At 35.5% G+C, this 144,179-nt stretch overlaps 2 protein-coding genes across 2 annotated transcripts; one reads left to right on the top strand and one right to left on the bottom strand.

The window, feature by feature from the left end:
• The first annotated feature begins 37,269 nt into the window (after positions 1-37,269).
• On the top strand, positions 37,270-142,005 carry TACR3 (tachykinin receptor 3). The gene is given in 5 exon segments (NM_001037862.1): positions 37,270-37,972; positions 81,783-81,971; positions 83,820-83,970; positions 139,964-140,160; positions 141,657-142,005. Coding segments are annotated over 5 exon segments (1,392 nt in total). The 5' UTR covers positions 37,270-37,424; the 3' UTR covers positions 141,964-142,005.
• On the bottom strand, positions 85,358-87,503 carry LOC711432 (calponin-2). The gene has a single exon (XM_001110773.5). It carries the CDS (start codon positions 87,458-87,460, stop codon positions 86,567-86,569), a length of 894 nt encoding a protein of 297 aa, XP_001110773.4. The 5' UTR covers positions 87,461-87,503; the 3' UTR covers positions 85,358-86,566.
• Positions 142,006-144,179: the final 2,174 nt, after the last annotated feature.

Raw genomic sequence — 144,179 nt, 5'->3', positions numbered from 1 at the left:
CCCAGTCTCCAGCCACGTCCAGTCCTCTGCAGATGCTGAATATATGTGCCAAGGCAAGCCTTCTGCAGTTGGTACTGGAAAGGTAGGGCAGATCTAACAGATGGAAACATTGGTCACCTCAGCATAGTTGTGGGCCCAGTCCAAATGCAGTTGGAACATGTTAACTTACAGTCAAAATGACGGAGCAAGCACAGGTACTAACAGAGGTAAATCACATCCTTCAGGCAAAATAAAGGCTAACCTTTTGTATTAGTCCCTTTTCATGCTGCTGATAAAGACATACCTGAGACTGGAAAGAAAAAGAGGCTTAATTGGACTTACAGTTCCACATGGCTGGGGAGGTCTCAGAATCATGACTGGAGGTGAAAGGCACTTCTTACATGGCAGTGGCAAGAGAAAATGAGGAAGAAGCAAAAGTGGAAACCCGTGATAAACCCATCAGATCTCATGAGACTTATTCACTATCGTAAGGATAGCACAAGAAAGACTGGACCCCATGATTTAATTACCTCCCACTGTGTCCCTCTCACAACATGTGGGAATTCTGGGAGATACATTCCAAGTTGTGATTTGGGTGGGGACACAGCCAAACTATATCACCTCTCATTTCTGGATAACAATGCAGCCACCAACGGCTTTTGCCTTGGGCAATGGTATCATACCTTTTCAGCTCCCCATGGTTCCTTTGAGTCCTGTATCTGTGCCAAAGTCACAGGGGAGCTCATAATAGGCCACACAGACAGTACACTTGTTCCTCAGAGGAGGGTTTCTTCCCTGGCCCATTTCCCTATCAGCAGTCAACTGTGGGGGCCATGTATTGAACACCCAAAGAGTGACATGTGAATCATACTGTAGGCCCTCCCCACAGGGAGCTACAATAGCCAAACAAGAATAGTGGGGTGCCTGGAGGGTCCATGGCCACAGCCAGGTTTTCTGTTCCCATGCCTTCAGGGATGTTGCGGCAGGCAACAACAGGTTACCATTTGTCCCCATACCTGGTTGGAGGAGGTCATCCCTGGTATGTATCTGCAAATGAATGGGGGTGGTGGCCTAGTGTAACAAATCCTCCACTGGGGCTGGCCCATCTTTCTGTGGCTGTTCATTCAAGGTTTAGAGGAGCAGGTCCAGCCTGGGACTCCAGCCCCACCAAGATGGGGAGTGACATGCAAGTATAACCCATTCTTCAACAGCCTGTAATATCGCCCATTCATACCTGCAGCTTGTGGGTTGTATGGCATTTTATGTCCACTTGTTGTGCCCACTGTTGTACCAGTTGTTCAGTGAAATGTGTTCCACTATCGCTCTCAATGGACAGAGGGCAACCGTACAGGGCACATAAGTGTTGTAGGACCCGGATGGTATGATGTTGGTCAGCCGCCCTGCAGGCGTAGGTGAACAAGCCTGTGGCCATGTCTACAGCTGTTAACACACGTATATACCCTTGTGACTTCAGCAGTGGCCCGATGTAGTCTACTTGTCACCTGGTCAAGGGCACTCACCGTATTGTTACTTCTTGTGTAACACCGGGCCACTGCCTCCATTTAGGGTATGCCTGAGCATATGCTGGGCATTTCTGACAAGCCTCCTAAATGTCTTGCTTGGGCAGGGACAGATCCCAACACTTATTGACCTGTTGCATAAGTTGAATTTCCATATGTCCCAGTTTCTGGTGTAGCCACAAGGCCACATCTCGTGTTGGTGCTGACTCTAGCCATTGGACCTTGGCGAAGGCATTTGCCTTAACTTTGTTGGGATTGTAAAAAAGCATATGGCCTGACACACGATAAATAATTACCTCTTTCTGACGGCCCATTCTCCAGAGGTCTTGCCACATGGCTTGGCCACAAATGAGTCAGTGGCTAACTAGCCACTTCTGTATTTTCCAGGTAATTAACCACAAGGTTAAGCCTCAACAGACTGCCCAGCTATCAGTACAGATTACCAAAGGTGTCAGCTCCTTGGTGATCACCATCCATACTACTCTAAGTTCAGCCCATTGACTCCTTGTCCACACCCAGTTTCAAACCATATGGTGTCAATAGTAGGTTGGACTGCACCAGTGGTCCAGGCAGCAGTAGCACTGAGGTAGACTCATCTGTGTACCATGCTCCATTGGGAATGGGGAGATTCCCTTCCTTAAATGGTGAAGGCTCAGGGTCTAGGGGTGCTTCAGGCCCCATGGCCTTATCTTGCATTAGGAATACAGGTCTCAATTCATTGGTTATTTTTAATATTGTTTTAGATATTGTCTTATTGTCTCCTTTGCTCTTTCCCTGAAAAACTAGAAAAGATTAATTTACTGTCAAAAAAAAATTTATAATAAAGAAAATAGTTAAAACTCTTATCTGAACAAATATGAATATACTAAATCTAATTGCTAGAGGATATTAATTAGTAAATCAGTAGTAATATGTTTCACTTATAAAATACCTGATATTACATGAAATTTAAGACATAAAAATACCTTGCATCATAAATGGATAATTTTAGTATTGAACAGGTATGTCTGCTTGCTGCATACATCAAAGGATATGAAGCACACTGATCTACAGATAAAAGAGTTTAGACAATGGACCATTTTAGAAACATTGCCTCATCAATGGGCTGGGGTTCATCGATCACTACTTGATATTATTTTTCCTGACCCTTATAATCTTTGTTTATGTGGCCTTGCTTTGCTCTTAACCCTCTTTGTTCCTTTATGCAATTATGTCTTACACGCTTCCAAGCACAATCTTTTGTCAAAATGTCATCCAAATAATAGAATTCCATTTGCTTCCTCTGGAGTACCCTCATCTGCAAACTGTCCATGTATTTCTCACTTGGCAACACTGTCTTATTCCCTTCCTTGCCTGGAAGGTATAACAAAGTGTTTTAAACACACCATGGCTTTTCTATTTCCATTTCAAGCACACACAGTTAAATATAAACTTTCTTTAAAAAATTGTCTTGATTTTAATAATCTTACCTGAAATGTGTTAATATTTCACTTAATCATTTTAGCATATTACAATGTTTTGTTATTCAATATTAAGGCACATGTGTACATGTATATATGCATTCCTTAAAAATCAATACATAACAAGCAGCATTACTTTGACAGTACACAAAAACATGGCAGAAATACATGAAGCGTATTCTAAAAATTTATTTGAGCTGTTCTAGTTTCAGCTCCAACATGTAAAGATCTTAGAATTCTTCACTTCTATCCTTACAATAAAAAAGCTGATGACTTTGTGTAGGCCCATCAAAAAACTAATGTCATGGGCCAAATGCTGCTCCAAAATCTGGAGAGAGAGGGGCATCCAAAGAGACAAAGCCACTGAAAGTTGCTTACCTGGAGCAGAAACCCATGGAAACAAAAACTTGAAGAAACATAGTAATTTTGATAACTGATGGAGGCTGAGTATGGACTACAAAGGGAAAGAGGCTGTAGTCTTAGAAGAAACTATATTTTGATGGACTCTCCTTCCAAGAACCCTTCCAGGTTTTCATTATGAGGAGCCAAAAAGATCTCTTGGCATTTCTGGCAGAATGAGGGAAAAGAGTAACCTTCTCATGAAATACTTCCAAAGTCTTCTCTAGACAAAATCCTACTTTTTAAGAGAAAAAAATTATGCCAGATCACAATTCTGAAACCCTGTCTCAGCTGGAAGAAAGGGATTCCTATCTACTGCAATCTCCTCCTACCTTCTAGTCTCACCTGAGGGGAAAAATATTGTTAATAGAAGATAGAACTTTAATAAATTGGAAATGCTGCATCCAGGAAAAGGAGTAGGAAATAAGGTTAGAAAATTGCTAGAAGACTGGAAAAGGGTAAGAAATACTTGTAAAGGCTACAGCCTGAGTCATAGCCCTTCTAAAAAACTGAGATTCATCAAAAGATTGCAGAAGGTCTCTCTCCCCCATACCTTACCATCAGAGCAAAAGATCTTCAATGTAATAACAGTGATTACAGCTTACAGAGATGCAAAGCACAGAATATCTCTGAGGAGTAATACATAGAGAAGCCACTCAAACAAGAGAAAAGACAAAAATAAGGACACTGGTGGAATTTAAACTCTCTAGTACCTATGGCTACAACAAACATTAAATCCAGCCCAACTAAGACAGATTTACATAAATCTTCACACTAAAGTGTATTTACTTTATTTCCTATTACTCAATACAACATGTGTTGCTCTCAATAAAAAATTATGAGTTGTGCAAAAAGGCAAGAAAAAACTAAAAAGATAACACAATCATCTGAATTAGGCTCAGATATGACAAATATGTTGGAATTATCAGGACAAGAATATGAAATAATTATCATTAATATGTTAAGGACTTGTGATAGAGTTCCCAAAATTACCCTCAGGCTCAATGATTCCCTACAAGGACTCATGGGACACAGCTTGGTGTTGACTCTAGCCATCAGATCTTGGCGAAGGCATTTGCCTGATCTTTGATGGGATTGTAAAAAAGCATATGGCCTGCCACATGATAAATAATTACCTCTTTCTGATGGCCCATTCTCCAGAGGTCTTGCCACATGGCTTGGCCACAAATGAGTCGGTGGCCAACTAGCCACTTCTGTATTAATGCAGCAAAAGCTGTTAATACTCAACACTAAGGTTTATTACAGTGACTGAATACAGATTGAAATTAGCAAATAAAAAGGCACATGGGGTAAAGTCTAGAAGAAAACAGGCACAGGCTTCCAGGTGATCTTCCCCAGCAGAGTCACATAGGGATGCTTTTAATTATCTAGCAAAGATATATGAGAACACACACGTATGACCCATCAAAGAATCTCATCTGAGCCTTGTCGTCTTTTCAGGTTTTTACTGGAAGTCAATCAAGCAGGTATACAGTACCCAAGAGATTTATCCCAGCTACGCAGATTCCAGACCTCACTCTCTGAAATAAACAACCGCATACATATTAGAATACCAGTTGCTAGCAAGGATGCAGAACAGAAACCCATATTTATTAGCTCTATTAAATCAAGAATGGGTATGGGGTATGATATGTCTTCTTTAACACAACAATCCTAAAGTGCAAATAATAGTAATGTCTCCCTTATACAGATTAAGAAATTGAAGCAAAAGATTAAGTGATTTACCCACAAGTAAACAACTAGTAGTAAAGAAAATCAATATATAACTAAGGAATCTTATAGACTTTGCATTGAACCTCTAAACTATTGTGAAAAATTGCTTCATCTTGTTACACCCCTCCCCACTCACTGCAGGCCACTTAACATCGAATTTTAAAATGCAGTGAAAATACTTGTATTAACATTTTTTGAAAGAATCCTTCAAGATGCATCATAAACTGTTTGATTTCAGTGAATGCAAGAGTTTGAGAAACACCTTTGTGAGCAATATTGAGAATACATTAATATAATATGTTTCCTTCCCCATTGAATCATATTACATGGACTTACCTGTCTAGCTATAAAAGGCAAATATAAGTATGCTTTTTAAGATTATTTTTATAGATTTAGAGGTTGGCAGTGCAGTTCTGTTACATATATTGCATAGTGGTGAAGTCTGGGCTTTTAGTGCATCCATCTCCTGAACAGTGGACATTGTACCCAATAGGTAGTTTTTCAACCCTCACCTCCCATTACCCCTCATTTTTTGGAGTCTCCTTTGACTTATTTCCCTCTGTATGTCCAAGTGTTCCTATTGTTTAGCTCCCATTTATAAGCAAGAATGTGGTATCTGACTTTGAATTATTTCACTTATGATTATGGCCTCTAGTTTCATTCACGTTGCTACACAAGACGTGATTTCCTTTCTTATGGCTGCATAGTATTCCATGGATGTGTGAGCATACACATGTATATTATGTGTATACATGTATACATATACATTTTCTTTATCCAATCATTCATTGATGGATACTTAGATTGATTCCATGGCTTTGTTATTGTCAAACTGCTGTGTTTGGATACTTCTTTACCCACTGAAATAACAGTTATAACACTAAACCTCTTTTAGTCTGAATTTTTTTATCTTTAAAATGATGAAAGTAACTAACTCACAGTCTTGTTGTAATAAGTTAATAAATGTAAAGCCTTATAATAGTCCCTGACACAAGTTACTTAATGAATGTCACAAAGAGCATTGTAACCAACCAAAATGCATGTGATCTTCCCTTCCTGATTTCTATTGTGACCTTACTTGGCATATAATACATTTTCACCTTTAATATATTTTCTAAATCCTAATCTAGTGCCACCCACATATTTTGGAGCATCTACACTGTATTGTAAAGATGAATTCATTGTGCATTCATTGAGAGTGTTTAATTTCCCTTAAGGACAGATTCTGTGCAATATGCATAATTGTTTTTAATAAAAGTTGTTAAATGTAATTAACACCTGAGGGGCAAAAATGCCTACATATTGCCTTGGCTTTAGATATTAAAACTTTGACTACTTGCAAACAGAAAAGGGCCTCATTTGGGCCAAAAACTGGGAGTAAATTGTTCATGTTATTTAGTCTATTTTAGGCCTAAAAATGTTGACTCTAATACTCAAATAAGTTTCATTCAGTTCAATATCGGAAAGGCTTATTTTATGAAAGGGACTAAAAATTACCATAATATCTGAAAATGTCTGAACCAAATTCTAGTGTTTGAGTTAATACAGTTTATTTGAGAATATAAAATTATCAGTGGGGTCTTAATTTTCTAGTCTCACACACAAAGAATACCCTTTACCAAATGTCCAAAACTATCATTTCTACATGTAACCAATATAAAATTGAGATATTTTTCCATATTAAATGTTTAAAGTTGAATGTATATTTTAAATTTAATGCACATCTCAGTTTGAACTGACCATAGTAACTGGTGATACTGTGCTGGACAGTGCATACTAGTATCTTAATATTTCCTTATATTCTTGCTCAAAATAAAGCCTTTAAGTACTGTTTCCTGTATGTTCTGCCTATTAATATCTACTAAACTTTTATCTCTGATTAGAGACAGTCAGCTGTTTTGCAGTTAATGAAGTCAGTTTTATTTTGCTGAAGTTCTTTCTATAGCTGAAGGTTCCATCTTACCTCTGTGCTCTTCTTCAGTGGATGCTGGGGTCTCTAATTTAATTGTTATTTTATTTATGGGTTTTAGAAATAAATAATTTCAATATTTAGTGCAAAAAATACTGGCCCAATTTTGTAATAATCTTAGAAAGCATTTCTAAATAATATCATTAAGTATTCTCCTGGAAGAATTAGTTGACACTATCTTTCAATCAATTCCCAGGAATAATAAATTTTATCCAATTTGAGTTATTTCAACTCTCAAAAATGAAAATTAATAACTTGTTTTTCTAATATATTCAGAAAAAAATAATGTATACTTCTAATCAGTGGTTTCTGTTACTTATGTAGCCCAATTTAGTCTCCTTCTAGAAATGGTCATCAGGACAATTACTTTAGGCTACCAGGGCTTCAAGAACTTGTTTCTAAACTTTTGAATGATGTTTTCTTTTTTCTCCAAACACAGTTTTTAAAGATAAAATCTGATTTTATTTAAGGGGGGAAAACAGGGTTGCAATTTACTTTCTCATTCTTTTTTCCTCTGGGGCTTCAGAGATACTCTATATGGGATCTCAATGGTGGTGAGTACAGTGAGAAAACCAACAGCTTAGAGCAATTAAAAATATCACCATACTCAAATCCTGAATTAACCTTAGAAACTCACACACAAAGAGAATCTCCCTGTTACTCAAAATCCTCCAATAGCAGTTATAGGTACATGCGATTCAAAAATCATTTCCTGGTCAATTCAGTGTAATTTGATATAAGCATATAGTATATAACTAAATATAAGTAAAAGCATAAGAGTTATTTATGTTTCATGCTATATTTATTCAGAAATTCCTTCTATTTCTATAAATAGAAGGAATTAGAAATAGAAGGAGTTCACAAGGCATTGCTACACATTTTTCATACTCTATTTTTAACAAGCTATATTCAGGTTCTTTGCTAGGTGCTAACTACAATAAGAGCTATAACACAAAAATATCTTTTAAAATACCGTGCAAATTGGAGAGATAAGGTTGGCAATAACTAATGCTAAGGATAATGTGCATTCTGAGATCATAGACTCTAATTTCAAGAACACTTATTGTTATTTCTTTTCTTCACAATTTGACAGATGGGTCCCTCCAGTATAGTTATTCTAGCAAATTAGTATGTATATGATCTTGTTTAATATACTATTTAGTTCCAATTTTATGGATCAAAGAATATTTTAAAATTAGTGTCTAAAAATTATTCAAATGAATAAAATTTTTATATATTCAGTTCATTGAAGAGTATATTGAAAACTTTCTTTTTATTCACATTCAGATATCAATTTAAACACACAAAATATATTTAAATCACACTTTTTCCACATATTTTCTGTTGTGCTTTCAAGGAAAATATCAGAATATAAACTATGTATAAATGTATAAATAATTTATATGTATAGGTTTCTTTGAACTTGTTCAACCTCTCATAGAGAAGAAAGGCAACATTAAAAGGGATAAACATGATATAGGGAAGAAATTCAAGTTCTGATAGCAGAGGCTTAATAAGCAATTAAAAAAATAAAACAGAATAATGTTCAAGGATTTTGTTTTGAAGTGCTGGTTAATTTAGCTTTTGTACTGTATACGATTATCTCCTATATTCCTAATGCTGAAGAGATTAAGTTATAGAGCTCACTGTCTACCCTCAGAAAGATTATAAGCATATTCTTAAACTTATATTTTATGCTTCATTTATAAATGTACTATTGAGGTAGATGTTAAGGTATTCTGAGAGCAAAACTATCATAACAAGTAGGTCTCCCTTCTCTGTGCTCTCTCCATGTCGTCTTTCTTTCCTGAACCACACACTTTCTGAGGCCTTCAGAGTGCTTTGTTCAGGTAGGCTAGGGTCTCTCAGAGTTTCTACTGAAAATAAGTGCAATACTAATCCATGGGAAGGGGTGGTTGTATTTGGAGACCACTTTGGGAGAGAAATACATGGCAAAGCCATAGTTCGCTATCTGAACATGAATATGGTCTGAGATCTGCAGGTGTCCTTGGGAATAGAATCATATCAGGAAGCTCAACTATGCCTAGTCTAGCCCTAAGAAGCCAATTAGCAGTTGGAAGGAGTTATTGTGATGTTCCCGCTCCTCAGAATGGAAAAATAGGAAATAATCTTTTTCCTAGTGTCTCAGAGAAATCCAGTTGCCACAGGGAGAAAAAGGTAAGTAAAAACAAGAATATTCAGCAAAATAGATCTGATGTAGGAGGCAAATATGTGTACTTAAAAAGATTTAAGAAAAATGTATGGATTGAAAAAAGTCAGTCCATCCAAAATAAAAAACCCGAAAGACATAATTTAACTGTTAATTCAGTGTACAAGTTAATCTAGAAGATGGGAAAGTTAAAAGTTGAGTTAGCAGCTTGGGAAATCAAGATGAAGAAATATCAGTATCATAAAACAAAAGTATGAAGAAATAGACACAAAAAAATGAGAGTTTGGATAATACATTAATGACATCTAAAGTACAAATAGTAGATAAACATTAATAAAAATAAGAGGTACACATACAGAGAGGTGAAAATTAAATTAAGAATAACAAATTTCCTTGAGATAGAGAAAATAGACTTCCAGATTGAAAATACTTGGACTAAATTCATGAGAAAAGTCATATCCAATTATGTCATTTCTAGCTATAAAAATTATTTGACTGTAAAAAAAAAGTTAACAGAAATAGAAATCTTATCCACAAAAAAATTAACCAAAAGAAAAAAAAATCAAATTGACATTTGTATTCTTTACTTATCATAGTGGCAGCTAAAATAGATAACTGACTACCATCTACAGACTGTTATGAATGTAGAATGCAAACATGAGACAAGATGGAGGAGTTGGAGAGAAAATAAAATTGTAGTGAAAGAATTTTGCAATATTTGTAAAGCTAGATCAAAATATTCAAAGATAAATAGTGTGCACTAAAATTGCTAAATTATGTTTCTTAAAACAGAGCTATTGTAAACAGTGCTGCAATACACACAGGAATGCCTAAGTGTCCAGCAACAGATGATTGGGTAAAGAAAATGTGGTACATATATACAATGGAGTACTATTCAGCCATAAAAAGGAATGAGATCCAGTGATTTGCAACAACATGGATGGAACTAGAGACTATGTTAAGTGAAGTAAGTGAAATAAGAATGACAAATACCACACATTCTCACTTATTTGTGGGATGCAAAAATCAGAACTATTGAGCTCATGGACATAGAGAATAGAAGGATGGTTTCTAGCGGCTGGGAAGCATAGTGAGGAGCTGAGGCTGGGGGGAGGTGAAGATGGTTAATGGGTACAAAAAAGTTAGAATGAATAAGACATACTATTTTATAGCACAACAAGGTTACTAGAGTCAACAGTAACTTCAATGCACATTTTAAAGTAACCTTGAGTTTGTAACTTAAAGGATAAATGTTTGAGGAGATGGATACCCCAATTCTCCATGATATACTTATTATACATTGTATGCCTATATCAAAATATCTCATGTACCCCATATACACATACCTACCACATATCCACAAAAATTAAAAATAAAAGAATTTTTTAAAAAACAGCTATTCTTCAGGGATATTTAGATTAAATAAAAGATAAAAATTACTAAACTACCTCAAACAAGAATTTGGAGTGATGCCGAAGAGGGGAGAGTAAATTATAAAAGATCTAATACTGAGGGTGGAAAGGAGAGAATGAGGAGACAAAGACTGCATCACACCTATAGTCCAGTGACAGTGCCAGTCCCCACATAGCTTCCCAGATGACAGAAAGATGATCACATATATGTATCACCAAACACCAGGGGTTCAATGTAAGTCTCCTTGCTCACCACAGAGAAAGCCAATTACTGAGACGATGCGTATTGCTAAGAAATAAAGTTTTATTATATTTCCAGTGACATAAGCCAAAGAGACAGGAGTCAAACCTCAAATCCATCCCCACTCTTCAACCAAGTTAGGTGTTTTTATAGCAGGGAAGGAAAACAGGAGGAGCAGGGTGAAGAGTTGATCAACAGGCAGCAGATGGTCAATTGTAGGGTCAAGCACCTTATTGCAACTATTTGTGGTAAGACAGGAATTAGTAGGGTGAAAGGAAGAGAAATTGGTCAAACAGACTACAGGCACATCTCATTGAGTGTAGTGATCTAAAAGCCTCAGCTCCTTGATATCATACAGAAGGCCTGATGGTCAGTTTCCTGAAAAAAGATGTAAGGTTGAAATTGGGCTGTTTTCAGTCTCCTCTTTTATTTATCAATTTCTCTATCATGGCGAATAAGGTCATTAACTTTTTTGCCTGCTTCATGCTGAGGATGGGTGTCATGGGATAATGAGACTTACCTAGGGTCCTTGTCTGAGTTCTAAATATCAATTTAAGGCCATTCAAGGATTCACAAGACCATGGCTATCCCCTGGAGGAGTCCCAGAGGAGCAGGTTTTACCCAAGTGGTGAATCCATGGCTTAAAACTGCCTAACTTGACAGACGAGTTGGTGGTCAACAGCACCTAAAAGGCTGACCCTGTTATTGCAGATGACCTTCAGCCTGGTGCATTTCCAGGTCTTCAGCAGGACTTGGTCCCCAGGTTTCAGAGTGAAGAGGCACATCCATAGGGAACTGGAGTCTTTTGGAAGCAAACTCAGAGAGACTAATTAATGTGTTTCATAGTTGTTTTATATATAATCTAGCTTGTTTCAGAGGAAGAAAAATCCTTAAGTGACAGCTAGTCCAAGAGACAGAGAAATGATCTCTCATACAACATTTTAAAGGGGTTAAGAGCCAACCCACTTCCAGGTGCTACTCATTCTCAGCAGGGCAAGAGGCAAGACTTTTACATGTAAGATTTGTCTCTTGGTGTATTCTAGAAATATTTCTTTAATGTCTTATTCATTCTTTTAGTCTTTCCAGAAGATTGAAATCTCCAAGATGAATGTAGTTTTTAATTAATACTCAATAGCTATGATAATTCTGGAGTTACTTGAGTTATAAAAGTGTCTCCATTGTCACCTTGGAGACAGGAATTATCTCCTTCATTAAAGGCTTTACTTTGATGGCTTCGGTAGCTTTCTCAGTCCTGATAGGGTAAGCCTCAACCAGGCCTGTGGAGGTCCAGTCAGTTGTTGTATCTAATCCCAAAGAAAGGGGGTATAATGAGGCATGTTTGACCTCTTATCCCATCATGGCTGGGAACTCAGTTTTAAGGTTTTTCTGGGGTTCCCTTGGCCACAAATAGGTCCACTCAGTCAGTGGCAGGGGGTACTTAGGATTTTATTTTTACTTTGTATTTCCCTTTCTTGGCCAAGATTTGCCAGAGGCATCAATGACTAAGCATCATTTATTTTGTCCCATATCATTGCCAGGTGGTGTGGCTACCTCCCCCGGGTCCATCCTGTCTCTTAGTAGAACCACTGTGGCCAAAAGACTTATCCCAATTAAATGTCCTAGGTCAGACAAGAATAGAGATGGGCAGGTACTTATTAACCCTTAAAACCTTTTAAGCAACATAAAAGCCAAAACACATAATACAAAAAGTAAGTGTACAGAATTGAATTCTGGTCTTAGATACTGACTTGCAGCAATTATCTATAGAAAACATAAGCATTTTGTTAGACTCATTTGAGTTAAGGAACTTAGATAGGCAAACTTCCCTAATTTGTCAGCTGTTTAGGCATTTGTGTGCCCATCCTTGATTTGGAGGGTCTGAACTAATTTTATTCCTCAAAATCAGCACTTAAGATCTTCCATGGGCCGGGCGTGGTGGCTCACGCCTGTAATCCCAGCACTTTGGGAGGCCGAGGTGGGCGGATCACAAGGTCAGGAGATCGAGACCATGGTGAAACCCCGTCTCTACTAAAAATAGAAAAAATTAGCCGGGCGCAGGGGCTGGCGCCTGTAGTCCCAGCTACTCGGGAGGCTGAGGCAGGAGAATGGCGTGAACCCGGGAGGCGGAGCTTGCAGTGAGCCGAGATTGCGCCACTGCACTCCAGCCTGGGCGACAGAGCGAGACTCCGTCTCAAAAAAAAGAAAAAAAAAAAAAAAGATCTTCCATGATAACCTCTTCCGATGGGCCTAGAGGGATTGAAAAGTTTTAGTTTCTGGCCCTGTGTCTCATGAAAGTAGTTTGATTGTCATCTTCTCCTGGACTTGAAGAAGAGGCTTTGGCTGGTGTCAGTGTTCGAGATTTAACAGGAGTTAGTGCCATTTTTCAGACCCAGGAATTAAATCCTATAACAACACAAGAATTAGTTGATAAGATGTTTATCAAAGATGTTGAAAGCCTCAAAACATTTGCTCAAAACAGAATCACATGTCATTATAAAATAATATTCATTTAACCAAAGTAATAATCAAAAGACTTTAAGAGCAATACAGAAATAAAATTATAGTAAAAGAGCACTCTATTGATAATGTGTGAGTAGAAACTTATCTTACAGCAAAGTAGTCTATCTACAATATAAATGATCAAGTATAATATATGCACTTATGCTAAGAACCAAAGCCAATGTTCAATGAATGTTTGGACATAACATTTAGAAATTAGTGGTACAGTTTACTAATACTACAGCAAGTCCTGTTATTCTAATATGTCACAAATTGAACACTAGTTTCATATCTAGTAGTTATTGCCTGCAGCATATCAAACCACTGTATTAAAGTGGTTAGGTTACTCTTTGCTTATGTCCAATTGCTAGCATTCTAGTTACAGAACTGTGCTTTTATTTTTGGCCAGAAGCATTAAAGCTCTTATGGCTGTCTATATTACCAAAAGTAAACCAAACCAATCCATTTTTAAGTGGCTAGTACGCTCTATCATTTATTGACAAAAGTAGCTTATGTTTTAAATGAACAGAAAATAATGAATTGTTAGAAATTATTAGGAAACAAAATGACTATTCAGAGAACCAAATAAAAGCCTTCCACTGGAAACTAAACAGTTACTTTATGTATGTATATGCAAGTAAAACTGAAAGAAGAGCAAATGAATGTGAATTAAAAGCAAAAAACAAAGTCAACCTTAAATTTTCTTCTCCTTAATTTACCTTTGAAGCTAGTGTTACCCAGAACTTTACACACATACACACACATGCACACACACACACACACACACAAACACACTAAAGATTAAAGATTAGTATCTTTAAGTCTACCAACACCATCATACATTTTGTACAATTAAGATAATCACTTTAGGCACATAACCAGTAAGTACCTTAGTGTTAATACTATTTGTAGAATAGCGAATATCGTGAAACAAAGAAATGCAAGCATTTGTGAAATTTGGCTCCATGCTAAATCTGGGTTCAAGCTCAACTATTTTAAAGAATTACCAAACTGCCAATGTATTTCTTTACAATGTCTACATCACCTTCATTTTTAACTATGAAAAATAATATTAGCCAAATTTCTCCAGTTTTCTATCAATATTTTGTTAACTTTTTAAATGGTTTATTTTCCCTGTATGTGTATGAAGAAAAACATACAGAAAAACAAACAAAAAAAACTACTTATGACTTATACAGACCATCTATAACATGTTTGGGCCTTCAGTTCTGTCCTGAATTTTCTCTTCATTTTTCTTTAGGATAAGAATTTACCAAGATCCTTTCTCCTACAAAATTATTCTCCTTTCTTTATAACCTTCCTTACCAAAAATACATCTTCATATATCGATAACTTTCTTTATCTCTCTCCCCTACTTACTGGTTCCTTTCTAGCTTGTTTCACAAATAACCTTTCAAAGTCCACTGTTTAAATTAACCTTTAGTAAATTCTCAATGAGACAAAGTTATTCTTTCAATAAAAACACATTTTTTGGCACATTTTATTTACAGGATTATGTATAAACTATGATTCTTAGTCTCAGTGACCTTAAATTTCAGTGAAGACCTGGGAAGTGAGAAATCCTGAACGGTCAATCTCATATTAGCATTTTATAGATGAGAATATTGCACGATTTTTGAAAACATGTTTCCCCATGTCACGATCCTTTCTTAAATGGAAATGACCTAAACATTCACTAATCATCAAAAAATAACTACAAGTTTAAATTATGAAAGTTCACGTACAAACATTTCCCCTCTGCATGTACTCAATTTTTCACTTTTTAACAGTTTATCTAGATTACTTCTGAGAACAGATATTAGACAAAGCTAGTCATCATTTCAAGTTGTTTCCTTGTTAACCATTTTTATACCCTGTGAATATCAGGTGTTCACCCAAGTAACAACCTTAAAGTTAAAGGTATTTTCACCAATATCTCAGAAGATTCAGCTGTTTCTATGAAATCAACAACATTAGTCTTATTTGTCAAAAGATAGCACAAAGATCATTTTATTCCTGGCTGAGTTTACAGTCTTAGAACCTTTGGGGCCAAACCCTGACACCTTAAAATATCCAACAGAGAGAGATATAAAGTCCAGACAAAAAAATATTCAGATAATTCTGAAGACAATTCTATTTTTATTTTACCAATTATCTTAAAGCCAGCTTGTTTAAAGATATACTTAACTCATATGAACTTGAAAAATACTTGTGCATATTTAATCTATGTGCACTCTTTTATTTATAAGCCAATTTGGTACCTTGTGAAAACAACACATAACACCCAAACATATATGTACGTACGCACACAAAGCTCAAGTAGATTTTACCTTGAAACTCTAGCCGTGAGATACTAATACAAACTCACTGGTTTATGAAAGTGTTCACCTGGCTAAACTTTGTTTGCCTTGATAGATAATCTAATGAAGGCTGTGAACCAGAATTTTAGGTAAAGTTGTTTCCATGGAAGTTTGACTTTTTTCAAGGCGAAACCTCCCCAGACTCCAAAGAACACTGGAGCCAAACAGCACCACAGAAGAACATCACCTACTAATCAGGTCTGGCCCTGCTCAGAACAGCAGCATATAATCTGGACACATGGAACTCCAACTTGTTTTTCCATTCAACAGCAAAATGAAGACGGTATTACAATTCAAAGACCTTCCAAGATTAGATGACACCGGATTTGTTCGGGGTGGTATGGCCTAGCCATGGCAATAAGCTACGTTCAGATCAACCCTGAAGATAGGTTGGATTTCTAGCCCAGCCAGCACTGTCAGATAGAACTCCAACCCGCCACGACTATGCTGACACAAACACAAAAACAGTCAACAAAATGCAATCCAACTGCTGAAGCAACAAACAAGCCCCGAGAGTGTCCACACTGAAACGGTCGGGATGCTTCCTCTCTCTGTTCGTTAGGCTTGTTCAACTTGCAAACAGAAATTCCTTTAAAATTTCCCAAGTTTTTGGAAACAGCAGATCCTGTTGTCTGGGCTCATGAAAGACACTCACCTATCTAGATGTAGATGTTCTTCCAAGGCAATCAGGAATGTTGCTGGGGTCCTCAGCGGCAGGCACAAAAAGAGGCAGAAACACACCTCTGGCCAAAAATGATTGGGCCAGTTTCAGCTCAGTCAGCAATATTATTATACATAGAATGAAACATATAATAAATAATACATACACATTAAACACAATAATATGCATTCTATTATATATAATTTGTCATGCATCACATAACTATATAACATTTATATCTATTTAAAATATGCATACATATAGTTTTGTGTACACATGTATATGTGAGGAGTTACTTTATGGAAGAGAAAAACAATTTTATTCAATCACGCTTAAGTACACAAAATAATAATAGTAATGAATATGTGTGTCTGGATGGACATAGTGTTTATAAAAGCCTAGCATTTAAGCCATGTTATGTCTATTGCCATTCCAAAAATGCAGTCATTGAAAATTTCAAATAGATACAAATTTCTCATATGTAAGGAGATGTGGTCTGTTGAACTGTGAACTGTGAAATAACCTCTTACATTAAAAACAGCTTCCAAGTGGCTATTATAAACCAAACATTTTTAGTTATTATAATATTCAAGCTGCAATAGGAATCTCATTCTCTAAGTGTTTGCTAGCTTGGGTATCAAATTCAGAGTGATGGTCACTGCCCTTATCTATTACTTTTCTTCTACACAATTATACAAATTTTTTAAAAATCTTATTTTCCTACCTAATGCCCAGTGTTACAAAAGACTGAATGATGATGACAAAATTTTCCTTTGTGAGACCATGTTAATTTAATATTTAAGGTTTTTTTTTTAAATTATTTTAAGTTCTAGGATACATGTGCAGAACTTGCAGGTTTGTTACATAGGTATACGCATGCCATGGTGGTTTGCTGCACCAATCAATCCATCATCTACATTAGGTATTTCTCCTAATGCTATCCCTCCCCTAGCCACCCAGCCCCTGACAGGACCCAGTGTGTGATGTTCCCTTCCCTGTGTCCTTGTGTTCTCATTGTTCAAGTCCCACTTATGAGTGAGAATATACAGTGTTTGGTTTTCTGTTCCTGTGTTAGCTTGCTGAGAACAATGGTTTCCAGCTTCATCCATGTCCTGCAGAGGACATGAACTCACCCTTTTTTACAGCTACATAGTATTCCATGGTGTATATGTGCCACAGTTTCCTTATTCAGTTTATGAACAGACACTTCTCAAAAGAAGACATTTATGCGGCCAGCAAACATATGAAAAAATGCTCATCATCACTGGCCATTAGAGAAATGCAAATCAAAAACACAATGAGATACCATCTCATGCCAGTTAGAATGGCACTCATTAAAAAGTGAGGAAACAACAGATGCTGTAGAGGATGTGAAGAAATAGGAACACTTTTACACGTCGGTGGGAGTATAAATTAGTTCAACCATTATGGAAGACAGTGTGGCGATTCCTCAAGGATCTAGAACCAGAAATACCATTTGACTCAGCAATCCCATTACTGGGTATATACCCAAATGATTATATTTAAGGTTTTATAATCAAGGACGTACTCACTGTTTTTCCTTGTATAAGTATCTGCAAGCTAAACAGTGATGGCAAAGGAAGTATCTCTTAGAAAGAAGGTATTCATGTTGTTTCTCTCTATTGTTTCTGGCACAACATAAGCAAAGCAATATTTACAAATATTTACTCAACTTTTTGGGAAGAAGTAGAAAACTTCTTGGCAACTTACATTCATTTAAATAAGTGGATTTATTTTAGCTCAATTCTAAGAATCTTTTCCTGAAAGTTAAATTTTTTATTGAAAAATATATAAGTAGTAGAAATAGTATAAATTTGAGTAGATAATTATATCATCCACCAATGGGAGAATAAATACATATGATATAGCTCTAGCACTGTGGAAATTTCTACACACAATAAATAGAAGAATATTAAATTTTTGTGAGAAACTAAAAAATACTGGTTCTCTAATTGAAAAACAGCAAATCGCAGAGTGAAATATACAGCATAGATCCCATTTTTCAGGAAAATTAAAATGTATGGGGAAGACTATAGAAGTGAATATATATTTGTAATTCATTGCAAGAACATACAGAAAGATGTGAAATTATCTCACAGATGGTGAGATGGGCAAGATGGGGGGACAGGAATACTACGGACATGATTTCCTCTTACAAATTTAAAGGAACTATTAAACAATAGAGAAAAAAATAGAATACATAAAAGTGATAATATACTTGGCACTAAGTTTAATCAAATGTTTTATTTTTCCTATTATCCTTCTTCAGTAGGATACAGTTCACTGAAGTAGTTTTATGTATATTCCTAAATGCATGTCTCCTTAAGCCAACTGAACATTTGATATGATGATAAATTTTTAAAAAATTATTTGACAAATCAGAAAGTCAAAGAAATGTATTAATATAATCAATAATATAGAGGAGTAAAGAATTAGCTTCAGCAACAATATAGGCAATGTGAGATTATATATATATATATATAGCTTTAAAAAACTGTCATAACGTAAGAGGAAGTTCCTTTAAATGACTATTTTTTTTTTCTGTTAGCTACTGTTGATCTATTTTAGCCACATTTTAGTGAAGTGATGTGGAGAGACTAGTTTTATATTTAACAAGAACAGGTACAATAAAATCATAAATGTTATGCTCTACAATACAAACATTTATATTACTTTCACGAATGTAGCAGAAAACATTTGTTATTGCCTATTTGTGCTCAGTAATCTTCCAAAATATTTTTTCTGGAGAATATTTAAGCAGAAAGAAGCTATACATATGAAAACCAGGGGGAATCGTAACTCTTTTTTAAAAGAGAGCTGCTTCAGGGCATATTGGATCATACCTATAGTCCCAGCAACTAGGGAACCTGAGGGAGACGAATCATTTGAAGCCAGGAGTTCCGGACCAGCCTGGGCAACACGGTGAAACATTGTCTTAAAAAAAAAAAAAAAAAAAAAAAGGTTTGTATGTATTTATATATTTTAAAGGGGTTGTTTTGTTTTGTTTTAATTAGCCAGGTGTGATGGTGCCTGCCTGCAGTCCTAGCTACTTGAGAGGCTGAGGTGGGAAGATCACTTGAGGCCAGAGTTCAAGGCTACAGTGAGGTATGATCATGCCACTGCACTCCAGCCTGGGTCACAGAGTAAGACCCATCTCTAAAATCAAAAAGAGAGATAAAGAGAGATATAATTGTAGGATGTTTAAAGAAAAGCCCTGCCAAAACAAGTGTGTTAATTTTTCTAATATCATTCAATAACTTTCATAGACATTTAAATATTTATGTAATTGTTTTATGTAATCATTTAAAACAATTTATTGTTTATTTTCCTAAATGTAGATAGCATTTTCATTGTTAAGCATTATTGCTGCCAAAATTTGAAATTCTAATTAACTGGCTAAAATAAACATGTTAGGTTTTTAGATCTGGTTTATAAATACACACATGAGAATTATTCATTAACATTTTATTGTGGAAATGGTTTCATATATACAAAAATAGAGATAATTGTATCACAAATTCCCACGGACCAGTTTTAATATTTACCAACCTTCTAATTTCTCTGGAATATTCACAAAATCACAAACTATGTCATTTAACTAGTAGATTCTTCAGTGTATATTTCTGATATAAATCTTTTTTATATATCACAACCATGCCACTATCATACCTGGTAAAATGTACAACTCTTTAATATTACCCACTATAGAGCCCATATTCAAGTCAATTGTCTCAAATATAACTTAATTTATCTAAATATTTAGAAAAGCCCACACATTGCACACAGTTGTTATGATTCTAAAATTTTTATTATTCTCTATTAGTCTCCTCATCCCTCTCCCTCAATCATCTCTTTTTATTGCACTCCTTTGTTTGAGAACTCAAGTAATTTGGTATGTATTAAGTTCTGGAACGTTAGCATTAAAAACACATTTTTCTTTATCATATTCAGAGTTCTTTTGGATCATGTTTAACAATTGCTTCCTTTGGACCTCATACTTGCAATCCAGGTTCCACAATAATCATGAACAAACAATTTTCTCATTGTCATCTTAAACATTTAGCTTGTTTGCATAATTTAATATACTTTTTGCTTACAACCACACCTAATAACAGTTTTTTATAATTGCTTAAGTGTCCAAAGTAATTATTAAGAAGATTATGCATAAATAGATGACAGAAACAATATTATTTAATATCATTTATGTTCATAAATGTCTGTGGCCTTTATACTTTGGTGGGATATAAAATCTTTCTTTCCTTGAATATCTTAAATAAATTGCTCCACTGTATTCCATTACAAAATGTTATTTTCAAGAAACCTTGTATCTATTTGCTTTTCCCCTTTATAAGTAACTTAATTTTTTCCCTGGATGACTTTTTAAAAATCTTTGACTAGAGTAGTTTCAATGGTTTACACCTTAGCATTGCTCAATATTAGTCGAAATTCCCTTATAACGTTGTACTCTTTCAATACATAGGTTTAAGTAACATTTTGTTTCAGAAATATTTTCTTTAAATCGTAATTGTTAATCTTTGTTCTATTTCATCTAATTGTTTTTTACTTCAGGGAGGGCAATCATATTGTATTGGATCATCTTCGCCTGTCTCCTTTTTCTAATTTTCTCTTGAAGATTTCTTTCTTTTATCACTTTTAACTTCATTTTCATTCAGAGATATTGTCATGGGTAATATTTCACGATAACTCCTCCCTTTGAAACTCATAAATGTGATCCAGTTCCCATAATGAAGAATCAGGGACAAAAAGGAAAAAGAAATGTTAGAAATAGGGGAAAAAATCATGTATGTTTCTACACCATCCCTCACGCTCTGTTTTCTATTTTCCCCACTGTGTCTGAACAATCTGTCCAATTATGAACTCCCTTTATATTCACATATATTAAGGTTTAACACATTATTCAATTGCACAAGCCATTCCTTTAGTCCTTTATCACCTCTCAATATAGGAAGCAGCTGCTTCAATTGTCCATTTCAATTTTTTATTTTCCCTTTATTTTGTGGGTAATAAAGTGTGATGTTTCTCAGTCCATTCCCATTACATCTGCAATAAAATGTGTTCCTTGATCAAATGCTATGTAAGCTGAAGGTTCATTTTGAACTATTTTCTGCTCTAGGCATTTAACGGTTTTTTAGAGGCATTTCTTTTTCAGTTCATGGGTGCATAAATCCAAATCTAGATTGAGTGTTGAACCTGATCAAGGCCCTTTGGTGTCCACCTAGCATCATGGGTAATGGGTCAATGTAATCCCCCTACGAGCTATGAGTCAGCCTGGATCTGCTCCAGACTTCTCAATCTCTGATGGTGCTGTTGACAAACAAGGCAATTGTTAGTAATATCATGAGCTTCTGAGAGAGACAGTATGAAACAATTTTTTTTCTGTCAATAGTTTATTGCTTCATGCCTCCATGGCCATTCATCTCGTGTATCCAAAAGACCACTTTCAAAGAGCCAACATGAGCATTCACTTCTTGGTTTCAGTCCCTCTTTTGCATTTGGATGGGGTTGTCTTGATTCTCTTGATGGGCATCAATATGCCTCATATTGTTTTCTTAAATCCTTAAATTTGTCTGTAATCTAGCACCTGACACTGAGGTTCCTTTTATCTTCCAATTGTCTCCAGCTCATTTTCTAAATATATTACTAGTTTATTGGCTATTGCCTTTAAATAGTAAAAACTCATACCATATCATTATTTCTATAATTATGTTTTATCTGATGCCATAAGGAATGCCCCTTACTTTTGCCTATTGAGTTGATCATTTCCCTTTTTTTTTTTAACATATAATCATCAACTAGTCACAGTACTGATGTTTTTGAGATTGAGTAGCACCGCTACACTCTTGAGACAACATCTGTAAATGATGTTGTATTTTTAGTGTCCCCAAATAATTAATTATTGGAAGGATCCCGTTTAGCCAGATTGTTAGGTAAATCCTCAGGAAGACTCAAAGAAAGACCCAAAGACATAGCAACTACACGTTCACTTGTTATTGCTACCTTTATTAGTAGGAATTGTTGCACATTCTTGAATATACCATTTCCGTTTAATGAGGAAAGCCGGTGTATAGTACTTCTCTCCCAGTTGCAATGATAGTATAATATAACCCAAGCCATGATGAGCATTTCAGGCCTCAAAATAACTGTATGCCATTCAGCAACAGAAACACTTTAAATTAAAACCCAATAATCAGCTAACCTTTCAAATGATGTGTACCTTGAAGATATATCACATTATTTCCTAGTCCAAAATCCCAGTAGTTGCTGCTGGTTGTCAGTAACAGACTTTTTCCAGACTCCAGTCAATGTGGCTACACAATGCAGGCACTTCCAAAATTATTTAACTCTGCTGGTTGTGGGGCCATAACAAGCTTGATTGCATTCTGGCGTTTTGAAGCACAAAGGAAGCCTGTTCTGCTCAAAGCTCCGTTCAAAATTATTGCTTTTCCTGGTAACTTTATAAATACAGGGTAGTAACATTCCCAGATGTGATGTGTTTTCTCCAGAAACTAAAAAACAAAATCACTCTCTCTGCCTTTTGTTTTATTTTGGCATCTGTCAGAGACAATAACTTACTTTTTGTTGTCTGAAGAACATCTCCAGTTGTTCCTGTGCAAGTGGGGCCTAGGATATCTTCTATTTGCTATAAGCATTGTACTTTCAGTCAGGCTGATCATCCTCTGGTGGTCATATGATTATCAAACATTTGTAATTCCTTCCTAGCTTGGTCTCAAATTGAGATAGCAACATGGCATCAAGATAATGGATAACAGGGTTTTTTTTTTTTTTCAACTGAATCAAATCTAAGTCTCTTCTTTACAGATTTTGGTATAAGTAGAAGAATTTGTATATTCTTGTGGAGCATAATAAATGTGCACTAGAGGCCATTCCACATGAATAAAAATCGAATTTGCCTTCTTTTTAAAATGTAGATGGAAAGGAAAGCATTACCTAAAATCAATAATCAAATACCAATTTTCTGTACCTTGCTCCACAAACATGAATTGTTGGTATCCTATTGCGCACAGCTAATGCTATGTGAAACATCACTACAGTTTTCTATAAACTATAAACTCCAGAATCCATCAACTTTTCTTACCATTCATATTGAACAAGGAATTGGTGAGTACTGATAATCTGCATCAAATAGACAGACCTTCAATTAAAATGAAATTTCCGTATGCCCTCCATATATTCTATATTGTTTTAAATGAACCACTGAGTGGGCTTAGGTAATTGTAAAGATTTCAATCTAGCATGCCCAATTAAAACAGGATGAAAAAAAGATGTGCACATTCTTTTTCCAAAACTTTGGGCAAGTGAAGCTTTTTTCCATTTGGATATCACATTTATTTCAATAATATATTCTAGTAAGCATGAGGCAATGACTATAACTTTCATTCATAAATTTCTACCTTGAGCCATACATTTACCTGAAAGCCGTAATACAATCAAATTGCCACAGCCTGCTGATTCATTACATAACTTTTTAACTTTTTCTTAGCGATTTTAGGTAGGACAGTACATTGAGCACCTGTGTCCAGCAGTGCTATTTAAGTGTCTTCACTAATCCCAGGCCATTTTACCTATACAAATGCAAATCACTCCATGTCAGTTCTTAATGATTCTGTTGCTCTGTCTCTGAGAAATATGGATTAAGTGATCTTTACAGTTTCTCCAAAAAGGAGACTTCTGCATACTTTGAGCTAACTTTTTCTCTCCATTAATTTTATTTCTTCAGCCATCCAAAGAAATGATTTATGCAGATGAAGCAATTAGTTTCTTCTAAGCTCAGGGAGATCAATAGAGTTCTATAAACCATTGTCTGAAGCATTAGCTCTATAAATAAACTGCATCTTTTTATCAGTTTTTTCTCTAAGATTTCAGAAAGACGGTCTTGTTTACAGGACAGCAGATGATATTTTTTAATGGTCAGGTAACAAAATGTAGCAACCAAGAAAGGGCCAGTGGTAAACATTGCAAAGACTAGGATCAGAAATTTTTATTTTAATAATGATTTATTCAAGATTTTTTTTCTCCAAAATAGTTTTACTTGCCCTCCCCTAACATATCAATAAGTCTATTAGTCTAGTACTTCCAGCGGAATAATTTTAAACCTCTGAATAAAGGATTAATACCTGCTAGATGGAGTAAAAGACAATGAGCTTGGATGAAGAGTCTGCCATGTAAAGTGGAAATTGTAGGCATGATTGTCCAAGGTAATATATAGTTAGTATATATAAAATGAAACCCCACTTGTCTCACCACCACTGGAACTCAGAAAGATGGTACAAACAAGAGTAGATGCAGTTTTGTGTCACCCCAGCATCATTGTAGTCCTGGTAATTGATGCCAACAGGGGAAAATCTGCTAGGGACAGAAAGCAACATGCCCACCTTCTCTGTGGTTGGGGAATGGTGGTAGCAGTAGCAGAAAGGAAACAGGGCAGTGAAGCACAGCATAAAGATCTTTTATAACAGTTCACCAGTGCAAATATCAATGTATGTACACACATACATGCATATATGGTTATTATGGTATAAATTATACATTTGTTCTACTTTACTAATATATCATGTAAATTTTTAAGATATGCACCAGTAATATAGAACATGTAGAAGATAATAAAAATAATGAAAGAGTTCCAATATGTTCTTCCACATCCTAGTGACTCCTCTCCAGCACTACATGGAGTATCTGTACGTCACTGGAGACCAGTGTCATAAGGAGGAGAGGCTAAGGTCAGACTCACTTATATTCAATTAGATGAAATAATTCCCAGGTTTTAAAAGCTTTATAAATGTAACTATCCATGTAGACTTTTAACGTTTTATTTTTTCAGCATTTTCAAAGTTTCATATGGTTTTATTTTACATAAACCATTTTTGAAGGCCAAAATAATTTTAAATCTAGAGGTTCAACTAACCCGGGAATTTAGTTTTTCCACAGAAAACCTCAAAAATAATGAGGTCATGAGGGCTGTTTCAAAAGTAATACAATTCTCTCATACCTCATTACTAAACGAAAACCAATTTACTCTATAGATTGGAAAACAGATTTTTCTTAAAATAAACCTATTAAATGAAGACTGCAATTTCTGTTGAGAGGGAGATGGAGGACAAGGGAGAAAGAAGAGAAAGAGACTTCTTGCCCTTGATCACATAATTATGTCAACCCTAGACTATATTACCATTAGGTATTTGGCTATAGTTTACTAGAAATCTTTCATCTTTTTCCATTAAGCAATTTGATTCCTATTAGAAATCTGATTTTCGGGTTACTAAGGAAGCCATCGAAGGAAATACCCTCATAGGTGTTTTGTTTATAATATGGAACATAAGAACCCATTTCCTCACAATCAGTGATGATATTCAAAATACCTAATTAGTATGGAATGTAAATTAAATATACATTGAAATAGAAATAATTTTTAAAAGTATTATCTTTTATTTTCCATTTTGTTGATATTTTAGAAACTGTTGGTGGTTTTTTTGTTTGTTTCATCCTGTTTTACCCTGTGTGATGATTCAACATAGAAAAACCACATTGGCCTCTTCCAGTGAATTCTCAATTAAATTGACGCCAGTGAGCATGGTGTTTAAGACTATAGCCCCTGCTGTTGAAATACCTAAATTTTAATCCTGGCTCTGCCAATTAAGGTTCAAATTACTTCTGTGTTATTCAGTTTTCTCATTCACAAAAAAGAAATATTAGTAATAATTATGCACAGGCATTTCTAATATGTCATTTTTAAAAATGGGGCATATGGGGAAAATAGGATTAAGGACACCTCTCAAAATGTATGCAACTTAGTGATAAGAGCACTGACAATAATTATGATTAGTACTTGGGGAGATGTTTAGCATGATTGGAGACAGCCTCAGCAGATAATAAAAATGCACCAACTTCCCAGTAAAAAGGTCATCATTCCCTAATTTTCAATCACAGGTGCACTAGCACCTATAGGTGCTTCAGTATCAGATGTTATCTTTTTAGTTAAACTTGTGTGTGTGTATATATATATCTACACTTTTTTTTTTTTTTTTTTAAAGCAGAGACAGAGTTTCACCATGTTGGCCACGTTGGTCTTGAACTCACCCACCTCAACCTCCCAAAGTGTTGGGATTACAGGTGTGAGCCATCACGCCCAGCTTAAATTTTATCTATTTTCTATTTAACATAATGTTACTCTTCTAGAACTTATGCAATGATCATAATATTTAAATGAAAAAATATACCAACCACAAATGAGTCATATGTAAGTAAAGATATCAGCACCTTCAGTGCACACTAATTTCTAATTCTTCTTTCAAATGATAGCAAATTAATATGTAGCACCGAAAGTATACACCAATCATAGAATCCTACAATTTTAGGGATTAACTTGATTTAATTAGCATCTGAGGAGCTCTTATTTCAAGGAATGAAAACAAACTGAATAATTCCATTCCCCAACCTCCCCCTACATAAACCAGCAGTGATTACATTTGGTGTTATATACTTTAATGAGTTTTGAAAAATTAATTTTTCTCTCAATTATATCTCCTGTACCTATTGAATCAATATGGAAAATCCTATTGTTTGCATATAATCAACTACCACCCTATAGTTACTTGAACAGAATTGTGTCTTATGAAAAAAGCAAAAAAAATAAAATAAATAAATAAATAAATAAATAAAACCTAGTTACTGGAATTATCTTCTTTTTTGGCAAATTCATATAAATATGTTTTTATTTCTTTGCAAAATTATCTCCAAATTATTTTGAGGGTAAAAATGCAGATGGCAAAATAATCATCAACCTCACTCTACGATTCTACATCACACACATATTTAACTTTCTTAAATTTCAGTTAATATACTTGAGAAACAAGGAAAGAAAAGAGTTGAGAGATCAAAAGAAAAGGAAGACAGGAAAGAGAGAAATAATTTACATTGTACAGATAATACCCTTCTCATTTCCCTTCTCATTACCTTGATTTGTCCTAGAGAGGAGGAAATTGGAGACAAAACTCTCAATTGGTCATTCATAGTGTAAAGATCTTTACACTCTCATAGTGTAAAGATTTTTCATAAATAAGCATGATTCTAGTGTTTTAAATGTGCATTTTTATACAAGCTGAACTCAAAATACAATATAATCTTTATCTTAAGTTGAGCTGCAGAAGCAACAATACATTCCAAAGTTTTAAGACCAGCTATTTCATTCTTTAGGAAATATGCCATGTGCACAAACTATATTTTATGGTGGATATAAAGGACTTTCAAGGGAAACTTTTGTGATATGACGTGCTCTTGCACAGAGGCTATACAAAATGCTCCCCATGTAATTTGTGACTATGTTTTGTGTTGGTGTTTAGAACAATGTGGTCAGGATGTCAATCAATCATCTTGGAGTCAGCACAGTGGCTCATACCTAGCTCTTGCTCATGGGCTCCGTCTTTAAATTATAGCTTCTCCAGTTCTCCCTTTGTTGGCTGGGTTTTAATTCCAAAGAAATTATCTGACGTTTGTTTGTTTGTTTGCTTGTTGGAGTATTTTTTTATTATCTTCTAGGAAACATTCATCACTGCTATAAGACCTGATTCCTTGCATATTTGAAGATGTCTTTCTGTTATCTTTACATTGGAACACAAGTTAAATCAATGGATAAAAATTCCTTGCAACACATTATTTCCCTAAGAAGTTTGAAGACTTTCTCAACTGTCTTCCAATGGATATTGTTGTTTTAAAAAACCAAGGCCATATTGATTTATTAAACTTATGAGTAATTTGATATTTTTAACCTGTTACTTATAAAATTATTTCCTTATCCAAAGACCTACTAACCTTGTTTGAATATATATTGACTTTATTCTTTTGAGTAAATTTTGATTGTAACATTATTAATCTTTCTGAATCTAGATTTAGCTTTTCTTTCATAGGAACAGTTTCTTTTCATTCATATATCGCCATTGAGCTGGGGAGTAGGGGATAGGGCCACGGTATTTTAATATATTGAAAGTCAGCTGTTTTTTTTAATTAAGTATTGTTCTGGTTGCTGTAAGCTTTTTGTTAGTTTCCAGAATTCTAAAAGCTGATTCTGATAATTTTTGTCAGTTTATTGCTTTTGTGAAGGGATAGAATTTTGGAATTCCCTACTCCATTTTTGATGACATGACTCTCTTATATTGTATTTTTGTGTAATTTTTCTCATTCCATTTATTTGATTCTTTCTAGAAACTCTATGAATGTGTTGGATCACTTATTCTATGGCTATAATTTCCTTTATAATCTTGTTATTTCATTTTTTGTTTGATTCCTTTCAGACCTATCCTTCATGTTCTGTTTCACGTAATAGAAATTTTTTATTTCTGCATCTAATATGATTTTATTTTTATAATATTTTTTATTCTTTGGGTTTCATGTAATTGACTATTTCTTTAAATTTCTTTAGTTTTCATTCACTAATTTTATTGGCATTTTAAAGTACTTATTATTTTTCTGACATTTCTTTATCATGTCTCTTTTCTTTTTTCTTTTGTATAAAATCTTTACATAGGTTTTAGTGATTTTTTAAATTGATTTTTGTTTATCTTTGAAAGTGTGTGGATGCAAATTGTTCTTTCTGGCCAGCTATTTCCCAAAACAAAAGCCTAAGTTTTGGTCTTGGTGATAGGAGTCCGGGTATAGTTCTGTTGTTCTGTTACCACTGAACACTTTCTGATTAATGTCTCCTCTGGCGTGTGAACTTCTCATGCCTCATAATGAAGCTCCCACCTTTTAATTTTTATGTAATAAGTTGTCTCTCAAATTTCTTTGGCTCTCTAGATCAGCAACTGCAAAACTGACAACTAAATTTTACCTTTACTCTAAATCATCACAGAATCTATTCTGGTGAAATGGCTTCAATTCCAATGTCTTCATTTAATTTTACTTCTCTTGCCACCTTTTGTTGTTATGTAGGACTCACAAATGTTCACACAGTCCTTTGGAGCAATCATATAATTAGAGTCTAAGTGCTATGGTTTGAGTTCGTCTCTACCAAAACTCAGATTGAAATTTGATCCCAAATGCAGTGATATTGGGAGATGGGACCTAGTGGGAGGTGTCTGGGTGAAGGGCATGGGTATCTTATGAATGGTTTGGTAGTGAGTTGGTTCTTGCTGTCCAAAACTGGATTAGTTCTCATAGAAGTGATCCTGCAAAGAGTGGTTATTCTACAGCCAGGGCTTTAGCCCCTAGGATTTTCTTTCTCTGCATGTTTCCACTTCCCCTTTTACCTTCTCTGCCATGTTATGACACAGCACAAACTTGCCAGAAACCAGGGCTATGCCCTTGAAGTTTTAGCCTGGAGAATTGCGAGCTAAATAAATCTTTTTTCTTTATAAATTAGTCTAGGGCGTTCTGTTAGGGCAACATAAAACAGACTAAGACACTTAGCAGAAAATGATTGATTCAACTCCTTTGAGTATCCCATTTATTAGGAAAACTATGAACTCTACCAATTTATTCCCACTTGGCAGCTATCCCCCTTGGCATTAATTCAATTTGATTGGATGAGCCAGTGCTGCTCTGTTTATTGTAATCTGGAGTTGAAATTACCCACAGGTTCCACTAAAGTTTTCTTTTGTATTTGTACATATTTTTATTGTTTTGTGTTTGTTTATTTGTTTGTTTCAGACAGAAAAGCAGAATGATGACATCTTTGAACCATCAATTTTAACTAGAAAATGTTCATGCTTTACTATTTGACAGTTTTTTGTTTGCTCCATTTGTTTGGTTTTGTTTTGTTTTTCTCTTGAAGATGAGTTGATTGGGGTAGAGCTATTTGAGAAAAGAACAATGTATTAAATTGTATTTAGTTGTAGTTCTAACTTTTTATGTGATTTGTTTGCCAACCTTTACATGGTTTGCTTGCTTGTTTTCTTAGAAAGATTGTTTGATAGTGTGACTAAGATCCTAGACTCTGGTACCAGATTCTGGGTACAACTGTGCCTTCCACTATTTCCTAGATATTACGTGTGACTTCAGATAACTTCTTTAATCTCTTTTGCCTCATTTCCTAATCCAAAAATGAGAATAATAATAATATCATTTGTTTAGGACACTTAGGACATATAAATTGGTTAATTAATGTAAAGAACATGCTTGGAAGTCTAGAACATACAAGTTGCTTTATGAACATACAAGTTGCTATTATTTTTATAAAATCATTTTCTATACTTAGGGACTAAAACTAATATAGAAATTATAAATTCAGTTCCCATTTAGTAAACATTTTATACAAAAGATATATGGTTAAATATAAATATCACAATTTTACTGAGGATGAAATGGAGCCTAAGAGAAGATAGGGTCAGTAAATTTAAAAGAGTGAGAGTTTCCAGTAAACCTTAATCAATCAGTTTCCAAAGCTTGTGCTCCTCACAGTTTCCCAGGAGCAGTCAAAAATAAATAATAAAAGATGAGATGTTTATTGGTTGATTCACTTCCTCAAAGCCACAACTTACTAAACTGTAGAACACTAATTTGATAATTAGTATGTAATGTCTGATTTTGTTAAAATGTCTTTTGATATTTTTGGAGCTATTACAGTAATATCATTTATATGTCATCAGATTCAATTAGCTAGTCAGTTTACTAGCTGACTAATAATCAGTTAGTAAACAATACCAAAGCATTATAAATCTTCATGTGTGATTTTTGTTTAAGGACCACATCTTCTCAACCATAGTAAAAAGGATATTTCTTTCAACTAGCCGTTCAGATTCAAAAAACATTTTCCACTTGTCCCCTTCTTTCTCACCACCAAGGAGTTTCTAAGCCAGGCCATTTTTCTTTTTACAATTTATTTATTTATTTTTTTTTGTATTTCACTTTAAAAGATTTATAAACAATATAAATGTAGAAACACAGAAATGTGTACAGATAAAAAATCAAAGTCATGAACACAATGGTAACACTGATATATATCAATGGAGTTAAATATCTTTAAATTATGTTTTCTGTCTGTAAACATTAAAGTAATTTATTTGTTATGCAATTGAGGCCAGGGTGAAACCTCCACAGACCCAGAGGACAAAGCATCAAGCCACCAATGATAATTCTCAGGCCCTGATATTAATATTTTTTTCCTCATGGGTTGCAAACTTGCTTTAGACCAGTGATCCCTTAATTCCTTTCATTATCTCCCTTTTGGAATAGGAATGTCTATCTTGTGCCTGTTCCATCACTTATTTTGGCAAAAGATAACTTGTTTCCTAGTTTCAGAGGCCTGTGCATAAAGAGCAATTTTGCCCAAGGATGGACAATACCCAGAGTCTCATGCATATCTCATTTAGATGATGAGACTGGGGAATTTTTGAGTGGATATTTAAATAAAATTTTGGACCTAGAGTTTGTAGTGGAGAATGGGTTAAGATTTTGGGGGATATTGGATAGTGTGAATATACTTTGCACATGGGAAAGACATGAATTTTGAGGAGCCAGAGGGTGGACAGTTGTGGGAAGAATTGTGTTCCCCCTACCCCCAAAACTATGTTCTAATACTAGCGTCCAGTACCTGTGAATGTGACCATATTTGGAAATAGGATTTTGAATAAGAAATCAAGTTGAAATTCGATTTGGAGTTGTCCCTAATCACATGTCTGCTGTCCTTAAAAGAAGAAGAAATGTACAACAGAGAAATATACAGGAATGATAATGTGAAGGACACAGGGAAAACACCATGTAATAACAGAGGTAGAGGTTGGAGTGATACATCTATAAACTAAGGAACCCCAAAGATTGCCAGCAACCAACAGAAGCTAGGAGAAGGGAATAGAACATTTCCTCCCTCAGAGACTCCACAAGGACTAACCTTGCCCATGACTTGATTTCAGACTTCTAGCCTCACAAATGGTGAAAAATAAATTTCTCTTGTTTTAAAATACTTGGTTTGTAGTATTTTGTTATGATACATCTGGGAAAGTAATGCAAATGTCAAATTATACTGCTTACAGAAAGATCAAGAAAGTTAAGGAGGGGAAGTGACTATCTGGTTTAGCATGCAGGTAATTGATAGGAGAGTACATTAACTGAAGAGTATAACATTTAATACCTAAAAATTTCATTTTGAGTAAAGGAAAGAAAATATTTAATTTACATATGTCGTTAAAGTAGCTCATCTAGGAAAGTAATAGGAGGTAAAAGTGGTAATTATAAGGGAATGTGGTCAAGAAAGGCTCTTTCAATGTAGATTCTTAGATATGTTTCATTACTAAAGAAAAAGGGAAAAAAGAATGAGATGTTGAAGAGTGGGAAAAAGCGGAATGACTGAAAGAAAAAGTAGCACAGATCAAAGAACGGGTTTTAGGATGGGAAAACCCACTGTAATTGAGACAAAAACAATGAAAAGATGGCTAAAATGCACAGAAATGTCAAAATTCTTGGCTGATGATTTTTAATTTTGCAGATACATTGGAGACAACATCACTTGCTGAGTATGAGAAGGAAGGTGTAGAAGAAAGAGATTTGAAGACATGATGGGAATATTGGAAATAAGAAGTGATTTCAACTCCACATGGAAAGAGTGTCTGGTGAAGTATAAGAATTTTTAAGGAGGACCTGTCAGCATAATTAAGTGGAGATACATTGATTGATTGATTGCCAGCAATGCTCAGTAGCTTGATTGTAGGACCTCAAAACTCAAAGGGTGAATTGACTGAATAAAATTGCAAAACTAAACTGATGAAATAACAAAGGAAAGAAGTATAATACAAGGGTCAAAGGGCTAGACTATGATGATCTGAAATCGGCCATGAAGAAAAAAGTATCTCAACATTGTAGGAAACAATGAACATACTAACACTAAAACTGTGAGAGAACTGTCAAGTAGAAGATTGCTGTCAGAGACAGAAATCTGGAATTTTGACAAGCTCTTCTTCCCCAAAATAACTCCTCCACTGGCCGGCAACACAACCTGAAATTTTACCCTATTATGCTTATCTTTGGGAGGCCTGTTATAATAAAAATTCAAGTATGAAATATACCACACTAAGTGCCCTGGAAAGAGAAAAAAATAATCAACACATGGCAAGTATCCATTCTCTTTATAATAGTTAACAAATAACTAAGGCATATTGCCAGTAGGTATTCTAAGCAAAATATGGGGAGGAAATAAGGTTTAGAAGAAATATAATTTTCTAAATATAATACTTCATAATGAAATAGACAAACTTATTGGTCATTAGGAATAAATAGCAAGCAATAGTTAGCATTAAGAATAAATAGTAAGCATACAAATGATCATAATTTGTATTATACTTATGTAGTTATCTAAAACCTGTTAACATCTTCTATCAAGTTGTATATCGTGCTTGACTCCTACATCCTCATACATTTGCATAAGTGCATGCTCATACCCAATGCCAAGTTTTAAATGCCAGAATGTAGGATACTACTCTAACAGTCATTTTCTGATGTTCTACCATTTCTTTTGCCCTCTCTGCTCCTTCCCTCAGTACTCTAAGGCTAAGATTTTGGATATCTTATAGTAAGAGAAAAAGCGTGAAGAATAATCAGGAAATCAACTGAATAGGTTCAGATAAGAGCAGGATTCAGAACCTAGGCTACAACAAGCAGATATTCCACCAAATTATCTTAGTCAGAAAATCTCATCTTCAGGTATGATCTCCTCAACCTTCTCATTCTCTAAGGCGTACACTTTTGCTAAGTCTTTCTTTTTGAAATCTCATTCCATTTTCACACACAATTTTTTTTAATTGGATACTGGGGATGACTATACTTTTACTTTTTATTTATTTAAAATATTTTCAAAATTTTATTTTTTATTAACAAATAATAATTTTACATATTCATGGGGTACATATTTTGCTATGTACCTATTTTGATACGTACAATGTATAGTGATCAGATAAGGGTAATTAGCATGTCCATCTCAAACATTTACAAGAGAAGTTGGCACAATCCAGAATCCATTGGGCACCACATTCTCTTACACAGTTAAACACTCCCATTTTTCTCTGTACCTTCCTATTTCTGTTTCTGTACCTACCTTAATGTGAAAAAATACTGCTAGACTCTAGGCTTCATGAGAATAGAATTCATATATAACTGCTTCATTGCTATGCTCCCAGTACCTGGCATAGCACCTGGAAAGAAGTATACTAATACATAGCTAAGAAATGATAGACAATGAATTATCACTGATCCCTCTTGGGGTCAAGGAAGATTCTCCATAGGTAAGGCAGACTGAGAAGGAAAGCCATGCCCTGAATCCCTCCCTTCCTCTGAAAGGAATAAATTTTTAAACTTCTTTCATTAAATCTATTTCTAATTCCATCATTATCCTTTTTTTTCTTGTAATATCCCCTTTACTTTGTACAAACCCAATGAAGGCAAAACTGAAAAATTAAAATCTTAGTTGTAAGTATTATAAGGAAAGCAACAGTAAAATGAGTGTATTTCTACACAACTAAGTAATTTTTCAACTTTAAAAATCTGATCAAAACATGCTTAATTACCAAATCACCACATAACCTATTTTGTAATCTTGAGTAAGCAGGTGTGTCATAGAGATATATTTTTTAATGTGTTTTTAATTGCATTGGGAAAGGAAGAGGCTTTCATTTGTAACTCAAGTAATTTCTAGATGATGAATTAGAACAACGAAGTAATCTTTCAAAAGAAAATGGTTAAACAACTGGAATTAGTAAGCAGAAAGTGCTAATCTTATTGACTTTGCCTGTGATTTATCACATATTTTCACAGGCCTCTCAGAAGAAAAGGGAATAACATTTGATAATTATCACAGTCAGCATGCATTTATTTAGAAGCAGGATTGTGTCGAGGCTGTGATAATAACTATCAGGTTGCTTAAAATTATTTTTATACACTAGACACTTAGTCATAATAACTGTAAGAAGGAAAACCCTATTCATCACTAGGCACCTTAAGTCCAGTTGTCCAATCATCACAGCAGGTTCTTTGAAGAGTATATTTTAAACTAGAAAACTAAAGAATGCAGAAAGGCCAGGTACAGTGGCTCATGCCTGTAATCCCAGCATTTTTGGAGGTCCAGCCCTTTGGGAGGCTGAGCTGGGAAGATTCCTTAAGGCCAGGAGTTGGAGACCAGGCTAAGCAATATAGCGAGACCATGTCACAACAACAACAACAAAAAATTTAAATTAGCTGGGTGTGGTGGCACTGGTGGCACATGCCTGTAGTCCTAGATACCTAGCTACTCAGGAAGCTGAGGAGGGGAAGGATCGCTTGAGCCAGGAGTTGAACGCTGCAGTGAGCCTTGAATACACCACTGCATTCCAGCCTGGGTGACAGAACTAGGAAAAAAAAAAAAGAAAAGAAAAGAAAAGAAAAAAGCAGAAAATGTACAAATCACAAGTTACCTTCTCTTGTTAAACTTGTTGATCAAATCCCTTTCACCTAAACATGTTTAGATGTAATACACAATGAAAACTAGAGGGAAGGGGGTTTCCTCTGGCCTGCTGTTGTTGAGGGAAGCCTGTAGAAACTATCCTGTAATTATACTGTAAGTGAGATTTCTTTAAAAACTCATTTTTAAATGACAAGAGAGAGGTTCAAACAGTTTAAGTATATTCAGTAGGTTGCTAAATGTATGTTTAACCCTAAATTTATACACAAGCACCCAGGATGCTAAAAAAGGAGTTTCGACTCTGCAACCTCTTGATAAATTTCCTGAGATTGGTCAAAGGACAGACTATGTCCTTCCAGCTTGCACTCTACCGAGCACTTTAGCTACTTATTCTCAAGCAAAGTTCAGAAATCAGGTCCTGCCCGTCTTCCGGGAAAACCCAGATATTTATTCAGTTACGGTATTCTCATCAGTGTATCCTCATGGTCAAGCCCTGAAAACTAAGGCACCATATGTTCAGAACCCTGTAACCAAGAGCGTGTATTCACAGTGCTTATTGGATACGTTCAACCCAGGGAAATGTAGAGATCTGTCTCGTTGTCGTGTTTCAAGAAAATGTACTCCTTGGGATTGGCGATTTACCCTCAGTGCGCTATGACATTCCAACCTGAGCAGAATCCTCCAGGAGAATCCGGAGTCTCCAACTGCCTGCTGGGAACGGGGTCAAAGGGACGGATTTCTAGTGATAGAGATACAGGAAGAGGGAAAATGGGTGGATATGGAAAGTGGGAGCGAGATGAAAAGGGATCTGAGATGAGAGAATATGAACACCAGAGCAGAAAGTTGAATGAAATTCAAAACTCAGGGACACCTAAAAACGTTTGCGGCTGACTGTGCCCACAGCCTGCAGCAGTCTACACTCATGCACACTCTCCGAAAAATCAGCAGGATCTTGCCCTTGCCTCATGGGTGAATGGTTAATTTGTGCAGGAAGGAACAGCCCCCAATATGTGTTTGAGAACAGGGACCTCAGCAAAATATCCTGAAGTTAAAAGAAGGCAAAACAATCTTGGAAAGATTTTGATTACAGCTGAGGGAGTGCAGCCCTCCCCTGCGCGGGTCAGCTTGCCAAGCTCCAGCTGCTTGTAGCGAATGAATGAAATGCAAAGGGCGGGATGGAGGGAGGGAGTGCAGTCACAGCCAGCGAAGGGGATAGTCAGCTCCGCGGACCCCACAACGTCACCGAAGCGTGGGACTCCATGAGAGTATAAAGCGCGCCTGCAGCTCAGGATGCTCAGTTCTCCCGTCTGCGCCGGGCAGCTGGCGCCCTCGCTAGTTGTGGTGTGACGCGATAACCCTTAATCTCGGGAGGATCTCATCCTTTCTGCCTGCCAGAGCCGCAAGTTCCTTTGAGAAAGTGCGACTCTTGCCCCCTAGCACCTACTGCATCCTCTAACCAGCAGGGATTGCAGTATCTTTCAGCTTCCAGTCTTATCTGAACATCCCGGCACCAAAGTGACCAGGAGGCAGAGAAGAACTTCAGAGGAGTCTTGTCTTGGGCTGCTCGTGGGTGAGTGGGAAGGTCCGTGACTGCAGATCGGTGGCGATGGCCACTCTCCCAGCAGCAGAAACCTGGATAGACGGGGGTGGAGGCGTGGGTGCAGACGCGGTGAACCTGACTGCCTCGCTAGCTGCCGGGGCTGCCACGGGGACAGTTGAGACTGGGTGGCTGCAACTGCTGGACCAAGCTGGCAACCTCTCCTCCTCCCCCTCCGCGCTGGGACTGCCTGTGGCTTCCCCCGCGCCCTCCCAGCCCCGGGCCAACCTCACCAACCAGTTCGTGCAGCCGTCCTGGCGCATCGCGCTCTGGTCCCTGGCGTATGGTGTGGTGGTGGCAGTGGCAGTTTTTGGAAATCTCATCGTCATCTGGATCATCCTGGCCCACAAGCGCATGAGGACTGTCACCAACTACTTCCTTGTGAACCTGGCTTTCTCCGACGCCTCCATGGCCGCCTTCAACACGTTGGTCAATTTCATCTACGCGCTTCATAGCGAGTGGTACTTCGGCGCCAACTACTGCCGCTTCCAGAACTTCTTTCCTATCACAGCTGTCTTCGCCAGCATCTACTCCATGACCGCCATCGCGGTGGACAGGTGAGGAGAGGACAGACAGAGAGGAAAGAGGGAGAAGGGAAAGAAAAGAGTTGGGTGGTGGGATAAGATTACAAAGGAAATGGTAACGTAACGGGGTCTACAAAAGTAAAGAGACTAAGAATTTTTGCTGAAAGGAGGTCACTAACCCATTTGTAGCCCTCGAGTGACTGAACAAGTTTCTGCTTCCGTGGCTTCCAACACTCAAGCCCTAAATCATTGAGCCTTACTAAGGATATCTAGAGGGACTGAAGAAGGTGAATGAGGGAGAGGTTAAAATGCCATTCCAAGTAGGGCAAACTTAGCCCGAAAACTTTAAGTACCAGCAAACTTTCTCAAATGACTTTTGAACAAAATTTATGTCATCTGTAAAGTGCACTTTTTGGCCTTCCTTCTCTCTGTCAGTCACTATTCTGGGCAGAGAAATGGTCAATGAGTCGCCTCTCCATCCTTCCTTCTTCTGTCTGTTCCTCATCCTCATCCTTCCCTTTTCCCTAGTCTTGCCCCAAGGCCAGCACTGGTTTGGTCTCCCAATCACCGGGAACTAGCAAAGGCCACACACACTCCCCAAAATCTACTGTAAACTAGCAGTTTCCACCACATCTCAGATTAGATTTGATTTCCAGTAATCTGCACAGGCTATGAACTGAGTAAACCCTGTGTCTGCAAGTGTGTAACCAAATTTTTAAAAACTGTGTGCACTTGCCTTCTCATATTGAACACTATGAAGTATAGGTATTTGTGGAAACACAATGGTGAATCCCTACCTGTTACTGAAGGCTAGCTGCACATTAATTCAACTATGTGGTGAAAATGAACCACAGCAGTTGATTTCAGTCTCAGCTTTGTGAAAGGCAATTGCATGGAGGATACATGAGGGTGATCTCACTTTAACTTGAAGTCTCAATGCTCTTATTCATGCAAAGATTATTTTCAAACATTAACAAACCTATATCAAAATAAAATGGAGATAGATATTAATTCTTATGACATTTCAGCTGCCATTATAATTTAAAAAATAAGGAAAAAAAACAGGTTATCTCCATAAGTTCATCTAAGTTCATCCTCTGTGTTTACTATTTTGAAATACTGAGGACTGAGGTATTAGTAACATATATCTCTAGAAAATATTTTCTTGTGCCAGGCCCAAAGGATTAAATTGAAGGAGTAGAGGTTAGTAGCCACTAACTAGAATAAACACAAAATCACACGTTTTAAAAAGCCTCTAAAATTGTCAATCTTCCCTTTCTCGTTTATCTCTGATTATCCACACATATGCACCCCTTCATTTCTAGTATGTATAGGAATGCAAAGAATGAAAAAAAATCAGACTCCAGTTGGGAAATAAGTGAAATTGCCTCTAATCTTATTACACCAAAATAGAAATAAGTGTTCCTTTTGTTTGAGCAGCTTCCTTGCTTGTTTTGCTTTGTTTGTTTGTTTTCTTTTTATTTCTTATAGTATTTTTTGATGTTTTGATTGGGGGAGAGGTATTAGCATATAATGTTATAAAATTCTTACAATCTTCTTGGAAGGTTAATGATGCAATATAAACTTTGAAGAAAATGTAAGTGCATGTGAAATCTGTATTTCAATTGTGAAGGGGAAAAAAAAGGTTATATTTTTCTCTTTCCAATTTCTTCCTGCCAACATTTATGGGATGGTCTTGGAGTTATTTTAAATAATCATTTAGTGCTATCTTATTACAGTCATTGGTTTGAATTAATGAATACTGTTAATCTTTACTATTTCTTTATGTAAAACATTAATCATTAAAACTTAAATTTAGAGTATACAATATGCTATAAAATCTGAAGCATACTCAGTTCTTGTACTGAAAATCTCTTTTAAAACTATTATTTAAAAGAACATTCTTATTTGAGCAGTTGACAAAAAATACAGAAATAGAGAAAAGCTGGTTTAAAATAGTTTTTAAAATCAAAAAGTATACAAAATATAACAATTATTAAAACTCTCAATAGTTTGCCAGTCCAATAGTTTACCAATCTTTCTGCATTGGTGTCTTATCAAACATGAACTGTAAAAACTGACCCTGTGCTGTTCTCAGTCATTTTATAGGTTAAAGAAAACCCTTCTGAGGTTGACACCTGAATGACGTGATATTTTCAATCATTTTATAGGATATATTTTATAAGTTAAAGAAAACCTTTCTGAGGTTGACACTGAATCATGCTGCCTTCTTCATGGACTTACTGCCTCATTTAGCTTAGAATATACTGAACAATATATATTTCCCAATTTAGACTACAATTGAAGTGTGAAAACTTCAATTAATTAATTTTGAGTGTTTTCTATCCCCACTTAATATAAACTGAATTATATCAACCTACCCTAAATGGAAAATATATTCAGTTCACTTTGTTCCTCTGCCTAAAATCAAAAGACCCATGATCCTGAAAATAATTGCAACTTTGACTTGGGCACTTATGGCTTTTGTTCAGCTGTAGCAAAATGGTTGCAGCCTCTTATTGCTCTGAGAGATATTAGACCTGAAAAGAATGACAGATATTCCCTTAGTGAACACCCGTACCTTACAAATGGAGAACCTTAAGCTAATGGTCACACGATTGTTATAATAAAAGGCATTGAGTTTTCCTTGAAGCGTTCAGCACTCATTTTGTACTGGAAAAATTACTTACTTTCTGTTTTCACGATTTAAATAATATTAGTAAGTTTACTAGATTTGAGTGTGAGATCACCAGTTCTGGTCTTATTCTGAAGCACATTAACTTCTGATTTGCTACAAAGTCCTGCAAAACTGTTTCCTAATTAGCCAGCAATTCATCTTCCAGTTATACACATTTCCTTCTTCCCTGGAAGTCTACTTTACCACTACCAGTATCTGTCTCCTCACCCCTATACCTCCAACACACACACATACACACACACACACACACACACACTTACAAGATGAAATTATTTGTCAGTGAAGAGTTGATTTTCTCTCCACCATCCTTCCCCAATTTGCCATTTTGAAAAATAACATTAAAATATAACACTTGCCTCAAAGATGATAAGCTTGTCCAAGATTATGCGGTAGAGCCAAGATTCAAATCACTGCACTTTGCTCCAGGGCCAGTGATTCTCTTCACCTCTACACTATTATGACACCTAACAAGTTGTGATGACTGCAGGTTTGATTAGACAAAGTCATTATCGTTAATCAAATCAGAATTTAGTACTTGTTTAAACTGTATACCTTACCTGTATATATAACATAACTTACAAATATATATATATATATATATATATATATATATATCCTATGTTTTACTTGAGAAAGTAGAAGCTAGAAAATCATTAATAGAACGGTTATTACAATACAAATATTGTGATTTCTATTCATTTATGGCATATAGTACTTGATGTATGGTCATATTAGAAAATAGTTACATACTTTCTTTCATTTTCTAAGCACATGCTTTGAGATTAGATTAGAAGTTATAGGAAGTTTTATTATAACATATAGAAATGAAAATTTCAGCACATATGATCCAGTATTTTTCTGAGTATTTAATTAAGTATTTTTTTTTTTAAATCACATACACTGTTTCTTGTAAACCTTAAGGGAATATGTTAGTCTGTTCTCACGTTGCTATAAAGATATACCTGAGACTGGGTAATTTATAAAGAAAAGAGGTTTAATTGGCCGACAGCTATACAGGAAGCATAGTGCCTTCTGCTTCTGGGGAGGCCTCAGGAAACTTACAATCATGGCAGAAGACAAAGCAGGAGCAGTAGTCGTACATGGCAGGCAGGAACAGGACCAAGAGTGAGAGGGGGAATGTGCCACACACATTTGTACAACCAGATCCCACAAGAACTCTATCAGGAGACAGCACCAAGAGGATGGTGCTTTACCATTCATGAAGGATCCAACCCATGATCCAATCACCTCCCTCCAGGCCCCACTTCCAACATTGGGGATTACAACTGGACATGAGATTTGAGTGGGGACACAGATCTAAACCATATCAAGGAGTAATTACTGTTTTATCTAATTGTTCAAAAGCTTTAAGAAAGATAGCAAAAAAGATGTTATTGAAATCCAATGGCATACCTTACATGAATAATTATTAAAAGGAGTGTTCACCGGGAGGCAGAGCTTGCAGCAAGCCGAGATGGCGCCACTGCATTCCAGCCTGGGCGACAGAGCGAGGCTCCGTCTAAAAAACAAACAAACCAAAAAAGGAGTGTTCAAAAAAACTGCGTAAGAATAGTAATGGCCAAGTAGATACAAATTGGCCTTCTATGCTACCCTTTGTTGTTTTTAATTTATTTGGTAATCTTCTATCTCACTTTTTCATAAACCTAATTTATGCAAAGTACTCAAAGATCCCCTAGGAAGAGCTTTTGAAATTTATTCTGAACAAATACAAATATACAGTCATGAGAAGTACTGCGGCCTTAATCTAGTAACAGGTTATCTAAATGTATTGTGGTAAATTTTGCATCATTATCAACATTATTGATATAAACTCTTTGCTAAATCTTTAAAAAATAATTTTTCAGTCTTTAATTTGAGTTCCCAGTGCAATATCCTTCCTCTGCACCCTAGGAAAAGTCACTGTCCATGCAGTTAATACTCTTTATTAGTGTTATAGTTATACTTGACTCACTATCACTAGTTACCTCAAATGATGAACTTTTTAACTTAAGATCAATTGTTACATATTTTTGAATTATTTATAAAATAGTAACTATAACTATAGTAAAATTAACTTTCAGGAAACTTATATAACTGTTTGACTTTTTCTAAAATTTGTAATTCTCATTCAAGAATTTTAAAATATCCCATTTGCATCCACTAAAATTACTGCTCTAGTGAGTTGTCAAAGTTAAGTTAAAATTATAATGCCAAATCTTATAAAATTGTGAGCAAATAGTGAAAGCAATAAATATATATTAATTGAATGGGTAATAAGATTATCACAGAATCATATGTAATCAGAGGTCGTTCTTTTGTAACTAGCTGAACTCCGGCTGATATCAAGGTTACATTAACCACAACAGAAAAGTGTATGTCAAACAAAAATTTACAGCATATTTAACAGGCATAAACATCCTTAATATGTAACATATTCTTATTTATTAAGGTAAAAGTACATCCCCAGAGTAAAAATAACAAAAGACCTAAACAAAATCCCCTTAAAAAAAAAAGGCTAACAAGCATGAAACTATCATTTGCTTATATCCCATATTTTCATTTCCTTATGTGCTATTTGCTCTTCAAGCCACTCAAATCTCATTACTTTTCCCAACACTATTCAAAGAGCCACTGAGAAATCCAGTGGACATTTCAGTCCTTGACTTCTTTGACCCATGAGCAATATTCCTCACAGGTGGCTACTGCATGGAAGTCTCACTCTTGGCTTCCAACTTTTCTGATATCCTTCCTCCTCAGCCTCTCTTCTATGGCTATATTTCTGAATCTCTGCCTGTACATAATGATTAAATGCAGAAGTTCCTTTATGCTAAATTCTGGGCCTGTTTTTCTTCTTCTTTACTTCCTGTTTCCCCAAGCAATCTCATTCAGAATCATTTTATTTTCCACTGTGATTGAAGAGCTCCCATTTTTTTTTCTGTCTAATTGATTTTCTTCTGGATTACAGACACATAAGAATCTATACAATGAACAGACAAATATAAATGAATAAAAAATTAAGATTGGAGAAAAAATACATAAATATAAAATAAGACCAGGTTGTTATATATATGAAGTCATGCCAGAGTAAATTCGTAAAGTAGACATTCTGGTCAAACAGTCTTGATTTCTTATAAAAGTTAAACTTCAAATATGTCTCTGAGTCTCTTGATAATTATACAAAAAAAGGAAATAAAATTTTTAATATGCTTTATATTGTCTGTAAAGACAGTACATATACATTCCTTAAGTGCTAAAGAATTTCTGATACTTGAGTTTCAAGGAATTATTTGTATGAGTGAAAAGAAAACAATATCCTCAAGCACACTGTCATAAATGCAAAAGCAGGTTTCCTGTGGATTTTTATTTAGCATTCCACCGAGTTGGCCAAAGGCATGGTACCGAAGCAGAACTCAGTGAATGACATTTTCAGGTACTAAACATGTATCTGAGCAAAGTTTCCAGATGGTCTGGTTTGATACAAGGATAAAACTGCAAGAAAGGATAAAGCATATTTTCTACTGAAGTATCTTTTTTTCTCATTTGAAATTTGGATATAGCTTGGGAAGCAGATAACTCAAAGTTGTAATATATGGCAAAAGCTCTTGGAATCAATTTTATCTCAGTCCCCAGTCACTGATCCTGATTCATCCTCCTTCCCAGTCTCATACTTAAACATATTTTTTCTTATTCATTGTAAAAGCCACACATTCACAGTGAAAAAACAAAAATATATAAGTATTAGAAAGTTAAATTTAACTCTTACTCATATTTATCCTACCCCCTAAATATCACCAACTTATGACCGTCACATTCACATTGCAATGTTTACCCCGGCTTTTTATTATATATACTTTCTTTCTCTCTCTATGCACTCATGTATAGTACATTATATATATGCATATATATATACACATACACATACAGATATATTTTCTGTAATTATTAAAACAATATAACATTATTTTGTCATATAAATTAACACGCTGTTATTAAACATTTATTTGACAAATTATAGATCTTAGATATACTTTGGCATCAGGATGTAGAGATTTGTTTTATTCTATAAAATTTAGTTCCCTTTTTTAATAGATAAGTCATGTATTTGGCTTAAAACTCAAAGAAGCAAATAATTCACAAATATAAAATTCCATTGGTAACACTTCTTTGATGTGTGGTCATGTATACTCAATAACCTCCTTGACATTTCTACTTGGATGTCTGAAAGGCCCTTTAAATTCCACAAAACCCATCATCTTACCTCCAGATATTTTCCTCTTTCAGTGTTTCAATAAAAAGGGCAAGCATTCATCCAGTTCAAATAACTCACAAATCTATTACATTTTTTCTGCCTTTACTCCCACTTCCCTACTCCAAGCCATCCTCATATCTTTTCTGGTCTACTAAAATAGCCTAATTGGTCTCCCCACATCCAGGCTTAACCTACCCTAATGTGTTCATATGGCAACACAGAATTAGGTTTTCAAAACATACATGAGAAAATATTTTCCACACGCCTATTTAGAATCCTACAATGTTTCCATTGCACTTATGAGAAGAATAATATTCTTAATCCAGTACAATTTCATTAGATAATTCAACTGGCCTAAATCTCTGTTTCAACCACTCAGATCCTCTTTCAAGTTCGTAAATGTATGATCTTATCTTTTTGCCATAAAAGCTTTGAATACACAGTTTTCCTTCTCCTTCAAATTCTCTTCTTCCAATTCCGCATTAGCTAAACGTACTCCTCTTTTAGATAACTGTTCAAATGTCACTTTTACAGAGACCCCTTCCATGATCCTCCCAATATAAATTAGCTGATTCCTTATAGATTCTCATAGCACATGACAATCATAACATTTTCATATTTATATTTATTTATGAAATATAAATTTTATGTTTCTTTTTAAAACTATTTGATTGATAATTTGCTCCAAGAGACTTGTAAGTACCATAAAGACAGGCCCAATGTTCTTAGTCCCCTTTGCATTCTTATGCCTGTCATACTGGTTTGAACATAGTAAGGATGCACTCTGGATTGGTTAATAAATGAATTATAAAAGTAAACGAATGAAAAGGCAATGAAATACCACTTTTTATGTAAGCAAAATGATAAGAGATTGGTAAGCATGCAATGAAATGGGCATTTTTACACATGTTTTTATGAAATTGCAATTTTAACAGTTTAAAATTATCAATTACTATTTTATATAGTTTATCCTAACATTTGGGTATAAATTGGTAAAAATCCCTTAGGAGGGTAATTGTCAATTCATACATCCTTTGAGTCATTTGTTCTACTCAGGATTTCATTTTTAGGAAATAATAATAGATTTTTAATAAAAACTCATATTTAAAGATAGTTTTCAAACCAAAATGCCAAGAACTGAAAACAACTAAAATTCCCAAGAAAATGATCTAACAAATACAGAGCATCCAAAAATGAAATTTTATGTAGAAATAAAAAATTACATATTTGAATATAACCACAATTCTCCCAAGTCTCTGTGCCCTTGTGTGTAAATATGGTAACATTAACATGAATATTTAAATTTCTTTGATTCATAACTTTTACTTATAAACCATTTCTTGCTATAGTGTCCTAATTATTTCAGAGTCCCTAGTGAGGATAGTCAGGCAGAGGATAATGATAAGAGTTTATCAGTAGTCTTCTTTAGCACTTGATATGGTTTGGCTCTGTTTCCCCACCCAAATCTCATTTTGAATTGTAACCCCCATAATCCCCATGTGTCAAGAGAGGAACGAGGTATGAGGTGATTGGATTATGGGGCTGGTTTCTCCCATGCTGTTTTTATGATAGTGAGTGAGTTTTCATATGATCTAATGATTTAATAAAACAGTTTTCCCTGCTCTTGCTTGCTCTGTCTCACCTGCAACCATGTAAGATGTGCCTGTTTTCTCTTCCGCTGTGACTAAGTTTCCTGAGGTCTCCCCGGCCATGCAGAACTGTGAGTCAATTAAACCTTCTTTGTTTATAAATTACCCAGTCTCAGGTAGTATCTTTGTAGCCTTGTGTAAACAAACTAGTACAGCACTTTTACAGCAATGTCAACACTTCCATAAAGAGTATGACCATTTCACTGGAATAGGAAACCATCTCCTTTTCCATATTGCTGTTTTTAACACATTGCTTCCAAATCTGCAAGATTCACAGGTTACAAACTTTGCCCTCAGCATGACATTTTGTGAAGCTTGTTTTATTCCAGATAGAATGTGGAAAAATATCTCATCCCTACATTTTGCTAAATGTATTACCAATTTCCTTTTTTTTTTTTTTTTTTTTTGAGACAGAGTCTCGCTCTGTTGCCCAGGCTGGAGTGCAGTGGCGCGATCTCGGCTCACTGCAAGCTCCGCCTCCCGGATCCACGCCCTTCTACTGCCTCAGCCTCCCAAGTAGCTGGGACTACAGGCGCCCGCTACCACACCTGGTTAATTTTTTTTTTTTTTTAATTTTGTAGTAGAGACAGGGTTTCACCGTGTTAGCCGGGATGGTCTCGATCTCCTGACCTCATGATCCGCCCGCCTCGGCCTCCCAAAGTGCTGGGATTACAGGCATGAGCCACTACGCCCGGCCATGTATTAGCAATTTCTTAATACCCAAAGTTCCTTCATCTTCTACTTGCAATTCTCTCTTCATAGGGTTCAGTTCTAAATCAAATGTCCAACATGAGAAATTATGCATACACGTTCTTCCCTATGCCTCATCACTCTGAGCATAAATCATTTTTATTAAGGTTTCCTTATTGATATATTAAATAAATACTGTAGAATAGACAACTGGGGTTTGCAGCTCCACCACTTCATTAGACATAGTCAGATTCTTAATCTAATTCTAGACTCAGCAGGATTTTTAACACGTGAGAAATTTTTAGACCATGGATTTAACAGTCCGATATAATTTTATATATGCCATAAGGTGGATATGGATTGAATTTTCTCTGAATGTTGAGACTTTCGGTAACTTTATTTTCTTGTATAGTTTTCTTTTTTTAATCATCTACAACGAAATGCTGTTCTTTTTACACAAAACAAAATAACGTCAAATAATTATTAAAGTTCTGAGATGAGTGGTGGTGTGGTTGTACAATAGTGTAAATGTACTTATTGTCATTGAACTGTACACTTAAAATGGTTAAAATGGCAAACTTTATGTTATATATATTTTACCACAATAAATTTTAAAAACAATATTAATTAAAATGAACACCTTTAAAATATGATGACTCTGAGATACATGCAAAACAATTTGGACTCCAAAAAAGGACAAATTGATTAAACTTTGTTTAAATACTTTTGAGGTATATGTTTTACAGCAACATTTTAAAAACACATTTGATGTCTGACATAAATTGTAAAGACAGTTCTGGCAAGAGAGTCCTGGTAACATCATAATATGTTGCAAGCAGTAAAATAATATTCCCCAAAATTGTATAAGGAGACATCACCTGTTTGGAGTAATAGAAGCCTGCCTGGAGGCTACGGGGATAAATTAGCACAGTGTTTGTAGTGTTTAGTGTGCTATGTGATGCAGGATTTTAATATTTGCTTAAGTTCACTATTTTGAGCTTGTATTATCATCTATAAGATGTTTTTCCTTCACACCTATCCAAGTATCAAGACTATTTAAAATTAACTGTTATGCACTCCTATAAGTAAGGGAAAATATGTCTATAATTATATCACTAAGCAACAGTGGGCCCAGTTGTGTTCTGGAGCCTGTTTAAACCAGCTAGAAGGAACCAGTTGTGCACATTTCTTCCCAACTGGAATACAAAGTAGTATTCGATGATACTACTTTGATAGCTTGAAGTCGTGGGAGAAGTATTTATACCACAGAAATCTGGAAACACTACAATCAGGAGTTGTGTTTTTTGTTGTTTATCCAGGAGTACCTGCGGTTAAAAACATTTACAGCATGTGACTCACTGTTTGTGTATTCACTCATTCAACAGATATTTCTCAAGTACCTTGTAAGTACTAGATGTTGTATAGGTATGGGGCACACTGAAATAAACAAAGTAGATATGGCTCATAATTCCATGAAATTGTGTATAATAGTTAATACCTCTACTTTAAAACCCTTGTCTGTAATCCAGAATTTTTAATACAACAACCTACTCAACATCTCCATCTGAGTGTCTGAGGGTCATCTCAGATTTACACATCCAAAACAGAGTTCCTGATGTTCCTCTAAAATTTACTCCTACTGCCATCTTCTGAGGTCAAAATATGAGCCTCAGGTCAAAACTCCAGGAAACATCCTTGGCTCATCTCATCTTTCATACATATCCAATCCATCATCAAATCTAGTCATGTCTACTTTCAAATTATATGTTGAATCTAATCACTTAAGACTCCTACTGCTGCTATCTTAGTCAAAGCCAATATCATTTTTCACCTAAATTACTACAATACTCACCTAACTGGTTTTCTTACCCCTACTCCTGTTCCCCTTTAGTTTGTTCTCAATGCAACAGCCAGAGTGAACCTATTAGCAATGGACTTATAATATATCTCCTCTAAAAATCATTCAATAGCTCCTTAGCTCTCTCAGGGTAGAAACTGAAGTCCTTACACTGACTTACAAGAATTTAGACTAGCCGGTCCTTTGTTACTCTGTAATCTTTTCTATTACTACCACTTCCCCACTGTGCTCCACCATCACCATTCTCCATCATTTTATCAGCATACTAGGCAAGTTTCCACCTCAAGACCTTGCACTCTGTAGGAAATATTCTTCCTCCAAACAGCTATGTTGTTCATTACCTATATTGCTTCTGAACCCTGACTATCATATAAAATTGCTTTATTTTTATAACATGTATCACCTCCTAAAATGCTATGTAATTGGACTACTGTAATACTTTTGCCTCTCTCCCCTATAGTGTTAGAAGTTCCATGAAAACAAGGCTTGACTTGTGTATCAACTAAATGAATGAATAATAAGTAGAGTGCATGATAACTATGAGAACACACAACAAGGGAGAGTGTATTTATTGTGTTAGAACAGAAAAACAGAAGTTGTAAAAGTGTTTTTGTTTATTTTTAATTTTTAATTTTATGGGTACATAATTATACATATTTATGGGGGTACATGAGATTTTTTATACAGTCATACAATGTGCAATGATCAAGTCAGGGTAATTGGGGTATTCATTACCTCAATTTCTTTGTCATTTATTTGGTTAGGAACATCTCAATTCCAATCTTTTATTTTATTTTAAAATATGCAATAGATTGTTGCTAACTATAGTCACACTGTTACGTTTTTCAGCTTCTAGTAACCATCATTTGACCAGATGAGTTCATTATTAAAAATGTTTAGTTCTCACTTATGAGTAAGAACACATGAAATTTGTCTTTTCTATGCCTGGCTTATTTCACTTAACATAAAGTCCATCAGCTCCAGAAGTGTTTTTAATGTTCTTTATTTTACAAAAAAAAAAAAGAAAAGAAAGGAAAGAAAATATCCTCTGATACATTGTCAGTGTTGCTAATATTAAATTTTAAAAATCATATAAATACTCTACATAATCTCATGGATAATGATCACCTTCAAATTAAGGTGAACCGTCAATGGAGAAAAAGATTTGAGACTTTTCAAATGAGCATAAATAGCAATTTTGAGGAAATCAAACAAAAGATGCTAGGCACTTATGAAATTGAATATTTATAATGTGTAAGTACTATTAATCCAAATCCCAGGTGTATAAATGAATTAAATTTTTAAAAGTCATAGTACTATGTGTATTGACTTTTATACCTTCAAAATAAATGCATATGTAACAGTTTTTTTTCCAATAGCTAACTACATGATATAAAATACATTCAAATTTCTTTAATTACTAATTGTGATTTCATTAGCTTAAAATGCTTTATTTGTTAAAATTGTAAGTTAAATATATCTTCCACAAAGGTTTACACAATCTAGTTTCATATTGAAGACAGCAGTATTTCAGAATCAAACAATAGTAGTATAATTCAATATTATCTTTTAAAATAACAGAATGTAATATCTTTCCTACATAGGAAATTACTGGCAATCCCCGTTCACCATTCACAGAGCAATTGCTGATGAAACCTTGAAAGAGCAGGAGTGAAACAGGACTCCTTTGAAACAAAAAGATAACTAGCTTTAAAATTTTAGTTCACAAATAGAATACTTATACTAAAGATAGAATAAATACTTATTTGTATTAAAAGTTATCAAGTTTAAACATATACTTCTCACTGCACACAAATTTGAGCTACCAACGTTTAGTTAAATAACACAAGTGCCGGCCGGGCACAGTGGCTCACACCTATAATCCCAGCACTTTGGGAGGCCGAAGTGGGTGGATCACAAGGTCCAGGAGACCAAGACCATTTTGGCTAACATGGTGAAACCTTGTCTCTACTAAAAATACAAAAGTTAGCCGGGCATGGTGGCAGGCGCCTGTAGTCCCAGCTACTTGGGAGGCTGAGGCAGGAGAATGGCGTGAACCCAGGAGGCGAGCTGGCAGTGAGCTGAGATCGTGCCACTGCACTCCAGTCTGGGTGGCAGAGCAAGACTCCATCTCAAAATAAATAAATAACACAAGTGCCCCCAACAACATAGCTCACATTTCAGTTACCATGTCATATTAACTCACACATTAACTGTGAGTGTTTGCATAAAAGACAAACTTAACTGCTAGCTTTTCAGTCTATGAACCACTCTACAAATAACAGATTAATATCATAATCAGTGAGCAATCACATTCCTTCTTTCAAAATCTGTCACCGATTGGTTACTGATCTGTTCATTCAGTTCATGCACAAACAGAAAAGCACATAGTTGTATTGCCCAAGTGCTTTCCAGTGATAAACTCACATGCCATTTTTAAAAATGACTCATCAAGGCCCGGAGCAGTGGCTCACTGCTGTAATCCCAGTGCTTTGGGAGGCAGAAATGGGAGGATCACTTGAGACCAGGGGTGTAAGGTTACAGTGAACTATGACTGCACCACTGCATGCCAGTCTGGGTGACAGAGCAAGAACCTGTCTCAATAATAATAATCATCATAGCTAAAGAAAGAGGGACTGGTCAGCAAGATGAAAGTAGAGTGAAGAAATTAAAAGAATTGACAAGTGATAATGCTGAAAGTAAAATTTGAATCCAATGTAAATGCAGTTATGGAAGAATAACTGATGGAGGGAATGCTGATACTTTCACCCTTCAGATTCTAGATTTGCAGACTGAGGGAATTATGCAAGGTGAACTTATCAACCTAAAAGAAGAAACTGGTAGTAACAAACGGGTGAAGCTGTCATAGAGGAAGTGGCATCAGCAAAAATCTTCACATAAAAAAAAAAAACTCTTCAAGATAGTTCACCACTTTGAAAGTGCAAAGGATAAAATGTTGGAAGATAATTCAAATTTAGAAAAAAGGAGAATGCTTTGCCAAAGCATAGAAATGATGCTTGCTCTGCATAATTTTATATGGCAAGAAGGCGGCAAATTCTGTTCAAACTATTTGTGATACACTTTTTTTACAGAGAAATGAAACATTTTATTTCTCATTTTTTCTAATGTTTTAAAATTATATTCTACAAAAATGTTTTTCTGTTTTTCATTTCTCTGTGTATTTATAACTGAGAGTAAGGGAGTTTTTGATATTTTAACAAAAATTTTAAAGATTACAGGAAAATTATATTTTTTCCCAGTAATTATTTAGATCACTTTGCACGGTCTCAGTTTATATGATCATTTTTATTTCCGAGTACCATTTTGCAAAGCAAAGACTACCTATAGGTAAAAAAAAATCACAGCCTAATTGCCTAAGTTGGGTAATCAATAGATACTCTTTTCTCAGACTTCCACACCATTTAGCTCATTGATATAGATCATTCTATTTACCAAACATTGTAACTTACTGAAAATACCTCTGTCAGAGATATAATTATATAGGTTTCTAAATAGAGTAAAAAAGAAAACAAGGGAGAAAGAAAACAGCTACTAGAAAAGGTAACTTAGAGAGTGTGGATGGCTAAATAATGAAAACTATTAACACATAATTTCAAAAAATAAGCATGGGATCATCTAAGTGGATTCTGAAATAATTTGTGATAACTCAATACCCATTCCTGACAGAATTCTTGGCGAACTACAATATACGGTATTTCTTAAGATAATAAACAATATTTATCTCCAGATATAATATGTGAGAACTATATGAAGTATAGTTCCCTCTCTCAGAGAGAGAGAGAGAGAGAGACAGACATATCTATATCCTGTGGACCTTTGAGCAATGCAGGATTTAGGGGCATTGAGCCCTGCACAGTAAAATAAATTGTGTATAATTTTGAGCCCCATGACACTTTACCATTTACTTCACTGGAAGCCTTACCAATAATATAAACAGTCAACACATATTGTATTCTTATGATAAAGCAAGCTAGAGAAAAGAACATATTATTAAGAAAATCATAAGGAAGAGAAAATACACGATTCATTAAGTGAAAGTGGGTCATCATACAGGTCTTTATTTTCATCATCTTGTTGAAAAGGCTAAGAAGGAGGAGGAAGAAAGGGGATTGATCTTGCTGTCTGAGAGGTAGCAAAGGGAGAAGTGGAGGAGGTGGAAGGAGAGGCAGGAGAGACAGACATACTCAGTGTAATTTTACTGAAAACAATGCATGTATAAGTGGACCTGTGCGGTTCAAACTCATGTTGTTCAAAGGTCAAACATACTAGAAAATAGAAAACACATACTGAAAAGATTAAATGGTAAAAGTATACCAGTTACTTTTAGTTTCACTGTAATTCCAGTAAAACCATAGTAGAAGTTTCATAGAACTTAAATTATTGTCTAAAAGTTTTCTGATTATAAGCTACTGAGATTAACCAAGAAATGTTTACTACTAATAAAAAATAATAATGAAGAAAATTGTCCAATGAGATAGGAAAATACTATAAAATTATACTAAATGAAAACATTTGGAATTTGAAAAAGAATCCACAGTCAGATTGATTGTTGATATCAATAATTATATCTAAATATGTAAGAAGTTCAAATCTAGGATTATGTCTTCCTGTGAATTGATCCCTTTCATCATTATCAAATGTCCCTCTCTATGTTTAATAATACATGCCTTAAAGTCTAATTTTTATGGTATTTATATAGCAAATCTTTTCTTCTGGTTAGTGTTTACATGTTAAACACCTTTTTACATAAACATCTTAATACCAAGTTCATTACACATGAACTTCTTTGATATATTATAATCAAAAGCAAGGTTGGCTGCTTGCTATGTATAAAGCTGGTAAACAAGGGTGAAGTGCAGCAGAAGGAAAGTGACCTTAATCTAGAGTCATCCATAGGGAAATGTCCAGGGCTAGTGCCTTAAAGAAATCATTTCAAACTTTAGGTTGGGGAGAGGGGCTGAAAAAGGGAACTTGGAATGGGAAGCATGTGGGAGTTGTGCTGGGTACAAAGTCTGTGTGTCTTATTCCGGTGGCTATCTTGAATTGCAGTCCACCTGGAACACAGGCTGGCATTATCTCAACAATGGCTGGGTTGTTGACTAACTATCATGAAGTAATCTTCAGAATTTTGCAACTGGGTCTCCATGCTTGGTGTGTCTCAAGATTAGCCCCTGGAACTCCCAAGTAAGCACACAGATAAGTGTGCATGGTGTAAGCTTCACAAGCATACAGTTAGATAAATGTGCATGATATATGCTTCCCAAGCATACAGTTAGATAAGTGTGCATGGTGTAAGCTTCCCAAGCATACAGTTAAATAAATGTGCATGGTGTAAGGAAGTGTATGGTGGGAAAGGGAGGGACGTAGAGTTTTAAAAAGTACATTTCAAGGCTATATTTTAAGACTAAGGAGGGAAAAATAGGTTTCTGAAATTTGCCTCAAGTCTTGAGACTAGGAGGAAAGGAAAAAAAAAATTTAATGTGTTTTGAACCTAAACTGCTTGGTTACAGTATGAGATAATTACAAAGAAAGTACCACAAACAAACAAGAAAAGTATAATTTCCCAAAATATGAGATTTGGAATTTAGCTAATTATTGGAAATAAAGTTAGAATCCTACTTTTAACTGAGCACTAATACAAATATCTCATAGAATAAACTGTAGTGATAAAAATCATAAAAAACAAAAATATTATCATTAAACTCTTCATTTTACCTAGGAAAAAAATCTCTAAACATAAGAGCATCAGAATTCAGGGAAAAACATTGATTAATCAGACTATTTAAACTATATAACCAAAGCATTATATTAAGCATAATTAGATGATAAAGCAAATCTTTAAGTAGTTATGATTAAATGAAATATACAATTAATATTTTAACTTATAGTTAGTTCTTATGAATCAATATGAAAATATCAATAGAAATATGCAAAAGATGACAATTTTAGAAAAATAAAATGGTCACATAGACAAAACATTTTTACAATAATTAAAGAAATGCACATTTACCTAAAAATAGGCAACCATATTTTATGGTAATGCAACGATGACGAAAGTCAGAGAAGTGAGTATTCTAATTCTCTGCTGGAGGAAATAGAAATCAGAACAACCATTTGAGAAATTATTTGGCAATTAGTTCACTGAAATTACTCATTCTTTTTGACACAGCAGCTTCACCTCTGTGTCAAATAAAATAAAAATAAAGATGTTTGCCCATAAAAAATAAAGATGCAAAGAAATATTTTATTGTTTGCAAATTTTTAACAATACAGTTTCAAAATACACTTCTATGTACATGTTTTAGAATATACATTAATCAGTGATATAAAATAATGTTTTCAGGATGTTGATATGCAAAAAGACATACAGTAAAATGTTAACTTAAAAAGTTGTAGAGATTACAGATAAAAAATATAGTGATATAATGATACGCATAATATTTGCATATGCAAAAGAAAATAGTGAAAGGAAATGAAAAATGAACCAGGATGTTTAGCAATGCTGTCCTTTAGTGGCAGTATTATGGAGAACTTGTATTTTCTTATGTATATTTTTCTGTATTTCAAAAGTATACATTTAATAATGAGAAGGAAAATGTAACTTGTTTGTAAAGCAGGATGAGAGTAATCCACTGTTGCATTTTGTACAATGACCTGAATGTTCACATGATTTCTTATTAATATGTTATTCTATTGGTGATTTACTCATAGAAGCCTGGTCAATAGCTCTCCCTTAGCAGTAACCTGGCCCCTCAGAACTCACACTGAGGCTCACTACATGTATTCATTTCTGTTAGTCACTGGAGTTATGTAATATACCATATCTAATGACACAGTATTTTCTATTTATTTGCTATCTGGATATGGCTCTACTAATTGGATTTGTTAATGTTTAAGGAAAAACACTTTGGCAACACATGTACACATAACATTTCAAAATAAATAGAATTGTTGCCATTATCTGATGGTGATGAAACTCTCCTCTTAATTACAGCAAGTTGGTTAATCATGTTGTTCAAATCTTCTTTATCTTTACTAAGTTTCATTATTATTGTTATTTTTCTTTCCTGTTTTACTGGCTACTGAGAGTGGTATGTTATAGTGCAACTATGATTGTGGATTACTTCTCATCTTAATTCTGTCAACTTTGCACTGTACATCTTGAAGCAACGTTAATTAAAATCTAGGATTGTTATGTCTTCCTGTGAATTGATCCCTTTTATCATTATCAAATGTCCTTCTTTATATTTAATAATACATGCCTTGAAGTCTAATCTTTATGATATTTATATAGCAAATCTTCTCTTCTGATTAGCGTTTATGTGGTAAACCTTTTTACATAAACATTTTAATATCAAGAACGTCTAATATAAGAAATCACAAATTTGATTTCATGGTAATGAATCATGTAAATTCCAATCATGTAATTTTATTTTTACATTCATACACAGTAAAATTTATTTTGATTGATGTACAGATTTAAGATTTTTTATTATTATTATATACTTTAAGCTCTAGGGTACATGTGCACAACTTACAGGTTTGTTACATACGTATACATGTGCCATGTTGGTGTGCTGCACCTATTAACTCGTCATTTACATTAGGTATATCTCCTAATGCTATCCCTCCCTCCTCCCCGCTCCCCACAATAGGCCCTGATGTGTGATGCTCCCCTTCCTGTGTCCAAGTGATCTTATTGTTCAATTCTCACCTATGAGTGAGAACATGCAGTGTTTGGTTTTCTGTTCTTGTGATAGTTTGCTGAGAATGATGGTTTCCAGCTGCATCCATGTCCCTACAAAGGACACAAACTCATCCTTTTTTATGGCTGCATAGTATTCCATGGTGTATATGTGCCACATTTTCTTAATCCAGTCTGTCACTGATGGACATTTGGGTTGATTCCAAGTCTTTGCTATTGTGAATAGTGCTGCAATAAACATATGTGTGCATGTGTCTTTATAGCAGCATGATTTATAATCCTTTGGTTATATACCCAGTAATGGGATGGCTGGGTCAAATGGTATTTCTAGTTCTAGATCCTTGAGGAATTGCCACACTGTTTTCCACAATGGTTGAACTAGTTTACAGTCCCACCAACAGTGCAAAAGTCTTCCTATTTCTCCACATCCTCTCCAGCACCTGTTGTTTCCTGATTTTTTTAATGATTGCCATTCTAACTGGTGTGAGATGGTATCTTATTCTGGTTTTGATGTGCATTTCTCTGATGGCGAGTGATGATGAACATTTTTTCATGTGTCTGTTGGCTGTATGAATGTCTTCTTTTGAGAAGTGTCTGTTCATATCCTTTATCCACTTTTTGATGGGGTTGTTTGTTTTTTCTTGTAAATTTGTTTGAGTTCTTTGTAGGTTCTGGAGATTAGCCCTTTGTCAGATGAGTAGATTGCAAAAATTTTCTCCCATTCTGTAGGTTGTCTGTTCACTCTGATGGTAGTTTCTTTTGCTGTGCAGAAGCTCTTTAGTTTAATTAGACCCCATTGGTCAATTTTGGCTTTTGTTACCATTGCTTTTGGTGTTTTAGACATGAAGTCCTTGCCCATGCCTATGTCCTGAATGGTATTGCCTAGGTTTTCTTCTAGGGTTTTTATGGTTTTAAGTCTAACATTTAAGACTCTAATGCATCTTGAATTAATTTTTGTATAAGGTGTAAGGAAGGGATCCAGTTTCAGCTTTCTACTTATGGCTAGCCAGTTTTCCCAGCACCATTTGTTAAATAGGGAATCCTTTCCCCATTTCTTGTTTTTGTCAGGTTTGTCAAAGATCAGATGGCTGTAGATGTGTGGCATTATTTCTGAGGACTCTGTTCTGTTCCATTGGTCTATATCTCTGTTTTGGTACCAGTACCATGCTGTTTTGGTTACTGTAGCCTTGTAGTATAGTTTGAAGTCAGGTAGCGCGATGCCTCCAGCTTTGTTCTTTTGGCTTAGGATTGTCTTGGCAATGCAGGGTCTTTTTTGGTTCCATATGAACTTAAAGTAGTTTTTTCTAATTATGTGAAGAAAGTCATTGGTAGCTTAATGGGGATGGCGTTGAATCTATAAATTACCTTGGGCAGTATGGCCATTTTCACAATATTGATTCTTCCTATCCATGAGCATGGTATGTTCTTCCATTTGTTTGTGTCCTCTTTTTTTCACTGAGCAGTGGTTTGTAGTTCTCCTTGAAGAAGTCCTTTACATCCCTTGCAAGTTGGATTCCTAGGTATTTTATTCTCTTTGAAGCTATTGTGAATGGGAGTTCATTCATGATTTGGCTCTCTGTTTGTCTGTTATTGGTGTATAAGAATGCTTGTGATTTTTGCACATTGATTTTGCATCCTGAGACTTTGCTGAAGTTGCTTATCAGCTTAAGGAGATTTTGGGCTGAGACAATGGGGTTTTCTTTCTTTTTTTTTTTTTTTTTTTTTTTGACAATGGGGTTTTCTAAATACACAATCATGTCATCTGCAAACAGGGACAATTTGATTTCTTCTTTTCCTAACTGAATACCCTTGATTTCTTTCTCCTGCCTGATTGCCCTAGCCAGAACTTCCAACACTACGTTGAATACGAGTGGTGAGAGAGGGCATCCCTGTCTTGTGCCAGTTTTCAAAGGGAATGCTTCCAGTTTTTGCCCATTCAGTATAATATTGGCTGTGGGTTTGTTATAAATAGCTCTTATTATTTTGAGGTACATTCCATCAATACCGAATTTATTGAGAGTTTTTAGCATGAAGGGCTGTTGAATTTTGTCAAAGGCCTTTTCTGCATCTATTGAGATAATCATGTGGTTTTTGTCTTTGTTTCTGTTTATATGCTGGATTACGTTTATTGATTTGCATATGTTGAACCAGCCTTGCATCCCAGGGATGAAGCCCACTTGATCATGGTGGATAACTTTTTGATGTGCTACTGGATTTGGTTTGCCAGTATTTTATTGAGGATTTTTGCATCGATGTTCATCAGGGATATTGGTCTAAAATTCTCTTTTTTTATTGTATCTCTGCCAGGCTTTGGTATCAGGATGATGTTGGCCTCGTAAAATGAGTTAGGGAGGATTCCCTCTTTTTCTATTGATTGGAATAGTTTCAGAAGGAATGGTACCAGCTCCTCCTTGTACCTCTGGTAGAATTCGGCTGTGAATCCATCTAGTCCTGGACTTTTTTTGGTTGGTAGGCTATTAATTATTGCCTCAATTTCAGAGCCTGCTGTTAGTCTATTCAGGGATTCAACTTCTTCCTGGTTTAGTCTTGGGAGAGTATAAGTGTCCAGGAAGATTTAAGATTTTTAATGCATGGGTAGTTCATATAACAACCATCACAGCCAGGACACAGAACAATTTCATCACAACAAAGGAAAGCCTTTATGCTCTTCTTTGTATTCACAGCTTCATTCTGACCTAAAACCTGGGAATTACGGATCTATCTGCTACCACTGCAGGCTGATCTTTTTGGGAAAGTGTTATATTAATATAATTATTCAACATGTAACCTTTGAGACTGGCTACTTTCACTGACCACAACATCTCTCAGATTATCCAAGTTAATTCGTGTATCAAGAGTTTGTTTCTTTCTATCCCTGAGGGTATTCCATTGAATGGCTGCCCCACAGTTTGTTTACAAATGACATTTGGGTTGTTTCTAGTTTTGTGCAATGAATAGAGTTGCTGTATGTGTTCATGTATGGGTTTTTTGTGTGAACAGAAGTTTTCATTTCTCTAGGGTAAGAATATAGGAGTGAGATTGCTGGATTGTATAGAAAACATATTTTTAACTTTATAAGAAATTATACTACCATTTTGTATTCATACCAGCAGTGTGTGAGAGTTGCGCTTGTTCCAAATTCTAACCTTCAATTGATACTGTCAAAGTTTCTAATTTATTTACTTTTTAGTTGACGTTATAAAATTGTATCTACCTATCGTGTGCGACATAATTCTATATACCCTGTGGAATGGTTAAATATAGCTGTAGAATGGTTAAATATAGCTAATAGACAAGTGCATTACCTCACATAGTTGTTATTTTTGTAGTTTCTCTTCAGAATAAATACATCTTTGATTGTTTAAAACGTTGAGACTTATTTTATAGGCTAGAGATGCCTATCCTGGAGAATGTTGTATATTCCCTTGATTAGAATATGTATTTTGGTGCTATTAGGTTGAGTGTTCTATAAATTACAGGGCTAATAGGTGAATAATGTTCACATCTCCTACACTCTTGCTGATTTTCTAATTGTTCTATTATTAAAAGTGGCTTATTGACATGTATAACTATTCTTGTTGAATTGTCTATTTCCCTTTTGTTCTAGTTTTGCTTCATGCATAGTGATGTATATTGAAGGTCTCTTGTTAGAGGCATATATGTTTGTGTCTGTATATCTTTCTAATGAGTTCCTAGTTTGTCTTTAGTAACTTTTTGTCTTAAAGTCTATTTTGTCTGATATTAACATAGCCACTTCATTTCTTGTATTTTTACTCATTTACTCTCATTTAATGTTTGCATGGTGTGTTTTACATTCAACATACTTGTGTATTTGGAGTTTAATTTATGTCTTCATATGGATTTGAGAAACCATTTGATGTTGCTTTCTTTCTGCCTGAAGAACATCCTTTTTAGTGTGTAGTACAGACAGGTTTAATCATAACAAATTTTCTCATTTATTTGTCTTGGAATTCTTTATTTCAACTTGTTATCGAAAGACATTTTGACAATTTTCTCTTTTATACTTTTAATATTCCATCTCATTGCCTTTTTCTTTTGGCTTTCATTGGTTTCAATGAAAAGCCATCTGTTAATTTCATTATGGCTCCCTTGCAAGCAATTAATTACTTTTCTCTTGTCAGTTGCAAGGATGTTTTGTTTTGTGTTGTTTACTTTTTGTTTCACTTTCTACACTGCAATTGTGATGTGTCTAGGAGTGAATCTTTGCATTTATAATAATTTGAATTTGTTGAGCTTTTGAAATTTGTGGGTTATTGTTCTTCATCAAATATAGGGAGTTTTCAGTAATTATTTTCTAAAAATATTTTTGTTCCTTTCTTTTTCCTCTTCTTCTGGGACTCCCATCATGCATATGCTTGTGTATTTAATAGAGTCTCACAAGTCTCTTAGGCTTTGTTCAATTTTCTTTAAATTTTCCTTGGTAAATTTTTTTCCTGTTTTCAGATTGAAAAATCTCTATTGATCTACCTTTAAATTCCTTGATATTTTCTTCTGCTAAATCAAAAATATTTAGAGGTTTTGTTGTTGTTATTGCTATACTTTTCAACTGCAGAATTTCCTTGTAATTCTTTTTGTAATTTCTATATCTTTAATAGTCTCTATTTGATGAATCATTGCATTATTGGTCTATTATTAATTTTTAAAAAGCTTTTCTTTAGTTCTCTAAACATATTAATGATAACTGCATTGGAGTATCTGTCTGCTAAGTCCAACTTCTAGGCCCTCTCAAAAATAATTTTTAATGACTGCATTTATCTCTGCATATGGGTCATATTTTTTGTCTCTTTCATGTGCCATAATTTTCTATCAAAAACTATACATTTTATATAATATAATGTAACAACTATGAATTCTATTTTTCCCACTCCACCTTGGGGTTTACTGTTGTTATTTTTTGTTTGTTGTTTATTTATTCAGTGACTTGTGTGTACTAATTTTATGGCGTGTTTCTTTGACAGTTTGTGGTCCATGGTACCACTACTCAGATTTTTTCTTGTGTTTATATTTAAGTCTGGTTTCTAAAGGTTTACCTCTGAGTCAGCTTAGTTAGTGGTTGTTCAACCAGTCGATGACTAGTCAGAGATTGTGATTACATATCTTGAACTAGTAAGACTCTACTATTTGCCATTGGATCTGTGTCATGGGAATGCTTATAAAATTCAGAAAGTTTACAAGTCTGCCTCACATTCATCCAGGGTCTAGTACCTCTGAAGACTTTTTCTGTCTTTCCTAAGTGGCACAGCCCTGTGCATGCATCAACCTTTCAGATCAGCAGGGAGTCTAACAAAGCCTTACTTGACTGTCTCTTCCCCTGAATTATCCTGTTAAATTTATAAGTAGACTCCAGATTTGTTGCTTTCTCCAACTAACAGTGTTATATTTTAACCACTGATTGTTTTAACAACTGAGATGAGATCTCTATTATTTTCAACAAAAACTCTAAGTAAGAGTTTTTCCATTCTTTTCACTAAACAAAGTCAGCCCCCTCCAGCAGGGCAGCAGAGCCAGTATTTCTCACAGATGTCCCCACCCACACAGGGCAGAACTTTCACACTGTGGACCTGGGGAAGGAGAGGTAGACATGGAATCTACTTGCTCTTACAGAGATTCATTAGCTTTAATGAATGCTTGTTAACTTATATGGCCTTTGTTTAATTTTCAGAGACTTTCAATAGTTAATTTTGATCATTTTGTCTTTTTTGGTTTTGGGGGAGAAGATATTTGGAGTTCCTCACACCATCATTCTGAGAGTATACTTTATTGTGAAGTGTTTAGAGTTATTTATATATTCTGCATATGAGTACATGATTTGTCAGGTATGTGATTTGCAAATATCTCCCAGACTGTGGCTTATTTTTCCACTCTTTTCACAAGGTATTGTGCAGAGCAAAAGTTTTTTAATTTTGATAAAGATTAATTTATCAATATTTTTGCTCATATGAACTGTGTTTTTGTTGTCATGTCCAAGAACTATTTGCCTATGTCCAGGTTACAAAGATTTCCTCCTAGGTTTTCTTCTAAATATTTTGTTGTGTTAATGTTTTACTTTTAGATGTATGATACATTTTGAGTTAATTTTTGTAAGTCTTAGCTTGAGCTCAATGTAAAATATTTTTAGCATACACATATCCAATTGTTTTAAAATATTTGTTGAAAAGACTATCAATTATTCATTTAACTGCCTTTATACCTTTGACAAAAGTCAGTGGGCTATATTTGCATACATCTGTTTCTAGACTCTAGATCCTGTTTCATTGTTCTATGTCTTTACCAAATCCATACTGTATTGTTACTGCTGCACAGAAGCTCTCAAATGTGATAGAGTGATTCCCCCAACTTCAATCTTCTTTTGTAAAGTTACTTTTTCTGTTCCACTTTTAACTTATTTAATATGCATTTTATTTTATTATTGATTTATTTTTTAAAATTTTTTTTAAATTTTTTTATTTTTTTGAGATGAAGCCTTGCTCTGTCACCCAGGCTGGAGTACGGCGGCCCAGTCTCAGCTCACTGCAGCCTCTGCCTCCCAGGTTCAAGTAATTCTCCTGGGACTGCAGGTGTTCACCACCACACTAGGCTACTTTTTTATATTTTCATAGAAACAGGTTTTTTGCTATGTTGGCCAGGCTGCTTTTGAGCTCCTGGCCTCAAGTGACTCTCCCACCTCGGCCTCCCAAAGTGCTGGGATTACAGAGGCATGAGCCACCACATCCAGCTTTAATATATATTTTACAATGAGCTTTTATATATCTATAAAAATATCTTGCTAGAGTTTTTAATGTAATTGCATTAAATATGTAGATCAGTTTTGAGATTATCAACATCTTTACTAGGCTGAATCCTTCAAACTGTGAACATAGGATGCCTTTTTATCACCTATTTAGGTCTTTATTTTTTTTAATCAGCATTCTGCAGTGTTCATTATGTAGATTCTGCATGTTTTGAGAGCTACAAGCCTATTTTATTTTTGACCTAGTATTAGTGGTAGCTTTTTAAATTTTAGTTTCAAATTGTTCATTGTTGATAAATAAAACTGCCATTGATTTTGTCAGTTAAACTTGTATTCTGCATCCTTGTCAAACTCATTTACTAGTTCCACGTGAGGATTTTTGGAGATTTATTGGGATCATCTACATAGACAATCTTCTATTGTATGAATAGAGACATTATTAAATTTCTTTTGAATCTGTATGCCTATCCATTCTTTTTGATGACTTCCTGTACTTTTAGCACAATGTTAAATAGAAGTAGTAAGAGTGGACATCCTTGATTATTCTGATCACAGGAAAAAAGTACATAGTTTTTCATCTTTCAACAGAATGTTAGTTTTAGGTTATTTGTAGATTCTCTGTATCAGATTTAGGACATTCTCTTCTATTTGAATGTGCTGAGAGTTTATAATAAATTGATGTTGAACTTTACCAAATGTTTTTTCTGTTATCAATTAATATGTTTAAATTGGTTTTGGGGTTAAATTGATTGAATTTTTAATATTAAAACCCATCTGAAATTATGTAAACAAATACCATTTTGGATAATGTATTTCTCTCTGTCTCTCCTTTCTCTCTCTCTCTCTCTCTCTCTCTCCCCTCATTTCTCTGTCTCTCCTTTTCTCCTTCTCTCTCTTTCCCATCTCTCTCCTCCCCCACTTCCTGTCATGAATTATAAAGTGTTCTCTACTTTTCAATTATGTAGCATTTTGTAGCACTGGTGTTATTTTTCTTTAAATATGTGACATAATTCACCTGTGAAACCATCAGGTAATAGAGATTCATATTTTGGAAATTTAGTAGATATATAATGCATTTTGGGTAGAGTTTTGTAGTTTGCACATATTAAGAAACTGGTTCATTTTATCTATTTATATATGTGTGTAGTATTATCTTATACTTTTTTTGAATGCTTGTTTCTCTGTAGCAGTATCACTTATTTTTTAAAGATATTGCTGATTTTTGTCTTCTCTCTCTCTCTCTTTTTTTTTTTTTTTTTTTTTGATCAATCTTCCTAGTGCATTATCAGTTTTAGCAAGCTTTCCAAAAAGTCATCTTTTGGATTCATTGATTTTCTTTCTAGTGTCACTCCACTATGACTTATATTGATTTCCTCTCTTATTTAATTTCCTTTCTTTTTCTTTCATTGGGTGCATTTTGTTCTTATTTTTTCTAGTTTTCACAGATGGAAACTTAGATTACTTATTTGAGGACTTTTAAATATTTTATGTAAGCATTTAATTCTGTAAATTTACATCTAAATACTGTTTTAGTTGAATCTCACAGGTTTTTTAATTTTGTATTTACATTTTCATTCTGTCCAAAATATTTTCTAGATTTTCATAGACTTTTTATTTGATCCATTGTGTGGTAGACAAATTTTATGATGATCCTTGGGATCTCTGCCTCCTCATCTTCATTACCTTTATATTAGCCTTCCACTGAGCCTTCCAAAGACTGGACCTATGATTTGCATCTAACCAATAAAATGTGGCATATGTGATCAGATGTCACCTTGGTGATTGAATTATGTTATCCAAAGTTCTATCTCACTATTACATAGCTCTAGATTTTCTCTTTCTTCATTGCTGGCTTTAAAAACTCAAGTTAACATGAATTCTACAGCCACACACACAACAGACTCCAATAATCTTAGAGAGATGGAAGTGGATCCTTCTCCAGTCCAGCCTCCAGATGAGAAAACAGCCCAGCCAACATCTTGGCAGCACCTTATGAGATCCTAAGTAGAGGACCCAGCTAAGTTGTCCTCATTTCTGACTCAGAAACTGTCAGATAATAACTGTTGTTGCAGGATGTGATAGCTCACACCTGTAGTCCCAGTGATACAGTCTGGCTCTGTGTCCCCACCCAAATCTCATCTCAAATTGTAATCCCCATAATCCCTATGTGTTGAGGGAGGGACCAGGTGGGAGGTGATTGAATCATGGGGGTGGCTTCCTCCATGCCGTTCTCATAATAGTAAGTGAGTTCTCACGAGATCTGATGGTTTTATGAGGCAGTTTTCCCCACTCTTGCTCAGTCTCTCTTGCCTGCTGCCATGTAAGATGTGCCTGCTTCTCTTCCACCATGACTGTAAGTTTCCTGAGTCCTCCCCAGCCATGTGGAACTGTGAGTCAATTAAACCTCCTTTGTTTTTGAATTACCCAGTCTTGGGTAGTTTCTTTATAGCAGTGTGAGAACAGACTAATACACCCAGCTACGTGGGAGGCTAAGGTGGAAGGATCACTTGAACCTAGGAGTTTGAGGTGGCAATGAGCCATGATTACACCATGCACTACCGCCTGGCCAAGAGAAAGATTCCATCTCCAAAAATAATAATGACAAGAATTTAAAAGGTGTTGTTTTACAGACGAGAATCAGAGTGGGTGAATAATAATAATAACTTTTAAAAGTATTAAGCTACTAAGTTGATGACAAGTTATTACACAGCAAATAAGACTAATAAACATGAATTATTTAAGAGTGCTTTGTGTAATTTCCAAGTTTGGAAATTTTTCTCTTTCCTGTTATTGATTTCTAGTTTAATTCCATTATTATCTAATAATATATATACAAATATATATATATTTGTTTTAATTTTTTACACTTTTAAAGTTTTGTTTTCTATTCTAGGATATGGGTAATCTTGGTAAATGTCTAATTTGTACTTAAAAAGTATATATTCTGGGCCAGGCATGGTGGCTCACACCTGTAATCCTAGCACTTTGGGAGGCCAAAGTGGGTGGATCATGAGGTCAGGAGATCAAGACCATCCTGGCTAACACGGTGAAATCCTGTCTCTACTAAAAATACAAAAAATTAGCCGGGCGTGGTGGTGGGCACCTGTAGTCCCAGGTACTCGGGAGGCTGAGGCAGGATAATGGTGTGAACCCGGGAGGTGGAGCTTGCAGTGAGCGGAGATCAAGCCACTGCACTCCAGCCTGGGCAACAGAGTGAGACTCCATCTCAAAAAAATAAATAAATAAATAAATAAATAAATAAATAAATAAATAAATAAACTTTCGTGGCATACAGCAAAAGCAGGACTAAGAGAGAAGTTTATAACAATAAAACCTATATCAAAAGATCAACACAACAAAAAGTTGCTTTTTGGAAAAGACAGTCAGAATTGACAAACCTTTAGCCAGACTAAGAAGAAAGGAAAGATAATACAAATAAATAAAATCAGAATTGAAAAATGAGATATTACAATTGATAGTTCAAAAATGTAAAGAATCATCAGAGACTACTATTGTGCAACTACAAGCCAATAAATTGGAAAACCTAGAAGAAAAGGATAAATTCTTGAATACATACAACCTCCTAATATTGAACCATAAAGGAATAGAAAACCTAAATAGGCCAATATTATGTAATGTATAGAGCCAGTAATAAAAAGTATCCCATCAAAGAAGAGTCCAGGACTTGATGGTTTCAATGCTTAATTCTACCAAACATTTAAAGAAAAGATAACACCAATCCTACTCATTCTATTCTGAAAATATTGGGAAGAGGGAATGCTTTCAAACTCATTCTCTAGGGCCAGCATTACCCTGATACCAAAACCATACAGAGACACAACAACGACAAAAAATTAAAAACTGCAGACCTAAATTATTTAATATAGATGAAAATAATCCTCAACAAATACTAGCAAACAAAATTCAACAACACATTAAAAAGATCATTCATCATGATCAGGTGGGATTCATATCAAATCAATAAACGTGACACATTACATCAACAGAATGAAGGACAAAAAATAGATGAGTATTTCAACAGATGCTAAAAAAGCATTTGGTAAAACTTAATGTCATTTCATGATTAAAACTGTCATCAAACTCAATATAAAAGAAATATACCTCAGTACAATAAAGGCCATATATAAGAAACCTACAGTATCATACTGAATGGGAAAAACTGACAGCCTTTTCTGTAAGATCTGAAAGAAGACAAGGATGACCATTTTCATCATTTTTATTCAATATAGTACTGGAAGTCATAGCCAGAGTAGTCAGACCACAGAAAGAAATAAAGCATATCCAAATTAGAAAGAAAGAAGTCAAATTACTCATTTGCAAATGATATGATCTTATATTTAGAAAACATAAAGACTCCACCAAAAACAAAAAACTGTTAAAACTGATAAACAAGTTCAATAAAGTTGGACAATACAAAATCAACTTACAAAAATCAGTAGCATTCCTATATGCCAACAATAAACATCTGAAAAGGAAATCAAGAGAGCAATCCCATTTATAATAGCAACAAATAAAATAAAATACTCAGGAATAAACTTAACTAAAGAAGCAAAAGAGCTCTATATTGATGAAAGAAATTGAAGAGGACACCAAAAATGGGAAGATACTTCATGTTCATGGCCTAGAAGAATTAACATTGTTAAAATGTCTATTCCACCCCAAGCAATCTACAGATTCCATGCAATTCCCATCAAAATACTAATGATATTCTTCATAGAAAATTTAAGTCCTAAAAGTTGTATGGAATTATAGAAGATCCCAAATAGCCAAAATAATTCCAAGGAAAAAGAACAAAACTTGAGGAATTACATTATCTGACTTCAAGTTATACTGCAAATTTATAGTTACCAAAAAGTATTGTGCTGGCATGAAAACAGACACATAGACCAATGGAACGGAATAGAGAAGCAATAAACAAATCCACACATTTGCAACCAATTCATTTTCAACCAAGGTGCCAGGAACATACATTGGGGAAATGACAAGTTTGACAAGAAATGACCATTTAACAAATGGTTCTGGGGAAACTGGATATCCATTATGCAGAAGAATGAAACTAGAACTCTATCTCTCACCATATACAAAAATCAAATACAAATTAATTAAAGACTTATATGTAAGACCTAAATTATGAAACTACCACTAGAAAACATTGTGGAAAAACTTAAGGACTTTTGTCTCATCAAAGATTTCTGGAATAAGGCTACAAAAGCATAGGCAATCAAAGAAAAAAATCCGTAAATGGGATCACACCAGTGAAAAAAAAACTCCTGCACAGCAAAGGCAAAAATAGGAGGAAATGTTTTCAAAGTATTCAACTGAGAAGAAATTAGGAACCAGAATATATAAGAAACTCAAACACCTCAATAGAAAAACAAATAATACCATTTTTTTAATGGTCAAAAGACCTGAACAGACATTTCTCAATGGTAAACATACAAATCATCAACAAGTATACTTTAAAAAATGCTCAGCATCACTAATCATCAAAGAAATGTAAATTAAAGCCACAATGAGATATCATGTCACCTCAGTTAAAATAGCTTTTATCAAAAAGACAAAAAGTAATAGATGCTAATGAGGATGCAGACAAAGGGGAACGCTCATGAACTGCTGGAATGTAAATTAGTACAGCTACTATAGAAAACAGTGTGAAGGTTCCTCAAAAAGCTAAAATAGAAATATCGAATCATCCAGCAAGCCCAATGCTAGGTATATATTTTTTAAAAAGGAAACTGTATATTGAAGGAATATCTACAATCCCATGTTTATTGTAGCACTATTCACAACAGCCATGATATGGAATCAACTTTACTGTTCATCAATGGATGAATGGGTAGAGAAAATGTGGTATATTAGATTGGTGCAAAAGTAATTGTGGTTTTTGCCATTACTTTTAATAATAGATACACAATGGAATACTATTCAGCCATGAAAAAATGAAATCCTGTCATTTGCAACAATATGAATAAAACTGAAGGAAATTATGTTAAGTGAAATAAGCCAAGCACAGAAAGACAGATATTGTATATTCTCACTCATACTTGGAGCTAAAAAACTATATTGTGCATTCCAAAATAACTAGAGGAGTGGATTTGGAATGTTCCCAACACAAATGATAAATCCTTGAGCTGATGGATATCCTAATTATTTTGATCAGATCATTACACATCGTATGATTGTAGCAAAATATCACATATACTTCATAAATACATATGACTTTTTTTGAGTCTCGCTCTGTCACCTAGGTTGGAACGCAATGGTACAATCTCAGCTCGCTACACCCTCCGCTTCCCAAGTTCAAGCAATTCTCCTGCCTCAGCCTCCCGAGTAGCTGGGATTACAGGTGCATGCCACCATGACTAATTTTTTGTATTTTTAGTAGAGACGGGGTTTCACCATGTAGGCCAGGTAGGTCTTGAACTCATGACCTCAGGTGATCTGCCTGCCTCGGCCTCCCAAAGTGCTGGGATTACAGGTGTGAGCCACCACACCTGGCTGAAACAACTGTTAAATACTCAAAAAAATTAAAGATTAAAATAAAATTAAAAATGTAAGCATTCCGGCTGGGCGCAGTGGCTCAAACCTGTAATCCCAGCACTTTGGGAGGCCGAGACGGGCGGATCATAAGGTCAGGAGATGAGACCATCCTGGCTAACATGATGAAACCCCGTCTCTACTAAAAAATACAAAAAACCAGCCAGGCGAGGTGGCGGGCGCCTGTAGTCCCAGCTACTCGGGAGGCTGAGGCAGGAGAATGGCGTGAACCCGGGAGGCGGAGCTCGCAGTGAGTTGAGATCCGGCCACTGCACTCCAGCCTGGGCGACAGAGCCAGACTCCGTCTCAAAAAAAAAAAAAAAAAAGTAAGCATTCTTACATACTAACAAAAATTGCAAAAGCCACCTCAACTTTCAGCAACCACCACCCTAATCAGTCAGCAGCTACCGACATTGAGGCAAGAATCTCCACCAGCAAATGATTATAACTTGCTGAAGGATAAGATGATCATTAGCATTTTTTATCAGTAAGTAATTTTTAATTAAGTTATGTACATTTTTTAGATATAATGCTATTGCACACCTGATAGACTACAGTACAGTGGAAACATAAACTTTAAATGTGCTTGGAAACCTAGAATTTCTGTGACTTGCTTTACTGCAATGTTCACTTTATTGTAGTGGTCTGGAACCAGACCTACAACATATCCAAGGTACTCCTGTATGTCAGTGAAGGAATTGCTTTCAAAAAAATAATCTTCTGGCCAGGTGTGTTGGTTCACCAATTTGGGAAACTGAGGCAGGCTCGTCGTTTGAGCTCAGGAGTTCAAGGCCTGCCTGGACAACATGGTGAAATCCCACTATCTCTACTAAAAATATAAAAAATAGCCGGGGGTGTTGGTGCACACCTGTGGTCCCAGCTACTCAGGAGACTGAGGTGAGAGATCACTTGAGCCCAGGAGGCAGAGGTTGCAGTGAGCCAAGATCACACCACTGCACTCCAGTCTGGGTGACAGAGACCCCATCTCAAAAGAAACAATGATAATCTGCTAAGAGTTCAAAAGTGTTTTCATAAGGAATTAAACCCTCAATAAAGTTGTTTTAATAAAATTTGTTTTAATCTTTGTTATTTCTTTCAAATATTGTACAACTTTGAGGGGGTTTAAGTGCAGATTTCTTACATTCATGTAAGGTAAGTGGTAAAGTGTGGTCTTTTAGTGTACCAGTATTTTTACCTTATTATAAATACATAATAGGTGTACGTATTTATGGGTCACATGTAATATTTTGATAAAAGCATATAATGTGTAATAATCAAATCAGAGTTATTGGAGTATCCATTACCTCAAGCAGTTAGCATTCTTTTGTGTTAGAAACATTCTAATTCTAGTCTTTTAGTTATTCAGTTATTTAGAAATATAGCTGCCCTATTGTGATACTGAACACTAGATCTTATTTCTTCTATCTAATCGTATTTTTGTACTTATTAACTGTACTTTCTTTACCCTATCTTCTTTAGTACCCGTATGTGGGAGCTAAAAATATTTGAGCTCAAAGTTTTTTGGTTTTTGTTTTGTTTGTTTGAGACAAAGTCTCACTCTATGTCCAAGCTGGAGTGCAATGGCGCAATCTTGACTCACTGCAACCTCCGCCTCCTGGGTTCAAGTGATTCTCCTGCCTCAGCCTCCCAAGTAGCTGGGATTACAGGCATGCGCCATCACGCCTGGCTAATTTTTGTATTTTTAGTAGAGAAGGGGTTTCAACATGTTGACCAGGCTGATCTCGAACTTCTGACCTCAGGTGATCCACCCACCTCAACCTCCTGAAGTGCTGGGATTACAGGCATGAGCCACTATGCCGGGTCCTGAACTCAAAGTTTTTAATATGTAATTGATAACACTGAAGTGACTTTATGAAGCAGCTCTTTTGAAGTTATTTATGGAAGTGGTTTTTGAGACAATATAGAAGTGACACAAAATGTCAGTAAACTGGACTTCAAAAGAGTGATTTAGAATTTTATATCTCATAGGTGAAATAAATATGTTCTGATCTTAAAACTACTTATTACAGAGTAGTATAAGTAGCAAAAAATTTAGCAAGTTTTATATTGCCACTACAGAGTACTACTTCTAAATCTGTATCTGAAATTTTGAGTAGACATTGTTTCATGTAATATTCTTTACTGATGCAGCATTTTGATACAAATCATTTTGTAATTACTGTTTATATAAAAAATTAAAATTTTAGTATTAAATCAGTTATATATTAAGTTCTTAGAAGAGTGCATGGTACCTAAGCATTCACGCGTTAGCAATTATTACTTTTAATGTTAAAATAGAAAATTTATATTTATAATCAATATATTAATGAGGTCATGTTTTTTTGTTTGTTTGTTTGCTTTTTAACTTTCACTGGTGGCAATTTAAATTTTTTTTTTATTATTATACTTTAAGTTCTAGGGTACATGTGCATAACGTGCAGGTTTGTTACATATGTATACTTGTGCCATGTTGGCGTGCTGCACCCATCAACTCGTCAGCACCCATCAACTCGTCATTTACATCAGGTATAACTCCCAGTGCAATCCCTCCCCCCTCCCCCCCGCAATAGGCCCCGGTGTATGATGTTCCCCTTCCCAAGTCCAAGTGATCTCATTGTTCAGTTCCCACCTATGAGTGAGAACATGTGGTGTTTGGTTTTCTGTTCTTGCGATAGGTCATGTTTAATACCTACATCTCTAGCTTCATTCAGCACCACCTGTTTTTTCCCTGTCCTGTATGCTGTAGAGCTGGCCTTCCATAGTTCCCCAAATGCACTCTGCTTTCTCCTACCTCAGGACTTTGCTGTTCAACTTTCTTCTCTCATCCCCACCTTCATCCTAAATAAGCCCCTACTTATTTTTCTAATCTTAATGTTGCTTTCTTGTGGAAGTTATACCTAATGTCTTTACCACTGTGTCGTCTTTAACCAAGACGAGGTCAAATTCCCTATTTTATGCTTCATAATTACTTGTACGTATCTTTATAATATCACACTCTAAACAATGAGGAAATTTTTATTCACCAGCATTTCCAAAAGGTTGAGCTAGGCCTACCGGTTTAACGAGGCAGTGAGGGACTGGGTTAAACTTCACAAGAGGTTGTAAATGAAGAGTCACCCATGATGTGTGTAGGGTTTTAGATAATTGGGTGAACATTACAAAGAGAACAAACTCAATGACAAACATCAGGACAAAGAATGGCAGTGTATTCTCCTCTCTCATAGACCTCTAAGTTCAATATAATTTTGAAATCTGAAATGTTTTATATAATTAAATTTCTTTTGGAAATCATATGTATATTTTATACGGATTAAGAATAATGACAGAGGGAAGTTTAAAAGTCAGACTATTAACTTTAAAACTCATGGGGTACGATACTGAGCACACAGGCCATTACATGAAAGCCCCAAGGGACATTTAACCAAATATCCAGGAGGCAACGTCACTTCAAGGGACATTTGTGTGATAATTTCTAACGTATTTTGTGACTACTTGAGTAATATGTTTCTTCTGCATTAGACTGTGAACTCCACAAGGGCAGGAGCTACTTCTATTTTGTTCACCAATATTGCCAAAGAAGATAACAAAATCCCAGAAGATAGTTGGTATTCAAGAAGTTGTTTAAAATAAATACATAAATGAGTAGATAAACCTAATTCTAAATTTAAATTGAAAACCTATAACATGGAAACAAATACTTTCACTATTCTGAAGCTGTTTTAAATATAAATTTCCCTCAAATATCGGTATATACATTTTACTTATAAAAATCAAAGAATTTGAGTAGATGAACAAGTGATTTTTTTCTTGACAGATAATATCCTATTATATGTATATATTCATATATACCTATATGAATAGTCATATTCATATATGAGTGATATATGAGTCAGCAAATATAGATTATTTTAATAAAAGCTCACTCACTTTGAAATTTATTAAGACAACATTTATAATCACCTGATTGATTCATTTACTCTTAAGTTTGTCTAAGATAGTTATGGGCCAGGTTTGGTGGTTCATGCCTGTAATCCCAGCACTTTGGGAGGCCAAGGTGGGCAGAACGCTTGAACTCAAGAATTCAAGACCAGCCTGGGCAACATGGCAAATCCTCATCTCTACAAGAAATACAGAAAAAAAAAAAAAAAAAAACTAGCCAGGCAATCACCTGTAGTCTCAGCTACTCAGAGGGCTGAGGCAGAAAGATCGCTTGAGCCAAAAGTTGGAGGTTGCAGTGAGCTGTGATCACACCTCTACACACCAGCCTTGGCAACAGAGCAAGAGGCCCATCAAACAAACAAACAAACAAAAGAATAGAAAAGACAGTTATGAAAAAAATCACAAAATGAAATGTATCTAAAAAATGCAATTTTGACAAAGGTCATGTATCTCTCAAATGATTTGTCAAAGTGGAAAATACTCTAGCACTGAAGGCCAGAAGTTGAAACTTTATGGGTCATGAGCAGCTGTTGCAACTAATCTTTATTTTGCACAGAGAGTGCCAGACCGCATTTTGTGTTTGGGACTTAACAGACTAGAACATATTCTACTATGACCAGGCGCAAATTGATTGGAAGGCAGTAAAATTCATATCATTTTAGGCAAATTATTTTTTGCATAGTTTCTACAATCAAATAAATATCTGAAGGCTGCACTCTGTCTTTACTGCAAAACTTGAAAAAATATGTAAAAGCACATGGAAATCCAGAAACAACTTAATAAAAATGACAACAAAAGGAAGAATTATAATAGATACAAATAACAGTTACAAAATTGAAAAGGCTTTCTTATTGACAGCAGGCAAACAAAAGTTACATCCAAAATAATCTGCTTTTCAAAGGACAACAAGTAAACATAAAAGACCACCTCAATTATATCAGAAAAATAGTAAGTGGTAAAGCAAAGTGGTCTGGTATTAGAGTGGAAAGGAAAACTGTTAAGAGGTGGCTTTAAAACTATTAGCTTTCAATAGATGCTTCTGAGAATTTCAGATTCTATAAAAGGTAATAAAAAGTGACTTTAAAACATGTTTAGGTGATATGCTAGTATGAAGAGTAAAGAATCAGCTCTTAGCTGTTACTTATGAAATAATCCTACTAAGGCGATTCTAATGTCTTTAAGAATCTGGTGAAGGAAGAATGGTGATGAGCAACTCAGCAAAAACCCTTGGAAAAGCTGATGTGATCACATAAAATATTTTTTAAAGGAATAAAGTACTGACAATTATTTGGGTGAAATTATATCTCAGATCTGACTATTTCTTCTCAAGGTCCAGAAAATGTTTGTTCAGGTGAGCCTAAGTATCCATTCTCTCCATGCAAATTATTTTTGCTGAAGTAAGTTACGGCATAGAAAATATTGGTGCCCAAATGCATTCCAAATCAACAATTTCACATAAGTTTTCACCAGAGCCTGGCAATTCTCCCTATTTCTTTGGCCAACGAAGTGTCCCTTTCTACAACAGTATTTCGGTATTTCTTTACTTCCCTCAAACCATTCATTTAATTCAGCCTCCAGTGTAACGCCCTCTTCTAACCAGCAATTGTCTCTGACCCAAATCAGAACATAAGTTAGATAACTTACTTCCCTGCTTCCATTCTTTTTATATATATATATATTTTTTTATTTTTTATGAGACAGAGTCTTGCTCTGTCACTCAGGCTGAAGGGCAGTGATGTGATCTCTGCTCACTGCAGCCTCCATCTCCCAGGCTCAAGTGATGCTTATACCTCAACGTCTTGAGTAGCTGGGATTACAGACATGTGCCACCACACCAGGTTACTTTTTGTATTTCTAGTAGAGATGAGGTCTCTCCATGTTGGCCAGGCTGGTCTCAAACTCCTGGCCTCAAGTTATGCGCCCACCTTGGGCTGCCAAAGTGCTGGGGTTACAGGTGTGAGCCACCATGCCCAATCTTTGCTTCCATTCTTTTCCTCTTCCAGTCTCCAGATTGAAGCTCGAAGCTCTTTTCTGGAGGAAATCTGATTATTCTACTTCTCTGATAAAATTGCTTCAATTACATCCCACAGGAAAAAAAAAAAATCTACCACTTGTACTATAACTTCATCTTAAACCACCTTCCCTCTTTACTTTCTGTGTATCAATTGCAGTATCCTGTAATTACTGAAGAATATGATTCTTCTCCCACCTGTACCCACTATCTTAGTTTGTTAGGGCTGCTATAACAATGTACCACACATTTGGGTGCCTTTAAATAACAGTAATTTATAGTCTTATTGTTCTGGAAGCTGGAAGTTTGAAATCAGTGCTCCATGATACATGCTCCCTCAAGAACCTGTACGGGACTCTTTCCTTGTCTTAACCTAGCTTCTGGTGATTTGCTGGTCATCTTTGCTGTTTCTTGGCTTGTTGATGCCTCATTTCAATCTTCTGTCTTCACATAACATTCTCCCTATGTATCTGTTTCCAAATTTTCCCTTTAAACAAGGACACTAGTCATATTGGGTTAGAGACCACCCTAATGACCTGATTTAAGCCCAATTACCTATGTAATGATTCTGTTTCCAAATGAGGTCTGTGATACTGGGTGTTGGGTCCTCAATATATCTTTTTTGGAGGGTCACAATTCAAACCATGAAAACCCACCATCAGCCTGGGGCGGTGGCTCACGCCTGTAATCCCAGAACTTTGGGAGGCTGAGGCAGGCGGATCACTTGAGGTCAGGAATTTGAGACCAGCCTGACAAATATGGTGAAACCCCATCTCTACTAAAAATACAAAAATAAGCCGGGCATGGTGGCGGGCACTTGTAGTCCCAGCTACTCAGGAGGTGAGACAATAGAATTGCTTGAACCTGGGAGGCGGAGGTTGCAGTGAGTCAAGATTGTGCCACTGCAATTACAGCCTGTGTGACAGAGAGAGACTCAGTCTCAAAAAAATAAAATAACATAAAATAAAATAAAATAATTTAAAAAACCACCATCAACACAGGAGTTTTTCACTTGCTGTTCATTCTCCCAGAAGTATTTGCAACCTTCACTCTTCTGCCACCTTGCCTGGTTATCCTTCCAAGTTTCAACCTAGAATGACTTTTCTTAGGGAAAATTGAAGTACAATCTAAATATATTTTTCTCAGTTCATGTATACTGTTGGCCTTACCTTCGTAACAGTTGTCACATCTGTAATTTACATTTACTGGTGAGATTATTTGATTAATATTTTCCTGCCTCACAAATGGTACAGACTTCACAATTTGGGAAGTATTTTTCTACTTCACAGAAAACCGTTTTTGCCCAGTGTTGGATCACTAGCATTTGGAATACCATACTAGGCATTCAATAAATGTTTTATTGAATAAATGAATCATGGATCAGATCAGCTATGACAAAAAGGTATGCTAGAAGTTTCAGTATCTCTACTATCACTAACATGTTCGTGAGAACATAAATTGATTATTTCCGTATAATTCAAATGACACAATATTAATTTCTAACAGGTACAAATTATTTCAGAAAATAATTTCTCTAGCATTAGACTAATTAGACTAGCCAGAAGAATCAATGTGCTTTGCAGTTTACTTTGAATTATCTGTGCTACAGGAGTTGGACAAGGCTTTAAGCCTGCTTGTGTTATTCCACTTCTCCTTTTAGTCACAAAAACTCAACTATTAAATATCTAAATCGCAATCGTTAGATGCCAGAGCAAGCAACAAAGCAAAAGATTATAATGAGGTTTGAGGGATATTCAGTTCAATACAACAAATTTATTGACAAGTGCTTGGCTTTGAAACACCAATACAAAAATAATTCCTATATTGAGATAAATGCTATGTAAGTTATAATCAACATGAGCAGGAACATAAATGCCCACATACAATTTCTTTATATATTTTACTTTTGTTTTAATGTTACACATAAAGGCTTTGAGATTCAAAAATGCAAAATGGCAAAATTCTACTTCTGATTCTTTGATAGGTATCTCTAACACACACACATATACAATATATAAGTATCTAACACATATATATTGTGGAGGAGAAATATATATATTTCTCTTCTAAAATAAATGGTCATATTTATTTCTCTACTAAAATAAATAGTTATATTCAAAAGCTATAATCTGTATCTATATTGTCTCTGAAGACTGGCATAATTAGCTTAAAATTCTAGCTCTTTCTCTTATTATCTGGATCATTATGAGCAATTCCCATAATCTTTTAAGTCAGTTTTCTTTTCTGTAAAATAGAGGTAATAGTATTATTCTAGTGGTTGGATTATTATGGCTATTAAGTATATATGATGTATGTAACCCTATTACATACATTATGTACCCTAGTTACAGTTAATAATCAATAATTTTTTATTATTATCTTCACCAACATAAGCATGAGAGATGAATTTTAAAGTCTCCTATTTGAAACATACGCATTTTTTTCTTTGTAGAATTCACATTGTTTTCCTAAACTTAGGTACTTTTTTATCATTACTTTTTCTTTTCTCTTTCTGTAAGCTTTACTGAGGTATACTTGATGTACAAAAAATGCACATATTTAATGTATACATTTTGATGAGTTTGGACAAACGTGATATCACCACAATCAAGGCACTAAACATATCAATCACCTCGAAAAATGTCCTTGTATTCTTTGGTGTGTGTATTTGTTGTGTGTGTGTGTGTTAAGAACACTTAACATGAGATCTATCCTTTTAACATAATCAAGTTCATGATACTTTATTGTTAACTATAGATACTATGTTATACAGCAGACATCTAGAACTTCTTTATCTTGCATTATTAAAACTTTATACCCATTGAGCCCCCAGCAATCATCATCTGTTCTATACTTTCATAAGTTTCACTCTTTTAGATACTACATATATTTGGAATCATGCAGTGAATTAAGCCAGTCACAAAAGGACAAATGTGATTATTTTTAAATCTAAGTTTCATGTTTACCTAATAGCTGTTATACATAATGAATTAAGACTATTTTCTTTAGGTAAATAATGACTATAGTTAGTATTAAGACTATTATATAGATAATTTTCACAAAATCTTCTGAAGATTTAATTCTGCCCAGTAGTTATAACAGCAAAGAGTTACAAACATATTGATGAAATATCCTTATTTTAAAATATTTATTCTTAAGGTTAACATTTTTTGGCCTATGCGATATTCATTCTCTGATGAAAGTATTACCTCTGAAAATTTTTCTTTTTTTTATTATTATACTTTAAGTTCTAGGGTACATGTGCATAATGTGCAGGTTTGTTATATATGTATACTTGTGCCATGTTGGTGTGCTGCATCCATCAACTCGTCAGTACCCATCAACTCGTCATTTACATCAGGTATAACTCCCAATGCAATCCCTCCCCCCTCCCCCCACCCCAATGATAGGCCCCGGTGTGTGATGTTCCCCTTTCCGAGTCCAAGTGATCTCATTGTTCAGTTCCCACCTATGAGTGACAACATGCGGTGTTTGGTTTTCTGTTCTTGTGATAGTTTGCTAAGAATGATAGTTTCCAGCTGCATCCATGTCCCTACAAAGGACACAAACTCATCCTTTTTGATGGCTGCATAGTATTCCATGGTGTATATGTGCCACATTTTCTTAATCCAGTCTGTCACTGATGGACATTTGGGTTAATTCCAAGTCTTTGCTATTGTGAATAGTGCCGCAATAAACATACGTGTGCATGTGTCTTTATAGCAGCATGATTTATAATCCTTTGGGTATATACCCAGTAATGGGATGGCTGGGTCATATGGTACATCTAGTTCTAGATCCTTGAGGAATTGCCACACTGTTTTCCATAATGGTTGAACTAGTTTACAATCCCACCAACAGTGTAAAAGTGTTCCTATTTCTCCACATCCTCTCCAGCACCTGTTGTTTCCTGACTTTTTAATGATCGCCATTCTAACTGGTGTGAGATGGTATCTCATTGTGGTTTTGTTTTGCATTTCTCTGATGGCCAGTGATGATGAGCATTTTTTCATGTGTCTGTTGGCTGTATGAATGTCTTCTTTTGAGAAATGTCTGTTCATATCCTTTGCCCACTTTTTGATGGGGCTGTTTGTTTTTTTCTTGTAAATTTGTTTGAGTTCTTTGTCATAAATCAAAATATATTTTATAAACATAAAATGACCAAAAGTAGAATTGAAACGATATAAAGATTGTGTTTTATTAAAATACAGAAATCTAATTGTTTGGTACATATTATTTTTGCCTCTGAACGTTAGCTAGAATTTGGCAATTAGCCATGCTATCTCCAGTTCAAAATTGGAAGTTGCTTCTTTCAGCTATATTGTTACTACCTGTACTAAGTTAATAAAGCATGACTTTACTTACCATATTTACAGAATTCCTAACTTCTCCAAGAAGCTGCCTTCCAAAAGTCATATTTAAGTGTGCTTTAAGTATACTTTTTAGAAGCTCAAATATATTTTTCCGTTGCAACAGTATTATATGTAGTTACACAGATAGGCACCATGAAGACGTTCATGATGCAGTATGAATTCATTATGAGGTATAACAGGAAGGCATAACCTCAATCAAACTTGATTTGTTAATCATGGAAATTCTGAACTTGTCTCTTCCTGCTCTTAAATGGGTTTGTGGACCATATCTTTTATAGGAGTTTCTCATCTTTGTCAAGTATGTGGTATAATCCATATTATTTCTCCAGAATTATATTTTTTAAAGTTAAACATACAGAGGAGACATGAAGGTTTTGAGCTGTGAAACCAGTATTTGTAAGCACTTGTTAAGTGCCTTTCCAATTCCATTCAACAGACATTTATGGATTCTAATGTGTTAGGCACAATACCAAATCATTAATATCTTTCACTTACATCAGAGGTCCCCAGTTCCCCGGGTCAGGGACCAGTACCAGTTTCTGGCCTGTTAGGAACCAGGCTGCACAGCAGGAGGTGAGTGGTGGCTGGTGAGCTAGGGAGCTTCATCTATATTTACTGCCATTCCCCAGGGTTCGCCTTACTGCCTGAGCTCTGCCTCCTGTCAGGTCAGCGGCACTAGATTCTCATAGAGAGCAAACCCTATTATGAACTGTACGTGCAAAGGATCTAAGTTGAGTGTTCCTTATGAGAACTTAATGTCTGATGACCTGTCACTGTCTCCCATCAACCCCAGATGGGACCGTCTAGTTGCAGGAAAACAAGCTCAGGGCTTCCACTGATTCTACATTATGGTGAATTGTATAATTATTTTATTATATATTACAATGGAATCACAACAGAAATAAAGTGTGCAATAAATGTAATGCCCTTGAATCATCCCCAAACTATCGCTCTTCACCCACTGCCAGTTCATGGAAAAAACTATGTTCCATAAAACCGATCCTTGGTACCAAAAAGGCTGGGCACCACTGACTTATATCTGTTGATTCTCACTTTACCTCAAAAGATGGGTGTTCTTATTTCGATTTTAAAAATAATAAAGCTGAGGTTCAAAAAGTTCAAACAAGTGTCAGAATAGAATTTGAACCTAGATCTGCCTGATTCCTAGACTACGCCATGCTTACCATTCTACGCTGCCTCTACTCAAGCAGTCCTTATCAACTGGTTTCCCAAAAGAGCAATGACTGTAACTATTGAAACACCTTCGAAATACCTTTGAAACTCCATTTCAAACTGTTATAAAGAAAACCAACAAAATGGTTTTGTTTGTTTTTTATATAGGTATATGGCTATTATTGATCCCCTGAAACCCAGACTGTCTGCCACAGCAACCAAGATTGTCATTGGAAGTATTTGGATTCTAGCATTTCTACTTGCCTTCCCTCAATGTCTTTATTCCAAAACCAAAGTCATGCCCGGCCGTACTCTCTGCTTTGTGCAATGGCCAGAAGGTCCCAAACAACATTTCACGTAAGTTAATTCTCTATTATGATTTTCAATTCAGTTTATCAAACACTTAGGAAACTACAGATTAGGAGCAACAATTAAACAAATAAGACAGACATTTCCCCCAGGGTTCATACATTATTTGGAAAAGGAAATATATAAAAATACTGTAATATAGTATTATTTGTATGTGGACAATAAGTTTGTGTAAGTTACTAAGGTTTTTCATTGGAAATATGAGAATGTCTGTGTGGGATGGTACTGGAGAGTTTCCTGATGGAAGTGATAAAAGATAAAAGCAATGTGCAAAGAGGAGCATTGTGTTATTGATTGAGAAATGAGTGAGAAGAAAGAAATCAAAGCCCAAATGTGTTGATTGCTCTTTTAGGGAGCTTAGCTGAACGGAAGGAGCACTCTAGTAAGTTATCTAATTTTATTTTGGTTTGATTTGGTTTATGTTCTTTTGCTTACAAGCAAAAAGCATTAAAAACCCTCAACACTAAATTGAAAAGGAAATATTAATATTATAATATATGGTAAAATTTGGTTCATATTTTATACCCACCTCAAATCAAGCAAAAAGGAATAATAATGTAATTGTGTAATTGTTTGCATTTTATTTTTAAATTATAGTCATTTAAATTTTATTTCAATAAAATGCTTATTTTTCTATTTTACTCATCAATTTGTCCCTTTAAAAATAGCAAATAGTGCAAATAATGGTTATCTTTTAAAGCAGTCATTTTATCTACCTTTGCTCTACCCAAAGTTCAGATTTTTGAACAAAAATATTAGGAAGCACTTATTTAAGGAAAATCAGGCAGCGCATATTCAACTGAGTACTATGTGCTACTCATTATTATCAATACATCTTAATTGTATGATAATGTTATCATCTTCAAATTATTTGTTGACTGAATTACTTCCTCATTGACTTTAAATCAATACTTAGTAATCTACTGAGAAACGGAAAGGCAAGGATATTTAAGATTCACTTTACAAAGAAAAACCACTGGTATGGAGAAGACTATTATAACAAACTTCTAAATTACTTTAAAGCTTTCCAAGACAGTGAAATCCACACAAAAGATTGTAAAATTCTATTTGGGCTATTGTAATATGGTTTACTCTCCTTTTCCTCTCTAATTGAATTCTTATAATTTTGATTGAAAGCTACTAAATACCAGAATTTAATTTGATAATTTACAGCAGCATACTTCTGGTTTGACTACTATGTCAACATGTTTTGTTTTGTTTTGTTTTGTTTTTACCAAGTTAATAATGCAATCAAATGGACAGTGGCTCTGGAAAATTGCATGTAAATGTCTTTACCTGATTTTTAAAAATTGTAGTAACTTGTGGATTCATTATGGCTCAGACTATCTACCTACTTTTTTCCTCCCATTTGAATGAAAAACAATTTACGTATGTCTGATGTTGCAGCAATATAGAAGATAGTCCTATATAGGAGAAAATATATGCCAGTTGATTTGTTTATTCTATCCCTTCCCTTTTCCTCCAATGACACATTTAATTAGTTTAGCTAAACAATTACCAAGCAGAATACAAAGCAGTGGAAAGTCGTTCATCCTCAACCTCTAGGCAAGGAGAACATGTGTTTAACTGAGCCCTTCAACCCAGCTATAGTTTTCATATACCAAGTAAAGATTGACAAACGTCAACTGGCAGCATTTGAAACATAAATATAAGTGACAATAGCATGATATTTTGATGGAATTTTGAGATGAATGTATAGAAATAATGTAGAAATAACTCTTGGTGGTTTTAATTATGATTTAAAACTAAGTAAACGCAGTCCCCACTATTTCATTCCAATATGGTTTCAGCATGTGTGTTTCTTATTTTTTGTAGTTACCACATTATCGTCATTATACTGGTGTACTGTTTCCCATTGCTCATCATGGGCATCACATACACCATTGTTGGAATTACTCTCTGGGGAGGAGAAATCCCAGGAGATACCTGTGACAAGTATCATGAGCAGCTAAAGGCCAAAAGAAAGGTACTAGTCCATGTTGTTTACCTAGCATTTGTATAGGTTATGGTACATCAGAAAGAAAAACAATCTAGTCATGGCATGTTAATACAATATGATCTGATGCTCTACTTCTATTTTTAATGTCTTTGTTTTAATTTTTTTCTTTTCTTTTTTTCTTTTGGTTTTGTATAAGTCACTGTCTACATACTACATCAGTTTGCTATATAATAGTTACTTCATTACAGAAATACTTCTTTAAAAGTATCTTTTGTAAAGTATTCTTACTCTGCTGAAATTGCTAAAATTTTACCAAATTTCACTATTCCAGTTGATTATATTTTTGCAACTCTGTCTTTCTTTGTCATTTATTGAAAAGAATGCCTCTGATGTATTCTATAATCTACTCAAAGCTTCTTTTATTCCAGGAATGACATCTCTTCTAGAAAGTCCAATAATTTTCTAATAGATATCTAACTTTCCTCCATCCCCTCTTGTCTCTCTTTATTTCTCTCGCTTTCTCTGTGTGTTCTTTCTCCTGATAAGACATTTTATATATATGCATGATTAAAGGATAAGGACTGTATTAATACTATTCTACAATTTATTGAGTGACATGAAAAAGGCTGTTTCTAATTTACATGAAACAAAAACATCTCTAAAAATATTATGTCTATATTTTACTATGATTATTTTTGTTAAGATTTTTTCTACTACCATTATGCGACTAAATAAGTTAGATTTTTCATAAATATGTGGAGTTAAAAGGAAATACATTCCATCCTTTTCTCCACAGTTGGTATGTACCTAATGCGTCTTGGAAAGGTTTTATCAAAGATAAATGAGTCCTATTGATTATGCCAATGATTATTATTTGTTCCATTTATGACTAATTTATTTACATAGTACTACTAGCAACACATGAACATTTCCTTTAAAAAACACTCAACAGTCTTAAAAACACTTAGCTATAGAAGCTCACTTAACAATGATCAATCAGGTTTTAAAAATGAAATTTACAAAATGGATTGCATTTTAATAGTGTGTTTTCTCTGATATTGACAAATACTACTAGACCATATTTATGTTTGGTTAACATTTGTAATGATTTCTAGTATTTGAAAACAAAAAGTAAGAATGAGCTTTTCCAGATCAATTTACTCATTTCAGGTTGTACAAAAATGTATCTACTATGTATGTCATTCAATTTTATTTTTCTTTCAAAAAGCTTTTCTTAAAAATAATGTGCATGAACAACCAAATGGTCTCTGGCACCTACAAATGAATCCTAAAGTGAGGAGAGTTTCAAAAACATGGCCCTCTTACATGAACAGTATCTCTTTCCCCTTTGTAATTTCAACCTGCCTTATATAACACCTCGCTCATGTTGAAAGATACTCTCTTCTTGGGATAATTTCTTTTTTTTTTCTCTCTCTTCTTACAAACAGAGGTTTTATTGTGTTTGGTCCACAATCATATTTCACATTATCTCATGGAGCAGGGTCCCCGGGTGGGGGTCCCTGTGCAGTACTTGGCGGGGCGTGTGGCCGGGGGAAGATGGAGCAGTATAGCTTGTTGAGACCAGAAAGGAGGAGGGTTGGGGGCTCCTTAAAACCTACTGAGGGGCCGGGCATGGTGACTCACACCTATAATCTCAGCACTTGGGGAGGCCGAGGCGGGTGGATCACATCTGAGGCCAGGAGTTCGAGACCAGCCTGGCCAACATAGAGAAACCCCGTCTCTACTAAAAATACAAAAATTAGCGGGCGTGGTGGAGCACCTGCAGTCCCAGCTACTCGGGAGGCTGAGGCTGGAGAATCGCTTGAGCCCGGGAGGTGGAGGTGCAGTGAGCCGAGATTGCGCTACTGCACTCTAGCCTGGGTGACAGCCACAACTAAAACAAAACCTACTGAGGCCAGAGTGGGTTGGGGGGCGGGTAGCATGGAGAGGGGATCAGGCTTAGCCCAACAACTCAGAATTTCACTTCCTGGTACAGCCTTCACTTTCCCCACCTGGCCCTGGGGCAGGTCTGAGGGTCTGAGGTCTGTTGGTCCTGGAGAAATCCAGTCACTCGGGAGCTGGAGATATTTAGCATCATGGCCTGGCCCCCTTTCCCAGGTGACTGATTTCCCAGCACCTTCTCCACTGTCCCTGCCCCATTCCTCAGGAATAAAAAGCAAAATGTATTTTTCTTTTGTGAATACTTCCTGAAACTTGCAGAGAAACCACAAACTGCTCAGCTGACAAAAGGGGGAAGAGGCGAGGCAACCAGAAACCTTTGGGAACCAGTTAGTCTCTTCTCCCCAGCACAGCCTGAACGTGCCAGCAGGGACCCTCGCCCTACACGCCCTACACGTATCGGGATATGGCCTTGAGCTCCCTCCCCGACAGCCCGGTGGCTCAGCCCTGCGAAGGCCCAAGGCAAAGGGGAAAAAAGCTCTGCTGCCTGATCCCACACTGCCACTCACAGACCCTCGGTTGATTGGCAGCACTGAATCGGCTAAGAAAAAAAACAAAGATGAAAACACAGAAAAACCCAAAAACCCAGACGGGGAGATGATGTGGGAAGAGAGCGTGCTGGGAGCCTTAGTAGCCGGCCTCCTCCTGGTAGTAAGGGGGATATTCAGGGACCTCCCCTGGGTCCGGGCAGTCGCCGGCGCCTGAGGGAGCCCCAATCGGCCACTGTGCCTTGTGGGCAATACATGGGGTCATATATCTGTCGGCCCAGGCCGAAAACCTGGCCGCTCTGGTTGGCGCCCTGCGTGTAGCCCATCTGCAGGGACATGGAGGAGTTGTCACACTTGTCGGTTCCCAGCTTGGTGTCATAGATGTGCCGCCGCGTCCCGAGAGCCGTCATGCCCACCTGGCTCTCACACTTGTTTGTGCCCACCTGGAGGCTAATGGTCGAGTGGTCCATGGTGGGCAGGATATGGTTCTTGGGGTCATAGAGGTGCCTCCTCATGCCGTACGCGGTCATGCCCGACTGGCTGGCGCATTTGTTGGTGCCCATCTGCAGCCCGATGACACACTGGCCGGCCTTCATGGTGGCGTCATCGAAATTCCGCTCCTGCTTCTCCGAGTACTTGACGCCGATGTCCACCCCGCTCTGCAGCCCCTTAGTCTTGGCCTTCCCCGCCAGGGCCAGAAGAGACACCTGCACCTGTGTCATGTTCCCACTCTCAAACAGGTCGTTGGCCTCGAACAGGTCCACGGGGTTCATGCCGTAGCTGACCATGACCTTGATGAAGTTGAACAGGTTTTCTAGCTGGTGCCAGTTCTGCATGGAGCGGTTGATCTTGGGGACGGAGCCCGGCTGTAGCTTGTTCATGAGTGTGCATAAGATAGTTCCGTCCTTCAGGCCTTTCTGGAAGTCGGGGCCGATGGAGAGGCCGGTGAGTCCCTCGATCCAGGTGCGGAGCTCTGCCTCCTTCTGGGGGTCATATTTGGACAGGAGCCGGTTCTTGACCTCGGCCGACAGCCAGTACGAGGGGCCCTTGTTGAACTGCGTGGAGCTCATGGCTGGCTGGCGGGCGGCGGGACGGGGCCGGACGGGACGGGACCTTGGGATAATTTCTTAGCGCTATATCTTAGGTATCATCACAGTAAATAACTGGTGTTATGTTCTGTGTATTTCAGAATAATTTCTCTATAGTACCTGCTTAGTTTCTGTCTTTTATTTCTTTCATATTAGTTCAGATTTTTTTTAAACATTTCACTATGCACTCCTAAACAAATTAAAATAAACCCAGTAATTGTAGATTATAGTTTCTCTTCATATGCATGTAATGTTTTTCTAGAAAGAGATAAAAATTTAATCTGAGTGTTTCTTTTATTTTTGAATTCAGTGTCCCAGAGGGAACACAAAGGAAGAGGGATTTTTTTTTAATTTTGTCTCTATATAAATGGTGAGAGTAAGGCAAAACATTTCCTTTTGATTTCATTACTCCACAATTTCAAAGTAGAAATACTAATTCAGACTGGGAGTGTAACCCTTCTAGAATACTTCAAAAAAGTAAGACATTTTAAAATTCCAGTATGTATGTCTTCCTCTTGGTTTGTATTCTAGGCTAAAATAATACGAAATGGCCCTTTATGTCATGGACTTCTCAAATAAATCTCTTTGTCCTTGGATTTCTTTTTACAGTCAGTTATTGGTATGACCGTTGATATCTAGGCACTAATACGCATATTGCTGAAAATAATAAAATTTTAAAATATAGCTGGCTCTTAATTTTTTTCTTTTTATCTAAAATCAAAATATTGGTCTGGAATTGTTTACAATACAGCTATTACTAGTAATCATGTTATTTTGGATTTTTTCATATGATTACTTAAAACACAGAAGTTTTACCCTGGATGGGCCGTTTATTCATATGTTGTCTCCTAGAGAATACACCTTTGATATTGCAGATTGGACATGAGACATTTAAAAAAAGGCTCATGGCTACATGAGTGCAAACTAACCATGACTATTGGGAAAAACCATTCTATACACTACTCTGAGCCAGACTCTTAATTATAAAAGACTACACGGGGTGGAGCAGGATGGTCAAATAGAAGCCTCCACTGATCATCACTCCAGAAGGACACCAATGTAACAACTATCTACACACAAAAAATAATCATTTCATAAGAACCAAAAATCACGAGAGCTCTCACAGTATCTGATTTTAACGTCATATAGCTGAAAGAGACACTGAACAGTGTAGTAAAGACAGTCTTGAATTGCCAGTGACACCCCCATCCCATCCCCGGCAGCAGCCATGTGGCATGGAGAGAGGATCTGTGCCCTTGGGAGAGAGAGCACACAACAATTGTTAGACATTGCTTGGAATTCAGTGCTACCCTGTCACAGGAGAAAGCAAAATTGACCTGAATCTAGCTGATGCCTGTGCATAGAGGGAATATTTAATCCAGCCCTAGCCAGATGGGAGTCACCCATCCCATGGGTCAGAAGTTGAGTTCCTCTACGCCTCACCACAGTGGGCTAAAGTCCCCTGGGGCTCTAAATAAACTTTAAATGCAGTATAGGCCACAAAGACTGCAACTCCTACTTGAGTCATAGTGCTGTGCCGGACTCACAACAAGTGAACTTGAGTGGTGCACAACCTACTGAGACATCAGTGGGGCTGACTAAGGGAGTGCACGTACCACCTCCCCACAATCCCAGGCAGCAGGACTCATGGGTTCAAAAGGGACTGGCTCCTTCCACTTGGGAAAGGAGAGGAAAGAGTAAAGAAGACTTTGTTTTGCATCTTGGATACTAGCTCAGCCACAATAAGATAGGGCACCAGTCAGAGTTATGAGGCTCCCTTTCCAGATTCTAGGTCCAGCATGACATTTCTAGACACAACCTGGACTAGAAGGGAACTCACTGCCTTCAAGGGAAGGACTCAGTGACAGCAAGACCCATCGCTGGCTGACTAAAAAGCCTTTGAGAGCTTGAATAACCAGTGGCAATACCCAGGTAGTACACCATGGGCCTTGGGTGAGCCTGAGACTTGCTAGCTTCAAGTGAGACTCAGCACATTCCTAGCTGTGGTGGCTACAGGGAAAAACACCCTCTGCTTGAGAAAAGCTAAGGGAAAAGTAAAGGGGACTTTGTCTTCCATGTTAAGTAACAGCTCAGCCACAAGGAGGTAGAGCACAAAGTGGGCTCTTAGGGTCTCCGATTACAGACCTTGACACTTGGACAACATTTTTGGACCTACCTGGTCCAGATGGCAGCCCACTGCCCTGAAGGGTGAATCCCAGGCCAGGCAGCATTCACCACAAGCTGACTTAAAACACCTGGGCCTTAAGTGAACATAGGTGGTCTGGCAGTACTCCTTTGGGCCTGTGGCAGTGGTGGCCACAGGAAGGGTCCTCTGCCTTTGAAATGAAGAGGGAAGAAGGGAAACAACTGATTCTTGTGGTTTGAGTGTCAGTTCATCCACAGTACGATAGAACACAAAATAAACTTCTCAGATTTTTTACTCTAGTCCCTGACTCCCAGACAGCACCTCTGGACCCACCTAGGAGGAACTCTGGACCCACCAGAACACCTCTGGATCTACCTCTGGAGCTTACCACCCTGAAGGGAAGGACATAAGCCTGGCTGGACCCTGAAGGGAAGGACATAAGCCTGGCTGGCTTCGACACCTGCTCATTGTAATAGGCCAGCCTGTAAGCATAGATGGTAGCCAGGTGGTGATTAAAACAGGCTTTGGGTGAACCCCAGTGCTGTGTTTGCTTAATGCGTGACCCAGTGCAGTTCCAGTGGTGGTGACCACAGGCTGCTTGTGTCACCTCAACCAGCTCCAGGTGGCTCAGAACCGGAAAGGGGACTATATTTGAAAGAAAGTGAAGGAAGAGAACAAGAGTCTCCGTCTAGAAATCCAGAGAATTCCTCTGGATCTTATCCAAGATCAACAAGGCAGTATCTCTGTGAGTCTGCAAGAACCCCAGCCCTACTAGGTATGTGGTACACCCTAATGCAGATATGACCTAGATCACAACACCCAAGTCCTTTTGAATATCTAGAAATCCTTCCCAAGAAAGATGGGTCCAAATGGGGCTAGACTGCAAAGACTACAATAAATTACAAACTCTTCAATGCCCAGACACAGACAAACATCCGTGACCATCAAGACCATCCAGGAAAACATGACCTCATGCAATGGACTAAACAAGGCACCAACGACCAATTCTGGAGAAACAAAGATATATGACCTTTCAGACAGAGAATTCTAAACTACAGTTTTAAGGAAACTCAAAGAAATTCAAGAGGGCACAAAGAAGGAATTCAGAATTCTATCAAATAAATTTAACAAAGAGATTGAAATAATTAAAAAGAATCAAGAAAAGCTGCTGGAGTTGAAAAATAGAATTTATATACTAAGGAATGCATTAGTCTTTTAATAGCAGAATTGATCAAAGAGAAGAAAGAATTAGTGAGCTTGAAGGCAGGCTATTTGAAAATGTACAGTAAGAGAAAACAAAAGAAAAACAAGGCCAGGCACAGTGGCTCAAGCCTGTAATCCCAGAACTTTGGTAGGCCAAGGTGGGCAGATCATGAGGTCAGGAGATCGAGACCATCCTGGCTAACATGGTGAAACCCCATCTCTACTAAAAATACAAAAAATTAGCTGGGAGTGGTGGTGGGAGCCTGTAGTCCCAGCTACTCAGGAGGCTGAGGCAGGAGAATGGCATGAACCCAGGAGGCAGAGCTAGCAGTAAGCCAAGATGGCCCCACTGCACTCTAGCCTGAGTGACAGAGCAAGACTCTGTCTCAAAAGAAAAAAAAGAAAGAAAGAAAGAAAGAAAAACAAATAAAAAACAATGAAGCATACCTACAGCATCTAGAAAATAGCCTCAAAGGGGCTATGTAATTTATACAAAAATCAAATCTAAACTATGCAACTACTACACAAAAACACTGGGTAAATGATCCAGGACATTGAACTAGGCAAAGAGTTCTTGAGTAATACCCCACAAGCACAGGCAACCAAAACCAAAATAGACAAAAGGAGATCACATCAAGTTAAAAAGCTTCTGTGCAGTAAAGGAAGCAATCAGCAAAGTGAAGAGATAACCCACAGAATGGGAGAAAATATTTGCAATCTCTCCATCTGACAAGGAGTTAATAACCAGAATATATCAGTAACTCAAACAATTCTGTAGGAAAAAAATTCTAATATTCCAATTAAAAATGGGCAAAGGATCTGAATAGACATTTCTCAAAAGAAGACATACAAATGGCAAACAAGCATAGAAAAGATGCTCAACATCATTGATCATCAAAGAAATGCAATTCCAAACTACAATGAGATATCATTTTACCCCAACTAAAATGGCTTTATTCAAAAGTCAGGCAATCACAAATCCTGGCAAGGATGTGGAGAAAAGGGAACTCTCATACAGTTGATGAGAATGTAAATTAACACAAACACTATGGATAACAGTTTGGAGGTTTCTCAAATAAAAATAAAAATAGCACTATCATATGATCCAGCAATCCCACTCCTAGGTACATAACCAAAAGGAAGGAAATCAGCATGTCAAAGAGACATATCTATTCCCATGTTTATTGCAACATTATTCACAATAGCCAAGACTTGGAAGCAACCTAAATGTCCATCAACAGACGAATGGATAAAGAAAATGTGGTACATATACACAATGGAGTACTTTTCAGCCATAAAAGAATGAGATTCTTTCACTTGCAACAACGTGGATGGAACTGGAGGTCATTATGTTAAGTGAAATAAACCAGGCACAGAAAGATGAAGCTTGTATGGTCTCACCTATGTGTGGGAGCTAGAAATGAAAATAATTGAGCTCATGGAGATAGAAAGTAGAAGGAAGGTTCCAGAGGTTGGAAGTGTAGTGGGAAAGTGGGAGTGAAGTGAGGAGTGTTATTGGGTACAAAAATATAGTTCAAAGAATGAATAAGTTCCCATATTATATAGCACAACGGAATGACTACAGTCATCAATAATTTAATCGTATATTTAAAATTACTAAAAGAGTATCATTAGATTGTAATACAAAGAATAAATGCTTGAAGTGATGGATACTCCATCCTGATATGATTATGATACATTGCATGCCTGTATCAAAATGTCTCATGTAACTCACAAATGCATACATCTACTATGTAGCCACACAAATAAATAATAATGAAAGACTAGCAGATGCTGATTGAACTCCCAATTACTCGTGTACAAGAATACATAAGAGTTGGAAAAATTTTAGGCTAGTCACCAGCAGACCTTTGTAAATATTGAAGAGCATTGCTTCCATTTCTCTTTCTCCCACTATTTTTAGAAATTGTGGTCAATTTCAAGCCTTGTGAATTATATTCTTTGAAATATAGCCAGTAGAAATATCTCACATTTTTATGTTATATAGAACCTAGCATATTTAAACTTTGAAGTAATATGAAACCTTTAGATAATTTTGGATTAACTACTCCCACTCAATTTTTATTATGCCCTGCCTAAGTAGCAATAGTTTAAAAATAACGACACTGGTTTTAACTAGCACTAGGTAAAAAGACTAAATATTACCCTTGAGAAATAAGTTAATACTTTTAAAAATATTTCCTCACCATTAAAATTAGAGTGTTGAACCTCTTAAATGTAGCTGAGTATTTAACTTAAGAATCCCTATACTTTAAAGAAAAGTATATTCAACTAATTTCAAAATATAGAATATTTTGAAAGCCTAGGCTAAGTTTAGTTCAATTTTTTCAATGATAATTGGTTACTAATCTTGTCAAAGCTCTCCTTCAAGAAATGTGTACTAGTCAATACATTACTATGATATTCAAGTTGGAAATTGAAATTACAATACTTCTATAAATTTTAAGAGAGAATGCTTTCTTAACATTATCCTGTTTGCTGAGAAAGTTATATTAATGCTTACATTCCAATTTGAGAATAATTTAATATCTAGAAAAGGAAACTGAACCTTGTCAACTTTATTCTACTTATTAGTAGATAGTCAAAGATTTTGGCTACAAACGTTGGCTAAAATGCCATGTATGAAAATCATTATTGAAACTATCTGTTTAAAATTATAACAATTATACAACAAAATTTGCAACTTTATGTCTTTACTTAATACACCATACATTGGCATATGAAAAGTTGAATTTTAAATATCTAGTGTTCAACTCACAAACTGACTTAAAACACACTTACAGCTTTAAAAAGCTATTCTAGATTGATAGATCTGATAAGAATCTAAAATTTAATGAATCCTTTGCCTTGCTCTTATTCTGTACTAAGATCAAAGACTGTGTAAGGAGGAAATGAGTAGAAGGGCTAACAGATTTCATATTTAGGATATTTGGTAAAAGAAATTAAATAGACTATTTAATTGTCTTAGTCTTGCCAATATCATACTGTTTCCTAAGTAAGAAAACTATAGATATCTTCTCAAAGTCATTTGTAATGCTTCTTAGAGTTAGCATCTTATTTATAGCTCACTAAATCCATATGACTACAATTTGAACTCATTCACTTTGGAAACAGAAAATATGTGCTATCCATCTCTTCTACATAGTATTTTCATAAATAAAGACTACTTACATCTTTCCATCTCGGGTTGGAAGAAAATGTAGTCACATTCTCCTATAAATAATTTTAAAATCCTTGGCAATGACAAAATACATCCCAAAATACATGTGTGAGGGAAACAAATGAATCCCTACTGGCATCTTTGAGTAACTATGTGTAACATAGGCCTTATACAACATAAATGCTACAAGACCAATGATTAATTAGCAAGATGGAAAGAGAATAAATTATACTAATCAAGAGTTATATGAATTGTACATAAAACATAATATTTAAATGATTACAATTATAAAATGCATCAATAAGAAAAAAGAAGTGGTGTCTATATAGGGAATGGAAACAATGTGAATAGTTATACTATATCAGATCCACCTTCATTCATCAAAGATAATTTATTACAAATTCCTACTGTGGAAATGGAATAGAGAAAGTTCATCTGAATTCAGGAAAGATGTTTTCTAGTCTTCTGTTAGCATTGTGAATCAGATAAAGAAAAATGAACTGGTTTCAAGTTGCATTAGTATTGGTTCAATGCCAAACCTCCGCATGTGTTGATAAAGAGAATTATCTCCACCTGAAGGAAAGGTTCTAAGAACATGCTGCAAAGCTTTGCCCTCAGTACTAATATGTTCAAGTTTGATCAATAACAAAAATATCAATTCTTGGTCATGAAAGTAATTCTGTAGATACAGACAGACTATTAAATGACTGAATTAGGAACTAGCAAAGCCAAGAGCTCTGTGCCATGTGCATGACAGGTTGTGCATGCAATGCCTTGGCCCCACAGCTAACTAAAAAGAACAGGGTCTTGGATGTGAAAGATCCTTGTATTCCTGTTCTTGCCCTGTCTAGGAGTAATCTTGGTCACACATATTTAACTTTATTATGCCCTGTTTGCTGAAAATTGTGGAGGTTTAAATAAGGTTGTGTGTAGGGAACTTTTGGAATTAAAATTGTGGTTCTAGTGCCTAGCACTGTATCTTTCACACAAGAGGCATTTAGTTCATGTGGATATTTGCCTTTTCTCCTGTCACTGCATATCTTTTCCAATATAAAGAATCTCAAATTGGATGCAGAACTCATTTCTAGACATTAATGTCTGATTCTTCTTTTTTTCTTTTAATTAAGAATTTGTTCAGATGGCTGTAGATTTTGTCAAGATTTATAGTCAAGATAATTACATTAAAGATAAAATCAGTTTCTAAGTGTCCTAAGGTTTTCTCTGGTTTTCTGTGCATTAATTGTAACAAGAAATATAAATGTCAAATTTCCTGTGGCTATATTCACCACAGTGACAACAGCAGCAACAGCCACAGAGGAAATGGAGTCATTTTCCATTTTCCTTTCTCAGATTAGGCCTGTAAACTAAATCTCTTACTCTTGGAGAATATCCATTATAGCAAGTTGAACCAAGAATTTGATAGCACATTTCTTTCTCTGTGTTTTAGTATTTACATCATATTTTATGCTATTAATCTGAACTTCTGCTTAACAGTTGTCTTCCTTAACTACCCCGCTTAGTGATCAATATAACACAATGTGTACACATTTTCACATTTTTCTAAGAGACAACTGGCTGTGCAGTATCAGCAGTAAATGTTCAAGGTAATTGAAAAACGGCTAAAATGCTGGCTTTGTGAAAAGACTGGAACTTTTGTCTGACTCTTTTTCCATACCAATTTATTTATATTTATGTACTTTGTTGTAATTAAAAAAAACCTTGAAATTACCCATATGACTTAGACTTCCAATGTTAATACATCATGGAGGTGTTCAAGCTCATATATAATATAGTTGTGATTTACCTATTTTTATGTCCCTCTCTCATTTCTACATTTTCAAGTCACATTTCCACTTATTTCCATGTGTCATTCCTTAATAATTTGTCATAATAATTATTGTTATTCATATTATTATTAATCATAAAACCATAATATCTCCTTTTAAAAACTAATGTATTCTTTCTTTTAAAAAAGCATGTTATCATCTTGGTATAAAACTAACGTTTTAATAGTAAGTTTTCTAGGGAAATAAAAGTCAAGAACTAGAAAAAAATTTTAAATTTCTGTTATGTATTATGAAATATCTTCCCAAAAGAGAAAAATATTGTAAGAATTGTATATAGAAATCCATGATTATTTACCAATTATTTTTCATTCAGATATTTTGAGAAAAGTTTTTATTTTGACTAATGAATCAATGAATATCATTAGAATATATCTCTCTCATATCATTCTGAAATTATATAAATATTTTAACCCAGCAGCGCATGAAGAAAATGTATGCAATTGGTTCCTTAAAAGCTTTTGCTTAAAAGAAAAATAGCTAAAAACAAAACAAAGTCAGAAAACATGTAAAACTTCTGATGGGTTTGTATAATATTACCATATATACAATTCAACTAGTGTTTCGAACTGAAACAATGAAGCTTAAAGAAAACTAATAGCTCTTTGCTAATTCTAGTAACTTTACCCCATCTCACAGTACAACTTGCAGTCAGGAGAGCCTTCTACATCTGAGTTGTATATTGATTGCCAATACCACATGCTTTAAACCCTTTGATTAAATATTCCTCCTGCTCTCTATATGTGGCAGTAAATGTGAAACATTTTGAAAAGCCTAGAAAAGTTTTTAAATTTTTTTTTGTGGTTTTCCAGTAGTACTGAAGAAGTGGAAATGATTATTCCACTTCTTAAACCCTTTGATTAAATATTCCTCCTGCTCTCTATGTGTGGCAGTAAATGTGAAACATTTTGAAAAGCCTAGAAAAGTTTTTAAATTTTTTTTTTTGTAGTTTTCCAGTAGTACTGAAGAAGTGGAAATGATTATTCCTTTTTAAAAAGATAAGAAAATATAAACATTTAGGATGAAATAGCTAAAGCATTTCAGTGCTTGGCAATCATTTGAAAAAGTTTCTCTATGGATTATCTGTTAATACTACTCATTCTGCAAGTACAAGTTCGGGAGAGATGGAATCAGGTTCAAGCATCATGAATTTCTAGCAGGAAAATGAAACTCAGCATATGAAATCTGTAACAATTGCCATCATTATCAATACTTTATGAAACATACACACAGGCACACACACAATTGAGACTTATGTCAATTATTACAGATTTTATACAACCATTATATAGAGCTTTGACACATATTGTTGTACTCATCCTCACAAAAATCCTAGAAGTGAGGCCTGGTAGACATTGTTATCCCTCATTTAACAAATCAAGAAACTGAAGTTCTGGGAAGTGAATGTTGCCCAAACTGACAGGTAGTGCAAGTAGAGTTCCTTCCTACAGAATGCAAAACAACTGTTATCTCTACTACTTTGAACTGCAAAGAATTGGTAGCTACCCTTAGGCAATCTCTCTCTCTCTCTCTCTCTCTCTCTCTCTCTCTCTCTCTCTCTCTCTCTCATAATGTCTCACTCTGTCGCCAGACTGGCAATCTCTCCTCTACTGAAATTTCCTGTTTATCATTCCATTCTACATCCTGATGTACTCTAGAAAAATGCTGTCCAATAAAAAGTTTTTCAGTGATAGAAATGTTCCATATCTGAACTATCCAACACAGTAGCTGCTAGCCGCATGTAGCTATTCAACACTTGAAGTATGGCTACCACAAAGGACTAAGTTTATTTTATTTTACTTTATTTTATTCCAGTTATGTAAGGTTAAATTTAAATAGCCACATGTAGAAGTGGCTATCATATTGGTCAGCACTGCTCTAAAAAGGCATAAAAACAATAAAACAAATCCAGTAGTTATTACAAAACCAGTGTTTACTCTCATTTATTGTGATAATGTAGTACAACATGAATACAATCAGAAAGTGCCATTAATTTTAACAAACATAGAAATTCACTTGCCTTTTTGAAATTTTGTGTTGATACATAATTATTGTATATATTTTTGGGGTACATGTGATATTCTGATACATGAACACAATGCATGGTAATCTAATCAGTTAGTATATCCATCAGCTCAAAAATTATTATACCTTTGTGTTGGGAGCATTCCAGATCTTTCTTACAGCTATTCTAAAATGTGCAAGAAATTACTGTTGCATATTTTACCCTAGTCACCCTACTGTTATTAAACACTGGAATTTATTCCTTATATCTACCTGTATGTATGTATCCATTAATCAACCTCTCCTTAACCCCCCTCCACCCTACCCTTCCCAGCCTCTGGTAATCACCATTCTACTCTGTACTTCCATGAGATCAGTTTTCACATAGCTCCCACATATGGGTGAGTACATGCAATATTTGTCTTTCTGTGCCTGGCTTATTTCTCTTAGCATAATGTCCTCCAGTTCCATCCATGTTGCTGCAAATGGCAGGATTTCATTCTTTTTTATGGCTGAACAATATTATCTTGTAGATATACCACGTTTTATTTAGTATTTGATGTTTCCTTTTTATAACTGACAAATAATAATAATTTGTTTAAAAAGCAACACTTTTTCTATTTTTATTCATTTTTTAATTGACAATAATTGTATTCTCTATTCCTTTTTAAAATTGACAAAGAATAATTTTATACACTTATGAGGTACAATGTGATTATATATGTATTTACGTATATAAATATGTATATCCATATTTTAGGATGATTGAATCAAGCTGATTAACATATCCATCACCTCACATATTTATCATTTTTTGTTGTGAGAACATTTGAAATTTATTCTCTTAGCAATTTCAAAATACATAATATAGTCATCATGCTGTTCAGTAGACCTTGAAAACTTATTGTATCACCTATCTAACTGAAATTTTGTACCCTTCAATCATCATCTCCCATTCCCTCCCAGAATCACCTCTGGTAACCACCATTCTACTCTCTGCTTCTACTAGTTTGACATTTTTAGATTACACATGTAAGTGAGATTATGAAGTATTTGTCCTTCTGTGCCTGGCTTATGTAACTTAGCATAATGTCCTTCAGTTTCATTCATGTTATTGCAAATGGTAGAATTTCCTTCTTTTTAAAGGCTGAATAGTATTTCATTATGTATATATGCTACGTTTTTTATCCATTCATCCACTGATGTATACATGGGTTGATTACATACCTTGGCTATTGTGAATAATGTTGCAATAAACTGGGAATTGCAGATGTCTTTTGATATACTGATCTCAATTCCTTCGGGTATGTATACAGAGGTGAGATTGCTGAATCATATAACACTTGTTTAATTTTTAGCTTTCTGAGTAACCTTCATACTGCTTTACACAATGGCTGTACTAATTTACATTCCCAACAACAGTGTACAAGCAAGGGTTCCCTTTTCTCCACATTCTCCCCAGTACTTATCTTCCATTTTTTAAATAGGCATTCTAACAGGTTTGAGGTAATATATCATTGAGGTTTTAATTTGAATTTCCCTCATGATTAGTAATGTTGAACATTTTTTCATACATCAAAAGAATAATCTAAAGGCATCACACTATCTTATTTTAAAATATATTACAAAACTATAGTAATCAAAATGGCATGGTACTGGAATAAAAAAAAAAAATACACATAGACCAATGAAACAGAACAGTGATCCCAGAAATGAACTCACACATTTACAACCAATTGATTTTAACAAAGTTACCAAGAACACGTAATTGAAAAAGAACAGTTTCTTCAATAAATGGTATGGGGAACCTTGGATATACACATGCAGAAGAATAAAATTGGACCCTTATCTCATAGTATATAAAAATCAACTCAAAATGGATTAAAGACTTAAATGTAAGCCTTGAAACTATAAAACTACTAGAAGAAAAAATAGGGGAAAAGCTTTATGACATTTGTCTGAGTAATGATTTTTTGGGGGTTTAGCCTCAAAGCACTGGCAACAAAAGCAAAAACAGACAAACAAGATTTCATCAGACTAAAAAGCTTCTGCACAGCAAAGAAAACAATCGATAGAGCAGGGGTGTCCGATCTTTTGGATTCCTTGTGCCACATTAGAAAAAAAAGAATTGTCTTGGGCCACACATAAAATATACCAACACTAATGATAGCTGATGAGCTAAAAGAAAAAAATAATTGCAAAAAAAAAAAAAATCTCATAACATTTTACAAAAATTTATGAATTTGTGTTGGGCCACATTCAAAACCATCTTGGGCAACATGGCGGCCTGTGGGCCACGGATTGGACAAGCTTGCAATAGAGTAAAGATACAACCAGTGGATTAGGAGAAAAAAATTGTAAACCATACATCTTATAAGAGGTTAGTATCCAAAATACATAAGGAAGTCAAACAACTAAAGAGCAAGAAAACAAGTAACTTGATTTTAAAATGGGCAAAAGAACAGACATTTCTCAAAAGAAAGTATGCAAATGGCCAATAAATATGTGAAAAAAAACCTCTCTACATCACAAATCATTAGGGAAGTGCATATTTTTCTCTATTCTTATTACAAGGTTAGGAGTATTTCAACTGAATTTTGCCACAAGTAAGATTTCCTTTGCCAAAAAGAGCCTTTTAAAATTTCTTGCGTTTCTGACATTGTACATAACACAGCATATATACATACATATCTTTGCAATATTTTATAATGGGGAAAAACATAAACCACAGGGTCAGACAGCATAGTTTGATTCTTGCATTGTCAGTTACTGGTTTACTACATCTTAATATCTCACCCTCCATTTTCTTATTTATAAAATACTAAAATAATATTTTTCTTGCAATGTTTTGATGAGAGTTAATCTAGATAATATATATATCAAAGTGTCTGGTTCCTAATGTCCATAAATATGCAAATCCAATCTGCACTTACTATGCCATATTCATGGAACAAATATAAACCTAATTATGATTATTAATAAAAAATAATGCTTATGATAGGTCTAGAAACACAGCTAGCATTGATTGGTACTTATTATGTGCCATACAACTTATTTACGTTTATATAGATTAGACATTGAATCCTTACAACTGCATAAGGAAGAAATCACTGTTATTTTCATTTTACAGATAAAGAAATAATTAGAACAGTTGAGTAACTTGCCTGTTTTATTTAACAATAGAGTCAGGATTTGAACCCAGAAAGTCTGATTCTAGAGAATGTGTTATCTCCGTATTACACTGATTATTTCTGTACTTTACTCAAGAAGGAAACAAAAAATAAGATAAAGCATTTCTTTATGTATTTAATTACCAGTACCATTGAATTATATTATTGTATTATTTACATATTCTGAGAAAAAGTTTTTTGTGTGGTAAACTAACCAAAATGTATAACATCATTTCTAAAGAGAAAATATTTTCCAATATCAGCAATCAAAATTCATCTAAGTACTAGCGTCAACTTAAAACTTAATTCTCAGAAATAAACTCATGAGTAAGCTGGGTCTGCACATACCTACCAAAGTGAGATGCACTAAGGTAAAATCTGTGTTTTGATTGATTAAAAATTGTAAATCAGCTCAATACATAGTATTTTGTGGTTTTTAGTTGAGATGGGTTTGTTTTCTAACATTCAACAGGTCTTTTGCTACATACTAAATTAAAACAGTACATAAACCCCCTTAGCAAATTCTCCTCAGTTAATTAACCTAAATCATACTGAGAGTAATTAATGGTTGTATTGCAATGAAAACAACTCTACAGTAAATACATTGTTGTTGTTAAATCTTAGTAAACACACATAAATTTAACTGTTTATTTTTTGAGAAAATCTGGATTCTTAAGCCAAATGAGCACAAAGTTTTATGTGTGCATATGAGAGAGGAAGAAGGATGAGGGAGGGGGAGAAAGAGAGAGAGATTGTGTTAGGAAGGAAAGTGATGATACAAAGCAAAAGAAAGGAAAAGTTTATAGTATAATGGAAAGAGAATTGAAATTCAGGACTGCTGGGTGCTAGACTGGTACTGATTCAGTAATATGTTGGTAGGGTCATCATTTTTCTCTAGGCTCATTAACTTATTTGTAAAATAATAAGACAGAACTACCTCTAAGTTCTCTTCCAATTATAGACATCAATGATTGAGATTCATCAAATATTTACTCAACATCGAATGTGTACCAGGCATTGTGCACAAGTGATTTTATTTAAATCTTATAAAAGGGTTTATATTTCAAGCCATAAATATTAGTTGGCTAAGCTCACAAAAAATTCTTAGTGGGTTCCGTGCACTTGATTTTGGTTAGAGCCAAAGTTTTCTGTCACACCATTGACGTTAAGCAAGTCACCAAAGCCACCCACTTTATATTAAGCATGGGAAGGCTTAGAAGAATCCTTCACGATCAGGCTCTGAGTTGTTGGCAAGTTATGTTTTGCGCAGGGGTAGGAGTGGGAAGATACACACCTAAGTTCAGTTTAGCATGGAGACCTCTCCCCTCAAAAATGGAAGTTCTTCTTTCAGTTGATAAGACTCCAGTCCCTATACTTCTTTCTCTTCAGTCTCAGTCATTGCTCCACCTCATTCCTTCCTCTTCCACCCTTAGCCCTATCTAGTTGTCAGAAAGAAAATATATATGTGCTTTGATCTACATTTAGCCAAGTCTTTTAGTGGGAGATAAATCATTGATACTGAGAGTATTAAATCATACTTATAGTACAATGTCATGCTTATATGTAGTAGTTTTGTCTCCATTACTCATATAAATATGCATATATATGTGCATATATAATGTATGTAATATATTTGTATGCGCAGACCCAGCAGTCAAATGGTGAAGCAAGCAAGTCACAATGGAGAATGAAACTAGCTCAGAATCTTCGATTTAAAAAATTCCCAACTATAAAACCTTTTGTAGCACAGACTACATATTATATTATTTTACACTCCCAACAATGCTCTGGATTAGATAGAAAAGGTGTTATCTTACTTGAGGAATGCATAAGCAAATAAGGAAGATGAAGCTGGAGAAACTAAAGGTGAAATGGAAAGGGATAAATGTGAAAACCTTTTAAAATAATCACCAGAGTTGGGTTACTATTAGCTATGGATATTGAGAGACTGGAAGTGAAAAAGTTCTGTTTTAAGATGAATTGCTAAGAAAATGAGGACACTATTGACAGAAAATAGAAAGCAATTTCTGTGCAAAAATCCAGCAATTGTTGAAGAAGGTGAATTCACTTTAGGAAAATCCAACAAGGTGAGATAGCTTATGTGCAGCAAGAGGTACTTTACAGTTTATGCTGATGAAGATGACAACTGATGGCCATTTATGAACAGAGATTCATATTAATGCATTCTGTACTGATTATAAATGTTCATGAAGAGAACAGCATTCTATTACACTCTTTAAATGGCAAAATAATAGCTAGCATAGCTGCACCACCTCTGGGTATTGTGAGCACACATTTTTTCTTCTCACTGTTTATGTTTCTTCCTCCCAATCTCATTCCCCCAACCTCCTGGAGGCCAAGTCAGAGGAGCAGAGAAAAATCATTTTGTCAGAACTATTGGCTTCTATTTACATTTACCTCATTTGAAATTTTTATTTCTAATTCAGTAAAAGAAAGATTTTTGAGCAATGCAGAAAATTCCATTGATATCATTGTTCCTCTTCATTAGAGGTTACTAGTTAATAACAGATTAATAAAATAACCTTTGGGAAAAAAACAAATTAATGACTAATAATTTACGCAGTGGCTTTTGTGCTCTCAAAAGTAAAAGGGTAAATGCCACCTGCCTTCTAGTCCTATTTAGTTTTGCATTATATGTATAACCAGCTTGTATTTATAACTATGTGTAATCTCTTAGCTTCTGACCTTTCGTGAGCAGAAGATGAATTTCTAGGTGCTTATTTCACATGGTGATAGATCGATTGGTTCTGACTCATATTTATGTACTTTCTTCAGCTTCTATTTTGAAAGACTTGCATTTTTAAAGAAAAGAACTAACTAAAGTTGGGAATATTTGTGGTCATAAAACAGAACAAATGCAACAAACCTATGGAGGAATTAAACCCCAAGACAATGGGCTCAGGAAAACACCCAGCTATTTTTTAAACGATTCAACTGAAATTAGAAATCAGCTCATTTAAATTGCAATGACCTGGATAAGGTTAGAGACTATCATTCTAAGTGAAATAATTCATGAATGGAAAACCAAACATTGTATGTTCTAACTGGCATGAGATGGTATCTCATTGTGGTTGTGATTTGCGTTTCTCTGATGACCAGTGATGATGAGCATTTTTTCTTGTGTCTGTTGGCTGCATAAATGTCTTCTTTTGAGAAGTGTCTGTTCATATCCTTTGCCCCCTTTTTGAAGGGGTTTTTTTTTTTTTTTTCTTGTAAATTTGAGTTCTTTGTAGATTCTGGATAATAGCCCTTTGTTAGATGGGTAGAGTGCAAAAATGTTTTCCCACTCTGTAGGTTGCCTGTTCACTCTGATGGTAGTTTCTTCTGCTGTGCAGAAGTTCTTTAGTTTAAGTAGATCCCATTTGTCTATTTTGGCTTTTGTTGCCATTGCTTTTGGTGTTTTAGTCATGAAGTCCTTTCCCATGCCTATGACCTGAATGGTGTTGCCTAGGTTTTCTTCTAGGGATTTTATGGTTTTAGGTCTAACATTTAAGTCCTTAATCCATCTGAATTAATTTTTGTATAAGGTGTACGGAAGGGATCCAGTTTCAGTTTTCTACGTATGGCTAGCCAGTTTTCCCAGCATCATTTATTAAATAGGGAATCCTTTCTCCATTTCTTGTTTTTGCCAGGTTTGTCAAAGATCAAATGGTTGTAGATGTGTGGTATTATTTCTGAGGGCTCTGTTCTGTTCCATTGGTCTATATCTCTGTTTTGGTACCAGTACCATGCTGTTTTGGTTACTGTAGCCTTGTAGTATAGTTTGAAGTCGGGTAGCATGATGCCTCCAGCTTCGTTCTTTTTGTTTAGGGTTGTCTTGGCAATGCAGGCTCTTTTTTGGTTCCATATGAACTTTAAAGTACTTTTTTCCAATTCTGTGAAGAAAGTCATTGGTAGCTTGATGGGGATGGCATTGATTCTATAAATTACCTTGGGCTGTATGGCCATTTTCATGATATTGATTCTTCCTATCCATGAGCATGGAATGTTCTTCCATTTGTTTGTGTCCTCTTTTATTTTGTTGAGCAGTGGTTTGTAGTTCTCCTTGAAGAGGTCCTTCACATCTCTTGTAAGTTGGATTCCTAGGTATTTTATTCTCTTTGTAGCAATAGTGAATGGAAGTTCACTTACAATTTGTCTCTCTGTCTGTTATTGGTGTATAGGAATGCTTGTGATTTTTGCACATTGATTTTGTATCCTGAGACTTTGCTGAAGTTGTTTATTAGCTTAAGGAGATTTGAGGCTGAGACGATGGGGTTTTCTGAATATACAATCATGTCATCTGCAAACAGGGACAATCTGACTTCCTCTTTTCCTAATTGAATACCCTTTGTTTCTTTCTCCTGCCTGATTGCCCTGGCCAGAACTTCTAACACTATGTTGAATAGGAGTGGTGAGAGAGGGCATCCTTGTCTTGTGCTGGTTTTAAAAGGGAATGCTTCCAGTTTTTGCCCATTCAGTATGATATTGGCTGTGGGTTTGTCATAAATAGCTCTTATTATTTTGAGATACATTCCATCAATACCTAGTTTATTGAGAGTTTTTAGCCTGAAGGGCTGTTGAATTTTGTCAAAGGTCTTTTCTGCATCTATTAAGATAATCATGTGATTTTTGTCATTGGTTCTGTGTATGTGATGGATTACATTTATTGATTTGTGTATGTTGAACCAGCCTTGCATCCCAGGGATGAAGCCGACTTGATTGTGGTGGATATGCTTTTTGATGTGCTGCTGGATTCGGTTTGCCAGTATTTTATTGAGGATTTTCACATCGATGTTCATCAAGGATATTGGCCTAAAATTCTCTTTTTTTGTTGTGTCTCTGCCAGGCTTTGGTATCAAGATGACGCTGGCTTCATAAAATGAGTTAAGGAGGATTCTCTCTTTTTCTATTCATTGGAATAGTTTTGGAAGGAATGGTACCAGTTCCTCTTTGTACCTCTGGTAGAATTTGGCTGTGAATCCATCTGGTCCTGGACTTCTTTTGGTTGGTAGGCTATTAATTATTGCCTCAATTTCAGAGCCTGTTATTGGTCTATTCAGAGATTCAGCTTCTTCCTGGTTTAGTCTTGGGAGGGTGTATGTGTCCAGGAATTTATCCATTTCTTCTAGATTTTCTAATTTATTTGCATACAGGTGTTTATAGTATCTCTAATGGTAGTTTGTATTTCTGTGGGATTGGTGGTGATATCCCCTTTATCATTTTTTATTGCATCTATTTGATTCTTCTCTCTTTTCTTCTTTAACAGTCTTGCTAGCAGTCTGTCAATTTTGTTGATCTTTTCAAAAAACCAGCTCCTGGATTCCTTGATTTTCTGAAGGGGTTTTTGTGTCTCTATCTCCTTCATTTCTGCTCTGATCTTAGTTATTTCTTGCCTTCTGCTAGCTTTTGAATGTGTTTGCTCTTGCTTCTCTAGTTCTTTTAATTGTGATGTTACGGTGTCGATTTTAGATCTTTCCTGCTTTCTCTTGTGGGCATTTAGTGCTATAAACTTCCCTTTACACACTGCTTCAAACGTGTCCCAGAGATTCCGGTATCTTGTGTCTTTGTTCTCATTGGTTTCAAAGACATCTTTCTTTCTGCCTTCATTTCATTATTTAACCAGTAGTCATTCAGGAACAAGTTGTTCAGTTTCCATGTAGTTGTGTGGTTTTGAGTGATTTTCCTAATCTTGAGTTCTAGTTTGATTGCACCGTGGTCTGAGAAACAGTTCATTGTGATTTCTGTTCTTTTACATTTGCTGAGGAGTGCTTTACTTCCAATTATGTGGTTCAATTTTAGAATAAGTGCGATGTGGTGCTGGGAAGAATATATATTCTGTTGATTTGGGGTGGAGAGTTCTGTAGATGTCTATTAGGTTGCTTGGTACAGAGCTGAGTTCAAGTCCTGGATATCCTTGTTAACCTTCTGTCTCATTGATCCATCTAATATTGACAGTGGGGTGTTAAAGTCTCCCATTATTATTGTGTGGGAGTCTAAGTCTCTTTGTAGGTCTTTAAAGACTTGCTTTATGAATCTGGTTGTTTCTGTATTGGGTGCATATGTATTTAGTATAGTTAGCTCTTCTTGGTGAATTTATCCCTTTACCAAAACTTTTTTTAATTAATTAATTAATTAATTAATTTATTTATTAGACCGAGTCTCGCTCTATCGCTCAGGCTGGAGTGCTGTGGCATGATCTCGGCTCACTACAACCTCCATCGCCCAGGTTCAAGTGATTCTCATGCCTCAGCCTGCTGCGTAGCTACAATTACAGGCGTGCACCACCACACCCAGCTAATTCTGTTGTTGTTGGGATTTTTGTTGTTTTTTGTTTTGTTTTTGTTTTGTATTTTTAGTGGAGACAGGGTTTTGCCATGTTGGCCAGACTGGTCTCGAACTCCTGACTTCAGGTGATCAACAACCTTGGCCTCTCAAAGTGCTGGGATTACATGTGTGAAGCACCAAGGAAGGATTAGCACAACTGAAATACCTAGACAGTGTGTTATTGTTGTTGTTTTTGCTTTTGTTTTGTTTTGGCTTTTTTGAGATGGCACCTCACACTGTCACTCGAGCTGGAGTGCAATGGCGTGATCTCGGCTGACTGCAAACTCTGCCTCCTGGGTTCAAGTGATTCTCCTGCCTCAGCCTCCCAAGGAGCTAGGACTACAGTCGCCCGCCACCACGCCCAGCTAATTTTATTTATTTCTCTCTTTTTTTGGATTTTTAGTAGAGATGGGGTTTTGCTATGTTGGCCAGGCTGGTTTTGAACTCCTGACCTCGTGATCTGCCCACCTCAGTCTCCCAAAGTGCTGGGATATCAGGCATGAGCTACCGCGCCCAGCCCCGCCACAAGTAAAATAATACATAGAAACCTTTGGAAACTTTTTATTATATAGATTATTGATGTAGTATGAAGTAAACTAAAAATTCTACTCAGTAAAAAGAAATTATACCATGCATTTATTACTCATTATAAAGTTACAAATTCCCTTAACCTTAGACTATACTGAAAACAGCAACAAACACAATGCCTGCTTTCTTTCATACTGGAGAAAACTACTTCAATGTTTTGTAGTACTATATCTATCAACATCAGATATAAATTACCTGGCCATGTAAAATAATTACTAAAGAGGTACAGTTAACAGAATGATGAATAGCAAGGGGTATACGCAGGTTTAAGTGTTGCATATCTCCATGGCATATTTGCTAGCCTACACATATTCCCACAAGCCTCCCATTCTGCTCCAGGCCCTTAGCTGGTTACACCAGCTATGCGTCTTTTTCCTAAACACAAAAATTCTTTTTAAAAAAATAATAAAAGCCCACATAAAGAACAGGCTTTTTTGTCTTAGTGTCCTTTTGGTCGACAGCTAAGATCCAGCGGTAACATATGACAAGGCTCTCTCTGATGGAGGTAATTGGTAAAAGATACCAGATTAAGTTAGTCCTTTCAGCCACAGAAGCACCTATGTAAAGTACACATGTATATGACTCAACATGGATCTACCTAGGTTGAATAGCAATCCAAATGTCAGTTCATATCTGTCCCATATGATTTAGAGGGTAATGAGGTGATAGGGAGGGAAAGGTAAAAAGGAGAGTTTGTTAGAGCTGCCATAACAAAGTATCACAGACTGGGTGGCTTAAACTATAGAAATTTATTTTTCCACTGTCTTGGAGGCTAGAAGTCCAAGATCAAAGTGTAGACTAGGTTGATTTTTCCCGAGGCCTCTCTCCTTGGCTTGTAAAAGGCTCTATCCCTCTGGGATCTTCATGTGGCCTTCCCTTTGGGTCTGTGTCCTAATCTCTTCTGATAAAAGCACAGTTATTTTTGGATTAGAGCCCAAGTATGTGATCTCATTTTACCTGAATTGCATCTTTAAAGGCCGTATCTTCAAATTCAGTCACAGTGTAAGGTACTGGGAGTTAGGACTTCAAAAAAAAATTTTTAGGAGGATGCAGTTCAGCAGGTAAGACAGAGGTTTTTTAAAGTCTTTAGATATTGATCTCTTTGATCTAAGTCACTTCATAGATTCTGGCAGCTTCCTGGCACCAAGGAGGAATTCTGCTCTGATATGAAGATACAGCTTTCATGGCAAGTGAGAGTGCTTCTAAATGAAGGTAGAATTACAACCCGTCCCCCCAACTCCCACATCATTCTAACAGGTTTATTCTTTAGCTGAAAGAAAATTGAGGAAAGTATTTTTCTGCTGGCCTGACTTCAATATTTTACTCCTTTTGTTCATCCCTACTTGGCAGTTTGTTTTCCACTTTCCCTTGCATTTCTATTTCTCTTTGTCTATCCTTGCCTTAGAGGAAACAGTTCATTACCAAATTATTTCACTTTTTCATTTGTACATAATCTTTGTAACAAGGGACCAAGTTTTTAATGTGCCTAGCACGACACCTACCTCCCACCAAGGGAGCACTCTGTAAATGTTTCATAGTCCTTACACGTTTTATACCATTCAATTCCCAGTAATATTCTGTTTTCATTTATCATTATCTATGTAAACCAGATTTTAGCAGCCTCCATGTATATAACTTTTTAAATTTTTTCATATTTCCTTAATGAAAAATGTAAATTTACTGAGGATTTTGTAGATTAGTCCAAAAGGAGAATTTGTCTCTTGCAGCATAAAATTCCTTTCAACATTTCTTCTGAAGTCAGTTCTGAGGCAATTGCGTGTTTCTCTCTTTTTTAATATCCTTCTCTCTTTTCTTCTCCCTCTCTACCTTTCCCTGTCTTGCTGCTCCCCCTTGATCCATTTCTCTGATCCAGAAAGATCATTCACCCACAATTTTTAAAGACAAATTTATAATTTTTCTGACAATTCAAACTGTAGCCTTGTTCCTATAACTCAAACAATTCCAAACTTCCAAATACCTACCCACATCCGTTACCCTACTCAGAAAACAAAATATCCTCCATGTACCCACATTTCACTCTCCTTCAAGTCAAAAGGGAATTACAAGTAGAAAAATAATGTTTTGTCTTACAAATCGTGTTATACAAATGCTTTACTTCTGTAATTCCAATTACATGCTGTAAATCTTTTCAGATTTCTTTCTAATACTATTTTCATTTTTATTTCATTTCAAGAAAGATTTCAGGGAGACTTTCTTCTACTACTTTGCTTAAGTTGCAAGTTACAAAGTACTATGATTCTCTATATACCTATATACGTTACTCGGTATATTTCCAAATTCATGGCTTTGTCGAAATCATTTGTATGCCTCTAAAACCTGTGTTTGATCTTTTCTTTTATTTGAAAACACTTAGAACTAGTGGAATAATGCATTGTGATTACTTTATCCCTTTTGATTCTCAGGTATTATCTTCAGATTATTTCTGCCTCATTATTTCATCATTCTCCAGAAAGATGTGGGAGCCTTATATAAATCTCTAAAATAGGAATTTCTAAAGCCTCTTGCTGTACCGTTAAGCCCAGACGAGGAAAATCATCTTTGCTAACACCCTAAAGGAACATACATGCTTTATATACTAAATCTGCCAAGAAAAACAGCATCATAAATGAGAACAACATAGAAAACAGTAATTGCATACCTAAAGGGAATAGGAACTCAAACATTAATTAGAATAAGCAACGGGTCCTTCAAATGTTACCCATGTGGATTAAAAGGCAGAAGATCAAGTATGAAATAATTCTCTTCATATAAAGTTTCTCATTAGAAATTAAAAACTGATGAGTGATGGTCACAAGTTGATATGTCACAGTTAACCTAGCTTGAAGAACGTAGTGTGTTTTATTTTAAAACAAGAAATCCTGGAGAACTAGAAGTCACTGTTTTATTTACATTATTCAGAATATAAGCCAGGTCTCCACCATCCCAACACAAGTCTATCTTCTAGCTGTGAGATTTCATGGAGCATCTCCTAGGAAATTTCATTGCCAAGCAAGAAATTTTTGCAAGAAGGACTATGCATAGAGACCTCTGAATCCAGTAGTATGAGGCAATAAATAAATCAACTTATATTTATTTAGGCATCACCTGTAATACATTAAATGGGAAATGCTATGCCTTAAAATTCAGTTTCTATTGCTCTCCGGTCTTCCTATAAGACTGCCTAGGATTTAGGCAGTCTTGCGCAAGTGATGCAAAAATAAAGGATTTAACCCACACCCTCCTTAAGTCCCATAACCTAAAATGGGTCACATAGTTCAGATGCATTTTGCTATAGTCATCTTATCAAATTTTTATAAGGCACAAGTGTGGCTGTTATAGTCTATGATTACAAGCCAAAATAAATTTTGCCATAAAATAAGAAGAAAACTATTTTCCAGCATATGAATTTGTTAATTAAAAAAAAAATTAGAGGAAAATCCCAGGGTATCTGTCTTTGCATAATTTAACAGCATAAATCTGATTCTCATCTTTCTGAAATGTATAGCTTTGCAAATATATTTGATCCGACTAAAGTACCAGACTACAATAATTGAGTGGAAAAAAAGTTTACAGTTTCATTTGTATAAATTTTAAACATAAGTATAAAGGATTTATGTATTTATTTTAAATCTTCTTCACAGGAGGATTTAAGATAAATACATTATTTTAAATATTGTATTATTTAAGCCCTCCTGGGAGGAGGAGGACTTAAAATAAATACATATTTTAAATATTTTATTATTTAAATTGATACATTATTTTAAATACATTAGGTAGGTATACTCCAGTTGGAGGACAGGTAGATCCAGGAAATTACCTCGTGGCATTTTCATCTTTTAAATTTTGCCCTCTGATTCATTTTGAGTAGAACTTTAACATGCATTTCATTTTATTTTTGGAAGTGTAGTTTCTTAAAATTGGGTGAATGCCCTTCTCCAACTACCTTGACATTGGTCTCCTCTGGGTCTGATAGCTGCTTGTTACTGAGCTCCATAACTCCACAGCAATGCAGTTCTTCTCTGGTACCTGAATAATTCCTAGTATTGAATTTTGGATTATTTTTTATGTGGGGGGTGGAGGTTCAACTGGCCACATATTTTTGACTAGACTCACTTTGAACCCCTCATCAAGCCTCTGCCATCTTTCGCTGGTTTCTATCTTTTCACGTCCTTCATCCATTCATTACCAATATTCTGTATCCTTGGCACTTCCTTCTCAAGAGTAGTCCTCCATCAATGAAACCATCTACCTTCTGAACCATGACCTGTTTCACTTCACTATGTTCTCTCTCAAAATGTAAATATGCTCACATCCCTTTGCTGCTTCTCTTATCAATCTTTTACTCCTCTGATTAATTCTCTGTGACTTCCAACACACCATTCCACTGAAACCACCCTTGCCAAAGTTACTTTTGACTTCTTTGTTCCTAAATTTATTGGATGTATTCAGTCCTTGGCTAGATTGAAGGAACAGACACCCTTTGGTCACTTCCCGTTTGAGAAGTCTCCCCGTCCATGGCATTGGTGTCTTTTCTCTCTGCAGACCATTCTTCAGTCAACGTTTTTGGCTTTTCTTCTTCTAACAACAACTTAACTGCTACTCTTTACCCAAATTCCCATTCTTTATATTTTTATACTTTCATTTAAGATCTCATTTGGATAATCTCATCTCCCAGGATATCAACACCCTTAAAAATTACTTTCTAATCTACATTTGTATTATGCCCATATCTAGATTTCTCTAGGTTTAGGCCCTGAGCTTGAGATTAAAATTTTATTAACCACCTCTCACTCCAAATCTATGTTTGTAGTAGACACTTCAAAATAAGCTGATAAAAACTAAATAATAATTTTTGCTCTGAAATGCTTGTTTCCATTTTATGGAATATTCTTAATATCCATACAGTGGTCCAGACAAATAATCTGGAAATAATCTATTACTTCTCCCTTTCCTTAATCAATGTTCAATCAATGACAAGGACCTTCAAATTAACTCTAAATGTTCTCAAATAGTTATTTTCTTCTTTCCTAAGCCTTTTCTCCATTCTTGTTTAGAACTACATAATTCTTTGTCTGGATTTCTAAAAAGTCTTCTGCCTCTCTTATATTCTACTCAAATGACGTCCATTCTAAACTGTCTTCAAAGTATCTCTCTAAAATCTGAATTTATTAATACCCTTATTAAAATTCTTTAGTGGTTTCTCTGACCTGTAAACACATGTTGGCCCTCTCTATTCTCACCTCCATCTGTACCTTCCAGCTTCTTCATCAGCATACCTTGTAGTACATGGTACATCCCACTCAGTGAAACTATTCGTAGTACTAGAAGGAGGCATGAGTTTTGGTTACCTTATTTTCTGTGATCAGGAGACTCGTCCCTGCTTTCCCCCATCACTTTTCAATTGCTCTCCTCACAGACAGCTATTCCTCTAGAAGGACTCTTCAATACCTCCACTTCCTCAGTGTTTCACATTGAGCTTCCACAATACCAAATGGAAAACTCTAGCATGTGGTGTACAACATTTTATACGTAATGTTCATTTGCTTAGCTATCTGTTCCAAGAAACTTTACCAAACTGAAGAGCAGGGTCTATGCCTTAGCATTAGATATTCAACAGCTCACAAGGTACCTAACATAATTCAGGAATGGTATAAATGCTTATAAGATTAATGAATGAATCTGTTTCCTTGGAATATTTTTTTAAGCTTAACTTTTATTTTAGAGACAGGAGTACATGTGTAGATTTCTTGTATGGGAATATTGTGTGATGTTGAGGTTTGGAGTATGAGTCCCCATTCCCCAGGTGTGAGCATAGTACTCAATGGGTAGCTTTTAAAAATCCATCCCCCACCCTCCAGTAGACCACAGTGTGTCTTGTTCCCATATTTACATCCATGTGTGCTCAATGTTTAGCTCCTACTTATACTCAAGAACACATGGTATTTGGTTTTCTGTTCCTGCATTTAGTTTGTTTAGGATAACGACCTCCAGGATCATCCACGTCCTTGCAAAGCACATGATTTCCCTCTTTTTTATGGCTGCATGATATTTCGAGGTGTATATGGGCATTTTTTAAATTACTCTATCATTGATGAATACTTGGGTTGATTACATGTCTTTGCTATTGTGAATAGTGCAGTGATGAACATATGTGTCTTTAGGTAGAATGATTTATTTTCTTTGGTGTATATACCCAGTAGTGGGAATGCTGGGTTGAATGGCAGCTCTATTTTAAGTTCTTTGAGAAATCTCCGGACTGACTCCCACAGTGGTCACACAAATTTATGTTCCCACCAATAGTGTTTAAGCCCACCAACAGTGTTCCCTTTTCTCCACAACCTCATCAGCATCCGCTGTTTTTTGACTGTTTAATAAAAGTTTTTCTGACTGGTTTAAGATGATATCTCATTGTGGCTTTGATTTGCATTTCTCTGACAACTAGTGATACTACTCAGTATTTTTTATATGTTTTTTGGCCACCTCTATGTCTTGTTTTGAAAAATGTCTATTCATGTCCTTTGCCCATTTTTTAAATAAGGTTTTTTTTTTTTTGCTTGTTGATTTAAGTTCCCTATAGATTCTAGATATCAGACATTTGTGAATATCCTCCATTCTGTAGGTTGTCTGTTTGCTCTGTTGATAGGTTTTGTTTTTGTTTGCTGTGCAGAAACTCTTTATTTTAATTAGGTCCCACTTGTCAACTTTTGTTTTTGTTACTTTTGGAAACATTCCTGGAATATAAAGCTGTTTCAATATCTGCACGTTGATAAATGTGATTCACCACACAATCAGAATCAATAGCACAAATCATATGGTCATGTCAATAAATGCAGAAAAAGCTTTTCATAAAAATCCAAAATTTCTTCGTGATAAAAACCCTCAACATACTAGGCACCAAAGGAATACACCTCAAAATAATAAGAGCCATCTATAACAGACCCACAATCAACATCACACTGAATGGGAAAAAACTCAAACCATTCCCCTTGAGAACTGAAACAAGACAAGGATGCCCACTCTCATCACTCCTATTCAATATAGTACCGGAAGTCTCAGCCAGAGCAGTCAGGCAAAAGAAGGAAATAAAAGGCATTTAAATAGTGGCCAGGTGTGGTGGCTCATACCTGTAATCCCAGCAATTTGGGAGGCCAAGGTGGGCAGATCACTTGAGGTCAGGAGTTCAAGACCAGCCTGGCCAACATGGTGAAACCCTGTCTCTACTAAAAATACAAAAATTAGCCAGGCGTGGTGGCAGGTGCCTGCAATCCCAGCTACTCGGGAGGCTGGGGCAGGAGAATTGCTTGAACCCTGGAGGTGGAGCTTGCAGTGAGTCGAGATCGCGCCACTGAACTCCAGCCTGGGCGACAGAGTGAGACTCTGGGAAAAAAAAAAAAAAAAAAAAAAGGCACCTAAATAGGAAGAGAGGAAGTCATGCTATCTCTCTTCACAGATGATATGATTGTATACCTGGAAAACCCTAGAGTTTCTGCTCAAAGTCTCCTAAAATTGATAAACACTTTCAGCAACTTTCAGAGAAAGAAATGAAAAGCATCCAAATAGGAAAAGAAGTCAAATATCTCTCTGCAGATGATATTATTCTATACACGAAATATCCTAAAGACTCTGCCAAAAGACTCCTAGAATTGATAAACAACTTTAGTTAAAATCTCAGGATACAAAATCAACGTACAAAAATCAATAGTATTTCTATATGCCAGCAACACCCAGGCTGAGAGAGAAATCAAAAGCACCATCTCGCTTACAATAGCCACACAAAAAAATAAAATGCTTACAAATACAACTGACCAAGGAGGTAAAAGATCTCTACAAGGAGAACTACGAAACACTGCTGAAAGAAATCAGAGAAGACACAAATAAAAAGCATCTCATGCTCATGGATTGGAGGAGTCAATATCATAAAGATGGCCAGATTTCCCAAAGTAATTTACAGACTCAGTGGTATTCCTATCAAACTACCCATGTCATTCTTCACAGAACTAGAAAAACTACTCTAAAATTCATATGGAACCAAAAAATAAATAAATAAAATAAAATAAAATTTAAAAAGCCCAAGTCACCAAAGCAATCCTAAGCAAAAAGAAAAAATCCAGACTACCCTACTTCAAACTATTCTATAAAGCCACAGTAACCAAAACAGCTTGGTACTGGTACAAAAGCAGACACCTAGACCAATGGAACAGAATAGAAAACTCAGAAATAAAGCCACACACCTACAACCAACCATCTGAACTTTGTCAAGACTGACAAAAACAAGCCATGGAGAAAGGATTCCCTGTTCAACAAATGGTACTGGAATAACTAGCCAGCCATATGCAGAAGACTGAACCCCTACCTTTCACCATATACAAAAATTAACTCAAAATGGATTAAAGCTTTCAATGTAGTACCTCAAATTATAAACATCGTGGAAGACAATCTAGGAAATACTCTTCTCAACAACGAACTTGGCAAAGAATTTATGGCTAAGTTCCCAAAAGCAATTGCAACAAAAACAAAAATAGAATTATTTTTTCTGATGGCAAATGCCCTCAAAGGATGAGTAAAAGACAGTGAAAAATTATTTTTCCTAAACTCATAGACACTGACTTTTTAGGATATTTTATGATTTTTCTCCCATCAATTTTATTTTCTCTGTCTACAAGCATCATGGCGTCTGGGGATATTTTTCTCTCTCCTAATTACCTTCCCCTGGGTGCCTGATAAACACATATTCTTTCAAAAGGATATTAGTTAAGTTCATTCCTCTATTTGGGTCATTATTTAAAAAATAATTATCATATATGAAAGTTTACATTTAATATGGAGGGTAGAATATTTCAAAATAAATCAGTTTGCTATACATGTTCTTGCTTGTTTTTCTTAAACCATGACCCAAATGAATTATGATCTTCTAATATTCATGACTCAAATAAACAATAAATATATTTATTTTTTATATATATATATAAAATGATATACCAAGTCTGGTTTTCACTTCTGATAAGGCAGCATACACCAATTCTCATGTTTATGAGTTGCTAAAAAGAATAGACTCTGACCAGAAACAGCAGCAATTAATGGGAACTTAACACTTGAATGATTTTGCTAAGAAGTCCCCCAAAATTAATTTTTCTTCTAGTAATGATGAAAACAAAAGAAACATTTTATTCTAGAGCTATAGTCTTGGAAAAAGATTTGAGATAGTAACAAAATGAATCAAGTATTATCAAGTACTTTTTATCAAGTACTTTTTATCAAGTATTTACATAATCAGTATTAAAATGAAATATTTTGTATTGATTTAAGATATTATTTGAAGATTTCCATTTGCTTCTCTTTCTTTACTTTTTATATCTCTCCTAAAATTCTCTATTTTTTAACTCGTTATAACGAACTTTTTCTATAGATACCTTAATATGTTTATCATACTTATTTAAAGGTCTTCCCCTGGTAATTGTGAAATATATTTGCTCATTTCGTTTCTTGACTATGGATTACATTTTTCTATTTATTCACATGTCTCATAATTTTTTGTTGCTTAGTGGACATTGTGAAGTAGCACGTTAAGAGTCTGGATAATATTATCTTCATCTGAAAAATTCTATGCTTTCTCCTGTAAGTCAGTTAAAAGTACTGGTGGGTCATCTCAGATTTGTGGAGGTTTGGGTTTTTTAATTCTTTTTAATTTAATATTATCTTGAAATAAGGTCTTGCTCTGTTTACCAGGCGGGAGTAAAGTGGCCCGATCATGGCTCACTGCAACCTGGACCTCCTGGGCTTAATCAACATGCCCAACTCAGCCTCCCGAGTAGCTGGGACTACAAGCATATGCCACCATGCTTGGCTAATTTTTGTATTTTTTGATAGAGACAGGGTTGTACCATGTGGCCAGGCTGGTCTCAAACTCCTAGCTCAAGCGATCTATCTGCCTTGACCTCCAGAAGGTCTGGGATTACAGGCATGAACCGCTGAGCCCTGCTGAGATTTGGTTTTATATTTTGTTAGGGAAATCTATCTTAGTTTTGCCCTTGGTTTTAGGATTAATCTTTTAATCTTAGGCATAGCATTTAAGCATACACCTGGGAAAATCAGGGTTTTTACTGAAAACTGAGTTTTTACTGAGGATTTTTCTCTAGTTTGGTGGGACTCAAATGTATACATACAAGCACATACATATATATACACAAGTATAATGTATATGTGTGTGTCTACAGAGAGATAAATACACAAGCTACTCTTTACATATGTGCTATACCATATATACTATATACTCCATATATTATATATGTATATGCTCTATATATACATATGTAGATGCACACGCACACACACACATACACACACACACACACACACACACGTACTCTGCCATTATTGGAAGCCAGAATCCCTAAAAGTCTTATATTGGAAACATCTTTGTAACATGTCCTGTCTTTTTTTTTTTCTTTGGTTGTCTCTTTTGTGCTGTGTAGTAACCCACAAACTTGTATTAATGTTTCACTTATAACTTTGCATTCTTCACTCTCCTGTCTAGGATTTCTCCTCTCTCTCTCTCTTTCTCTCTCTCTCTCTCTCTCTCTCTCTCTCTCTGTCCTCTAGCACAGGTCATCAATTTCTGACATTACTGACCTGTATGAATCCATAACATTTAATTTTCCACAACACCTGCAGTTATTATGGGAAACACTTGAATGCAGTTTTAAAATGTATTTCTGGAATTGTCAAAGCAGAGGATATTATTCTTTCTCAGAAAATATTTGTGATCTAAAGGAGTACACATAGAGACAAGTTGTTTTCCTTTATCTCAGATGAAATTTATGAGCCAGTACAAATTGAAATCTTAAATACAAACAGAAAAATATACTGAGATTTCATGCCTTGGTTAATTTTGTGCTCTACATATTATAGTTAAGAATTAAATTGCCATTAGAGTCTGTGTACTTTTTTACTGTTTAAGAACATGTATTGTCTTTTCATTGTGAAACATATTTTATTGTTTTACTTTTCTAATTTTCCAGTACAACTGAGACAAATATCAAGAACAAGACATTTAGTTTTTTTCTTTCTCTGGTAATCATCATAATAGTTTGTTAATAGGAAAGCTATTCAAGGAATATCTATCATCTTGTTATTTTGTGGAAATGTGCTATGTTGGAGAAGTAATAAAGCCATTATAACTATCCAACAACTAGGCTTGCTATTTCTTAAGTTGCAATGAGAAACATGAATTTGATGCCACTTTCCAAAACCAACCCAACCTTTCCCCCTCTCTCTACCTTCTTTCCCTTTCTCTTTTCCTTTCTCTCTCTCTCTCTCTCTCTCTCTCTCTCTCTCTCTCACACACACACACACACACACACACACACACACACAAACACACACACACGATAGCAGGAAATATGGTAAAAGGAAGAGTTGCTTTAACTGCTTTAACTCCTACTAACTGCATACTTGCTATTACGAAATTTGACAGAAGTATTTGGCTCTCCAGTTCTCAGTCTTCATGTTACCCATGGTCCCTCAGCTCACCGTCATGGTCTTCTCTTGCCTTTATAAATACATTCATAATCAACTTATGTTACGGTGCTAATAATTTAAAATATGCTTATAAATTAGCAAGATCATGAAAATGAAGTAAAAATGAATATCTTACTGAATATTGAATATTGAATGAATATCAAGCCCTGAGTATGTTATGAGTTTGGCATTCACATTTTCATTTAATCTTCATAATCCCCTGAGTGATGGGTGTTCTCATCTCTTCTTCGCTAATAAGACTGTTGTGTCCTTGGACAAATTACTTAATCTTTCTGAACATCAATATTCTTACTATATCCAATATACTAACAGAGTCTAGATTTAAATCAAATTTTGTAACTTTAATGCTCTTAGCACTGCAGTACCCTACTGTGCAATGAAGATGGCAAGGTTTGACAGTAACCATTCCATGAAGAGCATGAGCTTAAACATATACCACTGCTCAACCATTTAATGATTCGTTTAAAGCCTTTGCTTCAACACTAAATGGAACCAAGTTAATAAAACTTAGACCTTAGAATATCAAGGAAAAAAATTCTGTCAGCACCACCTTAAATAAGTTGTATATTTTGTCTTTCTCCCAATATCCCAGGCCAAAGATTGGATTGTGGTGTTTTAACATATATATTAAAACTAATATTGAAAGAAAAATTTTACTTTCTGGTAAACATCAATAGATAATTATTAACTCAAAGGGCAAGTCTAGAAAGTAATAGAACTAAACACATTCATAAATGAACATTTGAGAATATATCTTATATTTATTTTTGCTAAAGACTAAATTGTACATCACCAAAATTCGTATGTTAAAGCCATAACACCCAATATAACTGTGTGTGTAAATGAGGTCTATAAGAAAGTAATTAAAGTTAAATAAGGACATAAAAATGGGATCCTTATACAATAGAATGAGTATCCTTGTAAGAGGAGATGCCAGAGTGCTCACTCATTCATTCTCTCTGTCTCTCTCTCTCTCTCTCTGTCTCACTCTCTTTCTCTCTGTCTTTTTCTCTTTCTCCTTCCCCTTCTCCCCTCCCTCTCCTCCTGTACCAAAAAAAAAAAAAAAAAGAGGTAACGTGAGCACATAGTGTAGCCACCTACCAGCCAAGAAGAAAGCCTTCACCAGAACGTGACCATGCTGGCACCCTGATCTTAGACTTTAGACTCGCAGCCTAAAGAACTGTGAGAAAATAAATGTCTGTTGTTTAAGCCACCCAATCTATATTTTGTTAGACAGTCTAAGCTAAGACAATTTTCATTTTATTACCAGTTATTAAAATACAATATTAGTCTTGCACAGTGGCTCACACCTATAATCTCAGCACTTTCGGAGGCCAAGGCAGGCGATCACGAGGTCAGGAGTTCAAAACCAACCTGGCCAATATAGCGAAACCCCGTTTCTACCAATAATACAAAAAAAAAAAAAATTAGCCAGGCATGGTAACACTCGCCTGTAATCCCAGCTACTTGGGAGGCTGAAGCAGGAGAATCACTTGAACCTGGGAGGCAGAGGTTGCAGTGAGCCGAGATGGCAGTTTTCCCTAAGTGATACTTAAAAGCATTATTTTAAATAATTTTCACACAACCTTATGAGGTTAGTCTCATTTTATATGTATGTGAGAAAGCTGAGGCTTTATCACACAGATATTTACTAGCAAGGTTGGGACTAGAATTCTTATCACCTGGCTCTTAGTACTTCTTTTTAATCACAACACCTATGTTATTATACAAAAAAGTAAGCACTTTGCCTATATGAAGACTCATTTTCACCAGCACTATCTATCACTGCCAAAATATAACTAGTATATTGACCATTTCTGCACAATGCAAAACTATCCATGTATTATTAATTAGATTTGCAATATAGAAAGAGACTCTAAAGGGAAACTTTATAACACTCTCTCAGAAGCCCATGTGATGTTAAAGGTGTTTTTTATCTAGTGCATCACAACTCCAAACCATATATGAGAAATCCAGTCTTTCACTTTGGACCATTCATGTATTTATATATTCATTTATTCAAAAGAGGGTTATCATGTGCTCTGAGTATTCTTCTAAGCACTAGAGAGAGAGAGAGATGCAAAACACAACTTCCAGGCCGGGCTCTGTGGCTCATGCCTGTAATCCTAGCACTTTGGGAGGCCAAGGTGGGCGGATCACCTGAGGTCAGGAGTTTGAGACAAACCTGGCCAACATGGCGAGATCCCAATCTCTACTAAAAAACACAAAAATTAGCTGGTGTGGTGGGACACACCTGTAGTCCTAGGTACTCAGAAGGCTGAGGCACGGGAATCACTTGAATCAGGAGGAGGTTGCAGTGAGTAAAGAGCGAGCCACTGTACTCCACCCTGGGTGACAGAGTGAGACTGTCTCAAAAAACAGCAGCAAGAAAAAAAAAAAAAAGAACTTCATGGGATTTGCATTTAAGCAGGGCAAAGATACTCCCTAAATAAACAAGAGAATAACAAAGTATACTGGAAAAGCTGAAGAAAATAAGCCATGAAAGAGAATAACTGCAATCAGAGTTGTCTTCAACTAGGGTGGTAGGAAATGACAGTTGGAGTGATATTCTAGCTGAGTTCTTATCAATGAGAACAAATAAAGCACACAAAGAATTAGGAGAAGAGCACTCCAGGCAAGAAAAACAACATAAGCAATGCCTGAAGTAGGAAAATGATTGATGTTTTAAAGGATCAGAAAAAAGTCAGGATGCTGGGTCATAAAGAACCAATGGGAGTATGTAATGGGTAAGACTGGAGAACACGGCAGCAAAATATAACAGAAGCTTTGAATGTTCAGTTTTTTTCAGATACAACAAGAAAATTACTTTAAGTAGAGGGTAATCTATTTTATGTTTTCTAAAAAGTTACTTTATCTGCTATTTGGAGGCAAAGACCAATTAGATGATTATCGCATTTGTTTAGGAGAGGGACAACAATGCTTTCTCAGAGGCTATAGTAGGAGAGATGACAAGATACTAAAAGACATAAGACTTATTTTGACGTCTTGGTCAATAGGATTTGCCAAGTGATTGAATGGGGCAGTGAAAATAAGGAAAAGCAAAGAAACAACCATGACTTGTAAGTGTCTGTCTCTGGCAGTCAGATAGATGATGATGCCACTTACTGAGGTGTGGATGTTCACAAGAAGAATGTAGCTTTTAGAGGGGTGAAAAAATAAACTTTTTTTATTAGCCTTTTGCTCCAGTATCATTCTCTACTTCTTGATGACACATTCATGTTCAAAAAGGAAATGCTTATCTACTAGACAGTTTAACCGTAATTGGAACATAATCAGCTGGCACCTCCAATATGTACAGATTGCATTAGGTTCAAAAGAGGTAATGCATGTGGCACAGAGCCTTGCACATAAAAGGTCTCTGACAAATTTTACTCCCCCTCTGCCTTAGGAGGCAACTGTGTGTACCTTACTTTTGCTCTTTAAGGTGTTATTTAGTTATCAATTATCACCAACAGCAAACTCTCTAAAAAAGAAATTAAGAAATCATCCCACTTACAATAGCTACAAAAAAATAAAGTAACTAGGACTAAACTTAACCAAGGAGATGGACGATCTCTACAATAAAAACTATGAAATATTAATAAAAGCGATTAAAGAGGACACTAGTAAGTGGAAAAATATCCCATGTTCTTGGATTGGAAGAATATTTAAAATATCCCTACTACTCAAAACAATTTACAAATTCAATTCAATCCCTATCAAAATACCAATGAAAATTTTCACAGAAATAGGAAAAACAATCCTAAAATTTTCATGAAACTATAAAAGAACCTGAATAGCTAAAGCAAGCTTGAACAAAAAGAACAAAGCTGGAGGCATTACACTACCCGACCTTAAAATATACTAAAAACAAAAGTAGTGAAATCGCATGATACTAGCATAAAAACAGACACATATACCGATGGAACAGATTAGAGAACCCAGAAATAAATCCACACTTTACACCCGACTGATTTTTAACAAATGCACCAAGAACGCACACTGGGGAAAGGACAATCTCATTAATAAATGGTGCTAGGAAAACTGGTTATGCATATGAAGACAAATGAAACTAGACCTCTGTTTTACAACACTTACAAAAATCAACTCAAAATGGACTAAAGATACGAATGTAAGACCCAAAAGTACAAAACTGCTAGAAAAATATATGGGAAAATGCTTTATGACATTGATCTGGGCGAGGATATTTTGAATAAGACCTCAAAAGCAAGAGAAATAAAAGCAAAAACAGGCAAATAAGATGATGTCAAACTAAAAAACTTTTGTCCAGCAAAGGAAATAATCAACAGAGTGAAGGGACAATCTACAGAATCGGAGAAAATATTTGCAAACTATGCCTCTGACAAGTAGTTAATATCCAGAGTATAAAGGAACTCAAACAACTCAATAGCAAAAATAATACTAATAATAAAATTTTAAAATGGGTAAAGGATCTGAATAGACATTTCTCAAAAGAAGACATACAAAGGGCCAACAGGTATATGAAAAAAAAAAAAATGCTCAACATCACTAATTATTCGAGAAACACAAATTAGAATCACAATGAGATATAATCTCATCCCAGTTAGAATGGCCATTATCAAAAAGACAAAAAATAACAAATGCTGGCAAAGATGCACAGGAAAAAGAATTCTGGTACACTATTGGTGGGACAGACTGTAAACTAGTACAGCCTTTATGGATAATAATATGGAAGTCCCTCAAAAAACTAAAAACAGAACTACCACATGATCCAGCAATTCCATTACAAGGTACATACTCAAAAGCAATGAAATTAGCATGTTGAAGAGATACCTGCACTCCTATATTCATTGCAGCACTAATCACAATAGCCAAGAAGTGGAATCAATCTAAGTGTCCACCAAGAGATGAATGGTTAAAGAAAATATGGTTATATACGTAATACAATGCTAGTTAAAAAATATTTTTTATGATTTATAACAGTATGTGTGAACCTAGAGGACATTATATTAAGCCAACCACAGAGGAACAAATACCACAAGATTTCAGTCATAAAAAGTGGAATCTATAAAGTTTACCTTATAGAAGTAGTGAGTGGTTACTTCTCACTAATCACTAGTAGAATAGTGGTTAACAGGGGCTGGGGAGAGTGGCAGGAGAGGGGATGGGAAGGGGCTGGTCACCAGGTCCAAATTTACAGTTTGATAGGAAGAATAAGTTGTCATATGCTATTGCACAGTAGGTTGTCTATAGTCAACAATAATGTATCGTACACTTCAAAATAGCTAAAAGAAAGGATTTTGAATGTTGTCACTACAAAGAAATGACAAATGTTTGAGATAAATATTCTGATTACCTGATTTGATCATTTCATTATATATGTATTGAAACACACTACCCCACAAATATGTACAACCATTATCTGTTAATTATAAACAAAATAAAACACAAAAATAAAAGACCAAATGTACTTTTATGTTGCTCCTTTTTGAGTTATTTCTTACAACAAAAGCAATTTCTTTTTTTTTTTTTTTTTGCATTGCTGATGTTGAGGCAAGACAGCACGAGCTTCTAGAATATATATTTTGAATTATATTTGCTTTAGGGTGTATATAAATCTACACTGATGCAATATTACATCCTATAAAAACATTTGTGTATGGAAATAATTTTATGGCCACTGTTGAAATAGAATGCAGTGAATAAGGCCAACAAATATCTATATTTTTCTATTAGTAGCTTATCACTAATAATTCCACAGCATAATGAAGCCTGTGCTATGATATTCATTGTACTGTGCAGTTCCCTATTATACACTTCATATTTTTGGTCACCCTAGAAGCAGCCCAATTTCTGAGCACTTTCAATTTTATATAAAATATATATGATTTAGGGAGGAATACATTATTTTCTGATCAAATTAATTCCTCATCTATTTAGCTAATGACATTGCCTGAGGCTTTATTAATTTATTGATTTTACAAATATTTATTCAGCATGTTTTATGTGCTATCTTGTTTGTAGGCACACTGAGCACTAGTTATTAAGAAACTAGGAGACAATAGATGAAATTAGATTTCTGACCAGGTAACTTACAAATCCATTTGATATACTCTCTACAATCGTATCTTTTTATTACAATGAGGAAATGTCCACCTCCCCAAAGTTTGCAGAATCCATTTGCTCATACTCTGTTAAAAAGCATAAGCCTTCAGTTGTACTTGATGACCTATAGGCTTATTCCAATAGCATTCAAACACCTTTCAGCATGTTTAATTTTAGAAAATTATCTTTTGATCCTCCACCCAGCTTCCAATCTCTGTCCCTCCATTACAATCAGCAAAAACATCCTTATTTCTTTTCTTATTTCAACTTTTATTTTAGATTCATGGGGTACCTGTGCAAATTTGTTCCAGGGGTATCTTGTGTGATGTTGAGATTTGGGGTCTGGATTCTATCACCCAGGTAGTGAGCACAGGACCCAACAGGTAGTTTTCCCACCTATGCTCCCCTTTCTCCTGCCTCTAGTAGTCTGCAGTATCTATTGTTCCTATTTTTACGTCCATGTGTGCTCAATGTTTAGCTTCCACTTATAAGTGAGAACGAGTGGTATCTGGTTTTCTATTTCGGTTTTAATTCATTTAGGATTGTGGCCTCCAGCTGCATCCATGCTGCTGCAAATGACATGATTTTATTCTTTTATGGCTATGTAGTTTCCCATGGTATACATGAACCACATTTTCTTGATCCAATCTATCATTAATGGGCACCTAGGTTAATCCCATGCCTTTGCTATTGTGAATAGCATAGTGGTAATGAAGATATGAGTGCATGTGTCATTTTGATAGAATGATTTATTCTCTTTTAGGTATGCATCCAATAATATTTCATTCACACTTTAAACCTTTCCATTTAGATTTTGACTCCACAATTCCACCAGAGGTGCTCTGGTTCAATTCAACACTAGTCTCCATGGAAACCGTCATTTCTTATCTTACTAAAACTTTGAGCAACATTCTACAGGACTGGCAATCCTCCCTCCTAAAGGAGAGGAAAACCCTTTAGTGATGTTTTTGACCACGTTATAGAAGTTTTCTTGCCAAATCTTTAACTGCGTGTTCCTCATATCCTTTCCAGCTCTTTGTCTCTATCTGACTTCAAAATGTCTGAGTTATTTGGGGCTTAATCTAGACTACTTCTCACTCTTTATCCTCTGAGTAATTTCATTCATTCCCATGGCATTAAATATCATTCAAAATGTATGTTTCAAGCCAATATTCTCTATATGTACAATCTAAGTATACAATACATTAAGTAAACAAGAACAATTGTATTTCTTTCTTAAGCCTTTATTATCACATGGCTCAAATAGCTATTGTTCCCAAACATCCATCCTGCTAGAGACATAAACTAAGAGGAATAAAGATTATTTTAATTTAAATGTAAAATATTTTAAAGTATTTTTGTTTTATTTGTTTTAAATAGTATTTTTGAATTTTTATTATGAGCATAATAACACGAAACACTGGTAAGATAAAAATAAATACATAATGCTCCCTGCAATTAAAATGTTCATAAACTGGGTCTGAAAATCAGATACCTTCAAAAGTCAAAAGATACCTTCAAAATTCAAATATCAAGACCTATGCTAATTTCTGGGGGCACAAAGATAAATAATGCATAGGCCATGATATGGACTAAAGGAAACAGAAACATGCTTTAAAATACCACATATCTGTGTTACAAAAGATAGATATGACTTGCTAAGTCTAATTAAGAATTATTATCTCTCTAATGACCAGTGGTGATGAGCTTTTTTTCATACGTTTGTTGGCCACATAAATGTCTCTTTTGAGAAGTGTCTGTTCACATCATTTGCCCACTTACTGATGGGGTTGTCTTTTTCTTGTAAATTTGTTTAAATTCTTTGTACATTCTAGATATTAGCCCTTTGTCAGATGGATAGATTGCAAAAAAATTCTCCCGTTCTGTAAGTTGCCTGTTCACTCTGATAATAGTTTCTTTTGCTGTGCAGAAGCTCTTTAGTTTAATTAGATCCCATTTGCCATTTTGGCTTTTGTTGCCGTTGCTTTTGGTGTTTTAATCATGAAGTCTTTGCCCATGTCTACGTCCTGAATGGTGTTGCCTAGGTTTTCTTCTGGGGTTTTTATGGTTTTAGGTCTTACGTTTAATTACTTAATCCATCTTGAATTAATTTTTGTATAAGGTGTAAAGAAGGGATCCAGTTTCAGTTTTCTGCATATGGCTACCCAGTTTTCCCAACACCATTTATTAAATAGGGAATCATTTCCCCATTGCTTGTTTTGTCAGGTTTGTCAAAGATCAAACAGTTGTAGATGTGTGGTGTTATTTCTGAGGCCTCTGTTCTGTTGCATTGGTTTATATATCTGTTTTGGTACCAGTACCATGGTGTTTTGGTTAATATAGCCTTGTAGTATAGTTTGAAGTCAGGTAGCCTGACACCTCTGGCTTTGTTCTTTTTCCTTAGGATTGTCTTGGAGATATGGGCTCCTTTTTGGTTCCATACGAAATTTAAAGTAGTTTTTCCAATTCTGTGAAGAAAGTCAATGGTAGTTTAATGGGGATAGCATTTAATCTATATATTACTTTGGGCAGTATGGCCATTTTCAAGATATTGATTTTTCCTATCTCTGAGCATGGAATGTTTTTCTGTTTGTGTCCTCCCTTATTTCCTTAAGCAGTAGTTTGTAATTTGATGATCATTAAAAAGTCAGGAAACAACAGATGCTGGAGAAGATGTGGAGAAATAGGAACACTTTTACACTGTTGGTGGGAGTGTAAATTAGTCCAACCATTGTGGAAGACAATGTGGCAATTCCTCAAAGAAATTCCATTTGACCCAGCAATCCCATTACTGGGTATATACCCAAAGGATTATAAATCATTCTACTATAAAGACATGCACACATATGTTTATTGCACCACTGTTCACAATAGCGAAGTATTGGAACCAATCCAAATGCCCAACAACGATAGACTGGATAAAGAAAATGTGGCACATATACACCATGGAATGCTATGCAGCCATATAAAGGGATGAGTTCACGATGTTTGCAGGGAGACTGATGAAGCTGGAAACCATCATTCTCAGCAAACTAACAAAGGAGCAGAAAACCAAACACCACGTGTTCTCACTCATAAGTGGGAGTTGAACAATGAGAACTCATGGACAAAGGAAGGGGAACATCACACACCGGGGCCTGTCAGTGGGTGGGGGGCTAGGGGAGGACTAGATGATGGGTTGATGTGTGCAGCAAACCACCATGGCACGTGTATAACTATGTAACACCTGCACATTCTGCACATGTATCCCAGAACTTAGAGTATATATAATTAAAAGAATTATTATCTAACACTTCCTGTCTGAAGAAATGAAGGGAAGTGCCAGTTGTGATGTCAGAGCCCCGGCAACAGAAACTAGTTGGCTCCCAGGTAATAAGAAGAATTTACCAACTGTCTAGGTTAGGAAAGGAAAGTTTTATTAAATGGAAACTAATGCTGCAGCGGAGTGCAGAGGGGCACTTCAGCAAGAAAGGACTGAGCACACAGCGGTAGATTTTCCTTACGGGTGTTAATGAACCTAAAAGAGAGAACTTACGGGTCATTTGGACCACAATAGTCACATAGTTCATGGTAAATAATTACATTTGCAGATATGTTGGTGCCTTGATGTCAGTAAGGGTTGTATAATGAGTTTCAACATACATGCATTCTGGAGATGTATGGAAATTCTAGCTACTTAAAAATTGTGGGGAATGAACCCTTGCACCAGATGCCAGTTTTAGATAATAAGGAATTCCTCAGATGGAGTTTTGCCTCCACATAGTCTGCTTGATGGCCGGTCACCAGGTGATCTTTGCTCTCCTCAGGAAGTTATTTAGAGAGGTGAACCTGAGTTGACCTCCCAAAGAAGGGATAGAGTATTTTGTAAGCAAAAAAAAAAAAAAAAAAAAAAAAAAAAACTGGTATCAGGACATTCCAGGCAAAGGGATAAGTATATTCAAATCATATAGATTTACTTCATTGTAACTACAAATGAGGACATTGTTTATACATCATGCTGTCTTAGTTTTCTAGATATTGTAGAGAATATATCTATGCTTAGTGATTTATCTAATTTGCTACTAGGTAAGTACAGAAAAGTATAATTTCAGATATTCTAGATTTATGCTATTTCAAAGAGCAAATAAAGTATTTACGCGTTTAAGGTTTCTTTTTAAAAAATGCAAAGGAATCTTAAGACACCGGCAGATTCAACATTTCATACTACAGTACATAAATACCACCGAATTTTTAAAAGGATGAGATGGCTGGTTCGGTGGCTCATGCCTGTAATCCTAGCACTTTGGGAGGCCAAGGTGGGCAGATCACCTGAGGTCAGGAGTTCAAGACCAGCCTGATCAACATGGTGAAACCCCATCTCTACTAAAAATACAAAATTAGCCAGGTGTGGTAGTGCATGCCTGTAATCCCAGCTACTCAGCAGGCTGAGGCAGGAGAATCGCTTGAACCTGGGAGGCGGAGGTTGCAGTGAGCCGGATTGCTCCATTGCACTCCAGCCTAAGCAACAAGAGTGAAACTCCATCTCAAAAAGTAAATAAATAAATACACAGTTATGAGTTATAAAAATATGAGTTATGTCAACATATATTAAACATATCTGTTGGTCTGACAAAGGGTGTCAGCCTGGCCTTTTCTACCAGGCCATACTTTCAAAATACAAGATCTCTCCCTGCAACTCCTGGGTGGAGAGGAATAAGAGGGATGAGGTGACCCTATGCCATGTTGCCAGCAGGCTGGCAGTAGTTTGCAACTGTTTTCTCATTTGTACCCTCTTCTCCAGAAAAGATAATTGAGGCAGAAGTCCTCTTGACTTTCTCCCTTTCCATGGATGTCAAAGGATCTTTAATTAGCTACTGAGTTAGGACTAACATAGTCCTTTCAGCAGACCTGCTTCATTCCGGGTGGCTTTGTTTGACTGTTCTTTATTACTGCATGCAGGGAGATCAGTTTTATTAAGATTGTAAGGCTTGGAGGAGTGACACCATTACCTACTTACTGGGAAAAAAAGTTGTTTTCTTCTTGCAGGGGGTGTTTGTGGTTAATTTTCTCCCTCCTGCCTCCTCCCCTTCCTCCCCTCTTTTCATGTCCTCTGGTGTAGTCTAGTATAATCTAATGAATATGTGAGGTTGTCAATGATTTATACTAATTATCCATTTGTCTTTAAATGTATTTCACGTAAGTGAAGAATGTGGAAGTTGGTTGTACCATATGGACACATAAAATATTAAAAGTGTCATGTCCCTATTTCACAGTTTTCAGTTCAGATAAATCTCTCGATATTCATGTAGAGTTAGATAAGTGACTCTTCAACCTTAAGCTGCCATGCTCACTCCACCATTTCAACTTCTTGTCTTACTCTTTCACCTTTCTGCTGTAGGAAAGCCTCTCTTCTCACATAAACCTTAAATGAGCTGTTCTTTAGAGAAATAAGATTCTGTGACTGCCCTTTCACTTAAACATCCCTTAAGTATAAAATGAAGAAAGAAGAAGGGACTACTTCTAAGAGTCTTTAGAAGCACAGTGGACACAAAATGAGTTTTAGCTAATCAGAAATTAAGAAACCTGCTCATCCTAGCACTGAACTTGCCTTCGGGATCTTGAGAAATCACTGCACCTCCTTGGTGTTAAGTTCCTCATCTGTAAAATGGAGAAAGTATTAATATATTAATATAGTCTAAAGTTTGTTTTAAAGATTAAATAAGCTCATGTATTTTAAAGTTTTTAAAAGAATATAAAGATATCACAAGACTTTTACTGAAAGCAATGATAGACATGACTCCACTGACTCATCTATCAGTGCTTACCCTCAAATATGCCTTTGACTTTACCTCTCTCAAAGAATAATGTAACTATCCACGTGATTTTCTTTTGATGATTCTCAAAATGGATATTAGAACCACCTGGCCAATGCATACAGCGTAGAACTCCAAAGTGCTGAACATTGTATTCTGTAAGATAGAATCAGTATCAACAGAAATTGGTGACAGGAAGGTAGTAAAGAAAAAGATATAGAAATTGATGTTTGAAAAGTTGGGTGAGAAAAATTTTTAAATAATGTACAGGAGGGAAAATTTGAAAACATTGTTATACCTTGTAGAATTTATAAGACAGAAACTTAAAATACAGAGGCTAGAGCATTGACAACAATGTCTCTATTGTTGCCAAGTTACAGTGTAACAACCCAGCCCACCTCCATGTGTAAGAGCAGAAGACATTGAATAAAAAATTTCAGACTCATCCCTTCTCAACCTTTTGGCTAAGATCAAGGGTACAATATTCCAAATTCCATTCCTGTTAAAAGACTACGTTACTACTTTCTTGTAGTTCATTATGAATTAGTCCTCTTACATATTTGTCTCTACATTATGAATAGTATACTTTTATTACATTTTTGTGTTAATTTGCTAGATGTATACCTTTAAGGTAAACCACATTTAATTTCTTTAAAAAAATTCTTTTTGAAATTGGTCTTGATTATTTTGATGCCTGAAATACTGGTAAATAAATCTTTTTTTAACCGATATTTCGGGTATCCAAATAATCTATTATTTTTCCAAAGCATGGAAGTTATTTTCTGGCTATTTTCTGTTTTAGTTCTCTTCTATAAACAAGTATAATCAGCTCTGCTCCTTTAGAGGTGAATACCTAAGTGTGATAACTGAGAAGGCTTTGGTTTTAATCAAAGGGACTACTCTTCATTGTAAGTCCAAGTGACAGATTCAATTGGATTATTGAGCTGTATAAAACCAAGACAAATCTATCACTTCACTCAGCAAGCACACTTTCTGTGAGCTTGTCATTTTTTTTTTCTGCTGCAAAGGAATTAGCATGAAAAACAGTGCTTGTGAGGAAGACAATATATAATGTAAGAAAGGCTCAAATAAAGGAAATACTAATATTGATCTATCCCTTACATTACTGAAAGCAATTCCAGGCAATCCAAACCATTCTGGAAATCTTCATTTTTACTGGGACTCTGTACAGTATTATGTTTCCTACTTTGCTGGAATGAAGCCCCGTTGTGTACTGTCCTCGGCATCTCAAACATTGTATTTGAGATGTCTGTTCAGGTTGCCATAACAAAATACCATAGACTAAGTGGCTTAAACAACAAAAACATATTCACAATTCCAAAGCCTAGAAGTGTGAGCTCAAGGTGTCAACAGAACTGGCCTGTTCTGAGACCTCTTTCCTTGTTTTGCAGATGTCTGCAACCTCATGTCTTCCCTTGCTCTTCCTTCTGTGTGTCTGTACTAATCACTTCTTTTAAACATACCTGTCATATTGGTTTAGTGCCCACCATAATAACCTCATCTTAAGTACCTCTTCAAAGATCCTGTGTCAAAATATAGTCACATTCTCAGTTACTGGGAATTGGGACATCAACATAGGAATTTGGGGAGGCTGCAATGCAACCTACAACATTCTGTCCACTCACCCCCTAACATTTCTGTCCTTCTCATGTGCAAAATATATTCACCTCATCCCAAAAGCCCCAAAAGTCTTCACCCATTCCAATATCAAAGCTAAATTCAAGTCTTATTTATATTATCATCTAATTGAGATATGGGTGAGACTCAAGGTATGATTCATCCTGAAGCAAAGTTTATCTCCAGCTGTGAACCTGTGAAACCAGAAAAGTTACTTGCTTCCAAAATGGAAAAGTGGGAAAGTCATAGAATAGACTTTCCTATTACAAAAGAGAAAAACCAGAAAGAGGAAAAGGGTGATGGATTCCAAGCAAATCTGAAATCTGGCAGGACAAATTGCATTATATTTTAATGCTAAATAATAATCTTTGCTGGCTCAATGTTATGTCCTCCAGGACCATGAGAACAATAGCTTACTCTCTTGGTCCTGGGCAGCACTCCAGCCACTCTGGACCTGAAAGAGGAGACACCCCTACCTCACAGCCTGTGTGCTCTGGACCCGTGGTGGCAGCAGCAGCCCTGCCAACCTCTGATTCACCTTTAGGGTCATTGTCCTTTTTTCTTGAAGGATAATACATGTTTGTAGCTGGGTAGCTCTACTGACCTGTCCGATAGAATCGCAGAAGTCTGGCTGCCTTCCTTAATTTCACCCTGTATCTGTCCCCTTCAGTCAAAATCTGGCAGCATTTCTACTAGTATAACCCCGTAATTTTTCCTGTCTTCTGCAGAGATACCTGATTAGATCCATAGGTCATATTCCTATAATCTCTTTATCAAATGCTTTTCCACCCATACCTTTAGTGTTTGCTCCAGAACATGCTTTCTCATTTTTTACAATGTGGATCGGCTGAAAATTTTCCAGATCTTTAAGTTCTGGTTCCTTTTTGCTTACAAATGTCTTTTCAACTTATTTCTTTCCTCTAACAATTTGCTACAAGTAGAAACCAGGACATACCTCCAACACTTTGCTTAGAAAAGTTCTCAGCTAAATATCCAAGTTCATCACTTAAAAATTCTACTTTCTGCAAAATATTAAAGCACAATTTGGCCAAGTTCTTTGTTGCTTTATAACAATAACTGCCTTTTTTTTCAGGGTCCAATAACATATTTCTCATTTCCATCTGAGATTTCACAAGAAGCACCTTTAATGTTCATATTTCTGTCAACATTCTATTCATGATGATATCTGTATATCTCTGAGACTATAAAAATCTTTCTCTATTGCTGTCGTCTTTTTCTTCTGAAACTTCATTAGAATTGCCTTTAGTGTTCATCTTTCTACCAGCATTCTCTTCAAAGCAATCTAGGCTTTTTCTTACATCTCAGAATTTTTCCAGCCTGTACCAGTTACCCAGTCTCAGAGCCTCTTTCCCATGTTTAGGCATTTGTTACAGCAGCACCTCGCCCCTCATTACCAAATTCTGTATTAGTTTTCCAGGACTTCCATAAGAAAATACCACAAACTGGATGGCTTTAAGAACAGAAGTTTACTTTCTCACAATTCTAGAAGGTACAAGTCCAAGATCAAAGTGACAGTGGGGTTTGTTTCTTCAAAGACATCTCTCCTTAGCATACAGATGCCTGTCTTTCTCCCTGTCTTTACATGATCTTCCGTTTCTGTGTCTATTTCCTGACCTCTTCTTCTTAGAAGGACACCAGTCATATCAAATTAGGGTTCACCTTAATGACCTAATTTTAACTGAATTCCTTTTTTAAAGACACTATCTCTAAGTATAGACACACTCCGAGGTACCAAGAATTAGAACATTGACTTATGAATTTTGTGGGGGCCACAATTCAGGCCATTAAAAGCCTCTATAAGTTTTTATCTCTAACCATGATGCCATAAAATCCATCTTTATTTTTTCTAATTTAATGTACTTACTTTTCTAATGCCATCAATCTTGTCTTCCTTTTTGTGGTTGCATCTTTTCCTTTGGTTTCATACCACTATAGGCCTGAAATCTTATAGTGCTCTCAAAGATCAAGTTTACATTGAAAACATAAAATTACTTTAAAAAGGAAACATGACCAATGAAATGTAAAGAAATAGATTGCAAGCACAACACAACACAACACACACACACGTGCGCACACACACACACACACATATATTTTCCATAATTGCATATACATGCACACAGGTTTTTTCATTTCCTTGGGCTTGACATAATTTCTTATAGGCATTGCTCTAGGCTAATGTTAACTGAATGTGCATGTTAGTTGGATTTGGCAACAGTGCCCAATTTCTTAGATGACACTCACAGAAAATGCCTATATTCTCACCCAGTCCTGAAATTACTGGCCAAATTTATCTTCCGAGCCATCCTGCACTCTGCAAAATATCATGTGATACTGAAATTCTTTTGTCTTTGAAAGTGAAGCACCAAAAGCCAAACCTAAATAGCCTATGAAGTAATACTTTCAATTTTGATGCTTTTTATTAATTTTTAAAACATCTTACCCTTTAGTATATTATTTTATCTTCCAATTTGTGATTAGAAAAAAAAATGGCTTGAAATTTTTACTTAAAGGAAAATAATGATTCATTTGAGAACACTTGTGCAGAGGACAGATATGAACAAGTGGTAGGGTGTGGTCCATGGGATGATTCTTCAAAACATATGCTCTAAGGAGATTCTAACCAAAACAAGAAGTTTTGTTTTGTTTTGTTTTTTGTCACACCAAGCTGACCATTTTTATTCTAAGCATTTAGAAAGAATCAATCCTGTACCAAAGAATATGACCCCTAGAGTTTTCTAAATAGTTGTCAGCATTTTAGTTAATTTCCTAAACTAATTTTTGCTTTTAAAACCCAAACCTCAAAATCATCCATCCTACACTAATTTAATGTGATAGATAAGAACAGCTGTAGGCATTTCAGTCTAATCTGTACGGTATACAAAAATCTAAGCTCTTTCCCCTTCGATACATGAAGGAGAGGTATCCAAAGTTTATTCTCACTAACATATGAGGACATGCAATTCCATCCTGCCTATGTAGTTAGATTCTTAACTGCTAAAACTAGGCACTATAACTTTGTAAGGGCTACATTACATGTCCCCACTTTCCTCCTTCATCCTGCTTGCAAGTTTCCAAGGATAATGGGTGGCTACCCACTTAATAACATTATTAAGACATGATGAGAGATTTGAACTTTCTCTGTCCCAGATTGTCATCTTGATCTTGCCTAAAAATCTCAAGATTCTGAAAGTTCACCACCTGATTCTTTTTTCTCTTTAACAGTTCATAGCCTGTCTGCCCTGTTACCATTGTTCAGCCATGCAATAGAGTGGTAATTGCTCATAGTACCTGCACATCTATCATTGCTCAAGCTTCATGCTTCAAAGAGTTCTTTTCTTTGGCATTTTATCAGGAGGGTGATTTCAATTTTGTGATTTCAGCATTTCACAAAGCAGACAATTTCTCCCACCCAAGAGCCTACGTTTGCATTCACATCAAAACTAGGGTCCAGAGAGTTCATCGTCTGAAATAACACTACAAGATTTTGTAAGCAGAGAGCCAAGGTAACAGTATTACATGGAAATAAGTACAGAAAACATATTATAGCTGCTGTTTCACTTTTAAAAAATGCTGTAGGGTATTTTAAACTTTTCTTAAAATTTTTAAAATATGTTTATAAATCTTTCACAACAAGTCCTAAAGGCCCTCTGTATGTGAGTTAGAAGCTATCTGAAGTCTCTGTTCCATTTTCCACATGCATTTTAATTTTTGCATGTTTTTCTGAACTTTTGGCACTTTGAAAATGGAAATTTATCTAAAAGGACTCTGATAGCCTTAGCAGGTTTTCAGCAATTGTCAGAAAACAATTTTGTGCATAGGGAGTTTGTAGTCAGTCTATATAAAATGATTCAAATACAATTTATGTTAACATTCTCAAAGATATTTTACTTGCTCTTAACATTTGCTTAGAGTGAAATCTAATGCTTTCATGTGCCCCATAAAAATAATTATATTAGGCCGGGTGTGGTGGCTCACACCTGTAATCCCAGAACTTTGGGAGGCCGAGGTGGGTGGATCACAAGGTCAGGAGTTTGAGACCAGCCTGGCCACTATGGTGACACCCCTTCTCTACTAAAAATACAAAAATTAGCCAGGCGTGGTGGCGCACTCCTGTAATCCCAGCTACTAGGGAGGCTGAGGCAGAAGAATTACTTGACCCCGGAAGGCGGAGGTTGCAGTGAGCCAAGATTGCGCCACTGCACTCCATCCTAGGTGACAGAGTAACTCCATCTCAAAAAAAAAAAAAAAGAAAAAGAAAAAGTTATATTATTTTTGGACTCATTCTCTTTTTAAATTTATTTGCCTTGAAAGCAAAAATAGCAGTAAATTCCATGCTCATTTTACATACACATGGTCATCTTAAATGAAAAACAAATGATACTAGTAATTGATGACTGAGTAAAATCTTAGACATTACTTAACTGTCTGTGTCTTTCAGTTTCTTTTGTTTTATAGTCACTTTCACTTGTTCATTTAAAACATTTCTGAGTACCCTTTATGTATGAAGTCCAGTCTAGGTGCCAGAAATACAAATGAACAAAACAAACAGAAAATCCTTGCTCTTTTACAGTCCAGCATCAGGAGACACAAAATAAAGAAAAAACATAACAAACTGAAGAGAAAGAGCAAGCTAAGAGGTTCTGGAAGGGCTGAAAGGGCAGATTGCGATTTTAAATCAGTTGGTCAGAATAGCACTCAAAAAAAAATGACAATTGTGCAATGACTTGAAGGAGGCGAGGTACTTAAACCCTGGGAATCATGGTTAAAAGAGTGTTCTAGGTAGAGAGAGGAGCCAAGGAAAATAATCTATGGCTGGAGCTTAACTACCCTGTTCAAGGAATAGTAGAATGCTCACAAATTCAACAATGAAAACATCAATAGACCCATTTCATTTAGTCTAATATCCTTTGAACCTACAGTTAGTAGGCATGTATTGAGTCAGTCTTTGTTAAAATAAGCTAGTAGATTCTCATAAATACTATTTTAAATTTTATCTGCACATGTTCATACTCAACATTTCAATGCATGCATTTTTATTAAAATTGTACATTTTCTTTTTTTTTCATTATATTGTAAACTTCTGGATAAGGAATTGGTCCACTATTTTTCTCAATGTTATTTTCTAGACTCAAGGTATTTGACAGATGTTTTTATCTGTAAACAGAGGGTAAAAAGAAAAGAAAGATCTTTCTTAGTTACACAAATCACAGTGGTCGGAGCTTTGGGTTTTTGCCTCAATTTGCTAATGTGCAATTGAAAGACAATTAATTAATTAAATATGTAAAATATTACATAAATGTAAATTAAATTACATCACTTGTTTTTCACAAATATATGAATTATGAATAGGAAATCTGAGAAATAAAATGCAGAAATGCAAAAGTAGTTCCTCAGAAGAAAGCAATGTAATTTGAAGAACACTGGGAAAATCAAAAGATGTTATATGTTGTGGCCAGTGATGACATTTCGTGAGCTGTTGACCTGGATTTTCATCTCTGATCGCCAGTTTCCATCTGCTCAGTGCTGGTCACCTGGATGGTACAGTAGTTTGGCCCTTAGGGAAGAGTTACCTTCCACATTTATCCATTTCATGCTTTATCTGTTTCTAAAATCATGTCTCTCGTGACTAAACCTTGCCAACCTTCATCTGAATCCCTAATTTGCAGTCAAATGACAAGTCCATTTTATAAATACTGTATCTTACTAGTTCTGAGGTGCCTCATAGGCCCTTTACATCAGAGCTTTCCCTGATTTGTTTTAATCTGACTGCAGGTAAGCTTCAAAATTATTTAGCTTAAAGTATCTTATTTTAAACTTTTTACTATTTCCAGATTCCCAAAAGAGACATGAACGTATTTAGCAGATAGATTGATTCTGAGAAATATCAAACGAGATACTCAGAGAATATTATTTTAAATGAAAAGCCAAGCTGCTCAGCGTTTAATACCTTTGATTCTACCTTTCTTATAAACACAGACAATGGAATAGATTTTATTTTATTTAGAGACACACAAAACATCCTTCATTTCAACCTCCTGCTACAAACTGTACATTGCTATTTATTATTCATTCGTTCTATATCTATTTATCTCAGCTATATACCAAGGACTGTGGTAGATGCTGGGAGTAAAAAGACAGTTAAGACTATTCTGTCTTCAGGAATTTTAGGCCTAGTGGAAGAGAAGTAATAGCTGACATTCTACTTTGATTAGAGCTGTCCAGGATATTATCATTCACAAGTATATAATCAAAGGAAACGGCCTATGCTTACCAAAGTCATAAAAGCTAATGCATAAAACAGTTGCATAAACCAATAACCTATTTGCAAATCTGAAGTTAGTATTTTCCTCACACTAATGTGAATATTTACATATAATCACTATTTGGGGAAATCTTCCCCAATATCGGATTATAAGAGAAACCAAATTAATATTCATAAGGTTGCATAGTGAGCAGTCTATTAAAGAAATCTGAATAGTCTTAAGCTATAGTCAGGCTATAAAAGAGTACTAACTTGAACAAGCCCAGCCCTAGCAGCCTAGTAAACCTCCATAGTGACTTACTTGATTTCCTGGAGATAATGTCTCCACTATTGTACAATGCAGGCTACACAGCCACATCCTAGTTCCTATCTCTCTCTGTTCCAGGCTTTCTGGGTTTTTGTAAACACTTATTTTCTTCAAGCCAATCAAAATATATTTGTCTGTGTTTGAGTTAGCACTACCCATTCACTTAGATAGGTAGAAATGAATAGTGACATAGCATACTTTCTTGAGACTTACCTTAGGCAACTGTCCCTATATTGCTTCACCATTTTTTAATATATTGACTGTTCCCTAGGCATGATGTGTATTATCAGAAAAGCATGATTTGCAATAAGCTGTTGGAACTATTATATTCAATGAGTATTATGTTTGTAAAAAATGACTTTTTTTCTTTATAGGTTGTCAAAATGATGATTATTGTTGTCATGACATTTGCTATCTGCTGGCTGCCCTATCATATTTACTTCATTCTCACTGCAATCTATCAACAACTAAATAGATGGAAATACATCCAGCAGGTCTACCTGGCTAGCTTTTGGCTGGCAATGAGCTCAACCATGTACAATCCCATCATCTACTGCTGTCTGAATAAAAGGTAATAACAAAACGAAATGCAAGTTGCTTGTCACACCCACCTTCGCTGGAAACATACAATGTTCCATTTTCTTGGTGCAAATTCAAAGTGCAGAAGGAAGGGAAAATTTAAGAATTCTCTGAGAGAGGCACAGGCTTTATCTTTTAAAACCCCCATACACACTTTATAAAGCACCCCACATTAATAATTAGATGCCCCAAACAATGTTCTTGGGGTTCTAACTGGATGATTCTTCTATGGGCCAACTTCTTCCTCCAAAAGCTCAGAATTTTACCTGCCAAAGAAAAAGAAGTACCCTCATGATTGAAGGAGAACTGAAAATATACTCAAATCTTCAAAGAAATGAAGATACTTCCTAGAAATTCTTGAATAATTTCTGTAAGATGGAGAGATGATGGCATATGTGAGCAGACTTTATTAAAAAGGATACATTGTAAATAAATAAACTTTGAAGTAGAAGGTTTTGTAAAAACAAGGGGAGCTCCAATCCTCCTTCCTGCATGGTGAGGTGAGGTAAGTAAGAGAGCATGCAGCCTCCATGGAGATGGCTTGTGAAGAAATCATGGTGGTCAAGGGAAAGATGTTTATAAAGTTAAAAAATGAAAAGTGAGAATATTTATAGTCAAATGTAAAACTAGAAAAAAATGATAAAATCTGCTTTCCAGATAAAATCACGTTGGTTTTATTGGTCAGCACATGAAGGGGTAGGGTTAAATTTCATAGGGTTGGTAAGTCCTGCAATAAGTCAATGTGGTTTTTTTGCAAGTAGAATTGGGACTTTATGTAAGTAACTGCATGAATTAAATCCTCAGCTCTCTCTTCCCAGTTGGGGCTCTACCACACTGTGCCTTAAGTTTGTTAAATATTTAATTAATTCTTGCCTTTTTTTTTCACTAATTGCATAAACCATATCTCAATTCCCGCCACCCCACAAGCATTACATCCACTTTTAATCAACTTCATTTAAAGGTTTACAAAGATAAGGATTTTGTACTTTCATACATGATTAGATAAAAACCATCAAGATTAGCAATTAATTCTAACATTAAATGAGACTTTATAAATGTGTAATCATTTCTGAAAGGAGCTATTTTGAAATATATCATTTTTAAGTGCCTTAATTAGCCAGCCTAATTCAATTATATTTATGTAAATGTATAAAATTATTTTAGAAAAATATGCTGTTTCTTTACTAAATTGGTTACCTGATGCTATGTGTTTGCTATTGATGACTTCTCACTGGTGGGAATGAGATGCTTTTCATTGCTGGGAATCAATGCTTCTCATTAACGGGAAATTAATTTCCATTCAATTCAATTCAAACAAGAACTAAAAGACTAACAACAATACTGTGACACAAATTCTAAGTTTGGCTAAAAACCAAACTCAAAAACTGAGTTGTTATAACTACCTTAAGTAGAATTTTCTGTGGCAGCTGAAAGACATATCTGCTTGAAAAAAACAACTTTTTCTTTCCGTGGCCTGCTTTTCCTCAGATTTCGAGCTGGCTTCAAGAGAGCATTTCGCTGGTGTCCTTTCATCAAAGTTTCCAGCTATGATGAGCTAGAGCTCAAGACCACCAGGTTTCATCCAACCCGGCAAAGCAGTATGTACACCGTGACCAGGATGGAGTCCATGACAGTGATGTTTGACCCCAGCGATGCAGATACCGCCAGGTCCAGTCGGAAGAAAAGAGCAACGCCAAGAGACCCAAGTTTCAATGGCTGCTCCCGCAGGAATTCCAAATCTGCCTCCACCACTTCAAGTTTCATAAGCTCACCCTATACCTCTGTGGATGAATAGCCTTAATTTCATTTACTGAGGTAAAAGATTAGTATGAGTCTATCATGGTGCCAATCTAGGCCCCCATTCTCTTATTTATCGGTCCTGTCCTATATACTCTCTAGAAACAGAAAGCAATTTTTAGGCAGATATGGTCAAATTGAGAAAGGTAGCATATAAATGTGACAAAAACACTAATAAAATGTTAGCCTCCACCCAAAATAAAATGGGCTTTAAATTTATTCTTTGAAAACTCTAAATTATTATATGCAACAAACAAAAATATGTCAGAAAAAAACTATCTCATTTACAAATTGCAATATACATTTGTGACATTAAAATGACATATAGTTTTTCCAAGAGATTAAAGAATCTTTAAAACATAATATCATAAGTGAAGGGAAACAAAATCTATATAAAATTGACTTTTTTTGCCTAGAGAAATAAAATGGGAAAAAAAGTTAAATGATTCATTTTCCCACTAGAGTAACAGAAAATTAACCTCAAGAAATAGGAACTGAAAATCTTTGCTCAAGAAAACTCATTTTGTAGAATGTAAAGGTTTAAAGATTTAAAGATTTCTTCCATGGCATTTAACTGAAAAGGAAATCTAGTTAAATCATTAGGCAAATGTATATTTCATTCTCTTGATTTTTTTTTGTGTGTGTGAGAGAGTGAAATTTTTAAAAATTATATACTTTTTGACCATTACTTATTTTTAAATGCCAAGCTAAAAAGTAGTCAAAGTTAGGACCTTAAAAAATATAAAGAAAATTCCTATCATTCTTTTTATTTTTCACAGATTTTTTAAATGCTAGATTATAAAACAGTAAAGGTATATTCCAATAAATAGGGGAAGAATACTATTCGTGTTCTCTTCCTCTCCCCTCACTGGATATAGAATAAGGACTAGGAGAAATTATCAGAAAATATCTTCAAAGGCGACTCCTTAGGGAAAAAAAGTCATAAGTGTGACAAAAGAAAATATGGTTGAAAAATACCAATATATGGTACATATGAGCAAACCAGGCAAAGTGTGGAAAGGTGAGTTACCTCTTGGAAAACAAACCTGCACAATAGTTCGGATATGTGTGAACTGAGCAAGAGGGTGAGTCTAACACACCTCCTTCCACAGCTGAGCAAGAGGGTGAGTCTAACACACCTCCTTCCACACAGAGACCTTTCCTTTCATTTCCTTAGATTATTCAGAAGTCTTACCAGAAAGAAATGAGATAATAGTCCTAAGAAAGCATCAATTTTACTACAAGAAGATATATACTAGCACATTTCTAAGACTCATAACATAACAATAAATACTTTTAAGTGTAAAAAGTAACATCCAGACCTCAGTGCTTATAGATCATCTTTCCTTGAATTAGGGATACGGTCAGTCCTGCTCAAGAAAGCAGAAACTTTTTGAGAATGTGAATGTGTAGTACAAACTTCTCCTTTAAACTATTCAGTTTGATTTTTACAGATATTTGTCTAAAATAATATTCTCTAACACTTTGTTGTTGTGCCTCCACCAATATTAAAACAAAATATTTTTGAAGAACAGAATAAAAGCAAATATTCAATGGCAAATCATGGTCTATTTCTCAAACCTCTTCCCTATTTTGGAGCCAAAACCAGAAATGCCCAATTGTTACAAAGTGTTCAAAGTCTAACCAAGCTAAACATATGTGTTCCAGCTGAATTTCTTCTGATGATACCAATAAACAAAGAGACACACACACATACAAATGTGCCTACACATTCAATCATTTAATGAATGCAACAACTTCAAAGAATTAAAATCGAATACTGAAATAATAAGTGGTCATTACAGCATTCCCATATGCTCAATAAATTCTGTGAAGCTTGTGTGCATGTTTTAAATAAGCAAATTGATTATGTAGTATCTAATTGTTTGACTATAATGTTTTTGAATGTTCATTCTTAAAACATATGAATGTTTACCATACAATGTAAAAGTGTCAAGAAAAAGCCTAATATGTAAAAACAGTTATCATTTTCTTAAATTTGTAAATGACATGGTACTAACATTAATTAGTGTTTTAGACATATGGAACCATATTCAGCTGTAAAATAAGAATGTAAAGTTTAGCCCTCAAATTTAAGGTCATCAGCCACTACCCAAGTATCATACATTTGAAAAATGTAACTCCTGGCCCTCACATATTAGAGAAATTCAGTAGAATTTTCTAAGACATTTATTTCTAAGGAAAAATATTGGC

This window comes from Macaca mulatta, chromosome 5 (assembly GCF_049350105.2).
Source record: "Macaca mulatta isolate MMU2019108-1 chromosome 5, T2T-MMU8v2.0, whole genome shotgun sequence".
Taxonomy (NCBI): domain Eukaryota; kingdom Metazoa; phylum Chordata; class Mammalia; order Primates; family Cercopithecidae; genus Macaca; species Macaca mulatta.
The sequence above is the reverse complement of the archived record's forward strand: the minus strand, read 5'-3'. Positions and strand labels throughout refer to the sequence as shown.

Coding starts and splice junctions, on each gene's coding strand:
- LOC711432 (XM_001110773.5), bottom strand. CDS start 87,460: ATGAGCTCCACGCAGTTCAACAAGGGCCCCTCGTACTGGCTGTCGGCC.